The sequence below is a fragment of the Mauremys mutica genome, chromosome 1, assembly GCF_020497125.1.
Source record: "Mauremys mutica isolate MM-2020 ecotype Southern chromosome 1, ASM2049712v1, whole genome shotgun sequence".
Classification (NCBI taxonomy): Eukaryota; Metazoa; Chordata; order Testudines; family Geoemydidae; genus Mauremys; species Mauremys mutica.
Genome location: NC_059072.1, coordinates 138559212 through 138702773, shown reverse-complemented (window position 1 = coordinate 138702773; position 143562 = coordinate 138559212). Strand labels below are relative to the sequence as shown.

Genomic DNA, 143562 nt, shown 5'->3' with positions numbered 1-143562 from the left:
CTAAAATTTACCTAACTAATCATAACATATTGTAACATGATTAGCTAGCCAATTATATCCCACTGCCTTAATTAGTTTACACCAAGCAAAATTAATTATCAGCAGACAGAAACAATCACAGAACCAGACAGAGACCATGCAAATAAACATACAGAACAATACAGAAGTGAGGATTTCACAACTACAAGTATAAAGACATACGGGTTTTACAACTACATCTATACAGACATAAGGTTTTTGCAGCTGTGTCTATTGATAAGTGAGTTCTTACCAGACAGAAAACTATCAAACTAAATTTTCTTTTACATGTTCTAGCTCTTCCCTTTCTCTGGAGGTGATAGATTGAATCACCTTCCTAACAGCCTCAGATTGCCTTATTTCAATATGACTAAACAGGGCCTCAGACTACCACAGTGAGAGAAGGCCCTTACACAGATAGACAATGATTTTGATTCTTTCTTTTATACCTCTATAACTAGCTAAGTGATAAGAATACAACTAAATTCTTAAAGTATAGGCCTTTGCAGACGGGCTTGAATATCTATATCCTAACAGTTCTGTTTGACAATATGTGAATATGGACACCGTGCAGCTCTCCGTCTTATCAATGGACCCTTACACAAAAAATAATTTCTTAGATGTGTTCCCTTGCGATTGGCTCCCTGGCGGCAAGCTGTCTCAGAGACCCCTAGGTTTCGTGGTCAACACGCATCCACACAACCAACCAGGTGAACAATGGCTCGCTTTGTATCTGGCGGAGCACAACGGTGGAGAGTTTTTTGACTCATAGGCAGTGTTGTTTCCTAGAAGCATTATGAAATTTTTAACCAAAAATGCCATTGACATTATGTTTCACACTAGAAAATTAGAAGACCACCTCTCTGTCGCCTGTGGCTATCACTGCATGTTTTTCTTACATCATCGTAGCAAGGGTTTATCTGTTCACCAGATTTTAAAATTGTATTCTAGTGCAAAACAACCAGATGTACAAAAAATACAAAATGTAAATTCTCGGGCATACCTAGCCTTGCTCAAAACATGTTTCAACAAACCCAGACGTGTGTATCTTGCAACGATTTAAAAAACTATGTTACCTAAAAAAGCACCCCAGATGAGGGGTTTAAAGACAATTGATGTTTGGTGGGTTTTTTTTTTTTTTTAAACAATGACCAATTCAGAAAAAGTTTAGCCTTTTCGTATTCGGCCAAGTCAGTTCTTTGAAGAAAAGACTTCATTTCAGCTTCCAATAAGCGAGTTGCAGTCGTTCTAATATTTTCTCCACTGGAAGGAAAGTCCTTAATTGCTCCAACTGGCGGCTGGGAACCAGGTACATTTTTTCTGCATACTCCATTATCGATTAGTCAAAAGCCCCATTATCAGAGAGATAGCAAAACTTAACAGAGGTCCGATAAACCCCTCAGACTGCTTCACCAGATGCTTCTTTCTTTTAAGTGAAACCCTTTTATTACACAAAGTTTTTATAAGCGTGTGTCTCTTTTTCAGCATGCACACTTGATTTTGTGTCAAAGATACGTTTCCTTTTAAGGCATTGACCGCTATTTCTGAGATGGACACTACTATCAGAGGCCGAACACAGTATAGCCTTCCTTTGCTGCGGGGATGATTTGGTAAGAAATTTTCAAAGGCCCAGGTTTCTCTTCACGCAGCTAGACATGTTTTCGGTTAGCAATCCCGGCTGTTAAAAAAGAGGCCTGCCAATAATTCATCTCTTTTTAAACCCGGCTGTTGTTCTTTTCAAAGTATAAACCGACAGCCAGACTGGAGGGAAAAGACCAGTTCTAAGTCTAAAAGCTGCTGGTAGCACCAGGTAGCCATAAGGTCTTTTGGTAACATCCTCAAACGCTTCTAGAAAGAATGGAGCTTTACCGGGGTTCATTTGATTAGCTAGCATAGCAATCTGTAATTTATCCCTGGGTTTTTTTAACAGAACCATGTACTTTGTGTTTAGGTTAATCGTGCAACTCTTTTTTCCCCTCACTAAATACATTCTGAACTATATACATAATGTTCAGGTTCCTGTGATGCATGTACTTGGTAAAGGCTTTCTCGATTTCATCACTTTCACAAGCAGAGTCCATCAGATCGTCTACTATAATCATATTTACTTTATTGGTAGGAAACAAACAATCATCGTCAAAAGCATCAGACAGCCCCTCCACAAAATGTATACAGGGATATTTACAGAGCAGTTCTTTATAGAGAGGTTGCCAACAACTGTAACACAACACAATATTCTCAGGCATAACAGAAAATGTTTGTTCAACATTATCCAACACATTTTTTATAAAGTAATTTTTTCCGCAGTTGGTAGGCCCCACGAGAATTGCAGAAAATGGATGTTTCCACCTTGTATCCATTTTCAAAAGCCATAGGGCAGGGTTTTCAACCGTTCTCCTAGGACACTCTTGTGGTAAACGACTTTCTATGTTTTCTTAAGGGTTTTTGTCTTTATTTGCCACTGATTTTTGTTCCTTACGATAGAGGGCTGCTGCACCTCTATTTTTTGGAGGTGTTTTCTCTCAGGACCGTGCAATAGTCCAGGACTAGATCTTTCAAACTGCCAAAGTTGATCTTTTCACAGTTTGCTATGTTCAGGGTAATCCTTTTGACTTTCATGCAAGCCTTTCCTCCCAACAGTTTATATCCATATGTTTTCGGGCCTGCCAACACAAACTCAGTGATGTGTTGATCTGGCAGGACCTTGCTCATGAGGTCCCCTAAATAATCCCCCAGAGGGGGATTCCAGTCACCCTCCATTTTCACAAATATCACCAAGTCAGTGTTGTGGTACACTCTTGCAGCCTGATTAGAAGGTTGTATAATTCTAAGCGGTGGTGAAATAGGTTATCTGGGGATTGGTCCTGCTTTGAGCAGGGGTTGGACTAGATGACCTTCTGAGGTCCCTTCCAACCCTGATATTCTATGAAGACATTGTTATTGCCAGGACCGAGTATCGGTCTTTTGCATGCTTCCAAGACATGTACGCTGTTTCATCATTGATAAACTTACAGGATGAAACCTTGTAATTGGGGGAAAACAGCTACTGAAAGAGTTCGTCAGGGTCTCTCACGATGCTAGTATTGGGTAGGTTTGTTCTTTGACTGAATTTGCCCCACAGAGAATTTAAAAACAGTTTAGTGATTTGGCGTTTAGCGGGGTTCAACCTGCTCTCGTGTTGGCGTAAACGCACGTCTTCTTTTGGTAGAAATCATTAATGTACTTATTTTGTTTTTCTTCAACTGTGCACCAGTTGGGATACCCTGAAGCCTCTTGTTTCTTGTGGAGGTGTAATTTTATGTACTCTGAAAAGAGTGTGTCAGATTTTTCATTAAAATATCAGATTTCATAGATTTTAGCCACCTCGTACCCCTTTGCTATGGCCGCGTTCAATTCCACCGTGCACCAAGTCTCCAGGATGGGCCTCTCCTCATTAGTATGGGTGCATGTCTCCCGCTGCTCTGTTTCCGCAGAAGTTCAGCATAGCGGGAACATAAGCCTACTACCCATTCTGACAGGTAATAATGAGAAAAAGAGGCCTTGCGGGGGGTACACTTTAACTTTTGCAATTCCAAAATTATTTGTGAGGGGTCCAAATTTGCCATAAACTATATTGGGTTTTGTTTACAAAAGGGTACAGGTTGGTAAAATCATAATAGTGGATTTTTTTCCCGGGGTTAGGTTTGTAATATAGGAGGATAGCATTTGTCCTCGCCTCAAAAAGAGCATCCCTAGGCACAAGAGGCTGGGACAAGTGGGCTTGGTTTAAAAACCAGCAAGCTGCCTGTCTGTTTCTGTCATCACCGCCTACGCGTGCTCCCAGAGAGTCCTCACTACAAAACCAAGTCTTTTCAGACATTCAGTCTTGAGCTGCATCTTGTAATAAAGAATCCTCAAAGTTGTCCCTGTCATAGGGTTCTGTGCTTTTTCACAACAATAGGTGACACAGCCATGGACAAAACACCCGTTCAACACAAAGGCCGTGTGTACCCCATCAACATTGGTGTAATTGTCTAAAAAGCAGGTGTGATGGACTGGATCACAGAAACCCCTTGGGAGCTGCCAACTGATGTGCCAAGACTACTTCTGCCCCTGCTTTCCCTGCCAGCCTGGGAATCCAGCACCTTGTCTTGCTGAGCCAGACACTCCTGTCTGCTCCAACACAGACCCACGGTCTGAACCACATGCCCCAAAGTTGCAGACTTAACTGAAAGCAGCTAACAGAACTGTTCCTGTTTTTAACACTCTGATGTTCAACTCCTGTTGGGTATTTGGTTGTCATGGGTTTTGTTCCTATGGCAACTGAGTTAGATTATTAGGGGATAGCCCAGCCAGTTTCAGCCGGTTGAGTGAGCTCTGTGTCTGTAAATAAAATGGTAGTTTTGTTAGCTGTCTGCTCTCTGGCCTCAAGTGATTTCTTCCTAAACAGGCTGCCCCCAAGGATATAACAAGTGGCGACGATGGATGGGATTCCGGTGCTGCTCCAGTAACAGAAGGAAGTAGAAGTCAAGATAAAGAACAAACAAACAAAAAAACTGCTTATAATCAGACGCACCTGCAGCGGCAATGCATAAGTGAGTGCACTGCATCAGCCCGGCGTTGGGTTCAGGGCTTTGGCCTTGGCAGCTTCTGCTCCAGTCACGTCTCTGGGTGCCCGGACTCAGAGCTTCTGGCCCCCTGTGGCTGCAGCCAGTGCTGGGGCACTGGGCTCAGGACTTTCATGCCTCTCCCAACTCCTGCCGGCGCTCTGGGTGCCTGGGCTCGGGGCTTCTGCCCGGCCTCTGCAGTGAGAGCTCGGGGCTTCCCTTGCAGTTCCTTCTGGGGCTCAAGGGTCCACTTCTCTGGGTGCCCAGAAAATGGTAGGAGTCGAGGTGCTCCCAAGTAGTAGGTAGGAGCTGAGGTGCTGCCAACAGCAGGGCCCCACCTGCACATCTGGGAACCTCCTCTAGCTTCAGAAAGGTTGCTGGCTGCTGCCCTTGGAGCCCAGGTCTGAAGGCAGCACACAAGTGAGGGTGACAATGCTGTGACCCCCCCACAACAACCTCTGAACTCCCCCATTCTCCCAGGTTGGTCGGTATCCCCATGGTTACAATACCAGGAAATGTCAGGTGGAAACATCTGAAATGGTGACGTTGGTCAATTTCAAGGTGAGAGGGTTTGTAAATTAGTCAAAGTGAGCCCTGAATTTGGTAGAGACGTGGCTATTATGGAGGCCCGAGCAGATTTGCACTCCCAGTTCTCCTGAAAGGCCATGGAGAATTCCTGCTGCCTGAGAAACTTCCCAGAACAAGCTACCAGGACTGGGGGAAACTAAGGAAACCAACCAAAGCCTGAGCTAGGACGGAGAGCATTGATCCAAGCCGTGTTTGAACCCCTCCACCCCCACCTGCCTGCCTGCAGTGAAACAGCCAGAGGGGCACTGATTTCTAGTTGTGAACTTGCTACAGACCGTGGGCTTCAGCACAAGCCATAAAGCCCATACTCTGAACTCTCGGATAAACAGCAAAGCTGGCTTTTCCGAAAACTTTCCCCCCAGTGCCCTGCATCCACTTGGGATTGTGCCCAGCAGAGGCTGGTGGAGGGGAGGGGAAGGGAGTGTAGGCCATACAAATGTTGTGGCGTCTGCACTACCCCACAGACATACACACACAGCAATGCAGGGCATAATATCCAGGACAGTAAATTATTTGGCCATAACCTACCAAATCCTCAGTGTTGAAAGTCCAATTTCTCTAGAAAACAATGGGAGGGAGGGGTTAGAGAGTTGCAGTAACCACCTGGACTTCCAGTCTCTGGCCAGGCACGTCCCCCTCTCCAGAGTTTTCACTGCTATCGTCTCCAAACTGGTCCTCCTGATCTAATGTGAGGTCACATCCTGACCTTTAGGGACATTGGTAGGATCTTCCTTGTTCCCTCGTTATCCTGCCTGATAAGGATCCTGCCAGGGCTCAGCTAAATGGCATGTGGCATGACAGGCTCTTTGCTGAGGGCCCTTGACAGCACCCAATCGAGATCTGAATCGGACGGACACGTGCAGCTGCATTGCCTGACTTTTTACTGGACTCCTGGACCCTCTCATGCTGCTGCAAATGTTCCTTCTCGCTCAGCGCTGAGCAGCAGAATGCTCCCTGCCCTTTGGCTGTGCGACATCCAGACGTCTAGTCCTGCTGCTCTGAAAGAAACCGTCTTCACAGCCCTAATCCCAGGGCCGCCCAGAGGGGGGGGGCAAGTGGGGCAATTTGCCTTGGGCCCCGGGCTCCACAGGGGCCCCCAAGAGAACACCTGAGGCTCCCGCCTCTGCCCCTCTCCTGGAGCCTTAGCGCATCAAGTGGCGTCCTCAGACAGTGCCGCAGCATGGCCCCAGTGGGGCCCCTGAGCTCCGCCCCGCTCAGAGCCACGTGGGGAGGGGGCGGGGCTGCGAGCTCCAGGCTGAGCTCAGCTCCCTCCGCTCGGCAGGGAGCTCGCAGCCCCACCCCCTCCCCACGCGGCTCGGAGCGGAGCGGAGCTCGGGCCCCGCCGGAGACACGCTGCAGCTGTTCAGCGACACGCTGAGGTTTCGGGTGAGGAGGGAGCCAGGGGTAAGAGGCTGGGGCCAGGGGGGTTGGCTAAGGGGCAGGGAGTCCTGGGGACAGTCAGGGAACAGGGAGGGGGCAGAGGTTGGGGGAGCAGTCAGGGGGCAGGGAATGGAGAGGAGTTGGATTGGGGGCGTTCCGGGGGGAGTCTGTCAGGACTCAGCGGGGGGGTGGATAGGGGTTGGGGCAGACAGGGAGCATGGGTGGGGTCCCAGGGTGGTAGTTGGGGGGGTGTCTGGGGGATGGTGAGGGGACAAGGAGCAGGATGGGGCAGGGATTCTGAGGGGGGCAGTCGGGGGGGCAGGAAGTGGGTGGGGGTCGGATAGGGGGCAGAGCCAGGCTGTTTGGGGCAGGGCACAGCCTTCTCTACCCTAAAGCTCATTCAGCAGTTTGAGGCTTGCAGAAGAGCCAAGCTGTTAGCTTTTCCATTAGGGCTACCATCCCTTTCACTTCTCAATGCCAAGTTATAGTCTACATGTAATTTCAGTGCCATAGGGAGTTCATGTCAGGGGAGGGTAGCTTCATTTAAAATTAGCCACTGGGGGAGGGATCACATGAGAAGAGCAATATCCTTCCCAACCCTACCAAGGGAGACTCCCCTCCCCTGCATTCTCTGAGGCTCCAGAAGGGTTAATTCAGTGGTTCTCAAACTTTCGTCCTGGTGACCCTTTCACATAGCAAACCTCTAAGTGCGACCCCCCCCCATTATAAATTGAAAACACTTTTTTATATATTTAACACTATTATAAATGCTGGAGGCAAAGTGGGGTTTGAGGTGGAGGCTGACAGCTCACGACCCCCAGAAATAACCTCGTGACCTCCTGAGGGGTCCTGACCTCCAGTTTGAGAACCCCTGGATTAATTTAATTTTAGCAACCTGTGTCCATTCACATGCATGTGCTATTTTGAGCATTTCAGTTTTGACAACATAGGCTCATCCCAGGTTCTGGAACAAGCTCAAATGCTCAGTTCGTGCAGTATGTACATAAGCTATACTAAAGGCAAACCCACAGTATCTGTCTCCAGTTTGTGAGGGACCGCATGGAGCCAGTCTCTAGGAAACAGGTAAATGCATGGAGATTAAGTTCATTAATGGCTATTAGCCAGGATGGGTAAGGAATGGTGTCCCTAGCCTCTTTTTCTCAGAGAGTGGAGATGGATGGCAGGAGCGAGATCACTTGATCATTACCTGATAGGTTCACTCCCTCTGGGGCACTTGGCATTGGCCATTGTCAGTAGACAGGATACTGGGCTGGATGGCCTTTGGTTTGACCCAGTATGGCTGTTCTTATATTCTAACCTAAATGAACCCAAAGTTATGGAGACAGATATGAGTCAAGGAGCCAGCAGAGTATCAGAAACCTGGAAAAATCTCTGCCTGGATGGGCTCAGGCGTTTGGTCACAAGCTGAGGTGGTTCAAAAGTTTTGGATTTTTTTTTAAGCAGAATTTTTTTTATTGTTTCTTTAAACAATCAAATACAGCAAGCAGCAAATATTTGGCCACACACTTCTGAAACCTCAAACCATATTCAGGTTTTGACAGACTAATTTCAGCTTTTCAATTAAAAAAACAACAAATTTTGAAGGAAAGCGGACATTGTCCGTGATTTTTTTCTGCTTTTTAAAAACCCCTAGTTTTCGATCCAGAAAAATTTTTGATGGAAAATATTTGTCCAACCCTTTTAATGAGCTTTAGTGCCTTTTAGCACTAGCTGATGCTGAGAACCAGTGATACCTTGTAAAGAAGTTTTCTCAAAACTGGGTTTGTGCCAAAATGCGGAAGGTTTATTTTTCCCAGGGGCACCCGTGGTGGGGAGCAAGTGGGGCAATTTGCTGTTGGCCCCGCAAGGGCCCTCAGGAGAATATAGCATTGCAATTTTTTTTTAATTGAAGGGGGCCCCAAAATTTCTTTGCCCCAGGCCCTCTGAATTCTCTGGGCGGCCCTGCCTAATCCTGGCAGATATTGATTAAAATCTTGCCATGCTCCTCTAAGTGTATTTGTAATTGGACGTGCTTCTTGCTAGGGGGGATTTTCAGACAGATGAACTGCATAAAACAGAGGGAAAAACAGAGAGAAGCATCAACATGTCTAAGAACTTGCACAATATTTGAAGACCATATATTGGTGTCTGTCTACCTCCTGCTGCCGGGAGACGCAGCTGGTATTTTAACGACACACTCACTCCACTTGTGCCTGACCTAAGATTCAGGAGGGCTAGCTCAGTGGTTTGAGCATTGGCCTGCTAAACCTAGTATTGTGAGTTCAATCTTTGAGGAGGCTATCTAGGGAATGGAGGTAAAATTCTGTCTGGGGATGGGTCCTGCTTTGAGCAGGGGGTTGGACTAGATACCTACTGAGTTCCCTTCCAACCTTGCTATTCTATGAATTCTGTCCTCTTGTGTTGGCAGAACAAATAAACCCCACCTCCAATTACCCCTTACACAATCCATTTGAGTTCAAGTAAGAGAGATCTGTCTTGCAACAAGTTTTAAGATTATGGGGCAAAGACTAAGGTGAGTGGTCTATTTTTCTTTCAGTTCTAATACCTGAGGAAAGCTTCAAAATCCATTCTGTCGACCAAGAGAAAAGATTGCTTTTCTGTTCTCAAAGTGCTGATGCATTTGACCCCAAAATGTTGTCTTCATTTTCTCTCACAAAATAACTTGCAGTGAAATGGGACCAACTGCCTAAACTATCCTGAACGCTGCATGTCAGAGTTTGGGAATATCAGAATAGATCATCACCTGGTGTCAGTTGTCACAGATACATCAGCATCAGCAGAGCTACGGTGATTTATACCAACCGAGTGTCTGGTCCATTCTGCTGTACTGAGTTAAAAGGTGTCATACGCTGTGCAAATCAAGATGAAAATAGTCTGTTTAAAATTACCTCTTGGTTTCAGAGAATCTTGTTTAATGGAGGGTTTTTTTCTTTTTTTTCTAACAATGTGTTTCATTTATTTGAATAGCAAACATTTTCATTTAAAATTTCCCAGAGTAAGTTTTGTGCTGGTGAAATATTCCCAGTCGACAGCCCTGGAGAGAGAAGATTGTGAATAAAGACAATACAGTATGGAATGGGCTTCCCCAGTGCACCATTCTCTGCCCCCATGGAAGCTCTCATGGGTTCGGGGTGGATACACACTGATAAGAGAATGAAATCTCTCTTGCATAGTTGAGTTTTCTTCTTAGTTTGAAGCGGGAGAAGGAATAGGAACATCTGGACTCACCTAGCTTCCAAGGGAACCATCTTTCTTGATGCTGTTTGACCTGCAATTCATTGTGGCCCTTTAGGTGGAGATCAGTGGGTATTCTCTAGGAAGCTGCTTCATGACTCTGCTTCTGAGAAGGACAGGCTGGTCCTCCCACTGTCTCGATTCACTCATGGTAAATTATAGAGATTTGTAGCTGTAGGTTGTACAGGATGATAAGATACTACATGTGAGCATGGGAGAGAGGGAGATGTTTTACTTAGTATTCATTAGGGTCCTTTCTTTTGGAGGTGGAAGCTTTTCCAAACTCACCTGCTGCCTCTGCTTCCCCACTGAAGAACTCGAGTTTTAGGCTGTGCAAGAAGCCAGAGCAGGCACGAGGGTTTCACCCATAGTTTTAATTCAGCTCCCGCTGCTTAACTTTGCTCTTCATTCATATCTCCTCAGTTAATATACAGTGAACGAGTGTGAACATAATCTTACTGATTTCAACAAGAATGCTGGTTATTGAACTTATCAGAGTTTATTCCTAGTTTGTGGTTTTAATTGATTTATTATAAATAGCATAGCTCCTGGCTTAGTTATGGAAAAGTAGGTAGACAGGTAGACACTAGACAGACGAATGTTTTTCTATTGGGATAAATAGACAGAGACATGGTTATCCTGGGGTTAGATAGACAGAAGCACGTCATTAGATAGACACAGGAGAAAGGAAGGATGGTCCAGAGGTTATCGCACTCGACTAAGACTTGAGGGGTCTGGTTTAAGTTCTGCCTCCACTGCAGACTTCCTTTGCGACCTTGAGCAAATCACTTATGGCCAGATTTTTTAAAGGGATTTCAGTTCCTAAATCCCATTGAAATCAGTGGGATTTATGTGGCCTAAATACCTTTAAAATACCTGGGTTTCGTCTCCCTTTGCCTCAGTTTGTCACTTGTAATATGGAGATAAGAGAAGGAGGGTTGTAAGCAAGAGACAAGAAGTGATTCTTCTGTCCTACTCCGTGCTGATTAGGCCTCAACTGGAGTCTAGTGTCCAGTTCTGGACACCACTTTTCAGGAAAGATGTGGACCAATTGCAGAGAGTCCAGATAAGAGCGACAAAAACACCATGTCTCCGTGTGGCTCCCAGAGCAGCAGCACATCCCCTATCTGCCTTCTATTCATAGGGAAACAAGGAGGCTCCACACGCTCTCCTTGCCCCAAACAGTGCCTGCATCTCCCATTGGCTGGGAACCACAGCCAATGGGAGCTTCAGAGGCAGTGCCTGCAGACAGGGCAGTTTGCTCACCCCTGGGCTAAGGGCACACAGTGTTCGCAGTTACATGGCTCATGATGCTAACCCCCATCATTCCCTGGTTAAATCTTCAAACAAGCCCCTTCATGCTTCCTCCCATTCTGCCCCCCACACTCGGGAGGAGCTCCCTGTAAACATCAGCAAAACGACCTTCTCATCCCAGGGACTGTTTGACTCGCTAATTATTCCCTGTCCAGCAGGCTTGCCATCTCCTTATGAACTTGCTGCCGCAATGGACCAGTTCTGTGGGATGCTTTCCTGGGTGCAGGTTGTGATCCCACAGTGTTCATCTTAGGCAACTTTTGTGAGTCAGGCCTGGCCTGCTTGATAATACCTGCCAGTGACTTTGCAGCACAGCCATGACCTCTGTCTTTTCAGTTACGGTAACCTCTTCACACACCTCAATGCTCTCGAGTGGGATATCCCTATGGCATTCAGGCCTCAGATCAGGAACAGGGGCTGTCTTACAATCCTCTGCACAAAATAGTATCTTGACAATGGCTTCACTGCTGTGAAGCACTTTTAACCTGTTTATATGTACAGTCCGAGGTGCGTCCCTGCTGTGAGGCCTGTGTACATTGCAGGTAACAGCATGACCCCGCCCTACCACCTCAGAAGGCCCCTCCCATCAGTTTTGCAATTTGTACTTTTCCACAAGGAATAGCACCAGCAGCAGATTCCCTGCATCAAACGATCACTCACAAGGAGAGCGGAACCCCCTTTATCCCATCAAGTTGGGACCAGGGCCAGATTGGTTAACCAAAACGTCAGATGATCAGATGAATGGGAAAGTGCCAGGCTGCAGCGCCATCTAGGGACAATAGGAGAGATTGCCCACTTCTGGACCTGTGTGCGCTGGTTGTTGGGTTAATACGGAGAACCGGATAATAGAGGGTCAGATAAACAGCGTTCTACTGTAGTGTGATCATCCCATTCTTTCCGAGCTGCTTGGCTTCTAGTGAGACTTTGCGTCACTATTCCAATCATGGATTTAGGGAAACTAATTTAGGCTCCTCCCTGTGAAAGGGGAAGGAAAAGTGAAGTGCTTCAGTAAGATCAACATTACCAGAATGAAATGGTTCCATTTTTTTGTTTCAAAAGGCTTCATAAGTTTATTTTATTTTGGATGAGATTGTGCCTTTCATGTTTTGTGCCACACAAGCAGACAAGTTAGAGAAAATATAAAATACTCTTGATGGAAGTTCCCAACGTCTCGCTAATTTGTTTCTTAGGAGCCAGAACAACAACACATAAGAATCCAAAAATCAGAGAGAGAGAATGCAGGCTACTGCCTATAACAGAGAGGCACAACTCACTGGGTACCTGCTGACTGGCTGCTGCTACGCCCCGATTGTGTGCTGCCCTACTGAGCTCCCTAGCATGCAAGCACGCCCAGGAACCCTGCCCAACATTTAAAGTCACAGTATTCAATTTTAACACAACCACAAATGCACCAGAGCATCAACATTTTCTGTTTAACGAGGTCTCTCCTTTTTTTGGAACCCTTGTTTCTAAACATGCCATGCAGGATTTGAATCAAATTTCAGCCACTAATTATCATGTGGGTGGAATCACCATTAATGTGTATTCTGGGTAGTTCTGTTGTTGGCTTCTTTAGGAAATTTGGGGAAACAGGAGCACTGGGAATGCCTGCCCCTCCACCCGCAAATACACATACACACCACACATTTGCTGCCCACTGGTGCTGCCTGAGCAGTAGCCGTGTGACATCAGAGATAACTCAGCACTTCCTCCCTCCACTTCATTTTCATACTTGGGGAGAATGACTAGCACCCTGGCTGTCATGGCAACAGCTACCTTTGACAGCTGATTGCCCCCTTGTTACCAGAACATCATCACAGACAGGAAGTTTGTAATGAAACAGGGCCAGAGCTGGATAACCGGGACAGCCCCTGCTGTGCTCAGTGGGGTTTGTGCTGCGGTATAGTGCTGTGTTCCTTCGCAAAGGGCAGGTGTTTGCTACTTTCCTCAGTAAGGCCTAGGTGAAAACAAGATGCAAAATTCCAGCTCTTTTTCTTGAATATTGTTTCTCTGCTTCTTGCATTCAGGGTTACAGCTGAGAACTTTCACTGACCCTGAAGTTGCATAAAATGAGTTTTGTTTTAATGCAGTTTAATGTAATTACTTTCAATAGTCTGATCAGCACAGCCCTGAGTGGTAAAAGTGGGATTTTCACAAAGATAACCATGGCAATAAAACATAGACTGAACCAATGCATGAATAAGAGCTTCACTGTTTAACAGCTTATAGAGGTGCGGACTCACCCCCACGGCACCTCCTGCTGGTGACTTCTGGGAATCAGCTCGTTCCAGCTCCGGAGCACCCTTTGCAGGCCGGTGATCCGCCTGTCCCCTGGCCCCGGTGCCCCTTTAGCTGGGGTGCTGCCCCCGGCAGTAACCCCTTTCTCTCAGGGTCTACCCTGCCCAGGGAACCCCCACCCACTATCCCCACCTCACTATACGGCTACTGCCAGTCATCGTCTCACCCCCATGCCCTGGGCCAGACTGCAGTATCAGCCATTCATCACTGGCAAGGAGGGTTTGGACCTGCTGCCTTGGCCTACCCCTGGGCTGCCCTCTGCAACTCCCAGGAGCTGTTGGCATTCTGCTAGGCCCTGATCTAGTCAGGTACCCTGTCTCTAGCTCCCTGCAGCCAGGCCCATCTCCCTCTACAAACAGAAAGAGACGGATCCTTCTGGCTTCCCTGGCTTTCTTATAAGGCCCTGTTGCTCAGTTTGGGGCATGGCCCCAGCTGCAGCCACTTCCTCCAATCAGCAAGGGTTTTATCTTGCCCAGCCCAGCCCTCTGCAGGGCTTTTCCAACCCCTTCCAGGCTGGAGTGGGGGTTCACCCTGTTACATGGCACAGAGAAATTAACAACAAAAACCCTTCATTTAACGTTACTCACGTTTGCTTTTATCAATAAAATCATTAGGAAATACAAAGTCAAGGTTTTTAAACAGGATGGAAAGGTTACAAAGTGAAGCATTCTCAGGTTAGCAAATGTCCAAAGAAGTGTTGCCCTGGCACCCTCAATTCAGTCCTCTTGTACATTTGCAGGACAATGCAGATTTTAATGACATGATCCCATAGTATTTTTTTCCCCACTGGACCCCTTCCTTATTCAGTGCACAGGGTTTTCTGCTCTGGGGCTGGGTATTGAAGGAGTCTGTTGCCTGTAGGATCCCTGCCTCATTTCTTGCAGAGTTAACATTGCACAGGCAATGCTCATTCTGGTATTTCCTAACTTGAGAGTGCTTCACTTTGCAGCCTTTTAGTCCTCTGTGCATTTCCTAATGTTTATAGCTTGCTTTACTGAGAACAGTCTTTATGACAAAGGGCTAGGGTTTTTTTTGATTAATGTCTCCATTATTTATCTGGTCAGTGTCACTAGTGTGCGCTTTACAAGACACAGAAAGTAAGGACACTCCCTGATACAAAGCCCCTATGATCTAAGGAAGACTGACACATACAAAGAAAGCAGGAGATGTAAGAACTAGGACGTTCTTTCTTTTTTCTGATGAATAGTCATTTATTTATTATGAATTATTATTATGATTAAAGAAAGGGTGGTGGATTGGGGAACTTGTGTGGTGAGGATGTTCTATGCAGAAGTTCCCATTGTTTGGCACATGCAGCTGATCTGAAGTGCCGCGCAGTGCTAGGTTTTGGGTAGCAAGCACCCTCACAATGGCAAAGAGCCTTTTCAGAACTCTGACGCAATCTTCTCTTGATGCTCATCATCTATGGTGGACTTTAACGTTAGGCTCATCTCAAGCTCTTTCCACCTATGGAATGCTCTCTGGTGATTTGCTGCCTTCTCATGGCATGCCACATTTCTAGCCAGATTTTTCCAGTCCTTTCTTCCTGTAGAACTCAGTGTGGCTGGAACATTAGACTGGAAGAGTTTGCAACAAAAACAGTATGCAGCATTCTGGGTTTTTGAGTACATAAGCCATGGCCGCTCCACTTTGTCACTATTGGGGATTTCACACCAGGAATGTGTTGGATGGAAACATCTATTTTCATTGTCTTTGGGGAACATGAAGTTTTTCACTTGCTGTGGCCCATGCAGTACAAGGAAGTCCCTCAGGCTACTGCTCAAGTGGGTCCACAGTCCTGGATCATCTAGACTTAAGGAACTAAACTCAGCAGCAGCTGTTTCTTGTGCCTCCACCACACTCTTTTCTGATCTACACTTTTCTTCAGGAATGTGCATGGTTACATCCATTTGAGATGGAGATATGGATGCTGCAGTAGCTGCCAGGTCACCTGCACTCTGACTAACTGGAAGATCAGGCATCTCCTCAGCACTCACATCCTCACTGGGGCCGGAAGGCTCAACGTGAACATTTGTGTCTATGTATCTCAGCAGAGTGTCCTTCCTGCGTAGACAGAAAAGCTTCCTTTGCTTTCTTTCTTTTTCTGAATGCTGCTCAGAGGGGCCTTTTCTTCTTTCACTCATGACTGCTGTTCTGTGCCAGCTAGAGTGGCAGGGGACAAATAAGCAGGCTGGTAGCAGGGTTTGAATGAGGGAAGATATCAGCGTCTTAAGGGCCTACTCGGCTCCTACTACTTCAGTTGACTGCCTGTTCTCCTCAAGCGGGTTCAGGGAAGCAGCAGGAAATAGGAAGCTCCCTGAGAAGCTGGTGTTAGTCCAGACTCCTGGGGATGCTCGAGAGGTACATAAGAGGCTCCTCCTCCTCTCTCTCCCTGCAGCTCCTGTTGCTTTCTGTTATTCCCTCTCCTCTTTTCTCCTGCCTGCCTGTTATGTCTCTTGTGCCCCTTCCTCCAACACAGCACTCCACCATCTTTGTGCATCTCCAGCAGAGAGAAAACATATGCACCAGCACCAGACAATTTTCTACGCTCTGGGTCCTAGTGGTGGCCTGCCACAGTTTGGCACCTGCGACAGCCGCCTCAGTTCACCTCATGGTAAGGCCAGCCCTGTCCTGTTGGCACGGAGAACCTAACTCCCATTGAGGTCAGCCAGGGAGGCTGGATGTGCACATTGCAGGAAATAGACTGTCAGGGCAGCATAATCCACTGGAAAAACTGCAACTTGCTAATTGCAACCCAGGCTCTCCCTGTGTGGCTCTTCGTCCTGCCTCTGTTGGCTGGAACATGAGCAGAGCTTTCTGAGACAGCTGCTGTGGCTGTGGCCAGCCAGCGAAGTGCGTTTCCCATCGTCTCTATTCTGGCTGTGGATGTTTGACTGCAACAGCCCCGCAGAGGTCCCGGCCTCGCTCTCTAATGTCCATTCTCCTCCTGCTTGCATGCCGCTTCATGGACCATGGAGTAGCCTCAGAAAAACATCCCAGCTGTGAACACAGGCACCAGCACCAATTCCCCAAGCCAAAGTCCCCTTTGCAATCCAGGGAACCAACCTGGGTTGTCCAGAGCGCAAGGTGTGGCCCATGGTGACTGCAGACACTGCCCCTGCTGCACAGCGACTCCTGGGACCCCTCTAGCCCATCAGCACTCGGCTCTCCCGCATTCTGCTGAGCGGTTGAGATCTGGGGGAACAGAAACCGTTTGTTAGAGACGGAAAATCTCCTCCCAGGAACACTCTGTCAATGGCTGCCAGAGGCCGTCCCTGTGAAACCCCAAATGTGCAGCCCCTCGGATTCCCACGGGGGAGATCTCACCTCATTCACTTGTCACCCGTGGCTGCAGTCTCTGACGGGGAATGTAGAGGGTTTTTTTGCCAATGGTCCCTTCTACAGTGCCCATAATGGGAGGAGGTTTGGCCTTGTGATGTGAGGCCTGGGTCTGAGAATCAGGGCTCCTGGGATCTGGGGCTCTGGAATGGGGTGTGGTCTAGTGAATGGAGCTGGATTTGTTGACAGTGAGTGAGAGGAGCTTGTGCTGAAGGACCCTGGGTCAATCCCCACCAATTCCTGTGATGTCTACATGTAGCCACGATTTTACTTACCTCTCAATGTAGGTTATTTAGCCCATTCCTGGACACACATGTTACATCTGCTGCTGGCCATCCCTGAGATGTAGGTCCTTCATCCACACAAGGACATGGCACATCAAGGTCAATCCAGCAGATCTCATCTGGTCTTCACCTCCGCAATGGACGGTGAGCTCTAACCTGACCAGAGAAATATAGGGTGGTGTTCTTCAGGGGAATCTGCTGGTGCTCCTGCATCCCCTGCTCCACCTCACGCCCCGACATGCTAAGGGTTTTCCAAAGATACCACTAATCTCGGATAAACAAAGCAGCTGAGATGAGGTCAGTGTGGATGCATTTACTGAGCAGACTGGTTCTAATGGAAGAACAGATTTCTCTCCTGCTCTAGGGGGATTCCCATAGGAAATGTCTCTGATGGTTGGGGTGGGGGCAATGCAAACCCTCAGAATGACAGGAAATCAGGACTCGGGAAGTTAAGGGGTGTCTCTGTCCTGCTGGAGTGAGCAGACCTGGAGAGCAGGAAGAGCGCTAGTGGCATTGTAGGAAAGCCAGTGACTTCTACCTGTGAAGGTGGCTGAATCTTCTGGCAGACATTAGAGTCCCGGATCCTTACACCTTCTTGGGGATCCTTTTCCTAACAGGGAGTTTCGCAAGGGAGTTCTCCAGGTGAAGGAGGAGCTAATACAGCATCTGTGGGGTAAGTGATTGTCTGTAGTGTGTGTTTGTTTGTGTTTGGGGGTTACTTGCTGTGTGCTGAGCTTGTGTTTGTCAGTCTGTTTGTTTGTTTGGTTGTTTGAGGGACCGTGTGCTCTGGCTGGCAGTTGGAGGCAGGTTTGAAAGCTCGAAGCCTCTGGTAATTGGCTGAGCCTTAATAGGTGGGCGGGGCATTCACTCAGACCAGGGCTTTATAAAGCCGCGCACAAGCGACCAGGGGCTGCTAACAGGGAGTTTCGCAAGGGAGTTTAGAAGGGGAGTGGGAAGGGAGCAGGAGTCCCTCGCCGGCCGTAACCCCTTCCCTGTGCCCCCCCCCTAAAAGCCTAAAACCGATAAACCAAACTACATTCCAAAACTACTTCCCGTAAACCACCCTTTCACTAACTAGGAGACAATGCAGGCAGAAGCCCAGCAGCAGAGTGGGGGCTATCCAGTTTATTGCACTGACTGTCGCATGTATGATTACCTGCCCTGTGGGCGGGTGGCGTATGTGTGCAGTCGGTGCAAGGAGCTCCTGGCCCTCAGAGACCATGTACGGACTTTGGAGGCCAGGGTGGCGGAACTGGAGGAGCTGAGAGAGGCAGAGAGGTATGTTGATGAGGCTTTCCGGGACACTGTAGAATTGTCCCACCTCCGCTTAGACAGCTCCTGTGCTGTTGAGCAGGAAGAAGGGCCCAGGGAAGTAGAGCAGTCAATGGGAGCAGAGGAAAACCTTCCCGTAGTTGGGACCCTCCTTCCAGATGGTGCTGGGGTTGCCTCTCGCACTGAGGTTGCCTCTCCGGGGGAGGGAACTCCAGTTTCTAGGAAAAGGCAGGTGTTAGTAATGGGAGATTCGATTATTAGTAATGTAGATAGCTGGGTCTGTGATGACCGGGAGAACCGTATGGTGACTTGCCTGCCTGGTGCGAAGGTTGCGGATCTCTCAAGGCATCTAGATAGACTTATGTGTAGTGCTGGGGAGGAGCCAGTGGTCGTGGTACATGTAGGTACCAATGACATAGGGAAGGGTAGGAGAGATGTCCTGGAAGCCAAATTTAGGCTGCTAGGGAAGAGACTGAAATCCAGGACCTCTGTGGTGGCATTTTCAGAAATGCTTCCAGTTCCACGCGCAGGGCCAGGTAGGCAGGCAGAGCTTCAGAGTCTCAATGCGTGGATGAGACGATGGTGTAGAGAGGAGGGGTTCACGTTCATTAGGAACTGGGGAAACTTCTGGGATGGGAGGAGCCTATACAGGAGAGATGGGCTCCACCTAAACCAAAGTGGAACTAGACTGCTGGCACTAAACATTAAAAAGGTTGTAGAGCAGTTTTTAAACTAGGAGATGGGGGAAAGCCGACTGCTGCAGAGGAGCGTGTGGATCGGACACAGACTTCTCTTAGGGAAGAGTCTGATGATAGAGAATCTCCAGGTTATAGTCAGGAGCAGAGGAATGAGAAGTATAATGTAAGGGCCGGATCAGATGATAAACAGTCACATAAAAAAGAATCTGGCACATCAGAAAAAGGCAGGCTAATAAACAGGGACAAGTTTTTAAAGTGCTTGTACACAAATGCCAGAAGTCTAAATAATAAGATGGGTGAACTAGAGTGCCTTGTGATAAAGGAGGATATAGATATAATAGGCATCACAGAAACCTGGTGGACTGAGAGAAATCAATGGGACACAATCATTCCGGGGTACAAAATATATCGGAAGGACAGAACAGGCCGTGCAGGGGGAGGAGTGGCACTATATGTTAAAGAAAGTGTAGCTTCAAATGAAGTAAAAATCTTAAGCGAATCCACAGGTTCCATAGAGTCTCTATGGATAGAAATTTCATGCTCTAGTAAAAATATAACAGTAGGGATCTATTATCGACCACCTGACCAGGACAGTAATAGTGATGATGAAATGCTAAGGGAAATTAGAGCGGCTATCAAAATTAAGAACCCAATAATAGTGGGGGATTTCAATTATCCCCATATTGACTGGGAACATTTCACTTCAGGACGAAATGCGGAGATAAAATTTCTCGATACTTTAAATGACTGCTTCATGGAGCAGCTGGTACGGGAACCCACAAGGGGAGAGGCGACTCTAGATTTAATCCTGAGTGGAGCGCAGGAGCTGGTCCAAGAGGTAACTATAGCAGGACCGCTTGGAAATAGTGACCATAATACAATAGCATTCAACATCCCTGAGGTGGGAAGAACATCTCAACTGCCCAACACTGTGGCCTTTAATTTCAAAAGGGGGAACTATACAAAAATGAGGGGGTTAGTTAGACAAAAGTTAAAAGGTACAGTGACTAAAGTGAAATCCCTGCAAGTTGCGTGGGCCCTTTTTAAAGACACCATAATAGAGGCCCAACTTCAATGTATACCCCAAATTAAGAAAAACAGTAAAAGAACTAAAAAAGAGCCACCGTGGCTTAACAACCATGTAAAAGAAGCAGTGAGAGATAAAAAGACTTCCTTTAAAAAGTGGAAGTCAAATCCTAGTGAGGCAAATAGAAAGGAGCACAAACACTGCCAACTTAAATGCAAGAGTGTAATAAGAAAAGCCAAAGAGGAGTTTGAAGAACGGCTAGCCAAAAACTCCAAAGGTAATAACAAAATGTTTTTTAAGTACATCAGAAGCAGGAAGCCTGCTAAACAACCAGTGGGGCCCCTTGATGATCAAAATTCAAAAGGAGCGCTTAAAGACGATAAAGTCATTGCGGAGAAACTAAATGGATTATTTGCTTCAGTCTTCACGGCTGAGGATGTTAGGGAGATTCCCAAACCTGAGCTGGCTTTTGTAGGTGACAAATCTGAGGAACTGTCACAGATTGAAGTGTCACTAGAGGAGGTTTTGGAATTAATTGATAAACTCAACATTAACAAGTCACCGGGACCAGATGGCATTCACCCAAGAGTTCTGAAAGAACTCAAATGTGAAGTTGCGGAACTATTAACTAAGGTTTGTAACCTGTCCTTTAAATCGGCTTCGGTACCCAATGACTGGAAGTTAGCTAATGTAACGCCAATATTTAAAAAGGGCTCTAGGGGTGATCCCGGCAATTACAGACCGGTAAGTCTAACGTCGGTACCGGGCAAATTAGTTGAAACAATAGTAAAGAATAAAATTGTCAGACACATAGAAAAACATAAACTCTTGAGCAATAGTCAACATGGTTTCCGTAAAGGGAAATCGTGTCTTACTAATCTATTACAGTTCTTTGAAGGGGTCAACAAACATGTGGACAAGGGGGATCCGGTGGACATAGTGTACTTAGATTTCCAGAAAGCCTTTGACAAGGTCCCTCACCAAAGGCTCTTACGTAAATTAAGCTGACATGGGATAAAAGGAAAGGTCCTTTCATGGATTGAGAACTGGTTAAAGGACAGGGAACAAAGGGTAGGAATTAATGGTAAATTCTCAGAATGGAGAGGGGTAACTAGTGGTGTTCCCCAAGGGTCAGTCCTAGGACCAATCCTATTCAATTTATTCATAAATGATCTGGAGAAAGGGGTAAACAGTGAGGTGGCAAAGTTTGCAGATGATACTAAACTGCTCAAGATAGTTAAGACCAAAGCAGATTGTGAAGAACTTCAAAAAGATCTCACAAAACTAAGTGATTGGGCAACAAAATGGCAAATGAAATTTAATGTGGATAAATGTAAAGTAATGCACATTGGAAAAAATAACCCCAACTATACATACAACATGATGGGGGCTAATTTAGCTACAATGAGTCAGGAAAAAGATCTTGGAGTTATCGTGGATAGTTCTCTGAAGATGTCCACGCAGTGTGCAGAGGCGGTCAAAAAAGCAAACAGGATGTTAGGAATCATTAAAAAGGGGATAGAGAATAAGACTGAGAATATATTATTGCCCTTATATAAATCCATGGTACGCCCACATCTCGAATACTGTGTACAGATGTGGTCTCCTCACCTCAAAAAAGATATTCTAGCACTAGAAAAGGTTCAGAGAAGAGCAACTAAAATGATTAGGGGTTTAGAGAGGGTCCCATATGAGGAAAGATTAAAGAGGCTAGGACTCTTCAGTTTGGAAAAGAGAAGACTAAGGGGGGACATGATAGAGGTATATAAAATCATGAGTGATGTTGAGAAAGTGGATAAGGAAAAGTTATTTACTTATTCCCATAATACAAGAACTAGGGGTCACCAAATGAAATTAATAGGCAGCAGGTTTAAAACAAATAAAAGGAAGTTCTTCTTCACGCAGCGCACAGTCAACTTGTGGAACTCCTTACCTTAGGAGGTTGTGAAGGCTAGGACTATAACAATGTTTAAAAGGGGACTGGATAAATTCATGGTGGCTAAGTCCATAAATGGCTATTAGCCAGGATGGGTAAGAATGGTGTCCCTAGCCTCTGTTCGTCAGAGGATGGAGATGGATGGCAGAAGAGAGAACACTTGATCATTGCCTGTTAGGTTCACTCCCTCAGGGGCACCTGGCATTGGCCAGTGTCGGTAGACAGATACTGGGCTAGATGGACCTTTGGTCTGACCCGGTACGGCCTTTCTTATGTTCTTATGTTCTTATGAATAAAATAAGGACACCACACAGAGAATGACATTTGAATCCCAGGGAAAAGGGATGATCTTAGCCAGGCTACGTACCCAGGAACCTGATTTTTGTCCCAAGAGCCACAATTACCCAGATGAGGTTTTCTTCCCCATTTGCTTTCAGGTTATTTACTCACAGTATTCATTTGTTTGCTTTGCCGGGTCTCCACTCTCTGCAGCTGTTCATTGGTTTTAGTAACAATCTTTCAGTTTTTGATTCTCTTTCCTCTTCTTACAGTGTAGCATCTGCTTAGCACTTTTTTTTTAAAAAAATCAATTCAAACCAAAATCCTGATCCTATATGGAAGAGGAAGGTTTCTGAGAATTTGGCTGCAGAACTTTAGTGTCTGCATATTTCATTCCCTATTATTTATTCAGGTGCAGGTCTGATGCCATCTGCACCCCCAAGAATGCCCATATGATGCACGGCGGGCCCTTAGAATACCTGTTGAAAGAGAAGGAGAGAGTAGATTAAAAGATGGGGAAATCAACCAATGCATCAGCACGTCTCTGCATCATTGAAGCACCAGGCATGGGAGCGAAACAGGTTAAAAATCCCCATGGTTCTTTCCCACTAGACAGATGTCCAAAAAGAAAAATGGCAGGTTTCAGAGTAGCAGCCGTGTTAGTCTGTATCCGCAAAAAGAACAGGAGTACTTGTGGCACCTTAAAGACTAACAAATTTATTTTAGCATGAGCTTTCGTGAGCTGCAGCATACTTCCACCTTTTCATGTTCTCTGTATGTATAAATATCCCGTCTGTGTGTTCCATTCTATGCATCCGAAGAAGTGAGCTGCAGCTCACGAAAGCTCATGCTAAAATAAATGTGTTAGTCTTTAAGGTGCCACAAGTACTCCTGTTCTTTTTTCAAAAAGAAAAAGGCTTTCAGCCAATTATTTCCTTACACTCTGACGGGGTGAAATTCAGCCCTGTGCAGACAGCCAGGGCAAGGTCTGTGCATCACATCAGATTTAAGTGGCACTTCACTGCACAGGTGCTGGGAGATTTTGGTGGCTCAGTTTTCCTCCTGGATTGGAACAGCCAGCTGGAATCCTGTGAGGTACAGAGCAGAGAGAGGTTAGGGCCACAACGTTCACCTCAGAGGCTGAGCTTCTACAGACTTTTGGGATGTTCCCATCTGAGGAGGAGGATTTTGGCCAGCCCCAGTTCAGAGCTTTCAGTCACTTCAACCAGTGATTCTCTGGCACAGTTGATCTAAAGTAGCTGAACTTTTCAGGCCTTGCCCCCATCTCCGACCCCCCTCCCGCCTCGCATTGCCCTCTAACAGCCCTCTCCCTTCTCTCGATCCCTGCCAAGCCCAAATACAGAGCCTAGCCCACGCTCCTCCTCTCTTAGACCCTCTCCTCACACGACCCTTCTCTACCTTTGAGAGGCTGATCAAAGCTGTGCCCTTTACCCAGCTCCTGGAGAAATCATGGCTCCTCATGACAACCGGGAAGTGGCTGGTTCCATCCTCTGTGTGGGGTGCGTGGTTTTCTGTCTAAGCATCACTGAGAGCCAGCATGTCTCGATTTCACAGGATGAGTGAAGTCTAGGAAGCGCTGCACTTCTTGAGGACTTCCAACTTTGCCCCATTTATGAATGGCTTCCACCTTATTTGCATCAATGGTAACATCTTCTGGGGAGAGGATGTACCCCCAAAACTCTGTGGAGAGTTGGCTGGAGGTTCTGCTTTTCCAATTCTGTGTTGAGACCATGCTGCCGAAACCTCTCCAGGTTCGGATGTGCAGTGTGTGCTGCTCTGGGTTCTCCAAAAAGAGACGTATGTCACCCAAATAGATGACACTGTCCCCAAATACATCACTGATGAAGTGTTGCAAGGTCAGGGGACCGTTAGTTAGCTCAAATAGCATATCAGACCATTAAAATGTCCGTCGTGTGTTTTGAAATCTGACTTCCATTTGTCCCTTGCCCAAACGAGTGTTAGATTGGAAATCCTTGCAGATGAAGTTTGATGAAACCCTTTGCAGATTTCCTGTAAGCCAACAATTGTGGGATTCACAGCAGTGGGTAATGGTTTCAAATGATCACTTTGTTCAGGAGCTGATTGTCTAAAGAGACACATAGCAGAGTCCCACATTTCTTCTTCCCAAAAAGGGCCTGCTCTTAGGACTGGTTTTCATGACTTCTACGCAGGGAGATCCACTAATTCTGGTCCCAACAATGCGTAAATACAGGGAAAAGCAACTTTCAGCCAAGGTGGTAGGTCAACAGGGCAGTCGTCGTCCCGGTCCAGAGGTAACGAGCCCACATTTCTTTCGAAGGTATCCATGTAATCTTGGTATTTATCAGGAATGCCACCATCAATCAAACCCTAACCCCTCCCCTTGACCCTCCCAAGCCCTACCCGTTGACCCCTGAGTCCCTCCCACCTGTCACCGGAAGTCCCGCCCCATGGGGGTTTTAACTCCGGGGTCAAGGTGGCTACATGACTGGAAGTAAGGTGTGTCATGTGACCCCTCTAAGAACTCCTCCCACCACTCTCTACCAATCAGGATGGGTTTCATCCCAGAGGGACCACCCTGAGAGGAGATTTGACCAATCAGGGTGAGTTACGAGGTGGGGTGACCTGTCCAGAAGTGGGTTGTGTGACCCCTCTAAGAACTCCTCTGACTGCCATCTACCAATTAGGATGGGTTTGACCCAATAGGACTGCCCTAAGAGGAGATTTTGACCAATCAGGGAGAATTCTGGGGCAGGGTGACCCGTCCAGAACTGGGCCGTATGACCCCACTAAGAACTACTCCCAAGGCCCTCTGCCAATCAGGATGCAGTACCATTACCCCATAAATCCCAGCACCGGACAGACAAGGCCATCTCTTACCAAGGACACATGGTTTAGAAATTGTGGAAAGGCTGCTGAGAGGAAACATGGACTCCTTCACCACCCCCGTGAGAGCTTCAGACTCTGTCTTAACCCCAAGGGTCTTTGACCATCCACGGAGAAAGCGCTACATCAGCGACAGTGCCGAGGAGGAGGAGGGAGCGACCAAGGGGAGCCCTTCAGCCCAGCCATTGATGGATAAACCGGAACCCGAACCCAAAACTCTACTGCTTGTGAGACACCCTGATGAGCATGGTGGCCTCTCTTTGTCCACCCCCTTAGAGGTGGAATGTGATTGAGGCTGGGGGGAGTCACCAGTGGACAAGGTGAACAGAAAAGACATCACACAGGTAAATGAATGATTAAGAAGCAATCGCTTCTTAATGGGTAAGGAACCAGGGGTTGTGTAAAAACAAACAGTGGGGTGCTTACACTGTTTCTGTTCTGAAAATCTCTCAACAGCTCGACAATGCCTTTCTAGACGGCCTGGAAGCCCTGGACAGCGTTGCATCAAGCAGGGAAGATGAACCATGCCCACCTTGGTTTTGCTCCATGCTGATACAAATTGTTGAAGAGGACTCTGAGGATGATGGCCATGAGGTGTTTCAGAGGAGGCTTGGCATAGAACTAACTGGGCCAGTGCCACATCGTGAGCGTAAAAAATTCATGCGGACTATTGTACGCGTTGCTGTTTATGCTGCCCTTAAGAAATGCCTTAGGGAAAAGCTTTGTGAAGATTGCGAGGGCCGTGTCATAGATGCGCCAGGCCAACAGCCCCATGACTGGATGACTTGGACTTCAGTGGATATAAACCACAAGCTCTGGGGCCTATGTGCTGAGCTGGGTTTGGAAAGCTGATTAAACACCGTGATTGCCAGAGATTCTGCTGTGCAATGTCTGTGCCTAAGCCAAGAACATTTAGCGCAAGGGGGGATCTTGTTCAATGCTGTGCAGTTGAGTGGAGCCCCTGACTGTGTTTTAAAGAAAATAACCTGCTTACAGCTGGAGTGGAAAAATTGGAGGCACCTTCTGGTTCATTTTCTTTAAAACACAGTCAGGGTCTCCACTCACTTGCACAGCATTTCTCCAGTTATGACAATCATGTGAACAAGGACGTGTGTATCACGAATTGTGGGGTTTTTTGCTATAAAACCTGTTGAAAAATCTCTATTCAGGGGTAAGCCAGTTTGCTGGTCCCTGCTCCCCGCATGCTCGTAATAAAGGGGCCTCGTGTGATTCTGATCCAAACACAATGCGGGGTTGTTTATCCACGACACGGCGTGATATTGGCCATCTTGTCTGCACAAAAAGTTACAGATTCCTGCTTAAGGAAAAGACTATTGTAAGGAATCTAAAAGGATTCAGCTAGAGAATGGTGAGGGGACAAACATGCAATAGAAAACTTGGTAGCTGTAAATTTAAAAATAAACCCTACTGAAAAGGGCTTTGTGACTATCCGTGTTTCTGTTCGAAGGCCTTTGGCCCTTAAATGAGCTAGAAATATTAATGAAGCATCTTGCCTTGGTTTCAAGGAGCTGTATGTCTTTTAAATAAAAAATCAATTGTTTGTGAGAAGCTAGCGCTTGTGGGTTTTGTGTGTCAAAGTGACCCATTTACAGCAAAAAGCTGAAATGTATGTTGTGGGTGGGGGGAAAATCCTAAGAAATGTGCTTACAGTAAAACAAACGGGCTGTTCAGACCTGTGTTTGAGTACAATACAGTTGACTTATCCTGTTGAACTGAGTGGGTTTAAACCCCCCCTCACTGAATAGCCAGGGTGACTGCGATTACTTACCCTTGTTGCCATAGGGTTAAATTTGATGGGGGTGGGTGGGGGTGGATGGTGAGTTCTGATTAATATGAAATGAAATAAAACCTCAGGAATTCGCAGATGCTATTGGACAGTTTCAATATGGAGTTGGCAGAACTCAATTAGACAGTTTCAATATGACCCCAGGAGTTGGTGGAACACTATTGGATAGATTAAATATGGCCCTGGAGTTGTTCGAATGCTCTGGGTCATTCTTTCTAGAAAACATCCCCACCCCAAACTTTAAGCATGAAAGAAACGTGTTTAAAAAAAAAACCCAAGCCCCAAGACATTCACTGATATCTGCAAAGGGCCCCCGCTTGGAAATGGATACTGTTCAATACTCTAAGAAGACCCCACAGAAACATTTATTTTAACTTACAGAAAAAAGGAAAAAAGAAAAAAAAAGGCCTGTTGTGCAGACAGCTTGGTTCCCCCACCCCAGATCACCACAGGGGGTGCTGCGGGAGGGGTGCCTAAAGTCCTTCATGATCTATTAGTTCAGAGCTGTGGGGATTAAATTAACCTGCTAGCTACTATGCTGAAGTCTGTTTGAACAATGGGCTAAGATGGTATAAAAACCTCAGGTCTGTTGGAGACTGTCCTTTTCAACAGAAACTTTCTTGAAAGACTGCTGGACGGCAGACAGAGGTAGGGCTTGCTGGCTTGAACTCTGAAACTATACATTGTATAATGCCACTCTTTGCCCAGGCTGTCTTAGGAAAATAATGGTGCCTATCTTCATTGCAGCGTGATCTGCTTAGCATGGACCCAGTAACTTTAAGCTGCAGTTCACACCAGGCCAAGGTAAAAACCATTTTAACTATAGTTGTACTTAATACTGTTTTAAAAAACTTTAAGTATTGCACAGTTTGTATAGGGATTTGGTGGTAATAGTCACTAACATTTTTGCTTGTTCTTTAACCTGAAGGCCCAAACACACATTGGGGGAACAGAACAATCATGTGCCTGCAACACATGATCCCTTAGTGAAAGGGAACTTTTTTGCAACTGACTTTTAAATGCATGGGGAGGTGGGGGTTATTGAAAAGTATATGGAGGCAAACTTGGTTTACTGTGTTTCTAAAGCTGCTGATTTGTGTGTGAGAGAGGTCTGGGCAAGGCATAGGTGGAGGGTTTTAAAAGTACTTGGTTTGTTTCAAACCAACAGGGTTTTTTCCTGTGCAAAATGTGGTTTAAAATGGATTTTAAAAGCAGTTTGGTTTTTATTCTGCAAAATGAGATGTATTTTAAAAAATGTTTTTGTTGTTGTTTGTTTGTTTGTTGTTTTTTGGTTTATGTTTTAAGTGGTAGAAATAAACTCAAAACCTGTGTTTCTCGTACAGCCTGAACTGGATGATTTGTTTTAAAGCTGTGACTTTTTAAACAGAAAAACACCCTAATGAATATTTAATTTTTAAGTTTACAAGACGGTTTCATGTGTTTTATAATAATGCTGTTTGCTCCACAGTACGGTGAAAACATGAGAGATCCTTAGAGCAGAGGGAAAACAAGCTCAGAAGAAAAGGGAACGAGAGAGCTGACAGGGAAAATTCACCAGCATCAGTGACTGATGGATGGAAGAAGCCCAGTAAATATATTTTGCTAATTGGTTGGGTTGTTCTGTGAGGTTTTGTATTTGAAGTGAATATATAGGTGTGGGTGAGAAAGATGGTAAAGTTCAGTTTTGTAAAATGGTTCCCCGCACCCCCCATAGGCATGGGCAACTTTTCTGACAATGCTTAGTCCGCGCTACAAGGACACCTCCTCCAGAACCGCCAAAGAACCAGGAATCTGCTTTGAGACTTTTAACAATGCAAAACAGCACAAGAGTGCAGATGAAGCATCCGGGCAGTCCAAACCTCATATCCGTCAAACCCAAGGGCAAAACAAGAGTCTGGTAAACAACAACCACAACTCCAGTTCCTCAGCGGCCACTGCCACAGCAAACCCTGAGAAAACACCCACATTCACAAACCCGGAGAACGCGCTCGAGGGGTTGTGAATAAAACACCAAGGACTGACAAACCATTCTCCCAAAACCATAAGCTCGTCACCGCTCCCCTATATTCTAGTATTTGGGAACAGTTTGATGGTTCATTCAGAAAACTGATGGACGCTGTGTCCCCAGAGGGCGGGGGTGGGGGGGCTAAAAGAACGGCATTCTAAAGAGAGTTGGGAAAAATCTGACGATTCGCTCAGAACACTGGTGACCTCTCTATCCTCAGGGGGCCTAATGACTGACCACAACTCACTTACTGGATGTTGAAACGAGTCTGTTCTTCAAAGAACCGACTGAGCCGAATACTAAAAGGCTAAACCTTACAGCGCCGAGCTTCAAAGGTGCCTAATGTATGTGAAGCCGAGTGATGCGGAGAAAGTGAAAATCAGTCTGTTTCTACCAGAACAGAGACTGAATGTAACTGAAACCCCCCAGAAACACCAAAGGCCTCACACTCTGTTGCTCAGCAGGTGCTGGATAGCCTGAAGAAGCGTTCTAAGAAAAATGCATTCGTATTGCTAAAGAAGCTGGGCCAGGCTACAAATCTCTCTTCATGGAACGATAAAGGGGCTTTTGTGTTCAAAGGCTCTGTGGTTAATGGTTCTAACATGCTTGACTTAGTCAGGGCCGTGACCCAGATGCGCTCTGTTCCTAGCAGACATGGACCTTAAAGATGGGATGTGTTTATGAATGTCATGGCGGAACGTAACCTACCACCTTCCATCATGGGCACTGCGGCCAAGAGAGCTCTATGGAACGTCTCTCGACCTCGACCGTCACTTAATCCAGAGGTGAAAGTAAGCTGGTACGGGCCAGTACGGAGTACCAGCCAGAGCCAGTACGCCGTGCCAGACTGCACCGTCTTCCTCAGCGGGGATTTAAAGGGCTCAGAGCTCCGGCAGCTGTAGAGAGCCCAGAACCCTTTAAATTCCCCTCGCAGCTCCAGCAGCTGGGTTGGGGCTGGGATTTAAAGGACTCACAGCAGGGGTGAAAGTAACTTCCAGGACTTACCGGTACTGCTGGAATCCTGAGGGGGGCGTGGCCTCAACCGGAAGAGGCGGGGCCTCAAGATTTAAAGGTCCTGGAGCATCGACTGTGGCTGGGAGCCCCAGGGCCTTTAAATCAACCCTGGGCTCAGGGGCAAATTAAAGGGCCCAGGGCTCAGGCCGGCGCGGAGCCCCGGGAGGCCTTTAAATTCCCCCCGCAGCTCCGGCAGCCGGATTCGTGTGTGGATTTAAAGGGCCCGGAGCTCCCACGGCTGTGGTGAGCACCGAGTCCTTTAAATCTGGCCTCAGCCCGGCTGCCAGAGCTGCGGGGGGAAATTAAAGGGCTCTGGGCTCCCTGCAACCACCAGAGCTCTGAGCCATTCAAATCCCTGCCGAGGAAGTCGGTGCGGTCCGGCACGGCATATTGGCTCTTTGTGGTACGCCGTACTGGACCGTAATGGCTTATTTTCATCTCTGCTTCAGAGATCCCACGGCTGTGGGGAGTCCAGAGCCCTTTAAATACCCCCGCCGCAGCTCTGGAAGCCAGGCTGGAGCTGCGAATTAAAGGCTCAGAGCTCTCGCGGCTACAGGGAGCCCAGAGCCCTTTAAATTCCTCCGCAGCTCTGGCAGCCGGGTTCGGGTGTGGATTTAAAGGGCCCGGAGCTCCCGCGGCTACAGGGAGCCAGAACATTACCAGGCTGGGGCCGAGATTTGAAGGGCCCGGAGCTCCTTCCGCTACGGGGAGCACCAAGCTCTTTAATTCCCAGCCCCAGCCCAGTTGCTGTAGTTGCGGTGGGAGGGGAAGAGGGATTTAAAGGGCTCTGGTCTCCCCGCAGCCGCCGGAGATCTTAGCCCTTTAAATCCCCGCCGAGGAAGCCGGTGCGGTCCAGCACAGCGTACTGGCTCTTGCCGCTGTGCCGTTCTGGCACGTACCAGCTTACTTTCATCTCTGGCTCAGAACTCCTACGGCTGCAGGGAGCCCAGAGCCCTTTAAATCCCCCCCCCCCCCCGCAGCTCCAGGAGCTGGGCTGGGGCAGGGAATTAAAGGGCTCAGAGCTCTGGCGGTTGCTGGGAACCCAGAGCCCATTAAATCTCCCCCCTCCTCCCCCCGCAGCTCCAGCAGCTGGGCTGGGGCCAGGATTTAATGGGCTCAGCGCTCCCCGTGGCTGCGTAGATCCCAGAGCCCTTTAATTCCCCCTCCCCACTCCCGCAGCTCCAGCACCCAGGCTGGAGCAGGGAATTAAAGGGCTGAGAGCTCTCCGCAGCAGCAGGAGCTCCGGGCCCTTTAAATCCTGGCTCCAGCTGGGTAAGGCTCAGGCTCCCCACAGCCATGGGAGCTCTGGGCCCTTTAAATCCACACTCGAACCCGGCTGCCAGAGCTGCAGGGGGAATTTAAAGGCCCTGGGGCTCCCAGCCACAGCTGATGCTCCAGGACCTTTAAATGTTGAGAGGCCCCGCCTCTTCTGGTTGAGGCCACGCCCCCTCAGGACTCCGGGAGTACTGGTAAGTCCTGGAAGTTACTTTCACCTCTGACTTAATCATTCCTTTACCTGTGTACACCTTGCGCGCCGGTGACTCCCCCGAGCCGCAATCACATTCCACCTCTAAGGGGGTGGACAAAGAGAGGCCACCATACTCATTGGGGTGTCTCACAAGCAGTTGGGTTTTGGGTTCGGGTTCCGGCGTATCCATCAACGGCTGAGCTGATGTAGCGCTTTCTCCACGGATGGTCAAAGACCCTCGGAGCGAAGACAGAGTCCAAAGTTCTCACGGGGGTGGTGAAGGAGTCCAGGTTTCCTCTCCGTAGCCTTCCCACGATCTCTAAACCATGAGTCCTTGGTAAGAGATGGCCTCGTCCGTCCGGCACTGGGACTTATGAGGTGATGGTGCTGCACTCTGATTGGCAGAGGGCCTTGGGAGGAGTTCTTAGTGGGGTCAAACAGCCCACTCCTGGACGGGTCACCCTGCCCCAGAACTCACCCTGATTGGTCAGAATCTCCTCTTGGGGTGGTCCTGTCAGGACAAAACCAATCCTAATTGGTCGAGGGCAGTGAGAGGCGTTCCTAGAGGGGTCACAAGATCCACGTCGGGACGGGTCACCCTCCCACCCCAGAGCTTGCCCTGATTGGTCAAATCTCCTCTTGGGGTGGTCCTTCCAGGATGAAACCCATCCTGATTGGTAGAGGGTGGTGGGAGGAGTTCTTAGAGGGGTCACATGACACACCTGGCTTCCAGTCATGTGGCCGCCTTGACCACGAAGAAATACCCCCATGGGGCGGGACTTCCGGTGACAGGTGGGAGGGACTAAGGGGTCATGGGGCGGGGATAGGCTTTGATTAATGGTGGGGCCTTTCTACTGCTGCCAGGTGTTGAGTATGTCCAGGCAGAACCGGAGCCAGTGTCTATGTCCAGGCCACAGGTCGAAGCCGGGTGGTCAGAAGTACAAGGCAAAGTCCGTATCCATGCAAAGGTCGAATCCGTGTAGTCGAAATTGGAGGGGTTGGGGAAGATCAGGAGGAGGTGGAGGCAGTGCTGGAGTGGGTGGGTGGAGGGCCTGGAGCGAGGCTAGAGAAAGGCAAGGAGAATACTGAGCCGGGGTTCAGAACCCAAATCTGGAGCCAAGAAGGGTCATGCCAAAGTCATAGCCAGAGACCGGAGTCAAGAGCCCAGCCAGAGTCAACAGCAAGAAACCGGTGCGCAGGGCAGGGCAGGGGGTACATGCGGGCGGGAATGAGGATGACTTACTGGAGCCCTGGAGACCCCTCATCGGGGGACTCCCTTCCTAGCAATAAGAGAAGGACAGCGGGATGACAAAGATGTCTCTGAGCCTGGAGTCCAAGCCAAGGGGAGCTCCCATCCAGGCTGTGTGCCAGGATCCCGTCACCCTCCCTGTTCATTTCACACACACAGACCCCCTGGCCGGAGGGGAGAATAAAGGGCAGAAGCAAAGGTGTCCCTGGGGGAAAGGCTCTAGGCCGGGACCCAGTCCACTTCCCAGATCTACACCCAGGATTGTGTGACCAGGCCCACAGCCCTTCCTCTGCGTCTCAGTTCCCACCTGCCAGATGGGGAGGCTCCTCCCCTACCCCAGGGTGTTCGGGGGGAGTTTCATTCCTGGCTGGGAAGGGCTCAGATACCAGGTGGGTGGATTGGGCCCCAGGTGGGGGATGGTCGGACATTCGCTGCGTCAGGGGTGACAGGGGCCATGGGAGGTTCTGAGCAGTGACGACGGGGGAGGGGCTCCATGTCAGGCCACCCCTCCCAGACTGCAATGGCTATTGAGCATAACCCCTGGCTCTGCAGATGCTCTCACTTCTGGGCCAGCCCCACAGCCTGATTCTTCCCAACCAGTATCTGGCCTGGCCCCAGCCCCAGGGGTCGGGGTGGGGCAGGGTGTACAGAGTGAGGTGCTTGGCCTTGGTTTCTCTCAGTGCTACGGGGGGCTCTATGGCCGCTCCCCCCAGCCCTTCCCCCCAAGCACAGTGAGAAAGAGCAGTATCTGCCGCAGGGGGTGGGAGCTGATCATGCGAGGGTGGGGTCTTCAAGGCTGCCCCACGGAGCACAGCCCCTGCAGGGCTTCGGGCACCTGGCCCAAGACCCTGATATTACACAGCTGGACCATGATGTTGGCTGTGATGTCCCCTTGTTGCAAGGGAACAAGGATCAATCAGAGACTCCGACACCCACGAGAACGAAGGGTATTAACGGCACCGGGAGCCAGCACAATTTCCTCCCCACGTCTGAGGGACGGATTCCCCCACCCAACCCCCGAGACGAAATCTTCTCTCTTCTCTAGTGACTTCCATCCCCTCTCCCACCATTGTGGAATGAACTCCTGCCCCCACTCCTCTCAGTCCCCCCCTGAGAGCTGTTCTACCTCCTAACCCAGCAGGAATCCAGCTCCGCTACCCAGAGTCCCCTCAGCCACCCTCGCCCACTCCAGCTGAGGGGCTGGGAGGCTTTGGGCAGTAGTGCCGGGGGGTGAGAGGAAGTGGACACCTTTCCACAAGGGATCCCCATGTCCTTAACGTGATGCCATGGGCAGTGGCTCTGGTGAATGGGGCACTTAAGCAGCCTCTGCTGACTGACTCCTCCAGTTCTCCCAGAGCAGGTGGGGGCTGGGATAACATGATACCAGAGCTCTAGGAACCGGCCTGAGGCCCGGAGGGGGAGGAAAGGCTCACAGACGTGGCTAGGGGAGTTGGCAGCCCTTAGCATGAGCAATGGCAGTGTGTCATGTTGATGTAATGCCTGTTAGGAAATAGCCTTGCTGGAGAGCTGGGTCTGCCCTGCTTTGAGCTGCTCAGGGGACAAGCTGGCACCGACCAATGGTACCTGTCTGGGGTCACCCTCTCCTTGCTCCCTGGTCAGCGCATGGGGACGGGATGGGAGTGATTTTCAATGGCCTGGAGGCGAAAGGCCCTGGGGTTCCCTCCCCAGTTGACCCCTCTTTGGTTACCTCGTCCTCTAGCAGCTGGCCGGCTTCCCCCAAGATGTAATAGGTCAGCACCAGGCCAGCCTGGCTGACGCGGAGTAGGGGATCGTGGATGACCAGCAGCCCCGCCTCGAGGAAAGATCTTTTCTGCTCCTCCGTGAAGAGCTCACCAAAGACCTAAAACCAAAAGAACCAGAGCCCTTACAATGGCCCAGAACCGGCTCCAAATCCCTCGAGTGTCTCACAAGGTGGAGAAGAGTCCTGGGCAGCCAACCTTAGGGGTCCCATGGACTAGGAACCCCCTTCAGTAGGAGGCTGCAGGCACTGAGGCCTCAAAAAGCTCTTTCTGGAGCAGGATTCACAGCAGGTGCCATGAGATGCTGGGAATGTGTCTGTGCGCTCTGGAACCCAGCTCACACAGACAACACAGGACCCCTACTGCTCCCAGCAGCGATAGCTCCTGCAGCTCACCCGCTAGAGGTTCGGGGTCTTTTAGATCTGGTTCATTCCCATGCCTCTCCCCACGGACATTCCCAGGAGCCTCACATACTCTGTGGAAATAAGGAGCAGGCTCTTGCCCTGTGTCCATGATACACTCACTGCAGTGGGAGACAGCTCCACACCTGAGCTACTGCAATGCACCGGCCGAGAGTCCTTACTTCTCCCATCCTGGCCAGATTTCTATACCCCAGGCGCTCGGGGTCATGGAGCCCGTCCCGGCACCACAGGTCTGGGGCCTCTCTGGTGTTGAGCCCTGGGGGAGAAAGACACACCCATTGGGGAGGTTTGGCCTACCGCTTTCAGTGCCTGTTTCCTTCTGGGTGCACACTGGCCAGGCTCCTCGTGGCATCCGCGGCTGAATGGAACCGCAGGGTCCATGCCAGGTGGGTTAGTACCAGAAGGGGGATTTGTTTCAGCCTTCACAGTAATCATGTGACCCTTACTGCCACTGTGCTCTGGGAGTGGGTGCCTGTTAATGGGGGTGTCTAATACTGAGAATCCCCCACACCCACTGAAGTCAGGATCTGGCCCTGGCTACCCGATTGGTGACACCCTACAAGCTTTGTGTCCATCTCCTGTGGTGCCTGCTTCTGCCCCTGCCCTCATGATGGGCTCTTTCCCTCCATGTGTCTCAATAGCTCCGTTCCTGTCCCCTCACGAGCTGGCTGCCCCGTACGGGGGTGGGCTGATTTCCCTGGGCTGGGGGACAGAGCCGGGCTCTGAGATAAAGCAGCCAATTTCCCTGGCACTTTTACACTCATCTCCCTACTTCAGGGAGAGGGGGAGAGAAAGAGTCACCATCTAAGCTGGGGTCGGTCTCAGAGGAGGGGGCTTCTTTCTGTAGGGTCCCATTGCCCAGCAGAGGGAGTCTCAAAGGAGGGGCCTTGTTTCTATTGGGGTTCCTCTTCCCCGCTACAGCGGGTCTAAGCAGAGAGGCCTTAGTTCTAGAGGCGTCCCAATGGCCAGCTGGAGCTAGTTTCCCAGAGGCTCGTTTCCATGGGATCCCATTGCCCAGCTGGGTTTCTTACCCCTCTTCTGAAGCAGGAGCCAGTAAAGCCAATATATCCCACCCCTGGCATTCCGACTGATGTCACTGGCTGGGTGGGATATGTAGAGACCCAGCTGCAGCACGAATTCGCCTGCCTTGGAGAAAGCGGAGGAGCTCTGGTGGAAGGAGGAGGAGAGGGGAATCCATCAACATTCTCCCTTCAGCTCCCCAGTGCCCCTGGACCTGAGCTCTGCTCCCACCCCTCTGTAGGAGGCCCTGGGGGACAGGAGTGACAGCCCTCTTCCTCTCTGTCCCCAAGGGAGCTTGGAGCAAAGGGAGCAGGGCAAGGGCCCTCGCTGAGCAGTCGCTGCCTCGCTGCTCCAGAATAACAAGGGCCCTGAGGCCCGGCACGACACTGCCAGCCAGCGGCCTATGGAACGCAGTCCCTTACGGACCCAAGGGGGACAAATTAGCCAGGGGATGAGGAACTTGACTCTGCAGGATGCTGGGGTCAGAGGTCACTTACATCAAATCCAGGAAGGGAGGTGGTAAACTGGAGCAGGGCCGCGCTGGTCTGTACGGCCCTGGCTCTCTCTTGGGTGTTGTTTGACAGGAGAGAGGTATGGACGTGCTGCGGGAGAAGGAGGCAGGGGAGGGTCAGCGGGCAGGCGTACATGCTCTACAAAACAGCCTCTCCCCCTCCCCAAGGGGCTCAGACTTTGTGCTCAGAGTGGAGTAGCCGAGCCCTGGTCACAGAGTTTGAAAAGGGGGTTCATGACACTGTCCACGTCTTGCTGGGCACAAGCTGCTTGTCTCTCCAGGCTGGGACAATGGTCAGTCGTGGGGCTGGTCTATTTGCTCTGAACCCCTGATCCATGATCAGCATGTCAGGATCAAGGCACATGCCCTGGACCCCAGACCCAACTTGCAAAGGCCTCGGTACGATGGATGGAACAGCCTTGAGGACAATCCCTCCGGGAACTGCAGTGTCCCTAGGACATAAGAGCTGATTCCCTGAGGCTCCTCCTGTATCTCAGGGTCTCCCTAGAGAGGAGCCAGTGACTTTTCTCTGAGGCCCATGTCCTGCATCTCACAGAGGTTTCAGTCTCTCAGGCCCCAGCCAGGCCTGGTGCTCACTGTTAGTGCTTAATGCAACCGTGCAGAGCTCCGACTCATAGTCCCAGCTCCTTCCCCCTGCACTGGCAGCTCTGGGAAAGTGTGGCCAGCTGGGTCCAAGCTGGGAGGACACAATGGAAACGTGGCTCTTCTAGTCTCTCTTTGCTGCCCTCCCACAGGGTTCAGGGGCAATTCCACCCCAGACCGTCCATTCTACTCACCTCCAGGAGGTGCTGCAGCTTCTCCACGGTGGGGGTCTCTGTCAGAAGGCCCCTGAGCATGGTGTCCAGGTGCTGTAAATAGCTCTTGTGCAGAGCCTGCAAGAAGAGGGATCACCCGTCAGTCATGGGACATGGGGCTACACCAGTCAGGGGACAATTAGGAGGATTCTCCAGGAGCCCTGGCAAGACTCAAAAGGCACATCCTAGCCTCTCCCATTCACATCACTCCAGGGACACTTAGCAAGAGTTCATGGCCGAATGCCTGCTGCCTCGTCAATCCTTGTTCTTACAGTTCTCTGTGCAGGGCCTGGTACCCAGCAGAGTATGGACCAGCCAAACTGCAATGGGTGGGAGGTAGGATCGCCAGGAGAGTCCAGGCAGGAGATCAGAGAATGAGGAGAGGAGGGAAGGCTGGGATCAGCCATGGAGGGGTAATGCAATGCCCTCTGGAGGGAAGGGCCCCCCCCTGCCAGTTTGTCCCGGGCCTGTTCCCAGCTCTGCCCACCCCTCCCCTATTCTCAGCAGCTCCATCAAAGCAAGGGAGCAGGGACCAGAGCCTGCTCCTGGGCCAGAGAGGTAGGATCAGGACCTACCCGGAAGTGTGTGGTGTCCTGCCCAGTGCCCAGGGTGTACATCCTGTTCAGAAGAGCCCGCAGGAGGTGAGATTCTAGCTCCAGCGCGAGCGGTGGCTTCAGTTTGCTGGCAGGAGAGAGGAGCCCATGTTACACTTTGCAGCACCAGCGTGGCACTGGCACTGCCATGGACATGACCCCCTCCCCCGCAGTGATTCCCTCCCTATGGCCGAGGTAACGTTCCTGGAGTGAAATCAACCCCCGGACAGGAAAGAGGGGATGCTCCCGCCTCCTCTGCTGGGGGATGGGAACAGCCACAGCCGGGGGGAACCTAGGCCGGGGAGGAGCTGTGACTCCCGGCTCTGGGCCCGGTCAGCACCAGGGTTAGGGCAGCTGGACGGGAAGGTCCTGGTACCTGAGGCTGCAAACTGCGGCCATGGAGCTGGGCATGATGGAGCTTGGCTCTGACGGACCAGGGAGATTTTCAATCAGCTCCTGGGAGACCCCAAGGAAACAAAACTGCATGTGAGACTCTGGCCCTGCAGACGCACTGGCACTTTCCCGGGAGGAGCCCAAAGTGCTCTGCAGAAACAGCCAGTGTCACCCCCACCCCCAACCAGCTGGGCCCCCCATTCCTCCCATCCATCAAACTTCCTTCCCCCTCTCCCCCCCAACTCCTCCCTCCCCTCCCGCACTGCCAGCTCCCCATCAGTGTCACAATTCTCCCCTTCCCTGCTCCCCAGCCCTCCGCCCCAGGACCCCCTGTCTTCTGCTTCCCGCTCTGGCCCCATTAACGCTTCCTCCCATATCTGGCTCCCTCGCCCCAGGGGCCAAGCACGGGGTCCCACTCACCGCAATGCTCTCCACGAGGGCCGCTTTGGAGACCGGGGGCTCCAGGGTGTCCCGCCCCTGCTTCTGTGCTGAGAACCAGAGACGCGGCACAGCATGGAGGAAGCGGAGCTGTTTGGCCCTGTCCGCCACCAGCTAGGAGTGTGTGTGGGGGGAGAGAGAGAGAGCCTGTTACATAGGGACCTCCCCGCCCAACCCAAAACAGCTCTAGGGCTCAGGACCTCCATGGAGTTGGACAGGGAAAGCCACCCCCCTTCCCGAAACCAGTGTAGCCCTGCACAGACATGGGGTTGGAACTGGGACAGTGTCTGCGGGAAGCGGAAACCTTGGCCTGTGTGGGACAAATGTCCCCACTTTGGGGTGCCAGATAACAGAGGGGATGTGTCCCCCCATTGGGGGTGAGGGATTCTCTGGGACAAGGCCCCCTGCCTGGGTGGGGATGGAACAAGGAGCAGGACAGACTGGGGGGCAGCGCAGCTGGGGGATTTTTGTACCTCAGCTCTGCCCTGGAGGTGCTGCTGGATCACCAAGATGGGGGACAAATCCTCCTCCTCCTCCTCTTCTTCCTCCTCTTCCTGCTCCTCCTCCTCCTCAGGCCATGACACCTGGGCACTGGGGGTGTCTGCACCAGGGACGGAAGGAGAAAGTTTAATCCCTTCTGCTGCTGGGGGGATGCAGTGGACAGAGAAGGCTCCATGTTTCCCCTTTCTCTGTAAGGAGCCCCATGGCGGCGAGGGCCCCACCCTGCCCCTCCCAGAGATGCCCTCAGCCCCATCAGCCTCAGGGCACCGTGGCAGTCAGCCCCCCCGCGCCACAACATGATCAGGGGAAGCTGGAGCTCCCCGACTCTGCCCAGCATCCCCTGCCATGGGCGTGGCTGTGCCACCCCCACTGGTGTTAGTGGGGCTCACGTGGGTCAGTCCCGGCGCCTTGGCGAGCTGATGGGCACAGGGTGTTACTAGTCCCCCACCGCCCCAGTCCTCCTCCCTTTCCCCTGGGTCTCCCCTCACCTCCAAAGAGGGAGCCTAGCAACACAGGGCTGCCAGACCCCATGGAGGAGCTGCTGGCCCTGCAGGAGAATACAGAGCTGCTGGTGTTTGTCCCGCAGTTGCTCAACTCCTGCTCTGGGCTGGGAGGAGGCTCCTTGATGGCCAGGGTGGGGCAGGCAGGAGGCTCCTCTGGGGCCAGGGTTGGGCTGGCGGGAGGCTCCTCTGGGGCCAGAGTGGTTGGCGGCTCCTGCTGGGCCCTGGGGCGCAGCTCCTGGCTCCTTGGCTTCCTGCAAAGGAAGCCCCAGAGCTGCCTTCCCCGGCTCCTGCCCTCCCCTGGCTCTCTCCTCCACAGCTGAACCCGGGGCCACCTCCATTTCTGCCCAGAAGTTGCTTCAGGTTCAGCTAGGGGAGCTGCTGTCTTCCTCCTCCTCCAGCAGGCGACGCAGCTCCTCCCTTTCCCCTGGCCACGAGCCTCTTCGCCGTCCGCAGGGACAGAGGGGCCGCTCTCCACCTGGGCAGGCTGGCTGATGTTTGCTGCCGGCTCTGGAGCCACCTGCTCGGCCTTCCTCCTGAGCATCCGCCTGATTCGCTCCATCCTGGAACTGAGTGGGGAGCAGCCATGAGTCTGGCTTCAAAGCAGCCTCTCATTAACGAGCCTGCCTGCTCCCCTGCCCACCTCCCCTCTGCTGAGGCAATTTTTCCTCCCGACACATTCCACCCCAGGGCACAGGAACCCTCAACCTGGGGAACAAACCCTGACAAGGGACGGGCTGGGAGCCCTAGTGGTGGGATATTCCCACCACACGGGGGATGACTCTGGAGAACTCCACTTACTTGCTCTAGATCGGATGGAGCTGGATGGCAGATGCTCAGGGTTGCTCCTCCCTTCACCCTCCTCGATCTCCGCACCCAAGTGGCCGGCAACGGGTGCCGCTCAATGCCCTGCCAGCAGGGCAAGGGGTAGAAGCCAGAGATTGAAACTGGCTGTGAAAACAATACAATGCCACTAGCAGAACACTCCTTGGACACTCCATAGCTGTACCGGGGCCACCTCCATTTGGGCCCAGAAGGTGCCTCAGGGTCAGCTAGGGGAGCTGGTGTCTTCCTCCTCCTCCAGAAAGCCAGAGCTGGGAAGTGCCAGCAGGACTCGATTCCCAGTCTCCCTGGCTCCGAGTGTGACCTGTTGTAGTGACTGACGGATTTGCTCCTTGTCCCCCATCCAAAGCCAATAACACATCTCTGGGTTGGCAGTCATGAGTTAGCCCTTCTCAGCACCCCTCTGTCTCCCGCAGCCCTCAGCTGTTCCTTGGATTGCGGTGGCTTGGACGGTAACAGGACTGGATATTGTTACTGGCTCACTGGGTGGTTCTAGCCAATGAGGGTCTCAGTCTAGCCTCAGAGGCCCACACCCCCAGACACTACAGGTCAGGGTGGATTGATTTCATTTCAAATGTTTTGTAGTTGTATTTTTGAGTTATTTTCCTAATGAGGGATTGATTCTCATGAAATTCTTAGTGGTGGCCGATGACAGAACATGGAGCAATGGTCTCAAGTTGCACTGTGAAAGGCTTAGCTTGGATATTAGTTCACTAGGAGGGTGGTGAAGCCCTGGAATGGGTTCCCTAGGGAGGTGGTGGAATCTCCATCCTTACAAGTTTTTAAAGGTCAGCTTGACAAAGCCCTGGTTGGGATGATGAAGTTGGGGTTGGTCCTGCTTTGAGCAGGGGGGTTGGACTAGATACCTCCTGAGGTCTGTTCCAGACCTAGTCTTCTATGATTCTATGAATAGGGATCCATTCAAACATGTTGACTTGCTGGTTTTGCAGGATACATACAAACAAAAAGGTTGACTGAACCATTTGTTTTCATTTCAAACAAACTGAGGTAAAGAAGTATCTCTAGTTCATGCACTGAACTGATTGTTCCTGCTCATAATGTCCTTCCAGATTTTAGAAGTAGTAGCTCACATCTCCTCCTCTCTAGCGTTTATTCATATATTACAAGAGGAAAAGAAGCCTTCATCCTTTTTCAACTCCCAATCAGTTTCTTACATTTGAATGAAGTAGCTGCATCAACTGGAATGAAGAAAATATTCTTTCTGCACCTGCAGAAGAGGCTAGTGCTGCCAAAATCTGGCTGAGTGTTTCAATAACTTCTGGACCCCCAGGTGCTTAGGCAATGACTTCCAACAGTTCAGTTCAGTCAGACTTCCTCTGACACTTGGCAGCAAACATGGACTTCTTCATGTAGGTATTTATTTAAATTACTTTAATAGGCTGGAGCAACTAGAGGCCTTAACATCACTTGTCATCGTTTCAAATTTTATACTTGATAGGTTTTAAAAAAAACTTTCAATATACATTTAAAAAACCCAGTTTCAATTTAAAATAAAGCTCTTTCTGGGGGGGGCGGGTTGGGTTGTGAAAAAGCCATTGATTGGTCTTGCCCTTGATTTTAGAAGAATTACTTCATCTGAGAGAATCAGAAACTGCTTGTATTCTAGTCAAGGAGAGGAGGCAGCAAAATTCATCCTAGCAGTAATTTGTTGGGCCTTATTTGCTCAGTCTCAAACAAACAGGTGTGCAAAACTCTAGCTAGTCTCTTTTATGTAGGCCCAACTAAGAGGTGGTAGGAGGGGCAGGAATGCTGTCTCCGTCCCGGATCCAGTAGCAATTGCACAGGATATTGCCACAAAACCTACATTTTACTGCCAAACTCTCTAAGCCATTCCTCTCCTGCGCTTCCTGGTTTCTAAGTTTCAAATCCACAAAACCTTCCCCTTGACAGTCACTGCCCAGGTGGTGCAGCAGGCAGAGGAACCTGAGCAGTAACATTGTGACACCAGAGGTAACTCAGCTACCTGTCGCTCCCTGACTCCACTAACCCTGAGCATAAACCCGAAGCCTGAGCCCTGCCTTGGGCATCGCTCCCATGGAAACCTGCAGGCTCATTTACTGACTTATGCAAATCACCTGTGGAGAGTTAGCACTGACTGGCTGAATTCACTCTCAAGTCATAATGCCCTTCAGGTTACAGCACTAATGGAAGGGGCACAGGGTGGAAATCAGGCTTTTCTGGTGGCCCATTTTCCAATTGAGAAGAAGGGACAAGAGGGAAGGAGGAAGAGGGAAGCAAAATGGTCACATTCCAAATGCCCCCAGCGAGTCACAGATTAATTCCAAGCCCAGAGGAAACCACTGTCGTCTGACTTTCTGTTTCACTTCGGCCATAGAATGTGCCTCAAAATAATTCCCATAGGAATTAGAGCAGATATTTTAGTAAAACACACAAGCTTGATTTTAAAAGAGGCCAGTTGTGGAAAATCCAGCACAACCCTCAGTCAATTGCTCCAAACTCTGAGGTTAAAAATGCTCCTCGCCTTCTTTCCAATGTGTATTGATCTAGCTTCAACTTCCAGCCATTGTCTGCTCAGAACCTTTATCTGGTAAAGGGAAGATGGAGGCTTGCTGCAGCAAGGCTACAGGGCTCTGCGAGGTTCCCCCTGCCCCGCATCCCTGTCCTGCCTGGCTGTTGGCAAGGAAGCTCTGTGAGGTCACAAACGCCTCATTCATAGACTATCAGGGTTGGAAGGGACCTCAGGAGGTATCTAGTCCAACCCCCTGCTCAAAGCAGGACCAATTCCCAACTAATTGTCTTTGCTCAATGGGCTGAGTTCCTGCCAAAGGCCTTTGTGAAGTCACTGCCGCACCCACCTTTCCCTTGCAGGCCTGATGTCTGCCCCTGGCCAGCCCAGCTGGATGTTTGAGCTGCACCCCGGATCACCCCACTTGCTCAATATTGATTCTGGGGAGCAAGCAGGCCACCCAGTAAAACAGCAGAGTCTGTTCCACACCCCACACTGAGTTTTTCATAGAGGCATCGGTTGTGAAACAATTCAGTCTCCTAATGTGGCCTCTATTTCACGGGCTATGAAATTTCACACTCTTAGCACCCTATTAAGCCCAATTGCTTGTAATTCACTAAAAGGCACCTTCCCAACCAGTTATGATGGTAAGACACCAGGAAACAGAGAGTCCACCTCTCCCCTGGGTAATCTGTTCCAGTGGCTAGTCTCCCTCACTGTCAAAATTACATTGGAAATTGACAATCTCTGATAAGGGCCAAATTTATGACAATCTAATTTAAATAGAAGAGAAAAAATAACATTCAGTAGAACATGTTCACTGCCAAGTTTTTCAGACAGTCGCACCACTGATGTGATAGTTAAGGCCCTGGAAGCAAAGTTAGCTGAAATGCTAACCCAGCTTTGGGCAGCAGTAAAGGTGCAGAAAATATTGTCTTCCTTTCAGTTTATTCAAATCGTTCAGTTCAATTGACTAGTTTGTTGAAATTCAAGAAAGCCATTGGGAATTCACAAAACAGGCAAACTTGTTTTCCTCCCTCAATCTAGGGATGAACACTAGGGGATAGATCTACTGGTTCATCAATCTAGAAACTCGTGGAGACAAGAATGTATCATTTCACTTCACTAACCACACATCAAATTGCCTTTGTTTAAGAAATCTGTTAGTTTGAAATGCAAAACATTTTGATACAACTTCTTTCTTATGCTTCTCTTTCTAGCTCTGGCATGACCTTGCTGTGTGACCAAAGAGAGGTCACTTCTTTTCTCTTTCCCTCGGTATCATGGGGGATGGAGAAAATTCTCTCAGTCCTAGCAGGACAGAGATTGAGCAAGTCAGGCGTGTTAGGGCCCTCGTGCTCTAAAGGACAATGGGCGATTGTTGTTTGGGGCAAGAATCCCGACGGATTTGTTACTTGTCCCCCAACCAAAGCCAATAACACATTCTGTATTTTCAGTCATGAGTTAGACCCTCTCAGCACACCTCTGTCTCCCGCAGCTCTCAGGTGTTCCTTGGATTAGGGAGGCCTGGATGCTAAGAGAATTGGAATTATTTTACTGGCTTCCTGGGTGTTACTAGCCCATGAGGGTCTCAGTCTGGCCCCCAAGGCCCACACCCCCAGACACTAAAGATCAGGAGGGGTTGATTTCACTCAAAGTTTTTTATATTTCCATTTTTGAATTATTTTCCTAATGAAAGAGTGATTATCATGAAATCTTAGAGCTGGTAGATGACAGAACAAGGAGCAATGCTCTCAAGTTGCAGTGTGGAAGGCTCGGATATTAGCAAAAACTTTTTCCCTAGGAGGGTGGTGATGCCTTTGAATCTGCTAGGATAGAGTCCCCTATCTTGTTCTTAGAGCCTATATTTTTTCTTACCTTCTACACAGATGACAATGTCTTTGAAACAAATCCACTAGGGAATGAAAAACACACACACAGAATCTCCTGCACACCAACGTCTCTTGGTCCTGAGTGAGAGACCGCGAGCTGGAGGCTTGCTGCAGCAAGGCTACAGGGCTCTCCGAGGTTCCCCCTGCCCCGCATCCCTATCCTGCCTGGCTGTTGGCAAGGGAGCTCTGTGAGGTCACAGACGCCTCGTCATCTTTGCCCAATAGGCTGAGTTCTTGCCAAAGGCCTTTGTGAAGTCACTGCCACACCCACCTTTCCCTGGCAGGCCTGATGTCTGCCCCTGGCCAGCCCAGCTGGATGTTTGAGCTGCACCCCGGATCACCCCACTTGCTCAATATTGATTCTGGGGAGCAAGCAGGCCACCCAGTAAAACAGCAGAGTCTGTTCCGCACCCCACACTGAGTTTATCATAGAGGTTATGGCACAATTCGATCTCCTAATCTAGCCTCTATTTCACAGGCTATGAAATTTCACACACTTTGCACCTTATGAAGCCCAATTGCTTGTAAGTCAATAAAAGGCACCTTCCCAACCAGTTATGATGGTAGGACACCAGGAAACAGAGAGTCCACCTCTCCCCTGGGTAATTTGTTCCAGTGGCTAGTCTCCCTCACTGTCAAAAATGTGTGCCTACGTCTCATTTGAATTTCTCTGGCTTCAGCTGGCAGCTGTTGATTCTTGTAGTGCCTTTTTTGGCTAGATCGAATTAGCCCTGCCCCATGAAATGCAATCTTCCCGTCCTGCTGGACCCCCCAGCCAGGAGAACCCAGTAGGGGCCTCCTAGCTGTTTCTCTGCCCAGCTGGTGACAGAACTTCCTCTCCGTGGGGATATCAGTTTGCACTGACTGTGAAAGTGAAACTAAAAATCATGGCTACTCTGACAGGCCACTGGAACCTTTTGATGAGAATATAGAGCAGTGGCATGTGTATACTGAGCGTTTTGAGCTTTTTGTTATTGCAAATGACATTACAGAAGCGAAGAAGGTGCCAATATTCTTAAGTGTTGTAGGGGCTAAAACCTACTCCCTGCTACACAGCTTACTACATCCTGTTAAGCCTAAGGCCTGGTCTACACTAGGATCTTAAATCGAATTTAGCAGCGTTAATTCGAACTAATCGCTCAACCGTCCACACCAGGAAGCCATTTAATTCGAACTAGGGGGCTCCTTAGTTCGAATTTGGTACTCCACCCCGACAGGTGGAGTAACGCTAAATTCGCACTTGCTAGCTCGAATTAGGCTAGGTGTGGATGCAAATCGAACTTAGTAGCTCCGGGAGCTATCCCACACTGCACCACTCTGTTGACGCTCTGGACAGCAGTCCGAGCTTGGATGTTCTGAGCAGCCACACAGGAAATGACCCGGGAAAATTTGAAATCCTTTTCCTGTCTGGACAGTTAGAATCTCATTTCTTGCTTTGACATCGGGGCGAGCTCCGCGGCACCTGCAACGATGCAGAGCTCTCCAGCAGAGGAGTCAGCCCAATGCAAGAATAGAAAGAGATCCCCAGCATGGACAGACCGGGAAGTCCAGGATCTGATCGCTGTGTGGGGCGAGGAGTCTGTGCTGTCGGAGCTGCGCTCCAACAAGCGTAATGCAAAGACCTTCGAGAAGGTCTCCCAAGCCATGACACAGAAAGGATACAGCCGGGATGCGATGCAGTGCCGCGTGAAAGTCAAGGACCTGAGGCAAGGCTATCAAAAAGTCAGAGCGGCAAACGGACGCTCCGGAGCACAGCCCCAGACATGCCGCTTCTACGAGGCACTGCATGCCATTCTCGGTGGGTCTGCCACCACTGTCCCACCAGTGACCGTGGACTCAGTGGATGGCATAGTGAGCCAGGACAGTTCCTACTCGATGTTCGCCGATGGGCAAGACGACGAAGGGTCCGTGGAGGAAGGCGCAGGCGACAGCGAACACAATGCCGCTTTCCCTGACAGCCAGGATCTCTTCATCACCCTCACAGAGATCCCCTACCAACCCTCACCAGCCGTGAACCCGGACTCAGAGTCAGGGGAAGGATCAGGCGGTAAGTCGTATAAACAAGAAAATATTTATTTGCTCGAAAACATGTATACCAAAAATATAAATTCTATCTATAAATACTATATCTAAAAGTTTTTAAAGGGAAACTAAACGAACAGTAGGTCTACACAGATTGGGATGGAACAATAGTCCTCCATGGACAATTCCACAAATGCTTCAAACAGTTCCTCAAATACCCTCCGCAGGAGGTTTCGAGGAAGAGGTGCCCTATTTGGTCCTCCGGTGAAGCTCACTCTTCCACGCCACGACATCCTCAGATACAGGGGAACCATCGCCTCTACCAGCATGGCCGCGTAGGGTCCCGGTCGGTGAAGTGCTTCCCTTAACATCCTTTCTTTCTGCACTCGAGAGACACGCCTCAGGGTAATCTCGTTACTGAAGTGCTGCATCTAATTAGGGCAATTAGCGAATAGTTACTGTTCTTAATGGTTTACTTATACTTTGCATAACAAAGCCCCGCGCTTAGCAGCCACGTGCTGTAGGCCACACAGGAAAAGCATACATTGATCTTTCCCCTGCAGTGTCGGGAGTGGCTGCAAAAGGGTCATAGTATCTGATTTCCAGATTGCCTTTAGCACGACGGCACAGCTATCCGTTAACTGATAAGCATAATGTACTGTAAGGCTTACCAGGACTCTCTGCTAGAGGGATTCTGCTATCTCTCCCGACTTCTCCGCTCTCCTGTTCAATGGCGCAGCCAATCAGAGCGTAGGCCAAAATGTTGTGCTTCTCTGGAGACCACGTGACACTTGTTGTCCGGTACGGTCTTCTTCATAGAAATTGACTAGACGGTGTTCACTGTTCGCCAAAATGTATCTGTACAAGGAAATCACTAACTTTCCCCATCACACAGCTTCGGCTCCTTCCCGGACTGCCCCGGCATCCCCCTCGCAGAGACTGGCAATGATTAGACGGCGAAAGAAGAAGACTAGGGACGACATGTTCGCTGAACTGATGGCCTGCTCCTGAGCAGAGGCTGCAGAGCAGAAACACTGGAGGGAGACCCTATGTGAGCAGCATCGCACACTCATGGAACGTGAGGATAGGTGGCGGCAGGAAGACCAGCAGACCACCCAAACGCTGCTTGGTCTCATGAAGGAACAAACGGACACGCTTCGTCGCCTTGTTGATGTCCTGCAGGACCGCAGGCTGGAGGACAGGGCCCCCCTGCAGTGTCTCTGCAATCGCCCTCCCCAGCCAAGAAGTCCTGGCCCCCCCTCACCCAAAAGTACAAGACGGAGGGGTGGTAGAGGCCGTGAGAACTGTCACTGAACCAGAGCAGAGCGGCCGTGTACCCCGCACTTCTCACATTAGAAATTTGTAGAAGTGCTTCCCTTATAGGCTCAGCCAGTCCCAAATCCAAGGTTCATCCCCCCACTGTTTATTAGATTAATAAAAGATGTTTGCTGTTAATCACTGTTTCCGTCATGTCTTTCCTGTCAGAGGATTTTTCGGTGTATGGGGTGGACAGGGGTTTCATACTTGCACGGTATAGCCTACAGTACCAGGGTACAGACTTGGGGAAAGGATCAACTGCGGGGCACACACACACTGCAGTCAGTAGGCACCAGGGTCATTCTGTGTTGTGTATGCTGCCCCTGATCATTTCGTAATGTGTATGCTTGTCCAGGTTCCTAGCGCCTGCCACGCCATTACTGTGAAGGCAGGCTGCCCTTACGATGCACTTGCAACGGATCCACGAGCCTATCCGCTGCCCTGAGCCCCAACAAGAGCCCTCATCCACGGACAGATAGTCACCCTTCTCCCACACCCATCACCCCTTCCCACGCAGAAACCCGCAGCCCACTGCCGTCATCCAAACCCCTATGCAAAGAAGGCACCACTCGCCCCTTCCTGCAAACCCTCCCCTTCATGCAGAACCACTGTCATCCGTCCCCCACCCCAGGGACCTATGTAGGAGCAGGAGGATGTCAGTCCTCTATGGAGGAAGCGGTCTGTACGTCAGTGCACACCGTGCCCAGCACAGTATGCGTCCATGTCTCAACACCAGAACAGAAATGCAAAGTAAAAGAAAGATTTATTAATAATGAGTGTAACAATTAATTTGCTTAAAAACGTGCTTTGGAAGTGGGGGAAACTTGGAGAACGCGGCATGTAGCCGCAGATCCAAATCGACACAAACTGACACAGGCCCAGGGTCAGTTTCTCTTGAAAGCAAGTGGAGAGTCATAGGTTACCCTGATCTCCGAGGAAACTTGCTTTCAAAGCCTCCCGGATACAGAGCACTTCCCGCTGGGATATTCTCTCGGCACGGGTGTCTGGCTGAGCGTAAACTGCAGCCAGGCGATTTGCCTCAACCTCCCATCCGGACAAAAAGGCCTCGCCCTTGCTCTCACACAGATTGTGCAGCACACAGCATGCAGCAATAACTACGGGGATATTCTTTTAGCTGATGTCCGAGCGAGTGAGTAAGCTCCGCCATCTCCCCTTGAGACGTCCGAAAGCACACTCCACCACCATTCTGCACTTGCTCAGCCGGTAGTTGAAGAGTTCCTTCTCTCTGTCCAGGGCACCTGTATAGGGCTTCATGAGCCAGGGCATTAGCGGGTAGGCTGGGTCCCCGAGGATCACTGTAGGCATCTGCACATCCCCAACCGTTATTTTGTGGTCCGGGAAGAAAGTACCTGCCTGGAGGAGTCTAAAGAGACCAGAGCTCCTGAACACACGCGCGTCATGAACCTTGCCCGCCCACCCGACGTTGATGTTGGTAAAACGTCCCCTATGGTCCACCAGTCCTTGCAGCACCATGGAAAAGTAGCCCTTTCGGTTAATGTAATCGCTGGCCTGGTGGGCCGGTGCCAGGATAGGGATGTGAGTCCCATCTATAGCCCCACCGCAGTTTGGGAATCCCATCGCGGCGAAGCCGTCTATGACAACCTGGACGTTTCCCAGGGTCACCACCTTTGAGAGCAGTTGCTCAACGATTGCGTGGGCTACTTGCATCACAGCAACCCCCACGGTAGATTTGCCCACGCCAAAGTGGTTCGCTACTGACCGGTAGCTGTCTGGCGTGGCAAGTTTCCAGAGGGCTATGGCCACTTGCTTCTGCACACTCAGGGCTGCTCGCATCCGGGTGTCCTGGCGCTTCAGGGCAGGGGCCAGCAAGTCACAGAGTTCAAGGAAAGTGCCCTTACGCATCCTGAAGTTTCGCAGCCACTCTGTGTCATCCCAGACCTGCAGCACTATGCGGTCCCACCAGTCCGTGCTTGTTTCCCGGGCCCAGAATCTCCGTTCCACACCATGAACGTGACCCATTGCCACCATGATCTCCACTGCCCAGCGTACCCTGCTTTCTGAGAGGTCTGCGCCACTCTCCTCACCGCGCTGCCGGAGCCTCCTCGCCCGATTTCTCAGCAGCTGACTGTGGAAGAGGTGGACGATAAGGTGCGAGGAGTTGACAACGGCCATAAGTGCAGCGATGATCGCAGCGGGCTCCATGCTCGCAGTGCTGTGGCGTCCGCGCTGTCACTGACCAGAAAAGTGCGCGAACAGATTTCCCGCCGGCGCTTTCAGGGAGGGAGGGCGTTTGTGAGTGACGGTTGAATGATGACAGTTACCCAAAACCACCCTCGACACATTTTTCCCCCAGCAGGCATTGTGAGCTCTACCCAGCATTCCAATGGGCAGCGGGGACTGCGGGAACTGTGGGATAGCTTCCCACAGTGCACCGCTTCCAAAGTCGACGCTGGCCCCGTGAATGTGGACTCAGAAATTCGAATTAGTGTATTTAGTATGGATACACAAATTCGACTTCATAAGGTCGAATCCACAAATTCGAACTAAGTTGATTCGAAATAGTCTTGTAGTGTAGACAAGGCCTTAGACTAAATCTTACAGTGACATTGTGGAAATCCTGGGGTCCCAATTTTCCCCCAAAACACTGGTAATTGCTGAAAGATATAGGTTCCACAAAAGAGACCAAAAGGAAGATGAAACAGTTGTACAATTTGTAGCAATTTTAAAAAAGCTAGCAGAACACTGTGAATTTAAAGAGATGTTAAATGATGCCCTGCGTGACAGGTTAGTGTGTGGCCTCTAGAGTGAAGCTATACGGAAGCGCCTACTGACAGAGACTCAGCTTACATTACAGAAGGAAGGCTGTTGATATTGCTGTCTCCATGGAACTGGCTACAAGGGAGGCGCAATACATCGGTGCATCCCCTAGGGTGCAAAAAGTGTCACAAGAAATGACCCACAAAACTGTGCAGAGTCAAGAATGTTACCGCTGTGGTAAGCCGGGTCACCAGGCATCAGAATGCTGGTGTAAGGACCTGGTGTGTCGACACCGTGGCAAAAAGGGACACATTGAGTGTGCCTGTAAATAAAAGAAAAAGAGGCCTGTGGTCTGGCCGACAAAAAGAGGAACCCTGCATACCATAGAGCAGACCCAGGATAATAAAGGTGACACCTCATCGCAAGAGGAAGTGCCACTGCATGTTTTGTCTTTGGCAGTGGGCTCACATGAATACTGGGTAACCCCGTTGCTGGATAGCAAACCTATACGCATGGAACTGGACACCGGTGCAGCCGTCTCGCTGGTCTCCGAGACTGTGTATAAAGAAAAGCTATAGCATCTTCCGCTTAAGGCAACAAAAACTGTTCTGAAGACGTATACGGGAGAAGCTGTGCCCATGTTGGGCACTATTGATGTTAAGGTGAAGCTCAATGGACAGGCTGCTAAATTGCCACTGTTTGTGGTGAGAGGTAACTACCCAGCCTTAATGGGTAGGTCTTGGCTTGGGAAGATTCAACTGAACTGGGCAGACGTGCACCGGATGACTAAAGAAGAAACCAGTCTAACCCCTATACTAAGGAAACATGCTGCTGTTTTTGGAGATGATTTGGGAAGTATGAAGGGAATCACTGTGACATTGAACATTAAACCTGACAGTCCACCAAAATCTCTGAAAGCCCGAACTGTGCCATATGCCATCAGGACAAAAGTTGAAGCAGACCTGGAGCGCCTGGTCACCAATGGAGTCCTAATACCAGTTACCCATAGCTCATGGGCCACTCCTATCGTTCCAATAGTGAAGAAAGATGGCTATCTCCGGATTTGCAGTGATTTTAAAGTCACTGTCAACCCAGTGTTGTGTGCAGAGGAATACCGGCTTCCCCGCATCGATGACCTCTTCGCAGGCCTGGCTGGGGGACAAAAGTTCAGTAAAATTGATCTGAGTCAAGCATATTTACAGATGCATGTTGATGAAAAGTCCCAAGAGCTGTTGATTATTGTGACTCATAAGGGGCTTTATTGATACTGTCGCCTACCCTTCAGAATAACGTCTGCTCCCGCCCTGTTCCAGAGGGCTATGGACCAGATCTTTTGTGTGGCTTGTCAGGAGTTCAGTGCTATCTGGATGATATCCTGGTCACTGGAAGAAATGAAGAGAATCACTTAAAGAATTTAGAGGCTACCCTACAAAGACTGGGTATGAGTCACAAAAACAAGTGTAAATTCTTCAAGCCCTCTGTTGAATATTTGGGACACATCATTGATTCTGCAGGTCTTCATAAGGCCCCTGCAAAAGTTAAAGCTATTGTGGAGGCTCCCCCACCTCGAAATGTAAGCCAGCTGCGCTCGTTTCTAGGACTACTGAACTATTATGGAAAGTTCATCTCACAGTTAGCCACACTGCTAAAAGTGTGCTCCTTGGGCAGAACAAGGCCTGGAAGTGGACTGAAGCCTGTGATGTTGCATTTAACAAAAGCTAAGGATGCATTGCTAAATTCTGAAGTTCTAACGCACTTTAATCCATCCTTACCCCTACAATTGGCCTGCGATGCCTCCCCTTATGGAATGGGAGCAGTCGTGTTACATTATGCCTTCGGAAGAAGAGAGACCTATAGCTTTTGCTTCATGCACTCTAAGCAAAGCAGAAACTAACTACGCCCAAATCAAACATAAGGCATTAAAAATTGTTTTTGAAATTCGGAAGTTTCATCAGTACCTGTTTGGGCAAAAGTTTACTCTTCTCACAGACCATCGACCTCTGACGTCAATTTTTGGACCCTACACAGGCATTCCCCCATTAGCAGCTAGTCGTATGCAACATTGGGCATTGTTACTTTCAGCACACACTTATGAAATCAAATATCAAAAATCCACTCTGCACAGCAATGCAAATGGCCTCTCAAGGTATCCTTTGCCGGTCAAACATCAAAATAGTGCCCCACCCCCCAAATCTTCTACTTTAAACAGGTAAAAAATACACCAATCACTGCTACTTAGATAAAAAAGGCAACTTGCGTTGACCCAGTATTGTCCCAAGTTATGGACCTGGTAATGCATGGAAAATCTCGACAAACCTCTCCGGTCTCACCCGACCTTGTTATTTACATGTCCAGAAGGATGAAGTTATCGGTCCAATCTGGTTGTTTGTTGTGGGGGAGACGTGTCATTATTCCACCACCACTAAAATCACAAATGTTAAAACAGCTACATTCCGGTCACTGTAAAATAGTGCGCATAAAAAAAATTGCACAAGCTATTTTTGGTGGCCTAAATTGGACAGTGCTATTTAAAAAAAAGGCAAAAGCTTGTATGTCATGTCAGGGTGTGAGGAATGCACCCCAGTGGGCACCCCTACACCCATGGGACTGGCCTGAAAATCCGTGGCAACGTATTCACATTGACTTCACAGGCCCCCTTGAAGGAAGCATGTTGCCAGGTCATGCCAGTCCTCAGGACACATCTGCAGTTGAGTGGTCTGACTTCACCTCTTCTGGTGAGACACCGAATCATGAATCACCTGTTCCTGACTGTTCTCCTCCATTACTGCCTGCAGCTGAGATACCCCTTTGCCCAGCACGAGCTAATACCACCTCCTCACTTGTTCGTGCTGCGGACCCTGAGCCCATGGTACTTTTGGGTGCCACAACACCAGAAGTTCGCCATAATCCACCTAGAGACAGAAGGCCTCCTCATTGGCTGGATCTTTAGCTAGGGCAAACCCACGGTTATGGGGCAAAATAATCCCCAGGGTTTAGCTGGGAATGGAGGCAGTCCACCCTCCTTCTCTAGTCTAGTGTGTGTTTTATTTAGGGGATGTTCTTATTAGGGGGGGAGGAATATGTTGTGTATTTGGTTGTCATGGTTTTTGTTCCTATGGCAACTGAGTTAGATTATTAGGGGATAGCCCAGCTAGTTTCGGCCTGTTGGGTGAGCTCTGTGTCTGTAAATAAAATGGTAGTTTTGTTAGCTGTCTGCTGTCTGGCCTCAAGTGATTTCTTACTTAACCGGCTGCTCCCAAGAATATAACAACTCCCAATGGGGTTCAAACCCTAAATAAATCCATTTTACCCTGTATAAAGCTTATACTGGGTAAACTCAAATTGTTCACCCTCCATAACACTGATAGAGAGATCTGCACAGCTGCTCCCCGCCCCACCCCACCCCACCCCCGGTATTAATACATACTCTGGGTTAATTAATAAGTAAAAAGTGATTTTATTAAATACAGAAAGTAGGATTTAAGTGGTTCCAAGTAGTAACAGACAGAACAAAGTGAATTACCAAGTAAAATAAAATAAAACACGCAAATCTAAGCATAATACAGTAATACAACTGAGTACAGATAAAATCTCACCCTGAGAGATGTTTCACTAAGTTTCATTCACAAACTGGACACCTTCCTAGTCTGGGCACCGTCCTTTCCCCTGGTACAGCCCTTGTTCCAGCTCAGGTGGTAGCTAGGGGATTATTCATGATGGCTCATCACTCTGTTCTCTTCCACCCATTTATATATGTTTTGCACAAGATGGGAATCCTTTGTTCTTCTGGGTTCCCACCCCTCCTTCTCAATGGAAAAGCACCAGGTTAAAAATGGATTCCATTTCAGGTGACATGATCACATGTCACTGTAAGACTTCATTACCCACTTGCCATCACACATATATTCAGGAAGACTCGCAAGTAAAACAGAGCCATCTGCAGTCAATTGTCCTGGTTAATGGGAGTCATCAAGATTCCAAATCACCATTAATGGCCCACAGGTTGCATAATTACAATAGGCCCTCAGAGTTATATTTCATAGTTCTAGTTTCAGATACAAGAGTGATACATTTATACAAGTAGGATGACCACACTTAATAGATTATAAGCTTTATATTGATACCTTACAAAAGACCTTCTCCATGAAGTATATTTCAGTTACATTATATTCAAACTCATTAGCATATTTTCATAAAATCATATAGAGTGCTCCACCTCCACCCCGAGCACGCCGTTGCTGCTTCACTTCTCCCACCTCCCAGGCTTGCGGTGGCTAAGCTGATTGGCATGCTCGGGAGGAGGCGGAGCAGGGGTGGGGAGTTCCCCTGCGTGCCGTCCCCCGGCCCTTACTTGCTGCAGGCGGCCCTCTCCTCGCCCCCCTATCTCAGCTCCCTCCGCCTAAATGCTGGCGGCGACCAGGTCGGCCAAAGATCCGGCTGCTGCGGTCACTGCCGAAGAAAATGCCACCCCCCAAATCCTAATGCCCATGGCGACCATCTAGGTCGCCTAATAGGTTGCACCGGCCCTGGATCTCAAAGCAGATTCCTGGTTCTTTGGCAGTTCTGGTGGAGGTGTGCCTGTAGCTCCAACTGCAGCATTTTCAGGAGAGCTTCACGTGCCTAATGAGGGGGGAAAACATTTTACAAAACTTAAGGTTACCACTTCTCTCACCCACATCTTTGTATTTACTTAAAATACACCACCTCATAAAACAACCAAACCAATAAGCAAAATATATTTACTGGGCTTCATCCATCCATCAGTCACTGATGCCGGTGAATTTTCCTTTTCAGTTGTCTCTTTCCTTTTTCTTTTGAGCTTGCTTTCCCTCTGGTCTAAGGAACTCTCATGTTTTGACCATACTGTGGAGCAGACCACATTATCATCATAAAACATCTGAAATTGTCTTGTAAATTTAAAAAATAAAATACTCATTAGGGTGTTTTTCTGTTTAAAAAATCATAGATTTAAAACAAAATAATCCATTTCTGGCTGTACAACAAACACAGGTTTTGAGTTTATTTCTACCATATAAAAAAAAACACACAAATATTTTTTTAAAAATACATCTCATTTTGCAGAATTTAAAACCAAACTGCTTTAAAAATCAACTTTTAAAATCTATTTTTAAAACACATATTGCACAGAAACCCGTTAGTTTGAAACACACCAAACCAATAGTTTTCAGCCATATACTTTTTAAAAAAAAACAACCTATGTTTTGCACAGACTCAGACACACATACACACACACCAGCAGTTTAAAACACCAAACAGTTTACAACAAAATGCTTTTTTAAAAAGCCTACACTTATCTCTAGCTTAGGCCCGTGATTCACTAGCAATTTAAACATTAAAGCCAACTCTTTTGAGAAGACAAACAACTTTTAAAAACCATTTTGCACAGAAAAACACTCTGTTAGTTTGAAACACACCATACCATCATCCGAAGGAGTGGGTATTCACCCACGAAAGCTCATGCTGCAAAACGTCTGTTAGTCTATAAGGTGCCACAGGATTCTTTGCTGCTTTTACATCAGTTTGTAGCTAGAAAACCCCAGCAGTTTCAAACCAACACTTTGCAACAAAATACTTTTCAATAAACCCACTTGCATTTAAAAGCCAATTGCAGAAAGTTACCTTCTACCACAGGATAAAGGGTTACTGGCACATGGCTGTTCTGTTTCCCCCTGTGCATTTGGGCCTTTGGGTTAAAGAACAAGCAAAATTTTTAATTAGTATTATTCCCTAAATGCATCAAACCCCTATACAATCTGTGTAATACCTGAAGTTTTTAAATTTAACAGTATTAAGCACCATTATAGTTAAAAACCAAAAACCTTTTTTACCACCTTGATCTGGTTGTGAAATGCAGCTTAAATTTATTGGTTCCATGCTAAACAGATCACCCTGCAATGAAAAGAGGTACAATTATTTAGTAAGGACAGCATAGCCAAAGAGTGACATTATATAATATATATTTTCAGACTTAAAAACAGGGAGCATATCTCCTCTTGCAGTCCAGCAGCAATTCAATTCAAGATAGTTTCTGTTGAAAGGGGACAGTCTTAAAAAAGCTGAGGTTTTAATATCTTCCTAATTCTTTGTTTCAAACAGACTTCAAAAGTCTGTAGTTAGCGGGTTGATTCAATCACCACAACTCTGAATTAATAGATACTTAAGGACTTTAGGCACCTCTCCCCTAACATTGCCTTTTGTGATCTGGGATGAGGGAATTAAGTTGTCTGCACAACTGGGCTGCTTTTGGCTATTTTTTTTTCTTTTAGTTAAAATACATGTTTCTGTTTTAATGAAAAACCAGTAAATCACCATATACGAACATCCTTGATGTTCCTGTACCCCATTCCCAAGTGGAGGCCTCTTGCAGATATAAATTAATGTCTTGGGCCTTGTTTGTTTGTTTTTTAAACATATTTCTTTCATGCTTAAAGTTTGGAGGTTGTTTTTTAAATAAAATGGGTGTGTCACAACCATAGCAAGCACCCTACAAATACCCAGAGCTTTTAAATTTTTTATTGTCTTTAGAGAAATGCTTGTTCTAAAGTATGGTGGAGGTTTGTGAACCCTTGAAACATTTCAGTTTTGGGTTAGACCCTTGTTTATTTTTGTAAATATATTATTTTAATGACTTTGAGTTGATAGAAAGAATGACCTATAGTGTTCAACCAACTCCTGGGGTTCTATTTAAACTGTTATATATAATTGGAAATATACCTATCTCCTAGAGCTGGAAGGAAAGGTCATTGAGTCCAGCCCCCTGCCTTCACTAGCAGAACCAAGCACTAATTCTTGCCCCAGATCACGAGGTGATCCTCTTAAGAATTAAACTCATAACCCTGGGTTTAATAGGCCCATGCTTAAACCCCTGAGCTATCCCTCCCCCTCTTCAATAGTAGCTGAGAACTCATGAGGTTTTATTTCATTTCACATTAATGCGAGCTCACTATCCTCATCCACCCACCTCCCTTACTGTGGGTCAATTTAATTACTAATCACAGATACAATTAACCCTGATGGCAACAAGGGTGGGTAATGTCAGTCGCCCTGGCTATTCAGTGGGGAGGTGGTAAAAACCATTTAGTTCAACACTGTGCCTCAGCTCTATTGTACTCAAACATATGTCTGAACCATCCCTGTTTATTTTTTTTTTCAATTGTAAACACATTTTTAAGTTTTTTTTCCCCCTCACAAGATTCTACAAGATACATTTCATCTTTTTGCTGTAAATGGGTCTCTTTTACACAAAGACACAAGAGCTAGGTTCTTACAAACTATTTTTTTTATTTAAAATATGTACAGCTCCTTGAAAACAAACCAAGATGCTCCATTAAAACTTTTAGCTGACTTAAGGGCCACAGAGACCTTCTAACAGAAACACAGATAGTCACAAAGCCCTTTTCAATACATTTTTTTTATTTGCAGCTGCCAAGTTTTATATTGCATGTTTGTCCCTTCATCATCCTCTAACTTAATCCTCTTAGATTTCTTACAAATACTCTTTTTCTTAAGCAGGGGACGATAACTTTTTGTGTGGACCAGACGGTCAATATAATGCTGTAAGCAGCATTTTCCGGTTTGGTCATTTTCTTTAAAACATGGTCAGGGTCTCCACTGAATTGCACAGCATTTATCAAGGTCACTCCTTGCACTAAATGTTCTTGAGTTAAGCACAGAAATTGCATAGCATCACCTATTGCAAAAACAGTGTTTAATAAGCTTTCCAAAGACAGCTCAGCACACAGGCCCTGGAGCTTGCAGTTTATACCCGTTGAAGTCCAAGTTACACAGTCATCATGTTACACGGTTACATGGTGCATCTATGACACAGCCCTCACAATCTTCGAAAAGCTTTCCCTAGGACAGTGATTAAGGACAGCATAAACAGCAATAAGCAATAGTCCACATGACTTTTTTTACACTCACAACATGGCACTGGCTCAGTTAGTTCCATGCCAAGCCTCCTCCTAAACTCCTCATAGCCATCATCCTCGGAGTCCTCTTCAACAATTTGTATTGGCGTTGAGCAAAAACAAGGTGGGCCCAGTTCATCTTCACTGTTTGATGCAACATTGTCCAGGGCCTCCGGGTCCTCTAGAAAGGCATCGTTGAGCTGTCGAGAGATTTTCAGAAAAGAAACAAATGTAAATTCCAATTGCTTGTTTTTAGATTTACACAACCCCGGTTCCTCACCTCATTACACACACACACACCTTCTAACATTATTTCTAAATCGTTCATTTACCTGAGTAACGTCTTTCCTGCTCACCTTGTCCACCAGTGACTCCCCCGAGCTGCGTTCGCCTTCCTCCTCCACAGGGGTGGACAACGAGAGGCCATCACACTCATTGGGGTGTCTCACAAGCAGTTGGGTTTTGGGGTTGGGGATACCCATCAACGGCTGGGCCAAAGGACTCTCCTCGGCCGCTCTATCCTCCTCCTCGGAACTGTTGATGATGTAGCACTTTCTCCGGGGATGGTCAAAGGAAGTGATGAGCTGCCAAAATCTTAACAACGGGTTCCCTATAAAAAGTTCTGATTTAACAACGGGTTCCCTATAAAAAGTTCTGATTTAAGGGATGTGCGACAGCATGTATTTTTTGTACCAATAGGGTTACCATACGTCCATATTTTCCCCAGGAGGTGATTAAGAACCGAAAAGCCTGACATGTCCAGGAAAATACAGATGTATTTTAACCCTACCTAAAGTTCTTTTTTAAAAAGATGGGGCTGAACTAGAAATGAGCTCCGTTTCACATGTGTGGGTGGTGATCACGGACAGTCTCAATTTTTGGGTCTTTTTCTTATATAGGCTCCTATTACCCCTCACCCCCGTCCCGATTTTTCACACTTGCTGTCTGGTCACTCTAGGGTGTGCACATGTGTGGGTCCCAGCTGCTCCCTGCCCCCCCCTCATTAAAGCAGGTGTGCAGGGTTACTGCCCTGGGAACTGCAGGGCACCAGTGGATGTGGGGCTGGCTGCAGATAGGGGCGTGGGGCAGGGCTAGCTGGAGGCAGGGAGTGACACGGGCTGGCTGTGGGCAGGTGATGCAGACGGGCGGGCTGCGGGTGGCTGTGGGCAGGGGGTGGCTGTGGGCAGGGAAGGCGGGGGAGGGGCGCAGACACTCACACGGGGGGGGGGGCTGGGAGCAGCAGGAGGCAGCCGGGGACTCACCAGGCAGCAGCAGCAGGAGCCCCAGGGCCAGAGGTCCAAAGAGCAGGAGCAGCAACAGGGCCAGGAGGCAGCTCACATGGCTCGCGCAGCACAGCGCAGCGCCCCCCGGTGGCCGGGAGGAGGAATTACAGGCTTCCCAGGCAGAGCCCATCAAAGCTTCCCTCGCAGGGAAGCTAGTTAACAAGCGGTTCTATAACCGCTTCTAAATTTAACAACGGGTTCGTGCGAACCGGTGCGAACCGGCTCCAGCTCACCCCTGGTCAAAGGCCCTCGGGGCTAAAACAAAGTTTGAAGTTTTCACAGGGGTGGTGAAGGAGTCCATGTTTCCTCTCAGCATCTCCACAAGTTCTAAAACATGCATTCTTGGGAAGAGATGGATTCTTCTGCCTGGAGCTGGGACTTATGGGGTAGTGGTGCTGTACTCTGATTGGCAGAGGGTGGTGGGAGGAGTTCTTAGAGGAATCACATGACCCTCTTCTGGGTAGTTCATCCAGCCCCAGAACCTGCCCTATTTTGGTCAAATCTGTTCTAGGGGCAGTCCTCTGTGGCTGAAACACATCCCAATTGGTAGAGGGCATTGAGGGAAGTTCTTAGAGGGGTCACACGGACCACTTACGGACAGGTCACCCCACCCCAGAACTCCCCCAGTTGATCAAATATCCTCTTGGGAGTGGGTCCCAGCAGCTGAAACCCCTCCTGATTGGTAGAGGACAGTGGGAGGAGTTCTAAGACGGGTCACATGACCCACTTCTGGACAGGTCACCCCGCCCCAGAATTCCCCATTTGGTCAAATTGCCTTTCAGGGTGGTCCTAAGGGGGCAAAACCTATCCTCATTGGTACAGGGAGGTGGGAGGAGGTCTTAGAGGGGTCACATGACACACCTTGCTTCCAGTTATGTGTCTGGCTTGACCCCAGAAGTAATACCCCCAGGGGCAGGACTTCCTGTGACAGGTGGACAGGGGTCAAGGGACGGAGCTAACTTTTGATTGACATTAGGGCCCTTACACTATTTTGGTGCCATTTCTTGTTTTGTCATTACTGTTTGTTTAAGTAGTGGGAGGGCTGAATGAGGGGGAATGGCAGGATTGGGGTGGGGAGTTTGGCAAAAATAAGGAGAGGGAAGGAAGGGGAAGAGGCACAGCCACACCTCCTCCCCTGCCAAGCTAGTCACTCACTGTCAAGTGTTTTTCCGGAATCACATCAGAGCAGAGTCTCAAGGAGGGATTCAAAGGAGGATCAGGTGTCAGTTGCACAGATTTTCTCAGGGAGTTTTCTCCATACAGAAATGTCAGCATGGGAGAAAATACAAAGGTAAAGAGTTAAAGACATTCCCCTTAATCCAAGTACTTGTAACAGTTCTCTTGAGAAAGAGCAGGAGGGAGGTGTGGTGCCAGCCAGACATTGTTCTGTGCTATATGCCCCTTGCCTTGTGCCTGTTCCTTGAATTGTCTGTGTCCTGTGAATTAAGTAAACTTGTTTCCAAGGGGCCTCCTCTTGCTGACAGCACTGATGGGCATGGTGTGTGCAGGACATGCTGCTACTGCAAGAGAGGGTCATGGCCTACTCAGGAAGCCCTAAACTCTGCCTCTACCACTAAGAATCATGGTCTAGGCAGGAAACTCCAAGGCCAGGATGAAATTAACATTAAGCACTTACTGGTACAGAGTCTGGATCCAGGGCCCCAGAAGGGGCGGGGCCTTGGGTGGCAGGGGTGGGGCTGGAGGTCAGCCTCCCCCAGACAGCCCATCTGCACTGCCTGGCCTGTGCCGCCCGGGGCTCCTGTGGTGATTTAAATTTTAAATTGCCAGCCCCGGGGCAGATGCCCCTTCCCCCCACCCCCATGTTGGTGGCCTGGGGGGGTAGGGGGAAAGGGGCAATGATGTTAAAGCGCTGCCATGGCTGCATACGGGCTGGTACCGGTAGCCGCTTTTTAAGAGTACGTCGTACCGGCCCACTTTCACCCGTGACCCAAGTTCTATTAGTAGAAGAACCGTCAATATTTCAGATGCTGCTGAGTAATTCTTCTATAAAGCTGATCTGAGTGACACAACCTGGTTCTAGTGAGTTGTCCTTGTCTACAATTGAGCATGTCCAATACTGGGAGTTTGTCTTGTAACGATCACCTTTGGCACAAGGGATTTCTTTCCTAGTTTATAAAATAACCTGCCTCTAATGTCTCCCAATTCATGTTCAATATGATATAGAATCTATTGGGGCGAGAAACAGCACGAATACAGTTTGTACAGAACTTTTCCTTCCAGCTCCAGAGATTGGGGGTTACCCGAAGATCTGAGGCTGTGGTAAACCTGACGTCAGGAAGGGGCTCATCACTCATATATGGTGATGTTGGTTGCTTTTGAGTTTTATTGGCTGTTTTAGCTGCATAAAGTCACAGATAAAACCACTGATAATAACTAAAAAGGCAGGTGGGTTTGCTATTGGTTCCTTCGTGCAGCTGATGCCAGCCTCTGAATCTATATATTTCCCTTCCACAGCTTTGTTGTCACTTGTCAGACACAGAGGAGCCCTGGCAGGTGCTTAGGTGCAGCCAGTGCAGTGAGAGAGAGGGGACATTGCAAGTCAGTCTGGCAATGAAGGGACATCTCTCCACTCTGGTGCTGTGGCTTCTTCTCCTCACAATTCAGGACATAGCAGGTAAGTCTCCTCTGTGTTTCACCAGGGGAGCTGGGTTAACTGGACTGATACTGATAAGAACAGATACAACTTTAGATAATGCGCTACACTATGGTAACTTTTACAGTCAGCTTTTTATAATCAGTGCCTGGCTCGAAGGTTGTTACTTTTCCTTTTGGGATTGGACCTTGCCAGTGTTATTGAGGCTTTTGTTACCTTGAGATTGGATTATTCAAATGACCCTAATGTGGGGCTGCATCTTAGAACCATTCAGAGAATGAAGCTGGTGCAAATGGCAGCGACTCACTGAGCAGAGCATCTCACTGGGAGCATGTTAGAGCCATGCTGCAGGGTCTGCACTGGCTGCCCAGCTCTGGGTGGAGGTTAAGGTGTCGGTTAGGATTTATAAAGTCCTTAATGGCCTGGGACCGGCCTCCCTGAGGGATCATGTCTGTTCCCATGCCGTATGGCCAGAGCCGTGGTTAGTAGCGACTCCTGAGCAGGTTCCCCCTTTTTATAAAGGAGAGGGGTGGCTGGCAGGGTGCTCTCCGCTAGGCCTCCAGGATTCTGAAACTTGTCTTGTTTTGGCCAAAATAGCCCAAATTACATGACTGTTTGGGCACACTGCAAAAGACACTTTTTTGAAGGGTGGGGGTTGGGAAGGACCCACGGAGTGCGCACATAATGAGAAATGGGTGGGAAGGAATTTCTGTAGGTGTCTGGCTGGCTGAGTTCCTGTTGAAATGGTCACTTCATGCTGCAGGGATTTGAGTGTGTTATCAAAATCGTCCGGGTGCCAACATTCTTGGCTGGGCATCGCTTTAGTATTTTAAATCCCAATAAATATATCAGTAATTTGGGATTCAACAGAAATGTCTGTTTGGTCCAGAATCCAACAGATCCCAGGGCCAATTCCTGGCTCCTCACCCCCCAATTCACTCACTGAAGCCAGTAGAAGTTCTGTAATTTTAATGTGAGCAGGATTTATCCAAATAAATCCAGAGTTGATTCCTCCCAGAGAAGGGGTGTGTGCATGTGTTGGGGTGCAGTGTACAATAACCTGTGTCCATGGGGGTACCAGAAACTTTGCCAGCAGGAAGATTTATCCTGCGGGAGCCCTGCCTCCCTCCCCCGGGATTTCTGCTGGAGCAGAGAAGCTTTGAATTGTAGTTGGAGACTAGAGAAGCCCGACCAGCACAGGCTGCATGGCAGACAGGGCCGGCTCCAGACCCCAGCGCGCCAAGCGCGCGCTTGGGGCGGCGTCCCGCTGGAGCGCGGCAGGCAGCTCCCGTGGGCCTCCTGCAGGCATGCCTGCGGAGGGTCCGCTAGTCCCGCGGCTCCGGTGGAGCATCCGCAGGCATGCGTCTGCCTGAGGTCCACTGGAGACGCGGGACCGGTGACTGCCAGAGCGCCCCCCGTGGCGTGCCGCCCTGCTTGGGGCAGCGGAAATCCTAGAGCCACCCCTGATGGCAGAGGTGCTGTATCAGGGCCTTTTACAGCCACATTGATTCCATTTCCTCAAGACCGCCCCTGCCCAGTGTCAGGGCTGCTCTCATTCCTCCAGCACAGAGGGGGCTGCAGGCTCCTTGCCATACAGTGTCCCAGCTGCAGGCAGACTTAACAGCAATGGGGGTGAGGTGGGGGGGAGAGACCATGGGATACAGCAGCATGTGCTGTTGCATCTTAAGGAGTGAATCTGGCCCAAATATTCCAAAACTAATTAAAAATAGGATAAAAATTGAATGTGGGTCCCAGATATGATTCAAATAATACAGTGATTGGAACGTGCTGGGCTGGTGTTAGCTTCATGATAATGATCCATGTGACTGGCAGGGCAGTGAACTGCTCAGCAGTAGCTGGTTCATGAGAACCCGATGTGCTTCTGCACCAGCCTGAGAAACTGATCCTGAAGTTGATAATCAGAAATGTCAGTCTAAGTCAGAGGTCAGCAACCTTTCAGAAGTGGTGTGCCAAGTTCACTGTAATTTAAGGTTCCGCGTTCCAGTAAAACATTTTAATGTTTTTAGAAGGTCTCTCTCTATAAATCTATATTATATAAATACACTATTGTTGTATGTAAAGTAAACAAGATTTTTTAAATATTTAAGAAACTCCATTTAAAATAAAATTAAAATGCAGATCTTATCAGTTTAGTGTGATCCTTGCCCTCGCTTTTCCTTGCTGAGTTTTCCAATGTGGGCTACAGCAGGGCGTGACTGAAGAGCGCTGGGTCGAGGCCAGGAGCAGAGCCCTGGGCTGGCTGCCGGTACCCTAGGCTGGCAGTGGGCTGAGCAGGGCCGGCAACCGGAACCCCAGACCAGCAGCGGGATGAGCCACTCAGCCCACCTCCAGCTCCACTCAGTCTGCTGCTGGTCTGGGGTTCCAGCAGGGGTGAAAGTAACTTAAATTTCTTACAGGTACCGTCATATTGCAGCCCCCCTTTGGGGGGAGGCACTCGGGGCTGAGGATGTCTGGTTGTGTGGGGGAGCACTCAGGGCAGGGGGTGGGGATGCAGGGGGTTCAGGGCAGGGGGTGGGGATGTGGATGATGCAGGAGTCAAGGCTGGGAGCATGGAGGGTGCAGGAGTCAGGGCTAGGTGGCATGAGGGGCTCAGGGCAAGGGATAGGGGTGTGTGTGTAGGGGGGGAGTCCTGGGGGGGGCAGGGGTTTGGGGCTGGCTTGGGACAGTCCCAGTTGCAGCTGGGTTACCTGGATGGGTCCGTGCCCCAAGCTGTTCCTGTTCCTGCCAAGGGAGCTGTGGGTCAGCTGTGTGGGGGGAACTGCATCTGCAGGCAAATGGGAGGTGGTGGCAGAAGACCCCCTGGCCTGCTGATCCCTTCCTCTTCCCCCCCAGGGGCTGCAGCTGTGCACGCCGCAGGGACGGCATGTGCCTGCACTGACCTGGTATCCAGGCACAGTGGCGAGAGAGGGGCAGCAGGATAGGCTGAGAGGCGGACACCTCCACCGCGCCTCCCACTGGCCTCTTTCACTTGCCTGACTGCGTGCTGCTTAGTCCCATGCATGGGGCCACCAGCGCCAGCCTGCTGGAGAGTTCCGGCAGCCAGCAGGACCCCAGCTGGGAGCACGCCATGCGCTGTGCCTCCAGCCACAGCAGAGCGCCCCAGCATCGTCTGGCTCCGGGCGTACACGCTCCGCCTTACTTTCACTTCTAGGTTTCGGTTGCTGGCCCCTTGCCAGCTGGGGCCCTAGCGGCCAGGACCCCAGCTGGCAAGGGGCCGGCAGCCAGAAACCCAGAGCAGTGGCAGGCTGACCACGGCTGGCAGACAGAAACCCAGAGCAGTGGCGGGCTGAGTGGAGCTGGTGGCCAGAAACCCAGAGCAGCTCAGCCCGCTGCCAGTCTGGAGTTCCATCTGCCGACTCCTGCCAGCCGGGATTCCAGCCGCTGGCCCCGCTCAGCCCGATGCCCCCGGGGTTCCATCCAGCCAAGCCAGCAGGGGGCTGAATGGGACCTCGGCGTACCATTAAAAATCAGCACGCATGCCACTTTTGGCACGCATGCCGTAGGTTGCCGATCCCTGATCTAAATTATTGTCTTAGAGAAAAACCTGCCCTAATGTATATTTCACAGCTCAGTAGCTGTGGTGAGTAGGGGGCTGGTACACAGAAAACCAAACTGATAAAACCAAACCGTCTAGCTGGTTACTTGGAGTTTATATTTCAGATGCCCAAGAAGTTCAAATATAGTGTGCTGGGATTAGAGCCCATGACACAGCTATATATCACCAAAAAGCAGGGAATTTGATGGTGACTTCTGGTGATCAGACTGACATTGCAGGGGATGGACAATTATTATCACATGAGGGATAAATTACTGCACGATTGTGAGATGTCATACAGTGATGCCAAACACATGTTCAGCTCAGTGTATTTTTGTTGGATTTATGAGCAAATGTTTATATCCCCTGAATATTTCTTATTTTCTATTGGAAATTTGACTGCTTCACATGATGCAGACACAGTGATGTGGGGGAACATAAAATATTCTGCAGTTATTTGTGGGATAGTGTCATATAGTGATGCCAGGCACATGCTCAGCTCTGTGTTTTTTGTTGGGTTGATGCGGAAATGTGCATCATTCCTTTGATATTTTTTATTTCCTATTGGAAATTTGAGTTTGTTTCAAATGACACAGGCACAGTGATGCAGGGGAGTTTACAATATAGGGGATATCACCATGTAACTACATTTCCCTTTCCCTCAGTGCCCCAATTCTCCTCCCTGAGCCCTGAGTAGACACCAGGTCAGTCTTTGCCAGAAGATCGTGTTTCACAATTATTATTGACCTCTTTATATTGTGCAGGAAAACAAATTTGTAAAATGATGTGGGGTCCAGGCAAACAAATGAGAAAATATCAGGGGTGGGCCAAAGTTGCAGGTTTCACTCCCGACCCAGATCTGAACTTCCCCAACGTTCATAATGCTGGGTGGGGTCATTATTCCAAGTTGAGCCACAGAAGTGAAGCCAGCATATGATAGGTGCAGTATGTAAATGTGATTGTTGTCCTGAAAGGTGCTGATGGCTGCCATCTTGGAATCTTTGGTCCTAAGACAATCACAGACCTCATGAAAGTCAATGGCAGGATGAGAACTCTCTTTTAGGCTCAACAGACGGAGCAATCAAAATCCTCTATGGAGTAAAAACATCTGCAGATAGTAGGGGCTACTGCCAAAGGCACTGGGCATGTGTTCAAGGCAGAGCTACGCCTGGGGTTCCACTGTTGCCAATGCAGGGGCCAGGATACTGGCATCAGACTGTGTCTGCTGGAGAGAGAAGTCAGTAGAAGGAGTTGTGACCAGGATCTTGGAAGAAGAAAAGAAACAAAGCCAGCTGGAGCTCACTGGAGGGGCAGGCTGGGGATTTCTGAACAAGGAAACTGCCGGCTGTTCTTAGTTTCTACTGTGTGCAGGGAAACAGAACTGTGTGTGCACTTAGCTAGAGCAATGTTACAGCCTTGGGTCCTGCCATAACTGAACATCACTGAGTTAACTCCACTGAAAAAAAGCCCCTTTTTTCTTAGTGCAGACCATGGGTTGCCTGTGGGACTGCACTGAAGTGAGCTGTACCTGAATAAATGCCCCTGTGGATTGCACCAAAGTGGCGTTTTATATTTGCTTGGCATTAAAGGAGCGGCATGGTCTGACCATGTACTGGTGTGAACTGCGCTCTTCTCTGAGCTCCATGGATGCTCCATAAATGTGCTGTCCCCGGCTCAGCCATCCACTGCTGCAACCAGCCTGTTCCAGGAGTCACAGTGGAACTCTGCATGTAGCCGTAACTCATGGGCATTGTAATGATGCCCGTACTTGCTCCCAGTCTCAGGGACAGTCCTGGCTCTTCACACCCTGTCCTAGGGGCCAGTTCTCCCAGCCAATATCCCAGGACTGTGTGGCAGGCAGTGGCCGCTCCTCACATTCCCCGTGAACTGCCTCTCTCCCAGCGGCAGCTTTGCCTCTCCACAACCCCCAGAGATACAAACAGCTGTAGAGACAACTGGGGGCAGGGTTGGAACTCAGAGTTACTGGGGGGAAAGTAGCTTGCAGGGAGTGGGGGCAGAGTCTATTGCTCATCTGGGGAAGGAGCAGCCTGTACATGCAGGGCAGAGAGGTCAGGCAGAAAGGGGAGAAGAAGAGGGGGAAGAGCCCAGGGAAGGAGGAGACCAGTGGAAGAGAGAAATTTGTGGGGCAGGTGGGGAGATGAAGCTCTGGCAGGGAGCACAAGGCTGTAATGCCAAGTGCCACAGAACAAAAATTACAAAGTTATAAAAACCATCCAGTCATGTTATTCAGTCTGTCTGTGGACTTTAGAACCCCCCTCTACTCTTCTGCCAGAGAGGCGGTGAGAATGGCAGGCTGCAAAGTCACCATTTAATGCACCGAAACTGTATTACTCCCCCTGGCTGCTCAGCTGGAGACTGCGCTTACCCTCCCCTCACCCCTGACAAGGGGGAACTGCTGCCCATTGCCCAGCACTGCCTTCACTCTCCCTCCTGGTTCAGTTCCTCTGACAGACAAAGGGCTGTCTGGGAACTAGCTTGACAACCACTGAGCTAATCAATGCAGCATGGTTCACACTCACTGTCACGGAGTGTGGGGGAGTCAGGTCCTGCACCCCCGGACTCCCTGCAGATTCATCAGGACTCTCAGCCAGCCAGTAAAGCAGAAGGTTTATTTAGACGACAGGAACACAGTCCAACACAGGTCTTGCAGGCACAGATAACCGGATCCCCCGGATAGGTCCATCTTGGGGGGCCCCACAGCCCCCCTTGGGGATCAGAGCTCGGTCTCCCTGCCTCCCCTCTGTTCTCCAGCCAGCACTCGTCTGCCCATTCCCCCCGGCCCCTCCTCTTTCCTCAGCTCCTTTCCTTTGTCTCCCCTGGCCAGAGGTGTCATCTCCCCTCCCCCAGGCCAAGCTCAGCTCACAGTTGAATTCCTGCATCTTCACCTAAACCTCTGGCTCTCCCCTCCCCCGCACAGACAGTCTGTGCTTCCTACTCCTTCACACCTCTCCCCCCTCCGAGACTGAACTGAGCGGGGTCACTCCAGCCAGTGACCCGGGGAAGTTCGGACCCACCTACAACCTTATGCCGCCCGCGCCCTCTCCCCACCCCAGTACCCCTGGGGTGCACACGGGGCTGGGGCCTTCCCCCCACGTTCCAGTCTGGGGGGCTGTGATTCGGGTTCTCTCGGTTCAGAGTCCCCCCTCTGAACCGGGCCCCCCTCTGGACAGGCTCCTCGGGGCGGGGCGAGGGCCTTACAGCCATCTCCCCCCTGTCCCGGGCCTTCCTCCCCCTCTGGCAGACGTCACAGGAGCGGCAGTGCTGCCGGACATGGGCAAAGACCCCAGGCCAGTAATAGTTCTGCAGCAGCCTCTGCTGGGTACGCCAGGCTCCCTGGTGCCCTGAGGGGGACATGTCATGGGCCTGGCACAGCAGCTGGTGGCGATACTCCTGGGGTGCCACCAGCTGCCTCCTGATCCCTCCTGACTCCATCTTCCCTGGGGGAGCCCATTCTCGGTACAGGAGCCCCTTCTCCCACAGGAACCTTTTCCGGCCACCTCGTCCCATGGTCTGTCCCCCCCCGAGGTTGGCCAGGTCCCTTATCCTCCGCAAGGAGGGGTCTTCCCGCACCGCGGCCTGGTACTCAGCCGCTGGGGCAGGGGCGGGGATCTGCTCTCTCTCACCGGCTGGGTATGGGGCCACAGCCTCTCTGAGCCCCGTCCCTGGGCGTTCCCTCCCTACCGGGTCAGGGTCCGGTGTCTCGGCCAAAGTACTTTCCCCGGGGTCAGGGTGCAGAGCCCTGCGTCGACCCTGACTACGGTTCACGGACAGGGTACCCTGGGTGTTACTTGGCCAGTCCTCGAGGTCCCCCCCCATTAACACCTCCGTGGGCAAATGTGGGTGCACCCCCACGTCCTTGAGGCCCTCCTTGTCCCCCCACTTTAGGTGCACCCTCGCTACAGGCACCTTGAATGGGGTCCCGATCACACCCCTCAGGTTCAGGTAGGTGTTGGGCACCATCCGATCTGGGCCCACCACCTGCGGCCGGGCCAGCGTCACCTCTGCGCCCGTATCCCAGTACCCAGTGACCTCCTTCCCGTCTACCTCCAGGGGAACAAGGCACTCGCTCCGGAGGGGTAGTCCCGTGCCCACCCTGTAAACCCCAAACTCAGGGCTGGGAGCATCCAGCCCCTCGGAGGGGTCAACCCGGGGCCCCCCTCCCTCCTTCGCAGGGGGTACGCGGCCCACCCCCCTTTCGTGCGAATGCTGCCCCTCATCCGGCTGGGTCTCTACCAAGTTGACCCGGTGTGGGGTTGGTCTGCTCAGTTTGTCCCGGAGCTTGGGGCACTGGCCCCGTACGTGGCCCGGTTGGCCACATTGATAGCAGCCCATGTCTCGTGGGTCCCCTCGAGTGGGACGGCTGGACCTGACGCCAGATGCTTCCCTTTGGTGGGGGCCCTCCCTCGGCTCCTTCTGGGAGGTCCCATGGTGACTCTCTCTCTGCGTTGAGGCAGACCTGCTCCTTCGAGACGCCTCCCTGCCATCCCCCGCCCGACTGTCCATGTATTGGTCGGCCAGCCGGCCTGCATGCTGCGGGTTCTCCGGCTTCCGGTCCATCAGCCACTGCTTCAGGTCAGATGGGCACTGCTCATACAGGTGCTCCAGTACAACTAGGTCAAGCAGGTCCTCTCTAGTTTGGGCCCCAGCCGTCCACTTGCGGGCGTACCCCTGCGCCCGGTTGACCAGTTGCAGGTATGTGCCCTCCCGGGTCTTACGTTGACCCCGGAACCTCTTCCGGTACATCTCCGGGGTCAGCCCAAACTCGCGGAGCAGGGCCTCTTTGAACAGGTTGTAGTCCCGCGCCTCCTCCCCTCTCATTCGGCTGTACACCTCCACGGCGGTGGAGTCCAGTAAGGGGGTGAGGCACCGGATCCTGTCTGCAGGGTCCACCTGGTGCAGCTCGCAGGCATTCTCAAAGGCCGTCAGGAAGGTGTCTATGTCCTCCCCCTCCTTACGCGGGGCCAGGAAGCTCTTACCGAAGCTCTTTGTAGGCTTGGGCCCCCCCTCACTCACCGCAGCCGGGGCCTCCCTGTTGTTCAGCTGGGCCATGGCCAGCTCATGACTGCGCTGCTTCTCCTTCTCCCTCTCATCGTATTCCCGTTGCTTCTGCCGGTCCTCCATCTCCATCTCCTTCAGTTTGATCTCTCTCTCCAAGTCCAGCCGCCTGCGCTCCACGGAGGCCGAGCGTCGCCGGGACGATCCCCTGCTGGCCGGGGGGGTCACGGTGCCCTCCGTAGCTGGGCTCCTCCTCCCCCTCCCCCTAGGCCTAGGGGTGGGGGGTCTCGGGACGCCCTCAGCGGCCGGCTGACCACTCCCAGCGGGGACAGACACTGGTGCCTGCGCTGCATCTGCCCGGCTGCTTCCCTCAGAGACAGGGACCGGTTCATTCCTGCGATCTCTCTCCTCCAGCCGGGCAATCAGCTGGGCCTTGGTGAGCTTCCCACAGTGCAGCCCCCTCTGCTTGCACAGCTCCACCAGCTCACACTTGCGCTTCTGGGAATACATCTTCCTGCTGGCCACTCGCAGGCTGGGGTGCTCGCCGCTCCCCACGGGTTCCAGGGGGACCCCTAGTGTGCCAGTCCTTGAGCTCACCACCTCTCTGCCAGGGTCGAGCTGCAGACTCCTCCGCCCCTGGGATCGCTCGCTGTGATCCCCCGGGGGACCCTGTTACTGCAAAGTCCTGCTCTCTGGCCACACTCGCCCAGGGGTGAATCGCCCCTTCGTTTTACTGCTCCCCAGTCACTTACTGCAGGAAGCGCCGTCCACGGGGTGCCGCCATCCCACCGCTGCCACCAGTTGTCACGGAGTGTGGGGGAGTCAGGTCCTGCACCCCCGGACTCCCTGCAGATTCATCAGGACTCTCAGCCAGCCAGTAAAGCAGAAGGTTTATTTAGACGACAGGAACACAGTCCAACACAGGTCTTGCAGGCACAGATAACCGGATCCCCCGGATAGGTCCATCTTGGGGGGCCCCACAGCCCCCCTTGGGGATCAGAGCTCGGTCTCCCTGCCTCCCCTCTGTTCTCCAGCCAGCACTCGTCTGCCCATTCCCCCCGGCCCCTCCTCTTTCCTCAGCTCCTTTCCTTTGTCTCCCCTGGCCAGAGGTGTCATCTCCCCTCCCCCAGGCCAAGCTCAGCTCACAGTTGAATTCCTGCATCTTCACCTAAACCTCTGGCTCTCCCCTCCCCCGCACAGACAGTCTGTGCTTCCTACTCCTTCACACTCACACACAGAAATTTTGTTATTGTTGAGGGGTGAGTTACAGACTGAGATACTGGAGACCTTCACTCTGATGTGACATTAACCATTCACAGAAATTATGTCACCGTAACACAACGGGATTGGTTTAGCCTTTTGCAAACAGCAACACTTCCCTGACTTCCTCCACCCCACACCACCCCTGCAACTTCTCCACCTGAGACTGGAAGCCCCCGTTCAAGAATCCCCTTCACCTTCCTCCCCATCTCTCCTTCCCTGCTGCCCCCTCCCAACCCTGGCCCCCTGCTCAGAACCCCTCCCCTACTTCCTGTCCACTGGCACGAGACCCCCCATTCCATCCTCAGTCCTCCATCCTCCCCAATACTCCCTCATGTGCCCTTGCTCCAGGCTACCTCCTATCTCTCCCATCCTCTGGTCCACACCCCCTCCCCTCCTCACCCTCTTGATGTCCCCTGCCCTCCCCTCCCTTCTGACTCTCTCTCCTGCCTCCCTGTTAACCCCCACTGCACACACCCTCCCCTCCCCACTTCTCCTTCCTGCCCTCTCTTTCCAACCTCCTTCCCACCCCCATTCCAGACCCACCTCCTTGCTCCTCCCCCTTCCTATCCCCCTTTCCAGACCCTCCTCCCCTCTGTCCTTCCACCCCCCTGATACAGACTCTCTCCCTTCCCCACCCTTTTTCCTCCCCTTGCTCCAGACCCCCCCCCCCGCCCAGGCCGACTCATTGTCTTTACCTCATTCCCTGGCAAGCCTTGAATCTGCCTCCTGTCCCCCCAGTGCCCTGCTCCCCTCACTCTTCCCATCCTCCTTTCACAGGGCCTCTGCTGCCCGTCATGGTCTCTGGGTCCTCTCCAGCCCCCTCAGCCATACAGAGACAGCCCTGTTCCCTGTGGGCTTTAGTGGCAGGTGGCAGCCAGTTTTACTCAGGGCGGCCTCACTCCCACACGCCAACAGACTGTAGGGAGATGGCGGCATCTCTCTGGCTTCAGCCCTAGTGACAGTGACAGGAGATGGCACCATTTGGAATAAGGGGAATTCCGTGAGTTGGCGCCTTTCATCGTGTTCTCACGAGACAGGTAAAAACTCCCAAAATCGACAGAGTGGGGATAAAATTGCAAGAGATGCAGCACTGAGAGCCCCGAGTGTGAGGCCTTGAGACAGGATCAGGTGGCGCCATGAGGCAGCTCTGGGCTCAGATCCTCTGCTGTCGGGCATGGACTCTGCTGTGATAACCCTGGGGAGGGGGCTCCCTCGTGCTCTGACCCTGCTCTGTGTCTCTCTTTGCAGGTGCTGAGGAGCTGAGGCTGGTGAATGGAGGCAGCCCCTGTGCCGGGAGAGTGGAGGTTAAACACCAAGATCAGTGGGGGACGGTGTGTAGTGATCGCTGGGACATGGCAGATGCTGGGGTTGTCTGTAAGCAGTTGGGATGTGAAGCTGCTGTCACTGTCCATCATTATGCTCATTTCGGAGCAGGATCTGGACCAATTTGGCTGGATGAAGTTGCCTGCGATGGTACTGAGTCTGCGCTCTGGCACTGCGGGAACGAGGGATGGGGTCAGAATGACTGCGGTCATGGAGAGGATGCTGGAGTGACCTGTTCAGGTAAGAATCAGTCACCTCTGTCCTGAAAGTCAAATCCCCTGAAACAAAAGGGCTTGAACCCAGACAACGTCATGTGCCTGTGACCCTAACGAGACATGAACAAAAACCAGAGCAAGTCCTGTAATGACTGTAATTACTGAGCTGTAATTATCACTGCTCATGTCACTGGCCACTGAGGATCCCCCAGTGTGACTGTGAAGCGTTTTCATTTCCAGTTGTTTCAGTGCCACGTCTTTCCTTTCTCTTTCCCTCTGAATGGGTCTAAAATGCAGATACGTGAGAAAATGGAAAAGGAAAATGTCACTTAGGCTCTTAAGTCGCTGAGGCACTTTTGAAAATGTTACACTCCTGTCAAAATCCAGACCCAGACACCCAACCGCAGGGGTACAGAGGGTGGGGGATTTGTGTCGCCCCTTTGCCATCCTCATAGAGTTGCCAAGGAATGGGCAGAATCTCCCAGCTTGGCCACAATTAGATTTAGCCGAGAGCATTCTTCTCCCTGTTCTGCTATTTCTCAGATTTTGGACCAACCAGTAATAGAAAATTTCAAAATCTCCCATGCCCTGTAGATCTAACATAGCATAGAGAGCTCAGCCAAAAATATACCTCAACCCTACACAGCACTGGAATATCATATTATGGAGGCATTTGTTGTGACTCAATAGTTAACATTGAAGCTACAGACCCATTATAAGTTTTATTTTTAACTTCTCTCTTCTTAACATTGAGTAGGAATAATATCTTCCTCTGAATATAGCACAAGGAAGAGATAATATTTTCCCATAGTTCCAAAAGTTTTAGCAGCTCCCCCAGCGATGGGAGCTCAGGGCAGTGTTTAATCTCAACCTTTTCCTGGATTTTGAGTGTTTCAATGACAAACATCGACACACTCTTAACATGGGGGGAGGGATTGTATGCAATTTCTTAGTATTTTTTAAAAATAAAAAAAGCTGGGGTGGGCAGGAACTTTACAAAGAGTCATTGTCAGGACTTTGAAACACTCAAGAAAACAGATTGACCTTCACCAATGTAAATTCCCTAACCTGGTAATAACAACTGCAATGCCTTGTGCTGCACACCTAGCAAGTGCACAGCAGGGAGTCCCTCTCCTCTGAGCCTCACCAGAAGGAGGGAGCTGCACACAGTCCTTTATGTGCATATATCTGTAAAACTACCGCTGCATCTCAGCTGGAGCTGCACGTTTGCAGTGGGAAAAAAGTTCAGGTTTGTAACAGGCGCTTGAAGGGGCGGGCGCAGGACCGCCCAGAGGATTCCGGGGGCCCGGGGTCTTCGGCGGCGGGGGACGCCAGCTTCAGCAGTAATTCGGCGGCGGGGGGCCCTTCCGTTCCGGGACCCGCCGCCGAAGTGCCCCGAAGATCCGCGGCGGGGGGCCCCCGCCACCGAATTACCGCCAAAGCGGGCCCGCCGCGGGTCTTCGGGGCACTTCGGCGGCGGGTCCCGGAATGGAAGGGCCCCCCGCCGCCGAACTACCGCCAAAGAGCCAGTGGCGGGTCCCGCTTCGGCGATAATTCACCGACGGGGAGTCCTTCCGCCCCGGAGCGGAACGACCCCCGCCCCCCGCCGGCGAAGACGGGAGAGGAAGAGTTTTCCGGGCCCCCTGGAGTGAGTGAAGGACCCCACTCCAGGGGCCCCGAAAAACACTCATGGGGGCCCCTGCGGGACCCGGGGCCTGGGGCAAATTGCCCCTCTTGACCCCCACTCTGGGCGGCCTGGGCGGGCGACCTACTGGTTGCTGCGTCTGACCTCCAGCCCCTTGTTTTCCAGGTTAAGTTGCCTCAGTCTTTTAATCGGTGGGGAAGGGAAACTCAGGCCCTCCATCTCCACCGGGTCCCAGGCCAGGGTCTTGCATGCATCTACCCCTGAATAGGGGAGGTCTCCCAGCAGGGATCTAAATCCCCTGCCCTGGGCTACTTCCTACCACTGTCCCTTTTGTTTGGGGCATGACCCCTTTAGTCCCATTCACTGGCGGGTTGTATCCAGGGGTGAGCTGGAGCCGGTTCGCACGAACCCGTTGTTAAATTTAGAAGCAGTTTTAGAACCACTGTTTAACTAGCTTCCCTGCGAGGGAAGCTTTGATGGGCTCTGCCTGGGAAGCCTGTAATTCCTCCTCCCGGCTGCCGGGGGGCGCTGCGCTGTGCTGCGAGAGCCATGTGAGCTGCCTCCTGGCCCTGTTGCTGCTCCTGCTCTTTGGACCTCTGGCCCTGGGGCTGCTGCTGCTGCCTGGTGAGTCCCCGGCTGCGTCCTGCTGCTCCCAGCCCCCCCCCCCGCCTGAGTATCTGCGCCCCTCCCCCGCCTTCCCTGCCCGCAGCCACCCCCCTGCCCCCAGCCAGCCCCTGCCCCACCCCCTGCCCACAGCCACCCCCTGCCCACAGCCAGCCCCTGCCCCACCCCCTGCCCACAGCCACCCGCAGCCACCCCCTGCCCCCAGCCACCCCCTGCCCGCCCGTCTGCATCACCTGCCCACAGCCAGCCCGTGTCACTCCCTGCCTCCAGCCACCCGCAGCCCGCCCGTCTGCATCACCTGCCCACAGCCAGCCCGTGTCACTCCCTGCCTCCAGCTAGCCCTGCCCCACGCCCCTATCTGCAGCCAGCCCCACATCCACTGGTGCCCTGCAGTTCCCAGGGCAGTAACCCTGCACACCTGCTTTAATGAGGGGGGGGGGCAGGGAGCAGCTGGGACCCACACATGTGCACACCCTAGAGTGACCAGACAGCAAGTGTGAAAAATCGGGACGGGGGTGAGGGGTATAGGAGCCTATATAAGAAAAAGACCCAAAATTTGAGACTGTCCCTGATCACCACCCACACATGTGAAACAGAGCTCATTTCTAGTTCAGCCCCATCTTTTTTAAAAAGAACTTTAGGTAGGGTTAAAATACATCTGTATTTTCCAGGACATGTCAGGCTTTTCGGTTCTTAATCACCTCCTGGGGAAAATATGGACGTATGGTAACCCTATTGGTACAAAAAATACATGCTGTCGCACATCCCTTAAATCAGAACTTTTTATAGGGAACCCGTTGTTAAATCAGAACTTTTTATAGGGAACCCGTTGTTAAGATTTTGGCAGCTCATCACTGCTTGTATCCCATAGCGCCCTCTCGTATATCTTGGGTGGCCTCCTGCTGCGGTCCCAGGCTCCTTCACATGGGGCAGCTGCAAGTTTGTTGAGACTGAACCCCACAATGTCTCTGATCTTCAGGGACCCATTTACCTCAGTTGCCGGAGGCTCCTAGGTCTCTTCCACAGTCCCCCTGGGCTGGGGAGACAGTGCCTACTCCCTGGTGGCTGCCTCAGCTGGCAGGCTAGTGACCCTTCCCCTCAGGCAGGGAGGTGGATAGCTCCTGACTCTTCACCAGTCAGCCCTCAGCTGAGCCAGGCTCTCTCCTTTTCTCACCCCCAGGCCTGGCACTGGCTGCAGGTATAGCGGGGTGGGGCTAGATTGGCCCAAAGGCTCCCTTTAACCCCTGCCGTGCTGGCAGGGTAGTTCCACATTCCTGTGATGAAAGTTGGAGAGGAGGACGAGTCTTTCCATGGCCCTTATAGTTATGTCCATTCTTGTCACTAATCCCCGTCTTCCCCGGATAGAGGTGCAAGGCCCGCTCCTAGGGCCAAACCCAGGGTTCCTTACTCAGGCAAGCAGCTATTGACTATAATGTGAGTTTGGTTTGTACAGACTGAGTAGAAACAGAATAAAGGATTCAGGATTGGGCCCATTCCGAATTATTCCAGAAATAACCACTCAGCCGTCTACAAACTACCCTGTGAACTAGATATCACTGAGAACAAACACATACAGGTTTCAGAGTAGAAGCCGTGTTAGTCTGTATCAGCAAAAAGAATAGGAGGACTTGTGGCACCTTAGAGACTAACAAATTTATTTGAGCATAAGCTTTTGTGGGTTACAGCTTTTGTGTGGCCTCACACCTTCTCTGGGTCATCTCAATTATCACTTCAAAGGTTTTTTTTCTCCTGCTGATAATAGCTCATCTCAATTGATTGGACTCTTACAGTTGGTATGGTTACTTCCACCTTTTCATATTCTCTGTATGTATAAATATCTTCTTTCTGTGTGTTCCATTCTATGCATCCAATGAAGTGGGCTGTAGCCACGAAAGCTTATGCTCAAATAAATTTGTTAGTCTCTAAGGTGCCACAAGTACTCTTGTTCTTTATACAGGAGCTGTGATGTTTCTGCACCAAGCAATTTTTGAGAGATGCTGTCCTGACAGAATAGTAGAAAACTTTCCAAAAAGTGACAGTTGTCTTCTTATATGCAGTGTTGTTGTAGCCGTGTTAGTCCCAGGATATTAGAGAGACAGGGTGGGTGAGGTAATTTCTTTTATTGGACCCATTTCTGTTGGAGAGAGACAAACGTTTGATCCTACAGAGACAAGCTGTGTGTAAGCTCAGAAGCTCGTCTCTCTCACCAACAGGAGTTGGTCCACTAAAAGATATTACCTCAGCCACCTTGTCTCTCTCAACCCCTTCTCGTTCAGCTTTCAGCTTTCATTTCTGGTTGGATTAATACCAGACACCGCCAAAACATTCTCCTCTGCCAAGGTCCCTGCCTCAATCAATGCACAGGCTGGATGGTGGCCAGAGAGTGAATCAGGGATGCACAGTGAAAGAGGCTGCTGTCTGTAGGCCCACAGCTTCATTGGTTGCAGCAGTATCATCGCCATCATTGGCGATCCCTCCATTCGAGGATGATCTCTACCACAGATTTACATAGGGGTCCTGAGACGACTCAAGAGTCCGATCCTGTAACCGTAGATCTGCCCGCAGTAGGTACAGACGTTTCCTGACAGGTCAGCTGCCTGCTGAGAGAAACTTCTTTTTCTTTCTTTCCTTCTCTCTCTCTTTTCAACTTCGAGGTCAAGGCACTTCTCCTTGAAGCAGGCCACTGCCTGATGGAGGATGAAACATCATTGAGATTGGTTGGTTGCTTGCTCCTCCCAGCTTAGGCTGTTTACATGACTTTTCTTGAGATACACTTTCAGTGTGTCTTTTTAGGGTTTCCTCTGACTACCATAGGATCTCTGACCATGGGTGATCTGAGAGTAGAGGGCTTGTTTTGGGCGGCGAGAGTCTGGCATCTACACACAATGTCCAGCCCAGCAGAGTTGGTGAGTGAAGATCATTGCTTCAATGCTGGTAACGTTAGCGACAATGAGGATGCTGGCATTAGTGCAGTGATCTTCCCACTTGATGCAAAGGATCTTCCAGAGACATCATTGGTGGTACCTCTCCAGACTCTTGAGGTGCTGTCGATAGGTCACCCAGGTTTTGCATCTATAAAGGAGAGTAGGAATAACAATTGTCTTATAGACCTGGATCTTGGTGTCCTGCTGTAGGTCATGGTCTGTGAAAAAGCGCCAGAGCAGTTTCCCAAAGGAAGCACTTGCACAATGGATCCTGTGCTGGATCTCACTGTCAATGTTTGCATTTTGAGAAAGTTGGCTACTGAGGTAACAGAAGTCCTCAACTCTCTCCAAAGTCTGCCCCTTGATGGTGATTTAAGGTGGCTCATGTGGAAGGCCTGAAGCAGGCTGATGGAGCACATTAGTTTTCTTGATACTGAGTGAGAGTCATAGGCTTCGGTAAACTTGTGCAAAAAATTCCAGTGTGGACTGAAGGTCATTCTCAGTGTGCGCAAGGATGGCTCAGTCATCAGAGTACTGAAGGTCAGTAATGGACACTCTGAGAAGTTTAGACTTTCAGTGGAAACATCAAAGATTAATAAGCCGCCCATCCATTCTGTATTGAATGTGAACTCCAGTGGGGATGCGGTCTTTATCGAGGACCAAAATGACTGCTAAATACATGGAGAACAGGGTTGTGGCAATAACACATCCTTGCTTAACCCCAGTTTGATGCCGAAAGGATCCATCTCCAGGCCATTACAGAGAACAGTGGTAATCATCTCATCATGAAGAAACCTTCGGCCCTTAATAAATTTTGGAGGGCAGCCAAATCTGGCCAGTACCTTCCACAGGGCTTCACGATTGACAGTGTTGAAGGCCTTTGTCAAATTGATGAAGGCCATGTACAGGTCCTGATTTTGCTCCCAAGACTTTTCATGATTTTGGTGGGCAACAAAGATCATGTCGGTTGTCCTGCAGTATGGTCTTAAACGCACTGAGATTCTGGCAATATTTCCTCAGCAAGGGGAAGTAATCGGTTTATGAGGATACAGGCGAGAATTTTCCCTGCTGTAGATAGCAAGGCAATGCCACAATAATTTCCACTCTCCGACTTATCTCCTTTCTTAAAGATGGTAACAATGTTGGCATTTCTCAAGTCTTCTGGAATCTTCTCATTATACCAAATGTGAAGAAAAATGAAGCTCCCGACAGCATAGCTCTGAGGATCATTGGAGCACACAAGCCCCTTCACCGCAACAAGGTGACTGTCCCAGAAGAGGGGTTGCAGCAGTAGTAAGACATGTAACCAGTACAATTATGCTGAAATTATGCTCCTGTCTGCTGTGGGTCAGAGTGGTACCAGGCACTAGTACTGAGATGAGGGAGACTGTTTCCACCTGCTGAGCACAGGCAGTGTGGGGAGGAAGCTACCTGAACTGAATGCAGACCGGGGTGAGAGGGGAAAGTGGATCAGGATAAGGATGCAGGAGAAATATTCTGAGCCTAGAGGCTGGTGGATGGAGACAAACTGGGACTGGGAGAGAAAGCGGGAGATGGGGACTGGCTGGGCAAGGAGACTGGGACCGGGAGGAGGGGAAAAGAAACTAGGACTGGCTAGGCAGGGTGATTAGGACAGGGAGTGGGTGGGGAGAGACTGTGACTTGCTGAGCGAGGAGATTAGGAGTTGGGGTGTAAATCTACCCTGCACTGTCCTGCCAGGCACCGAGTGCCCATGAGGACAGTGTGGCTGCGCACTTAGGCCTTGTCTACACTACTGCTTAAGTTGATGTAAGTTAAGTTGCTCAGGGCTGTGAAAACATCTGCCGCAACTCCGAGCAATGTAACTTATATCGACTTAAACCAGTGTCTGCATCGCACCATGTCAGCGGGAGATGCTGTCCCGCCAGCAGAGCTTCTGCCTCTCGATGAGGTGGACTAATTATGTAGACAGGAAAGCTCTCTCCCATCGACGTCATGTGTCTTCACCTGAATGGGGGTTCTAAAGAGGATGGAGCTCGGCTGTTCTCAGTGGTGGCAGATGACAGAACAAGGAGCAATGGTCTCAAGTTGCAGTGGAGGAGGTCCAGGTTGGATATTAGGAAACACTATTTCAATAGGAGGGTGGTGAAGCACTGGAATGGGTTACCTAGGGAGGTGGTGGAATCTCCATCTTTAGAGGTTTTTAAGGCCTCGCTTGACAAAGCCGTGGCTGGGATGATTTAGTTGGTGTTGGTCCTGTTTTGAACAGGGGGTTGAACTACATGACCTCCTGAGATCTCTTCCAATCCTAATATTCTGTGATTCTATGACTAATTATGCAGACAGGAGAGCGCTCTCCCATCAACGTCTTGCATCTTCACGAGACACATTAATTCGGCGCCACTGCATCGATACAGTGGCATTGATTTAGTGTGGTAGCAAAGAGAAGCCTAACAGTTCCCTTGTGTGCTTTGATATAGCCCATTTCCAAGCACTAGGGAAATGTTAGTGTGCAGCAGCAGGCTCCACATGGACACTCAGTGTGCAGCAGGCTACTGCAAGGTAAATTTACACCCTAGTTTGCCAAAAACTAAGTGTGTGTAGAGAGAAACCCTGAGACTGGATGAGGCCTCTAGGGAGGGAAACTGGGGCTTGGGACAGACAGGACAACTCAAGGCAAAGGTAAGTGTGAGAAACAGATCAGCTGAGGACCCCAGAGGGGAGGGACAGCACAGAAAACAGGGGGGAACTCGGACTTGGCTGGGGAAGCCAGAGGTGAAGTCTAGGACTGGCTTGGCAAGGAGACTGGGACCGGGGATGAGACGCTTGAGGAGTGGAGATGGGAACTGGGTAGACAAGAAGAATAGGAATGCGACACAGAGCAAGGGATGGAGAAGAGACAGGACTGGGAAAGGGACAGCTTGGAGGGGATGAGGCAGAAGGGGTTAGGTTTGGGGGAACAGGGGAAGAAGGGTCTATCACTAGCAGAACACACATCTCTCCAGAACCTGGAATGGAACCCAGTATCCCTGAGTTTTGCCATTTCCCTGCTGTCAGCAAATATCTGTCAAACCCTCCAACAAAATGTTTGGATCCCCGTCTAGAGCTGGTCCACAAAGAGGATGACAACCTACTACTACTGTCACTTACTCCATTAGCTCAAGTGGCAGCGGTTTCTGTTGTGGAGCTAAAGGTTCCAACCCTGCTGATGACCCATGTGGGTGTCATAGGATTGCCATCTTTCTAATGGCTGGTAACTGAATCCTCGAGGCTCTACCCCCTTCCCTGCTTCTTCCTCCCAAGGCCCTGCTCCTGCTCCACCTCTTTCTTCGAGGCCCATCCCCCTCTCTGCCTCTTCCTCTCAAGGCCCTGCCTCCATCAGTCACTCCTCCTCTCCCCTCGTCACTCACTGGATCGTCTCAAGGAGCCTGCCTGCAGGTATGAAGCCGCCCTGTCTGAGCAGGGGCCGGCACAGATTAATGACCTGGTGCCTCCCCCCACTCCATGGAAACCAGACTTTTGGTTCAGGTGCCATTTAGGTCCCTTTTTGGCTGGACTTTCCTGTAGAAAACCAGGCACCTGGCAACCCTAAATGGCACCCGGACACAGAAGCCAAAGACTGGACTGTCCAGGTAAAATCAAGATGGGTGGCTTCTGGAGGGTAGCAACATGATTCTGCATCTTCTGTTTTTTTCAGTTTGCTTTTTTAAAAACCTAGGAAATTATGCACAAAGCTTTACTTGTAAGGCACATTAGCTTTGCAAAGTTGAGCAGTAAAAAACAAGGAAATGGCAGAATTAAAGTTGTCTTTGCAACTTTATTTGACCCACTTGTATGTATGCATTAAGACATCATCTGTAATTACATGACAACAAGGTATTTTCTCTATGAGACCCCTGCCTCATTCAGTGCACAGGATAGCCAGGATGGGCATAGTTTGGGAGAATGCAGGGAGGCATTGGCAGAGGCAAGGCATGAGCGGGCCATGCAAGATTGGTGCAGGGAGAAGAGGGGCGGGATGGAGTCACTTCTCCTGAGGCTGAGAGTAGCTGCTCTGGGTTGCTACCTCTGCAGCTGGACACTGCTTCCTGGGTCCTAGTGCCTGCCCATTTCCTGTAGAATGGTGAGTGCCTGCAGGGGTGCAGGGGATAGTAGGAGACAGGGATGGGGCAGGAGACAGTGAGAAGAGGACGGAGGATGGGAAGGGGCATGGGGCAGGTGAAAGGGGATGGGATGGGGAAGAGAAGGAGATACAGAAATGAGAGAGGGGAGCAGAAGCCCAGCATGTGGTGTCCCCACGGCAGCAGCTGCCCCAGCAGTGAGGCGGCTGCAACAGCCCAGGGAGGCACCAGACCAGCAACATTTCTGCAACAGCCAGTGCTGGAGTGGCTGCAGCTCCCAAACTCAGGTCGTTGCAGTAGACAGCAGCAACTGGGGCTCACCCATTAAGCCATTCTGTCCCCTCCAACACCGGCAGCTCAGGAACCACTCCAGGCAGGAGGAGAAACATGGGTTCAGCATGCGTGTATGTGTGTGTGTACGCACATACTCTCTATCCCCCTCTGTCCCAAACATAGCAGTCAAACTACGCCTATGCTAGACAGCACTGCTCTGAATCAGGGTTGTGGCATGAGGGAGGCTGTTCTATCTAGGACCCCTGCCTCATTGGTTGCAGAAACTGTGAAGGGGATTGCAGAAAGAGAAAGGAGGGTCTCTTCTTAACACAGTTGAATGCTGCCCTGGGGAATTGGATTCTATCCCTGCCTTTGCCACAGAGTTCCTATGTGCTCTGCCATGCAGACTGCCTTGGGGCCAGGTACCCCAGTCTTCTCAGGTCAGCTACTCTGGGATAGCTGCACCATGTAGACTGCCCCAGCACCAGAGACCCTGGTGTTCTATAGTCTGCAGCTCCAGGGCAACTCTGCCATGGGGAAGGGAGTCCCAGCTTTAACCAGGGCTCAGCTCCCAGATCCACAGCAGGGAATTTAGAAATCCTGGGATGGGATCCCGATTCCCAGGGTTTGCGGCTGTGAGACAGCCCTGCATTGCAGACTGCCTCAGACCGGGGACCCCAGAGCTTTGAGACTCCCAGGCCAGTGGGCTATTTGGGACATGAGCTGGTCCAGGAGTCTGGAAGCCCCAGTTCAAGGCAGTCTGCATGGCGAGGCTGCCCAAGAGCCAGGGGCGGCTCCAGGCTCCAGCAAGCCAAGCGCGTGCTTGGGGTGGCATGCCACGGGGGGCACTCTGCCGGTCGCCGGGAGAACATCCCCATGAGGATTGCTCTGTTGTCCCGCAGTCAGCCCCGTCCAGCTTTAATGGCTGGCAGCCACCGGTCTTGTGACCTGATCCACCTCTGGGACAGAGCTGCCTGTTCCCTCCAACACTGTGACACCATCTTAAAAGTCAAATTCATAAGTCACAGTTCAGGGTACACACCATAGACTCATAGACTTTAAGGTCAGAAGGGAACATTAAGATCTTCTAGTCTGATCTCCTGCAGAATGCAGGCCACAGAATCTCACCCACCCACTCCTGTATCAAACCTGTGTCTGAGCCACTGAAGTCCTCAAATCATGGTTTAAAGACTTCAAGGTGCAGAGAATCTTCCAGAAAGTGACCCATGCTGCAGAGGAAGCTGAAAACTCCCCAGGGCCTCTGCCAATCTGCCCTGGAGGAAAATTCCTTCCCGACCTCAAATATGGCGATCAGCTAAACCCTGAGCATGTGGGCAAGACTCACCAGCCAGCACCCAGGAAAGAATTCTCTGTAGTAACTCAGATCCCACCCCATCTAACATCCCATCCCAGACCACTGGGCATACTTACCACTAATGGTCAAACACCAATTAATTGCCAAAATTAGGCTATCCCATTATACCATCCCCTCCATAAACTTATCAAGCTTAGTCATGAAGCCAGATATGTCTTTTGCCCCAACTACTCCCCTTGGAAGGCTGTTCCAGAACTTCACTCCTCTGATGGTTAGAAACCTTCATCTAATTTCAACTCTAAACTTCCTGATGGCCAGTTTATATCCATTTGTTCTTGTGTCCACATTGGTACTGAATTCAAATAATTCCTCTCCCTCCCTGTTATTTATCCCTCTGATATATTTATAGAGAGCAATCATATCTCCCCTCAGCCTTCTTTTGGTTAGGCAAAACAAGCCAAGCTCTTTGAGTCTCCTTTCATAATACAGGTTTTCCGTTCTTCGGATTATCCTAGTAGCCCTTCTCTGTACCTGTTCCAGTTTGAATTCATCCTTCTTAAACATGGGAGACCAGAATTGCACACAGTATTCCAGATGAGGTTTCACCAATGCCTTGTATAATGGTACTAACATCTCATTATCTCTACTGGAAATACCTCGTCTGATGCATCCCAAGACCGCATTAACTTTTGTCACGGCCATATCACATTGGCAGCTCATAGTCATCCTGTGATCAACCAATACTCCAAGGTACTTCTCTTCCTCTGTTACTTCCAACTGATGTGTCCCCAATTTATAACCAAAATTCTTGTTATTAATCCCTAAATGCATGACCTTGCACTTTTCACTATTAAATTTCATCCTAGTACTATTACTCCAGTTTACAAGGTCATCCAGATCTTCCTATATGATATCCTGGTCCTTTTCTGTATTGGCAATACCTCCCAGCTTTGTGTCATCCACAAACTTTATTAGCACATTCCCACTTTTTGTGCCAAGGTCAGTATTAAAAATATTAAATAAGATTGGTTTCAAAACTGATCCCTGAGGAACTCCACTAGTAACCTCCCTCCAGCCTGACAGTTCACCTTTCAGTACGACCCGTCGTAGTCCCCCCTTTAACCAGTTCTTTATCCACCTTTCAATTTTCATATTGATCCCCATCTTTTCCAATTATCTAATAATTCCCCATGTGGGACCGTATCAGATGCCTTACTGAAATAGAGGTAAATTAGATCCACTGCGTTTCCTTTGTCTAAAAAATATGTTACCTTCTCAAAGAAGGAGGAGATCAGGTTGGTTTGGCATGATTTAGCTTTTGTAAAACCATGTTGTATTTTGTCCCAATTACCATTGACCTCAATGTCCTTAACTACTATCTCCTTCAACTGTTTTTCCAAGACCTTGCATACTACAGATGTCAAACTAACAGGCCTGTAGTTGCCTAGATCACTTTTTTCCCCTTTCTTAAAGATAGGAACTATGTTAGCAATTTTCCAGTCATATGGTACAACCCCTGAGTTTACAGATTCATTAAAAATTCTTGCTAATGGGCTTGCAATTTCATGTGCCAGTTCCTTTAATATTCTTGGATGAAGGTTATCTGGGCCTCCTGATTTAGTCCCATTAAGCTGTTCAAGTTGGCTTCTACCTCGGATGTAGTCATATCTACCTCCATATCCTCATTCCCATTTGTTATCCTACCATTATCCCTAAGCTCCTCATTAGCCTCATTAAAGACTGAGGCAAAGTATTTGTTTAGATATTGGGCCATGCCTAGATTATCCTTAACCTCCCTCCATCCTCAGTGTTTAGCAGTCCCACTTCTTCTTTGTTTGTTTTTTTCTTTTTTATATGGCTATAGAACCTTTTATTATTGGTTTTAATTCCCTTTGCAACTCTACATGGCTTTTGGCCTTTCTCACGTTATCCCTACATGTTCTGACCTCAATAAGGTAGTTTTCCTTGCTGATCACTCCCATCTTCCACTCCTTGTAGGCTTTCTGCTTTTTCTTAATCACCTCGCTGAGATGCTTGCTCATCCAGCTTGATCTACAATGTTGTGCATTTCGTTGTCATGGTTTTTGTTGCTATGGCAATTGAGTTAGATTATTAGGGGATAGCTCAGCCTGTTTGGTGAGCTCTCTGTCTGTAAATAAAATGGTAGTTTTGTTAGCTGTCTGCTCTCTGGCGTCAAGTGATTTCTTCCTAAACCAGCTGCCCCCAAGGATATAACAAGTGGCGACGATGGATGGGATCCCGGTGCTGCTCCAGTAACAGAAGGAAGAGAAGTCAAGGTAAAGAACAAACAAACAAAAAACCTGCTTGTTTGCACTGACTGTGAAAGTGAAACTAAAAATCATGGCTACTCTGACCAGGCCACTGGAAACTTTCGATGAGAATATAGAGCAGTGGCATGTGTATACTGAGCGTTTTGAGCTTTTTGGTACTGCAAATGACATTACAGAAGCGAAGAAGGTGCCAATATTCTTAAGTGTTGTAGGGGCTAAAACCTACTCCCTGCTATGCAGCTTACTACACCCTGTTAAGCCTAAGATTAAATCTTACAGTGACACTGTGGAAATCCTGGGGTCCCATTTCTCCCCAAAACACTGGTAATTGCTGAAAGATATAGGTTCCACAAAAGAGACCAAAAGGAAGATGAAACAGTTGTACAATTTGTAGACATTTTAAAAAAGCTAGCAGAACACTGTGAATTTAAAGAGATGTTAAATGATGCCCTGCGTGACAGGTTAGTGTGTGGCCTCTACAGTGAAGCTATACGGAAGCGCCTACTGACAGAGGCTCAGTTTACATTACAGAAGCCTGTTGATATTGCTGTCTCCATGGAACTGGCTACAAGGGAGGCGCAATACATCAGTGCATCCCCTAGGGTGCAAAAAGTGTCACAAGAACTGACCCACAAAACTGTGCAGAGTCAAGAATGTTACCGCTGTGGTAAGCCGGGTCACCAGGCATCAGAATGCTGGTGTAAAGACCTGGTGTGTCAACACTGTGGCAAAAGGGGACACATTGAGTGTGCCTGTAAACAAAAGAAAATGAGGCCTGTGGTCTGGCCGACAAAAAGAGGAACCCTGCATAACATAGAGCAGACCCAGGATGATCCAGGTGACACCTCATCGCAAGAGGAAGTGCCACTGCATGTTTTGTCTTTGGCAATGGGCTCACATGAATACTGGGTAACCCCGTTGTTGGATGGCAAACCTATACGCATGGAACTGGACACCGGTGCATCTGTCTCGCTGGTCTCCGAGACTGCGTATAAAGAAAAGCTACAGCATCTTCCGCTTAAGGCAACAAAAACTATTCTGAAGACCTATACGGGAGAAGCTGTGCCCATGTTGGGCACTATTGATGTTAAGGTGGAGCTCAATGGACAGGCTGCTAAATTGCCTCTATTTGTGGTGAGAGGTAACTACCCAGCCTTAATGGGTAGGTCTTGGCTTGGGAAGATTCAACTGAACTGGGCAGAAGTGCACCGGAAGACTAAAGAAGAAACCAGTCTAACCCCTATTCTAAAGAAACATGCTGCTGTTTTTGGAGATGAAGGGAATCACTGTGACATTGAACATTATACCTGACAGTCCACCAAAATATCTGAAAGCCCGAACTGTGCCATATGCCATTAGGCCAAAAGTTGAAGCAGACCTGGAGCGCCTGGTCACCAATGGAGTCCTAATACCAGTTACCCATAGCTCATGGGCCACTCCTATCGTTACAATAGTGAAGAAAGATGGCTCTCTCTGGATTTGCGGTGATTTTAAAGTCACTGTCAACCCAGTGTTGTGTGCAGAGCAATATCCGCTTCCCCGCATCGATGACCTCTTCACAGGCCTGGCTGGGGGACAAAAGTTCAGTAAGATTGATCTGAGTCAAGCATATGTACAGATGCACGTCGATGAAAAGTCCCAAGAGCTGTTGACTATTGTGACTCATAAGGGGCTTTATCCATACTGTCGCCTACCCTTCAGAATGACGTCTGCTCCTGTCCTGTTCCAGAGGGCTATGGACCAGATCTTGTGTGGCTTGTCAGGAGTTCAATGCTATCTGGATGATATCCTGGTCACTGGAAGAAATGAAGAGGATCACTTAACGAATTTAGAGGCTACAAAGACTGGAAAGACTGGAAGAGTATGGCCTACGAGTTTGCAAAGACAAGTGTGAATTCTTCAAGCCCTCTGTTGAATATTTGGGACACATAATTGATGCTGCGGGTCTTCATAAGGCCCCTGCAAAAGTTAAAGCTATTGTGGAGGCTCCCCCACCTCGAAATGTAAGCCAGCTGTGCTCGTTTCTAGGACTCCTGAACTATTATGGAAAGTTCATCTCACAGTTAGCCACCCTGCTAAAACCACTTCATGAGCTCCTTGGGCAAGACAAGGCCTGGAAGTGGACTGAAGCCTGTGCTGTTGCATTTAACAAAGCTAAAGATGCATTGCTAAATTCTGAAGTTCTAACGCACTTTGATCCATCCTTCCCCCTGCAATTGGCCTGCGATGCCTCCCCTTATGGAGTGGGAGCAGTCGTGTCACATATTATGCCTTCGGGAGAAGAGACACCTATTGCTTTTGCTTCACGCACTGTAAGCAAAGCAGAAACTAACTACGCCCAAATCGAACGTGAGGCATTAGGAATTGTTTTTGGAATTCGGAAGTTTCATTAGTACCTGTTTGGGCGAAAGTTTACTCTTCTCACAGACCATCGATCTCTGACGTCAATTTTTGGAACCTACACAGGCATTCCCCCATTAGCTGCTAGTCGTATGCAACGTTGGGCATTGTTACTTTCAGCACACACACATATGAAATCAAATATCGGAAATCCACTCTGCACGGCAATGCGGATGGCCTTTGCCAGTCAAACATCAAGATAGTGCCCAAAAGGAAATCTTCTACTTTGAACAGGTAGAGAATACACCCATCACTGCTACTCAGATAAAGAAGGCAACTTGCGTTGACCCAGTATTGTCCCAAGTTATGGACCTGGTGATGCATGGAAAATCTCGACAAACCTCTCCGGTCTCACCCGACCTTGTTACCTACATGTCCAGGAGGACCGAGTTATCGGTCCAATCTGGTTGTTTGTTGTGGGGGAGACGTGTCATTATTCCACCACCATTGAGATCACAGATGTTAGAACAGCTACATTCCAGTCACTGTGGAATAGTGCGCATGAAGGAAATTGCACAAAGCTATTTTTGGTGGCCTGGATTGGACAGTGCTATTGAAGAGAAGGCAAAAGCTTGTATGTCATGTCAGGGTGTGAGGAATGCACTCCAGTGGGCACCCCTACACCCATGGGACTGGCATGAAAACCCGTGGCAACATATTCACTTTGACTTCGCTGGCCCCCTTGAAGGAAGCATGTTCTTGGTGGCAGTAGATGCCCATTCTAAATGGCCAGAAGTCTCTATAATGCAGTCCACTACTGCAGAGAGTACTATCCAAAAACTACGAGGACTCTTTAGTCGTTTTGGTCTGCCAGAACAACTTGTGAGCGACAACGGACCGCAGTTCATCTCTCAGGAGTTTCAAAATTTTATGAAGGCAAATGGGATACACCACATCACGTCAGCACCATATCATCCATCCACCAACGGATTAGCTGAAAGATTTGTGCAGACAATGAAACACGCTTTGACATCAGCAAGGGGACAACACTCCATACAAAAGCGTCTGGATATCTTCTTACTTTCCTACAGAAACACACCTCATGCTACGACCCAGGCATCCCCGGCCTTTCTAATGATGGGACGACAGCTGTGCACTTGCTTCGATCTGCTGAAACCTTCTGAACCCCAACAAATTGTGCAACATCAGCAGCAATATCAAGTAATCAGATGGGCACCCAGAGCAAAAGACCGAACCTTTAGCCCGGGACAGCCAGTTATGGCTCGGAATTATACTTCCAGAGCTAAATGGGTCCCTGCCACAATCATCTCTAAAACAGGACCTGTTTCCTACACTGTCTGGACTGCAGAGAATCTTACCTGGCGGCGACATGTAGATCAGCTGTTGCCAGATCATGCCAGTCCTCAGGACACATCTGCAGTTGAGGGGTCTGACTTCACCTCTTCTGGTGAGACACCGAATCATGAATCACCTGTTCCTGACTGTTCTCCTCCATTACTGCCGGCGGCTGAGATACCCCTTTGCCCAGCACGAGCTGATACCACCTCCTCACCTGTTCGTGCTGTGGACCCTGAGCCCATGGTAATTTTGGGTGCAACAACACCAGAAGTTCGCCGTAATCCACCTAGAGACAGAAGGCCTCCTCATCGGCTGGATCTTTAGCTAGGGCGAACCCACAGTTATGGGGCAAAATAATCCCCAGGGTTTAGCCGGGAATGGAGGCAGTCTACCCTCCTTCTCTAGTCTAGTGTGTGTTTTATTTAGGGGATGTTCTTATTAGGGGGGGAGGAATATGTTGTGTATTTGGTTGTCATGGTTTTTGTTGCTATGGCAACTGAGTTAGATTATTAGGGGATAGCTCAGCCTGTTTGGTGAGCTCTCTGTCTGTAAATAAAATGGTAGTTTTGTTAGCTGTCTGCTCTCTGGCCTCAAGTGATTTCTTCCTAAACCGGCTGCCCCCAAGGATATAACATACAACTCCTGCCTATGAATTTTGTCCCCTTTCTTGGGATGCAGGCTTCTGATAGTTTCTGCAACTTTGACTTGAAGTAATTCCAGGCCTCCTCCACCTTTAGATCCACAAGTTCTTCAGTCCAATCCACTTCCCTAACTAATTTACTTATTTTTTAAAGTATACATATATCTACCAACGTGACATATGCCATCATGTGCCAGCAATGCCCCTCTGCCATGTACATTGGCCAAACCGGACAGTCTCTACGCAAAAGAATAAATGGACACAAATCTGACATCAGGAATCATAACATTCAAAAACCAGTGGAAGAACACTTCAACCTCTCTAACCACTCAGTGACAGACTTGAAGGTGGCAATTTTGCAACAAAAAAACTTCAAAAACAGACTCCAAAGAGAAACTGCTGAACTTGAATTAATATGCAAACTAGATACAATTAACTGTGGCCTAAACAGAGACTGGGGATGGTTGGGTCATTACACTAATTGAATCTATTTCCCTATGTTAAGTTCTCCTCACACCTTCTATGGGCCATCTTAATTATCACTTCAAAAAGTTTTTTTTCCTCCTGCTGACGATAGCTCATCTCAATTGATTAGACTCTTCCTGTTGGTATGCATACTTCCACCTTTTCATGTTCTCTGTATGTATAAATATCTCCTGTCTGTGTGTTCCATTCTATGCATCCGAAGAAGTGAGCTGCAGCTCACAAAAGCTCATGCTAAAATAAATTTGTTAGTCTTTAAGGTGCCACAAGTACTCCTGTTCTTTTTGCGGATACAGACTAACACGGCTGCTACTCTGAAACCTTATTTTTTTAAAGTTAGCCGTTTTGAAATAAAAAACCCTAGTCACAGATCTATTTTTGTTTAACCTTCCCTTTAGTTTAAACTGAATTAGCTCATGATCGCTCAAACCAAGGTTGTCCCCTACAATCATTTCTTCTATGAGGTCCTCATTACTCACCAAAACCAAATCTAAAATGGCATCCCCTCTTTTGGTGCAGCAACTACTTGGTGAAGGAATCCATCAGCTATTGCAACCAGGAAAATCTGAGCTCTATTATTATTACTAGCACTTGTCCTCCAGCCTATATCTGGGAAGTTAAAGTCTCCCATGATCACACAATTCCCATTAGTGTTTACTTCATTAAAAACATTAAAAAGGTCTCTATCCATATCCAAATCAGATCCTGGTGGTCTATAGCACATCCCAGGCACTATCTCAGGAGGGGCTCTAGTAGCTTTCTTCCCCAATGTGATTTTTGCCCAAACAGACTCTGTCTTATCCATTCCATTCCTTCTTATTTCTTTACAGTCTATCTCATCATTGATATACCATGCTATTCCACCACCTTCGCCTTTATTTCGGTCTTTCCTAAACAGCACATACCCTTCAATACCTGTACTCCAGTCATGACTACTATTCCACCATGTTTCTGTTATCCCTATAATATCCAGTTTCACTTCCTGCACCAGTAACTCTAATTGCTCCATTTTGTTACCTAGGCTCCTCACATTGGTGTATAAACACCTTAATTTTTGCTGTTTGGCTTTGCTCACATTCTTTACCTGATTAGGCACAGGCATTCTGCCCCCAGTATCACCTATTAGAATGGTATCTACACTACCCTTCCTCCTTATGTCCATTCTCCTACCCATGGCTGTATCCTTTCTTACTTCGTTTTCTTCCCTCTCAATGTTAAGTTCCGGCGTGGAGATTACCTGGACATCTCCCAACCATCTCCCCCCAATACCTAGTTTAAAGCTCTCTTAATCAGTTGTGCCAGCCTCCATCCTAGAAGTCTCTTTCCCTCCCTACTCAGGTGAAGTCCATCGCGAGAGAACAGTCTTCTGTCCATGAATGCTTCCCAGTGGCTGTACATCCCAAAGCCCTCCTTATAGCACCACTGCCTGAGCCGTTTGTTGATTATAATAATCTTGTCACACCTTTGTTGCCCTTCTCTAGGAACAGGCAGAATCCCACTGAAGATCACCTGAGCCTCAATTTCCTTAAGCATCTTCCCCAGCCTGGCATAGTCTCCCTTGATACGTTCCAGTGAGAATCTAGCCGTATCATTCGTTCCCACATGAAGGACAGTCAGTGGATTCTTTCCCACTCCCATTAGGATCCTCTTCAGCCTCAAGTCCACATTCCGTATCTTAGCACCCGGCAGACAGCACACCCTTCTGTTTTCCGGATCTGCTCTAGTTACAGGCCTGTCTATTCTTTTCAGTAAGGAGTCCCCAATCACCTAGACCTGCCTTTTCCTGATGATGGTGCGATTCTCCGTTCTATCCCCTGTTCCCTCTGGCTGCAAGTCGTCTGGATTTCTGTTCATCCTTGCAATCCTCTGCAACCCATCCTGTATCTTCCTGGGGCTCATATTTGTTGTTGTTATCTCCATTGACTCTTCCCCTCTTCCTATAGGACTAGCAAGGACTTTTCTTCCTTGCCCTCTCACCTTCATCGACCACCTGCTGTGCCCCTTCTTCATTTTCCAACTCAGCAAACCTGTTCCTGAGCACTATTTCTCCTTCACTAGCCCGTCTTTTCCTCTGCCTGGTTCTCTTAGGCCTGATCTACATTACGAGTTTATCTCGAATTTTGAAGTGTTAAATCGAATTAACCCTGCACCCGTCCACACAACGAAGCCCTTTACTTTGATATAAAGGGCTCTTAAAATCGATTTCTGTACTCCTCCCTGGTGAGGGGAGTAGCGCTGAAATTGACATTGCCATTTCGAATTAGGGTTAGCGTGGCCGCAATTCAATGCTATTGGACTCCGGGAGCTATCCCACAGTGCACTATGCTCTGGACAGCAATCTGAACTCGGATGCACTGGCCAGGTAGACAAGAAAAGCCCCGTGAACTTTTGAATTTTATTTACTGTTTGCCCAGCATGGAGCGCTGATGAGCACAGTTGACCATGCAGTCCCAGAATCAAAAAAGAGCTCCAGCATGGACCGTACGGGAGATACTGAATCTGATCTCTGTATGGGGAGATGAATCTGTTCTATCAGAACTCCATTCCAAAAGACGAAACGCCAAAACATTTGAAAAAATCTCCAAGGCCATGATGGACAGAGGCCACAACAGGGACTCAGCACAGTGCTGCGAAAAACTTAAGGAGCTGAGATAAGTGTACCAGAAAGCCAAAGAATCAAATGGACGCTCATGGTGGGAGGGGCGACTGACGACTGTAGCTATCCCACAGTTCCCGCACTCTCTGAAAACCATTTGAATTCTGGGCTGAGCTCCCAAAGCCTGAAGGGTCAAAAACATTGTCGCGGGTGGTTCAGGGTATATGTCGTCAGCCCCTCCCCCACCTCCATGAAAGCAAAGGGAAAAAATTGTTTCTCACCTTTTTTCAATGTCATCATATGTCTACTGGATGCTCCTGGCAGTCGCGGTGCTGCAGCGCTACACAGCAGCATCCCCTTGCCTTGCCTTGTGGACAGCAGACAGTACAGTAGGATTGGTATCTGTCGTCATCGTCCCGTGGGTGCTCCTGGCTGGCCTCGGTGAGGTCTGCCAAAGGCTCCTGGGCAAAAATGGGAATGACTCCAGGTCATTCTCTTCTTTAAATTTTGTCTAATGGGGATTCAGTCCTGCCTGGAATACCATGCCAGTTGTAGGCTTCTGCCTCAGGCTGCCCTCCCAGTCAGCAGCATTGTGCAGTTGTGCCTACCCCAGCCTACCCCTTGCTACTAGGGCTCACAATCAGATACTTAGACCTCTATGTTTTGCTGCAAATAAAAAAATTAAGCTGCCATTTAGAACTGTCCCCCAACATACATAACCTGGGACATTTTGTATTTTACCAGTGTCAACCAAAAGCCCACACACAAATGGACATTCAGTCCTGCCTGTTTTTCTATCCTACTGCTTATCACAGATTCCCATTTTCAGCTATAGGCTGAGCAAGTGCAGAATGGTGGTTCGCTCTACTTCGCTGTAAGCCAACCGCCCTCCCCTCCCCCCTGTGATCTCTGCTTGCAGAGGCAATAAAGTCAGTGTTGTAATAAAGAATGCATGAATGAGAAACTTCATCACACAAATGGGGGGATAACTGCCAAGGTAGCCCAGGAGGGGTGTGGGAGGAGGGAAGCAAGGGGTGGGGTTGTTGCAGGGGCATCCCCTAGAATGGCATGCAGTTCATCATTTCTGCGGGATGTCTGGGCCTCTGATCCGGAGCAGCCATTTGCCTCTCTGGTTCTTTAGTAGGCTTGCCTGATATTCTAGGCAGGATTGACTCTCCATTAGACTAAACTTAAAGAAGAGAATAACCTGGGGAGTGATTTCCATTTTTGTCCAGGCGCCTCTGATCGACCTCACCGAGGCCGGCCAGGAGCACCCATGACAGCAGCAGATGGTACAGTATGACTGGTAATCATCTTTGTCAACTTGCAAAGCAGCAGACGGTACAGTAGGGCTGCTAACCGTCTTTGCTAACTTGCAAAGGAAAGGGGATGTTGCTGTGTAGCATTGCAGTACTGCGTCTGTCAGCAGCATCCAGTAGACATATGGTGACAGTGAAAAAAGGTTGAATGGGCTCCATGGTTGCCATGCTATGGCGTCTGCCCAGGCAATCCAGGGAAAAGGGTGCGAAATGATTGTCTGCCGTTGCTTTCACGGAGGGAGGATTGACTGACGACATTTACCCATAACCACCTGTGACGTTATTGATATAATCTGGGACCATATAGAACATGGTTGCAACCAAGGTCCTGTAGTGGCACCAAATCGTATGTAAAGGGGGTCATATAAGTGTCTAAGACCAGGTTATGGGTTGCTGGTTATGATTATGCTGTCTGTATGCATGTGTCATTTTTTAGTTGAAGTTATGAATATTGGCTCTGTACTGTTTGTACTTCAAACTTATGCTATGCTTCTGGGTGACATCCCAGACAAGTTGGTGTTAGCTCTGCCTAGCCTGCTTGATGGCCCATTAAGGACCATCAGCTATACAATTGACCCATTGAGAGAAGGCAGATACGCCTTGTAACTCAGCAAAGTATGCAGGAACTTTGTGACTCCAGACTCCATTTTGCTGTAATTTTCCACAGTAAGGACAAAGGGGTGTTCTTACACCTGGAAAAGATTATAAAAGGCTGATGCCTCATCTCCATCTGGTCTTCAGTCCTGCTTCTTACCCTTAGAGGTACTTTGCTACAAACTGAAGCTCTGAACAAAGGACTGATGACCCATCCCAGAGGGGATGTACTCCAGAGACCTTGATTTGAACCTGCAGTTTACTCCATCACTGCTACAAGCCTGAACTAAGAACTTTGCCATTACTATATGTGATTGATTCCATTTAACCAATTCTAGCTCTCATCTATATCTTTTTCCTTTTATGAATAAACCTTTAGATTTTAGATTCTAAAGGATTGGCAACAGCGTGATTTGTGATTTATATATTGACCTTGGTCTGGGGCTTGATTCTTTGGTATCGAGAGAACCTTTTTCTTTTATTGGGGTGTTGGTTTTCATAACCATTCATCCCCAGGACGAGTGGCACTGGTGGTGATACTGGGAAACTGGAGTGTCTAAGGGAATTGCTTGTGTGACTTGTGGTTAACCAATGGGGTGAGACCAAAGTCCTCTTTGTCTGCCTGGTTTGGTTTGCCTTAGAGGTGGAAAAACCCCAGCCTTGGTATGTAACTGCCCTGTTTAAGCAATTTATCTTGAATTGGCACTCTCAGTTGGGTCCTGCCAGAACCGCATCATCACACCACCCGCGACAAATTTTTGGCCCCATCAGGCATTGGGATCTCAACCCAGAATTCCAATGAGCGGGGGAGACTGTGGGAACTATGGGATAGATATGGGATGGCTACCCACAGTGCAATGCTCCGGATGTCGACGCTAGCCTCGGTACATGGACGCACACCGCCAAATAAATTTGCTTAGTGTGCCTGCGTGCACTCGACTTTATACAATCTGTTTCCAAAAAATTATTTCTGTAAAATCAGAATAATCCCGTAGTGTAGACATACCCTTAGTCACATGCTTCCACCGTCCACTTTCCTCACCCAGCAGTCTTCCCTCAGAGTTCTTTGGTCCTGCTTCCATCTGCGAGTCTGAGCTTTTCCCTTCAGCCTCTTTGTGTCTTTGCTCCATCATCTGCTCGACCCCCCCTTCTAAACTCAGTCAGGCTGTGGCTACACTTAGCGCTGCACAGCGCTGCCACGGGAGCGCTCCCGCGGCAGCGCTTTGAAGCGCGAGTGTGGTCGGAGCGCCAGCGCGGGGAGAGAGCTCTCCCAGCGCTGTCCGTACTCCACCTCCCTATGGGGATTAACGTACAGCGCTGGGAGCCGTGCTCCCAGCGCTGGGGCTCTGATCACACTGGCGCTTTGCAGCGCCGCAACTTGCAGCGCTAGAGGGGGTGTTTTTTCACACCCTGCTACAGCACTGCAAATCTGCAAGTGTAGCCATGGCCTCAGAGTTTCCACCTGCATCTCCAATCCTCAGATCTTTTCCTCCATCAGCTCTATCAGGTGACACTTCAGGCAGATGAAACTCTTTTCAGGTACCCCCTCCAGGATCATGTACATGCCGCAGCTTCCACATCCAGTCATCCTCATTGTGTCTTCCACTGCTTGGGTCACTACGACAGCTGCCTCTGTATCTGTCATAGGCTTCCCACCTAAATCCTTGTGAGCGTTTCTATGCAAAATCTCAACATCCTCTTAACATGGGGAAGGGGAAGGTGGGGGGTGATATGCAATTTCCTAGCATTGTTAAAAACTAAAGCTGATGGGCAGGACTTCATAAAAATGAGCTTCATTGCCAGGGCTTTGAAATTCTGCAGAAAACAGCCTGGCCCTTGCAGATGTAAATTCTCTAGCAACAACAGAAACAGCCTAGACTCCACTAGTTGTGCATTCACCGTGCCATTTGTGTTGAGTTCCCTTCACCAATAGCACTACAGTTCCCATGCAACAGTCTGTGCACAGTATCCTCTGGGTTTTTGGCCCTCACCTCAGGACCTGAGGACAAGAAAGATTTCCCTCCCCTAAGGCCTTTCTGAGACTGGGCTCAGCTAGCCCTGTTACCCTCTCTCTTTCCCCACCAGGGGCATCCTTCCTGTGCTTCTTTATCAGATTCGGGCTGATGGCTTACTTGGCTCTTTATCCATCCAGTCTGCGAGCCTTCTTAGCTAATGACCTCAGTCAGCTTTCTTTGGGGGACTAACTGACGTCTAAGAGATCAGTGTCACACTGTCTGGAAAGACTTATGACTGAGAGTGCCTCCTCACATGCATCCGACGAAGTGGGTATTCACCCACGAAAGCTCATGCTCCAAAACGTCTGTTAGTCTATAAGGTGCCACAGGACTCTTTGCTGCTTTTACAGATCCAGACTAACACGGCTACCCCTCTGATACTTGACTACCTCAGGGCAGACTGTCAGAAAACAGGGCAGACACTGCAAACTGGTGGTGTGTTCTATAATTAGGTTTCACCAGACCAGTAACATTCATAGGCACCGACTCTGTGGAAAAAATTAGCGGGTGCTCAGCACCCACCAGCAGCTAAGCTCCCCCCATAGCACCTCCTGCCTGCTGGTGGCTCCACCGATCAACTCTTCCCTCTCCCTCCCTGTGCCTCCCACCCACTGTGATCAGCTGTTCCGTGGCGTCCAGGAGGCACTGAGAGGGAGGGGCAGGAATGGGGTGCACTCGGAGGAAGGATAGAAAGAGACGGGGCATTGGGGAAGGGGTGGGGATGGGACTGGGGGCGGAGCGGGAGTTGAGCACCCCCGGGACAATTGGAAGCTGGCACCTGTGCCTGGATTACTATAACAGTCTCACTATGGAGTCACAGACAGAGCCCTCAGACCGGTGGTGGGCAACCTGCGGCCTGCAGGCCGCATGTGGCCCATCAGAGTAATCAATTGCTGGGCCGCCAGATAGTTTGTTTACATTTCACAGCTGCCCGCAGTTCCCAGTGGCCACCGTCTATAATTCAAAATTGTAGCAGAGATGTAGTCATCTGCCAGTTTCCCAAAAGTCTCTCAGGGCCTGAATAACTCTGGGGAGCTCCATCTTTTTGTTCACTTATTCCACCCTGTTAGAAATCAGACAGTCCAGAGATGAAGGATCTTTCCCTGAATCCAGACTTACAGCTTCTTCTCACAGAAAACAAACTGAGAGGGTCATTACCCACACGGAATCTTCCTTTGATGACGGAGAGTGAGGAATGCATTTAGTGTTTGCCTCCGATCATCACACACAATGACCACTTGCCTGTGAAAGTTCTTAATTTGCATTCCACAAGGCTTCTTTCTCGTTTGATGGGTTATTTAGTTACAGGCCTATACACAGTGTAAATGTTTGCTATTGCATTATAATGGGATACAGATAAGTGAGAACAATGCAAATAACATCCTTTTAGTTTTCTTGAAGATTAAACACTCTTATACATTTACACATTTAATAATCACAATGACCAATACTAATACACATGTGAATTGGCCAGGCTGTGCATTTGTAAGCCTTCAATGAGACCTGGGGCTTTGGCATGAGCTGGCACCCGGTCTGCCAGCATCACAATCCGAGTGCAGGCTCATCTGTTCACCCCCAGCACTCTGTCCCAGGGAGACTGTCTTCCCCTATTGGGCCCAGGCAGTGCAGAAAGGAAACCACCTGAATTGAAGGTAGAAGGGGCAAGAATCAAACCGGGATGAGAGGAGGAGAGTAGATTGGGACAAGGAGCCTGTGGGGTGGCCGGGGGAGAGATGGACATTCCGAGACTGGATACTGGTGGGAAGCGAGAAACTGAGACTTGGTTGAGAAAGGGGGAGATGGGAACTGTCTGGGCAAGGAGACTGGGTCTGGGAGGAGGGAGGGGAGGAGACTGTTACTGGCTTGGCTGAGTAAATAGAACAAGAGTTGGGGGACAGAGACTGTGACTTGCTGAGCAAGGAGATTGGGAGCTGGGGGAGACTGGGACTGACTGGACAAGGAGTCTGGGACTGGGAACCAGTGGGGTGGAACTGGCGGTGGGTGAGGACAGACTGAATCAGGGACCAGAGTGTGGGGAGAGTCTAAAACTAACTGGGCAACGAGACTGGAATAAGCAGTCAGGGTGGGGTTGGAGAGACTGAGAGCAGATCTACATGAACATTTAGTATGTGGCAAGCTGGGGTGCAAATCTACCCTGCACTGTCCTGCCATGCACCGAGTGTCCATGTGGTCCATGCTGGCGGGCACTAACAGTTCCCTAGTGTGCTTTGATTTACTCCTGTTTTACAGCACTAGGAAAATGTTAGTGTGCAGCAGCAGGGTCCACACAGACACTCAGTGTGCAGCAGGCTAGTGTGAGATAAATTTACACCCCAGTAATTTACATCCCGCTATAGCTGCTGGATATCTAGGCAGAGGAGGTGTGTTCATGTAAATACAGTTTGCTCCTGAAGTGTTTCCCGTGCCCAGCTAGCTGTCAGGGGAGAACTCATTCAGACCGTGCTTCTGTCTGCAATTTCCTAGTATTTTTACAAAATAAAAAGATGGGTTGGGCAGGAACTTTACAAAAATGAGCTTCATTGTCAGGACTTTGAAACCCTGCAGAAAACAGGTCGACCTTCGCCAATGTAAATTCCCTAATGTGGTAATAACAACTGCAATGCCTTGTGCTGCACACCTAGCAAGTGCACAGCAGGAAGTCCCTCTCCTCTGAGCCTCACCAGGAGGAGGGAGCTGCACACAAACAAAGGGGTATCAAAGCAAAAGTCCCTTCTGTGCACCTTTCTGTAAAACTGTGCCTGCATCTCAGCTGGAGGTGCACGTTTGCAGTGGCAATGACGTTTGAGTTTGTAACAGGGCGCTTGAAGGGCTGGACTGCCTAGTGATTGGTTCCCTTTACCTCCAGCCCCTTGTTTTCAAGGCCAATTTGCCTCAGTCTTTTAGGCAGTGGGGTAGGGAAACCTAGGCCCTTGCTCTCTACCAGGTCCCAGCCCAGGGTCCTGCCTGCATCTACCCCTGAATAGGGGAGGCCTCCCAGCAGGGAGTCTAAATCCCCTGCCCTGGGCTACTTCTTACCACTGTCCCTTTTGTTTGGGGCATGGCCCCTCTAGTACTGTTCACTGGGTGGTTTGTACCCCATAGCGCCCTCTCGTCCCAGCCTCCTTCAGGTGGGGCAGCTGTAAGTTTGGTGAGACTGAACCCCACAATGTCTCTGGGCTTTAGGGACCCAGTTACCTCAGTTGCTGGAGGCTACTAGTCTCCTCCACAGTCCCCCTTGGCTGGGGAGACAGCACTTATTCCCTGGTGGCTGCCTCGGCTGGCAGGCTAGTGACCTTTCCCCTCAGGTAGGGAGGCGGATAGCTCCTGCCTCTTCGCCAGTCAGCCTTCAACTGAGCCAAGCTCTCTCCTTTTCTCACCCCCAGGCCTGGCATTGGCTGCAGGTACAGTGGGGTGGGGCTAGCTGGGCCCAAAGGCTCCTTTAAACCCTGCAGTGCTGGCAGGGTAGTTCCACATGGTTGGAGAGGAGGATGAGTCTTTTCATGGCCCTTATAGTTATGTTCATTCTTGTCACTAATCCCCGTCTTCCCTGGATAGAGGTTCAGGGCCAGCTCCTAAGGCCAAACCCAGGGTTCCTTACTCAGGCAGGCAGCTATTGATTGTAATGTGAGTTTGGTTTGTACAGACTGAGTTAGAAGCAAGATAAAGGACTCAGGATTGGGCCCATTCACAATTATTCCAGAAATAACCACCCAGTCATCTACAAACTGCCCTGTGCACTAGATACCACTGAGAACAAACACATACGGGAGCTGTGATGTTTCTGCACCAAGTGATTTTTGAGAGATGCTGTCCTGACAGAATACTAGAAAACTTTCCAAAGAGTGACAGTCACCTTCTTATATGCAGTGTTGTTGTAGCCGTGTTAGTCCCAGGATATGAGAGAGACAGGGTGGGTGAGGTAATGTCCTTTATTGGGCCCATTTCTGCTGGAGAGAGACAAACTTTTGATCTGACAGAGAAGATTTGTGCGCAAGCTCAGAAGCTTGTCTCTCTCACCAACAGGAGTTGGTCCAATAAAAGATATTACCTCAGCAACTTTGACTCTCTCAACCCCTTCTCGTCCAGCTTTCACTTCTCATTTCTGGTTGGATTCATACCAAACTTCGGCAAAACTTTCTCCTCCGCCAAGGTTCCAACTCAGTCATTGCACAGGCTGGACGGTGCCCAGGGAGTGAATCAGGGATGCACAGTGAAAGAGGCTTTTGTCTGTAGGCCCCAGCCTCATTGGTTGCAGCAGCAGCATCACCATCATTGGTGATCCCTCCATTCGAGGATAATCTCTACCACAGATTTACATATGGGTCCCGAGACTGAGGAATCTGATCCTGGAACCATAGATCTGCCCTCAGTAGGTACAGACATTTCCTGACGGGTCAGCTGCCTGCTGGGAGAAAGTTCTTTTTCTTTCCTTCCTTCTCTCTCTCTTTTCAACTTCAAGGGCAAGGCACTTCTCCTCAAAGCAGGCCACTGCCTGGTGGAGAATGTGGCATCATTGACATCAGTTGGTTCCTTGCTCCTCCCAGCTTGTGATGTCCACATGAGTTTTCTTGAGATACACTTTCAGTGTGTCTTTGTAGGATTTCCTCTGACTACCACAGGATCTCTGACCATGGGTGAGCTAAGAGTAGAGGTCTTGTTTTGGGAGGCGAGAGTTTGGCATCTGCACACAATGTCCAGGCCAACGGAGTTGGTGAGTGTGGATCATTGCTTCAATGTTGGTGGCATTGGCTTCAATGAGGATGCTGGTGTTAGTGCAGCAATCTTCCCACTTGGTGTAAAGGATCTTCTGGAGGCATCATTGGTGGTACCTCTCCAGACTCTTGAGGTGCTGTTGATAGGTCACCCGGGTTTTGCATCTATAAAGAAGTGTAGAATAACAATTGTCTCATAGACCTGGATCTTGGTGTCCTTCCGTAGGACACGGGCTGTGAAACCACTCCAGAGCAGTTTCCCAAAGGAAGCACTTGCACAATGGATCCTGTGCTGGATCTCACTGTGAATTTCTGTATTTTGAGAAAGTTGGCTACTGAGGTAACAGAAGTCCTCAACTCTCTCTAAGGTCTGTCCCTTGATGGTGATTTCTGGTGGGTGATGTGCAAGGCCTGAATCAGGCTGATGGAGCACTTTAGTTTAGTTTTCTTGATATTGAGTGAGAGTCATAGGTGTCGGTAAGCTTGTGCAAAAAAATGCAGTGTGGACTGAGGGGCACTCTCATTGTGTGTGACAATGACACAGTCATCAGCGTACTGAAGGTCAGTAATGGACGCCCTGAGGACCTTAGACTTAAAGCAGAAATGTCAAAGATTAATAAGCCGCCCATCCTTTCTGTACTGAATAAGTTTTGGAGGGCAGCCAAATCTGGGCAGCATCTTCCACAGGGCTTTGTGATTGACAGAGTCAAAGGCCTTTGTCAAATAGATGAAGGCCATGTACAGGTCCTGATTTTGCTCCCAAGACTTTTCCTGGATTTGGTGGGCAACGAAGATCATGTTGGTTGTCTCTCAAGATGGTCTAAAACCACACTGAGATTCTGGCAATATTTCCTCAGCAATGGGAAGTAATCGGTTTAAGAGGATACGGGCGAGAGTTTCCCCTGCTGTAGATAGTAAGGCAATGCCACGATAATTTCCACACTCCAACTTATCTCCTTTTTTAAAGATGGTAACAATGTTGGCATTTCTCAAGTCTTCTGGAATCTTCTCATTATACCAAATGTGAAGAAAAATGAAGCTCCCGATAGCATAGCTCTGAGGATCATTGGAGCACACAAGCCCCTTCATCAAAAGGTGATGGGTTGCAGCAGTGGCAAGATGTGTAACCAATACAATTATGCTGAAATTATGCTCCTGGCTGCTATGGGTCGGCGAGGCACCAGGCACTAGAACTGAGATGAGGGAGACTGTTTCCACCTATTGGACCGAGGCAGTGTGGGGAGGAAGCTACCGGAATTGAACACAGGGTGAGAGGGGAAAGTAGATGAGGACAAGGATGCAGGGGGAATATTCTGAGCCTGGAGTCTGGTGGATGGAGATAAACTGGGACTGGGAGAGAAAGTGGGAGATGGGGACTGGCAGAGCAAGGAGAATGGAACTCGGAGGAGAGGGAAAGAGACTAGGACTGGCTAAGCAGGGTGATTAGGAGAGGGAGTGGGTGAGGAGAGACTGTGACTTGCTGAGCGAGGAGATTGGGAGCTGGTGAGATTGGGACTGACTGGGTGAGGAGAGTGGGACTGGGAACCAGTGGGGAGGAACTGGAGGTGGGTGAGGAACCAGGGTGTCGGGGGAGTCTAAGACTAACTGGGCAACGAGACTGGAATAAGCAGCCAGGGTGGGGTGGGGGAGACTGAGAGCAGATCCACACGAACATTTAGCGTGTGGCAAGCTGGGGTGTCAATCTACCTTGCACTGTCCTGACAGTCACCCAGTGTCTGTGTGGACTGTGCTGCCATGCTCCGAGGCCTTGTCTACACTAGCGCTTAAGTTGATGTAAATTATGTCACTCAGGGGTGTGACTCCCCCCGGCCCAGAACGTAAGTTACATCGATTTAAAACGTTCTTCCATCCATGTAATGTATCTTCATCAGACGTGCTAAATCGGCACCATTACATTGATGCACTGGCACTGATACAGCGCAGGAGGGGAGACAAGCCCTAACAGCTCCCTAGGGAACAGATCTAGTCCTGTTTCAAAGCACTAGGGGAATGTTAGTGCGCAGCAGCAGGTTCCACACAGACACTCACTGTGCAGCAGCCCAGTGCGGGTTAAATTTAGCCACAAACTACGTGTTCATGTAGAGAAGCCTTGAGATTGGATGAGGCATCCAGGGAGGGAAACTGGGGTTTGGGACAGACAGGAGAACCCAGCGCAAGTGTGGGAGTGAGAAACAGACCAGATGAGGGCCCCAAAGGGGAGGGGCAGCACAGAGAACAGGGAGGGAAACTAGCACTTGGCTGGGGAAGCCAGAGGTGAATTCTAGGACTGGCTTGGCAAGGAGATTGGGTCTGGGGATGAGAAGCTTGAGGAGTGGAGACTGGAAATTGGTAGACAAGGAGAATGGGACTGGGATGTAGAGCAAGGAATGGGGAAGAGACAGAACTGGGACAGGGACAGGTTGGAGGGGAGGGGGCTGAAGGAGGAACATGGGAAGAAGGGTCTGTGACTGCTAGAACCAGGGCCACCCGGGGGGGGGCAAGTGGGGCAATTTGCCCCAGGCCCCGGGGCCCTGCAGGGGCCCCCACGAGAGTTTTTCAGGGCCCCCGGAGCTTCTTCCTCTCCCAGTCTTCACTGGCGGGGGGTCCTTCCACTCTGGGGCGGAAGGACCCCCCACTGTCGAATTACCGCAGAAGTGGGATGGCAGCCGGGTCTTTGGCAGTAATTCGGCGGCGGGGGGTCCTTCCGTTCCGGGACCTGCTGCCGAAGTGTCCCGAAGACCCGGCTGCGCTTCGGCGGTGGGTCCCGCTTCGGCGGTAATTTGGCGGCGGGGGGCCCAGACTGCGGGTCTTCAGGGCACTTCGGCGGCTGGTCCCGGAGTGGAAGGACCCCCCACCGCCAAATTACCACCGAAGCAGAGCCCTCCCCCCGCCGCCGAAGACCCCAGACCCCTGGAATCCTCTGGGCAGCTCTGGCTAGAACACACATCTCTCTAGAGCCTGGAATGGAACTCAGTATCCCTGAGTTTTGCCATTCCCCTGCTGTCAGGAAATATCTGTCAAACCCTCCAGCCAAATCTTCTGATCCTCTTCTAGTGCTATCTGCCCCAGGCCCCGGGGCCCTGCAGGGGCCCCCACGAGAGTTTTTCAGGGCCCCCGGAGCTTCTTCCTCTCCCAGTCTTCACTGGCGGGGGGTCCTTCCACTCCGGGGCGGAAGGACCCCCCACTGCCGAATTACCGCCGAAGTGGGATGGCAGCCGGGTCTTTGGCGGTAATTCGGCGGCGGGGGGTCCTTCCGTTCCGGGACCTGCTGCCGAAGTGTCCCGAAGACCCGGCTGCGCTTCGGCGGCGAGTCCCACTTCGGCGGTAATTCGGCGGCGGGGGGCCCCCGCTGCGGGTCTTCGGGGCACTTCGGCAGCTGCTCCCGGAGTGGAAGGATCCCCCACTGCCGAATTACCGCCGAAGCAGAGCCCCCCCGCCGCCGAAGACCCCAGACCCCTGGAATCCTCTGGGCAGCTCTGGCTAGAACACACATCTCTCTAGAGCCTGGAATGGAACGCAATATCCCTGAGTTTTGCCATTCCCCTGCTGTCAGGAAATAGCTGTCAAACCCTCCAGCCAAATCTTCTGATCCTCTTCTAGTGCTGGTCCACAAAGAGGATGACAACCTACTACTGCTGTCAGTTACTCCATTAGCTCCAGTGGCAGAGGTTTGTGTGGTGAATCTAAAGGCTGAAAAGCTGCTGATGACCCATGGGGGTGGCAACATGATTCCGCATTCTGGAACATCTATTTTTTCAGTTTGCTTTTTTAAAAATGTAGGAAATTATGCACAAAACTTTACTTTTAAGGAACATTAAGTTTGCAAAGTTGAGCCATAAAAAATAAACCTTGCAACTCTATTTTGGACCGTCTTTACATATGCATTAAGATTCAGCCTTTCATTACATGATAACTTGCTATTTTCTCCACAGGACCCCTGCTTTATGCAGCACACGGAATTGACAGTGCTCTGAATCAGGGCTGTGGAGTGAAGGAGGTGGTTGTCGGTAGGATCCCTGCCTCATTTGTTGCAGGAATTGTGAAGTGTGCAGTGTATCAGGCTGGGAATTGCAGAAAGAGAAAGGAGGGTCTCTTGTTAAGGTAGTTGGGAATTAGGGTCCCTGGGGAATTAGGGTCTATTCCTGCCTCTGCCACAGAGTTCCTATGTGATGCTTGGCAAGTCGCTGAAACCAGATGTTTCACAGGTGGTCATTAATTGTGTGTTCCTCATTTTATGGGTGGCCCCTGTGATGAAGCAAGGCCGGATGGGAACCAAAATGGCAGTTGCTCCAGGCTAATCAAGGCACCTGGGGCCAATTAAGAACTTTCTAGAAGGCACCGGAGAGAGCTACATTGATTGGAGCACCTGCAGCCAATCAGAACAGGCTAATCAAGGCACCTGGGGCCAATTAAGAACTTTCTAGAAGGCACCGGAGAGAGCTACATTGATTGGAGCACCTGCAGCCAATCAGGACAGGCTAATCAAGGCACCTGGTATAAAAAGGGGAGCTCACTCCAGTCTAGGGGGGAAGAGCCAGAGGAGAGAAGTGTGTGTGAGGAGCTGGGAGCAAGAGGCACAAGGAGCTGAGAGTGAGAGGGTGTGCTGCTAGGGGATTGAGGAATACAAGCATTATCAGACACCAGAAGGAAGAACCTGTGGTGAGGATAAAGAAGGTGTTTGGAGGAGGCCATGGGGAAGTAGCCCAGGGAGTTGTAGCTGTCATGCAGCTGTTACAAGAGGCACTATAGACAGCTGCAATCCACAGGGCCCTGGGCTGGAACCCGGAGTAGAGGGTGGGCCTGGGTTCCCCCTAAACCTTCCAACTCCTGATCAGACACAGGAGGAGTTGACCCAGACTGTGGGTTCCACCAGAGGAGAAGATCACTGAGGTGAGCAAATCCGCCAAGAAGCGCAGGACCCACCAAGGTAGAAGAGGAACTTTGTCACACCCCCTTGAGACTGTGAGTGTCTGATTTGCAGAAGTGCTGAGCACTCACAGCTCTAAACTGAAGTCAGTGGGAGCTGTGCTGCACAAGCCGAAGTACTCTCAAAAGCCAGGACTTGGGTATCTCAAGTTGAGCACCTAAAATCAGTGGATGCTTTTGATAATTTTGGCCACAGTGTCTCTGGGCTTCGGTTCTCCATGTGTAAAATGGAGATAACAACACTGCCCTACCTCCCAGGTGTTGTCAGGTGTTGGCTGTGTGTGTTTTCTCTCTGTGTGTGTTTTCAGCTCTGTGCAGATAGCTAACGCAGCAGGCCTCAATCACACTGCCCAAGAAGACCACAGTCTTGGTTCAGTGGTGAAGGCGCTCGTCAGATTTATTGCTGACAAAGCACGGTACTAGCTCCCCGGATCAATGTCTACAGTTACACTGGCACCTCTATGCCTCTTACAATGAACTTGGCTCAGTGAGTGGTGAGACTTTCCACCCCCACCTCCCCACTCCGAGGCCAAAAGACTCCCTCTGCAACTTGTCTTTTATACTCTGATAGGAATCAGTTATGTCTTGCCCCTCAGATGTGGTTAATTACCACCCTTTACCTGGTACATTTTGGTTGGATCAAAACATCTCTATCCATCACCTTGTCATCCTGACCTGACCATTAGGAGGGGTTAGTGTGTCCCTGTATCATCATTGGTTAGTGTGTTTACACCATAACCCTGTATCAGGGTGCTCTGGTATTACCCTTCTGGAATGTGTTTATGCACGTGTCAATGCCTAGCACTTCTCATGAGTGTCTGTGTTTTTCAACACCAACCACGCTTTTTCCAGGTTCATGTTCTGGACAATGAACCTGCACCCATAGTCACAAAGGGACTAATGAAGGTTTCACAGGCAGGTACAAGTCTGGCATTCTGAATGTTTGAATGCTTCTCTTTGAAATCTTAAATTTATTTTTGATTCATAGCTTTATAGATTTTAGGGCCAGAAGGGAGCTTTAGATCTAGTCTGACCTCCTGGGTAACAAAGATTAAAGAATTTAAACCAATTACTTCTGTACTTCCTCTGAACTTGTGTTTGGCTAAAGCGTATCTTCCAGAAAGGCATCCAATTTTGTTCTGAATACTTCAGGAGGTAGAGAATCTTCTGCTTCCCTTGGTAGTTTGTTCCAATGTTTCATCAGTATTATGTCTGTCTTACCTCTAATAGAAACTTATCTGGCTTTAACTTCCATCCATTGGTTCTTGTTATGCCTTCCCCACTAGATTAAGAAGGCCTTTAATATGCAGCATTTTGTCCACGGGAAGGTATTTATACACTGAAATCAAGGCACATCTAGGTCATCTTTTTGACAAGCTAAACAGATTGGCCTCCTTAAATCACTCACTACAGGGCACATTTTCAAGCTCTGGAATCATTATTGTGGATCTTCTCGGTGTCCTTTCCAATTTTTTAACATCCTTCTTACAATGTGGATGCTAAAAGCAGATGCAGTATTTGTCTCCCCAGTGCTGCACACACAGGAAAAATCAACATCCTACTAGAGCTGGTTGGAAATTATTTGGCAAACAAGAGTTTAAATGGAAAATGCCAGTTTGTTGAATTCAGTACTTGTCATGAAAATGAATCAGGTTCAAAGAACTTTCTCGAAACCACAAGCAGGGTCTGGTGGAAATGTCCATGGTTCCCTGCCAGGTTCCTGGTTGCTCCTGTTAGTCCTGCCATGCAGCTTGTCCCAGGGCTGGGTACCCCAGTCTTCTAGGATCTGCAGCTCTGAGGCAGCCTCACCATATAGATTGCCTCAGAATTGGAGACCCTGGGCTTTCTAGGGTCTGTACGTCCAGGGCAGCCCTGCCAATGCTTTCAGGCTCTTTGCCATGGGATAGGAAGCCCTGGGAGCCCCAGCTCTAACCAAGGCTCAGCTCCAGGGTCTACATCAGGGATTCTGGAAGTCCTGGGATGGGTTCTGGTGTCCCAGGGTCTGTGGCTCTGGGGCAGCCCTGCCTTGCAGAATGTCCTGGACTGGGCTATTTGCCTATTTAGGCTGCCAGCTGGCCAAGGAGTCTGGGAGCCCGGGGGTCTCCGGTCCAGGGCAGGCCACATGATGAGGCTGCCCCAGAGCCCCAGCAGTGGCTGTGAGAAATTGACATGATTGTCCTGATACTAACAGTGGTGAAACTGACAAGGATGTCAGTGTCACTCCGCATCTGTCGGGGTTCCTGGGAGCAAATTTCATGTTGGATACACCATGGGCTGGAGTTTCCAAAACAAAATTTTAGCTGGATTTCCAATTCACAGGACATTTTAAAATAGTGAAATTTCCTGTACACTGGAAACCCTGCGTTTCAGCCAGCTGCACTCATTGCTCCCCTATTTATACATCCAGGGATCACCTTAGCAGTTTTTGCAGCAGCATCACACTGGGAGCTCATGTTCAGTTCTTTGTCTACTATAACCCTGCAAAGAACATGGGCTATATCTGTATTTCTGTGACTATTATGTGCACTTCAGTCCCTTTTACTGCTATTTTCACATTTCCTACCAGGGTTCAAAGGGTAACCCCCGTCTGAGCTCCATACATGTGCCAGGATGGCAGACAGTGGTTTCATAGAACCCAGTTACTGGTACGTAACTGACAAAACAGGTGTCAGGGGTTTTGAACTTTTCCATCTGGCCAAGCTGAGCACAAGCCCCCTTCCTTGGGAAGGCCCCTGAGGTGGAAAATCTTAAAATGCGAGCTTGGGAATTGTTAACAAGGGAGCCCTGATGAACAGAGTGGGTGAGGCAAGGTCTGCAGGGAAGGAGACTGTAACACAATCCCCAGAAGCAGGGGTTCCTGGGATATGCTGAGTCAGCCCAGATTTTGAGGGGAAAGCTGAGCTTTCGGTAAGACATAGCCCTGTGGGCCTTCAGTTGCTTTATTTTTTTCTCTGTGATTGCTGTGTCCCTATGGATAAATACAAAATAACACTGTCCTGGGCTGGTACTATTCAATAGTTTCGTAAATGACTTGGGTGATGGAGTAGCGATACACTTACACAATTTGTGGATGACATGAAGCTGAGGGGGTCGCAAGCTCTTTGGAAGGCAGGGTTAAAATTCAAAACGATCTTGATAAACTGGAGAATTGGTCTGAAATCAGTAAAGTGAAATTCAATAAAGACAAGTGCAAAGCATTAGACTTACAAAGGAAAAATCAAATGCAAAGAAACCCCCCAAAATTGGGAATAGCTGACTAGGCAGCAGTTCTGCAGAAAATGATCTTGGGGTTATAGTGGATCACAATCTGAAAAGTTGTGATGCTGTTGTGGAAAAGGGAAATGCCATTCTGAATTGTATTAACAAGAATGTTATATGTAAGACACAGGAGGTAATTGTCCCACTCTACTTCGCACTGGTGTGGCCTCAGCTGGAATACTGTATCCAGTTTTGCTCATCACTGTTTAAGAAAGATAAAGACAAATTGAAGAATGTCCAGAGGAGGGCAACAGAGTAAGAGATTTCGAAATCATGATCTATGAGGAAATGTTGAAAGAATTGGACATTTTTAGTTGAGAGAAGAGAAGACTGAGAGGTGAACTGATACCAGTCTTCAAATAACTGAAAGATAGTTTGTCAATTGCTATCCATATCCACCAAGGGTAGGACTAGACAATCATTTTAGATTGTAGCAAATGAGATTCAGATTAGATATTAGAAAAAAACTTTCTAACTATAGGGATAATTAAGTACTGGAAAGGGTACATAGAGAGGTTGTGTAATCCCCATCATCAGTGACTTTGCACAAGAAGTTACACAAACATCTGTCAGGGTGGCCTAGGTATACTTAAACCTCCCTTGGAGATGGACCTCTTGAGATTCCTTCCAACCCTACATTTCTCTTATTCTGCGGTTTTATCAGCTATTGAGGCTTGCTGATATAAAAATAGTAAAGACTGTTTAACTTCCTCCTGAGTTACAAATGGACTGATAAGTAGTTCATCCTTTTCACATAATATGATACATCCTGTTTCAATCCAAAATCAGAAATGTTTATTGAATACTTCTGCCTTTTTGTCATCATTATTAACAGTTTAAACATCTTGATTTGCAGTGGAACTCCACCACTGATTTTTTGTTTGTTCCTGGTATACTTAAAAAATGCCTTACGAGTCTCCTTAGCACAGCAACCCATGATTTTTTCCCTAATATCATTAGCCTCCCTTATCAATTTTCTACACATCTTAACATCTAATGTATATTGATTGTTATATAATACTACTGTTTTCCATTTGTTATATATTGTTTTTTTTATTTCTAACTGCTGCTTGCACTTTTCCACTGAGCCATGATTGGTGTTCAGCCAAAAATTTATGGCCATTGAGCATCTAACTCCCTGAGACTCCCTTGTAAATTCTTGCCTTCATTGAATTTCTAGGGCACATTAAGCCCCGGCTGGTTGGAGGGCATAGTGGCTGTTCGGGACGTGTGGAAATAAGAGATGGAGAAACATGGACCACAGTCTGTGATGCCCACTTTGATCTCAAAGCTGCCAACGTTATCTGTAATGAACTACAATGTGGAACAGCTCTGTCCATCCTAGGAGGAGCTCACTTTGGAGAAGGACATGGACCAATCTGGACTGAAGCGTTCCAGTGTGTGGGGAATGAGTCTCACCATGCGTTCTGTCCCAGGATATCGAACATCAGTCAGACATGCTCACACGCAAATGATGCTGGAGCCATATGCTCAGGTAAGAATTCAGTGCAAAGTCTTTAAAATCTGAGTGATGTGAATTTTAGATTAGGGTGAAGCAATATACTGATATCACTGTGCAGAGAGCTGGGGTAATAGGATGGCACAGCTTCTCATAAAACACAATGATCCAAGATAACTAAAATTGCATCAAATCCCCCCTGACTTTCCTTTCTTTAACTATATGATATAAAATAGCTCCAAGGATCCCTCTCTAAACCCCTTCTCCCTTCTCCCCAGTGCACACAGGTTTCCGGCTGGTGAACGGCAGCACAACATGCTCAGGGAGGGTGGAGATCCAGGTTCTTGGTGCCTGGGGAACCCTCTGTGACTCACGCTGGGATTTACCAGATGCCAACGTTCTCTGTCGACAGCTCGACTGTGGATTCTCTATATCAGCCCCAGGAGGAGGGTATTTTGGGAGGGGAACTGTCTCTGTCCGGACTGACACATTTCACTGTAAAGGAACTGAACCTCATTTAGGGTATTGCCCTGTTACTGCCCTGGGGGCCTCTCAGTGCTCCCACGACAATGATGCCAGTGTGGTTTGCTCAGGTAAGTGTAATGTTGGCTTAATGACACTTGCCCCTTAGACTCTAAAGCAGGGGAACCTCAGGGCACAGCAAGGGGAGGGGGAGCTAGATCCTAACCCACTATAATAATGGTAAACGTATTAAAATAAAATTAAAATAAATATCATCACAAAAAGAATAGTGATGACCCAGGAATGCCCTGGATTCTCCAGTAAAAACATTAACAACTCTGTCCTTCCGCAGGGCAATGGAGCAGAGGCAGCACTTTGTCCTTCGGGTTTCATAAATGTCACCAATTCATTATCCCCATCCTTCTTGAAATCACTGCTATAGTAATTAGAGGGGGAGCTACTAGCAATTCCCAATATGGAGGTTGCTTCACACTTTCTATTATAAAATACTCTCAACACCTTCTTGAGAAGCTTTTATGCCTTCACTGTTTGCAGCAGCCTTTGCAATTTGGGAAAGGGTAATGCTGGGGCCAGGGAAGTGCCTTCCCCTAGTGCAGGGAAATCCCTTCCAGGTTTGCTTGAATTATAAACTGCTGAAAATAAACATTTCCCCTCTCTCACTTGAGTTCCTGAGGATATTTTTGGTAGCACGTCACAGAGAAAGTAGCACTTTATCTCACTTTGTTTTTTTCTAACTCTTTTTCACACCTTTCCAGTTGAAAAAAAAAACTCAGAAAGATTCCCTCCTCCCCCACCCCACTTCCTTACATTTTTTTAAATTTTTTCAAACTTTTTACAGTGGAAGAAAAGATGAAAAAATAGAAAGGGGGAGATGGGGAAAACTTGTAAACCCAAATATGAAAAGGAAAATAGATTTTTTCATTTTCAAAAAGTTTAAATGAATCAACATTTTAGTTAGAATCGAAACAAAAATTCTCATTCCATTTTCACATTGCAATCTCTTTGATGTGTTTAAAAGTTGAATACTGCATTATCATACAGTACTTAACAAGAAAAATGCTGGGTTGTTAACAGCTCTAATATTTACCTTCCATAAAAACATTACAAAATTAAACAGTCTTATTAGTCAAAGCCAAATGCGCAAGAATTAGGAAATATCAGAGTTAAGGTTATCCACGCAATATTAATTCAGACCTCCCACCCTCCCTTCTGCATATACATTATGACACAATCTAATTTCATGTATATGTCCTATTATTCCCCTCCATCCCACTAGCTCCTGCCTCCTTTAGTGCACTGGGAGGATGGTGATCAGGGGCTGAAGGAGCTGTAGAATATTTCTTTTTATCCTCATAATTCAACCTGTGACCTAGGGCCTTATTCACTCTACATACCGTACAAACACTGCCCTAAATACAGAATTATTAATTTCTTCATGGGCTTTTCTATGGTGCTCATAACAGTAGTATCAGAGTGCACCGCAAACATTAATGAATTTGTCTTCAAAACACCCCTGGGAGATAGGCATCATAAGAATCTGCTATTTCAAATGTGACTTAGGCACTTAGAAGCCCAAGAATAACATTTTCAAAATGACAAAATAAGCTTAAGTGACTTGACTTAGGGACTTTAATCCCATTTTCTCCAGTAACGAAGGAGCCCAAGAACCCTGAAGACTTCACCTTCTTGTAGCCTAAATCATTTCTGAAAATGGCACGTAGGCTCCTACATCATTTAGTTGCTTTTAAAATTTTTACAAACAATGATTAAAGCCAAACTTCCAAACTCGCTACTTATTTGGGATGATTGGGCACCAACCTGAGACCCTCAGGGCCTGATTCTTCAGTGTACTCACCATTTCTATAGATCTTTATGTGTTCAAAGTACTGCAAAAACTTTAATAAACCCTCACAGAACTCCAGGTAAGCAGGTGGATAAGTATTATTATTAGCTCCATTTTACAGCTGGTGAAACTGAGAGAGAAAACAAAGTGACTTGCCCAAGGCCACCCAGTGAGTCAGCAGTGGAACCAGGATAAAACTGAATATTTTGACTTGCAGCCCTGTGCTAGTTCCACACTGCCTGACTGCAGAAGGGCTGAGCAGCCACAGCTTGTCTTGACCCTAGCGGCAGTTGTGAGTGTTCAGTACTTCTGCAGATCACACCCCATGAAAACTGGCTTAAGAGACCTGCTCAGCATCACCTGTGAAGTCTGCAACAGAAGCAGGAACAGAACTGAGCTCTACTGAATACTGGTCACTGCTCTTAACAAGATCATCCTAGTTTTTCCTGTGCTCCCCTGCTCCTTCTCTACAGGCCTTCTAGTTTCTAAAGTGAATGAGGCAGGGGTCGTACAGGCAACAGCCTGATGCTGCACAACCCCGATTTATCCATCCTGGGCACTGAAAGAGGCCAGAGCCCTGCAGGAAAAATAATTCACTAGAAAACTTATTTTTATTGGCCAGCCAATCTGGTTCCCTTGTGACTAAATGGAGCCCGTCTTATGGGTTTATAGATTTGTAGAGTTTTAAGACCCAAAGAAGCCACTGTGATCATCTGCTTCTCCCCTCACCAAAGGGATCCCTCCTGCTTAAGAAGTTGCAGCTCCCCTCTCTGCCCCATCTTCTCAGCCATGTACAAAGTCTCCACAGGGCTTCTTGCCTGGCTGGAACTGGGGTCCTTACAGAGAAACCTACTGCAGAAGCCTTGGATTTCAACCTTCTTCCTAATAATGGACACGTAGCTTCCAGGACTGTCTCCCACAGAGCCCAGAGTCACTGGTGCCGTTACACACCATGACTAAGCCTATAGGGCCCTGCCCAGCACTCACAACAGACGTCTACTCTCCTCTTCACAGCCGATACCTTTGTACCTTGGGGGCAAATCACCTCCCAGTTCTCCTGCTTCTCACAGAGGCTGCTACCTGCATTCCTAACTGAATTCCCCACAGCCCTGCCCTGCCTCTCCTAACTACCTACCCAGCCCATGCCCTGGTTCTCGGAGGGAACTCCTCAGCACATGAAAATGCTGATTTCTCCCTACAGCTACTGGAAGGAGAATCCCTTCTAAGGAAAAACACCTGGTCCCTTCCGTAGGATCTCTTTCTGGCATGATCCCACATGGCCTTCCTGAGGGGCTCTGGTACCCAGTTATAGCTCCTCAGAGAGCCCAGGGCCAGCTCCAGGCACCTGCTAAGGAAGCTGGTGCTTGGGGCAGCCAATACAAAAGGGCGGCAGTCCGTCCGCTATTGGCGCGGCCCCTCTGGGTCTTCTGCCGGAATTCAGTGGCGAGTCCCTCAGTCTCTCTCTTTCTCTTTGACCTGCCTCCAAAGTGCTGCCAAAGATGAAGACAGGGAACAAAGGACATGTCGCCAAACTGCCGCCGAAGAATGGAGCGGCACGACTGAGCTGCCGCCGATAGGCTTTTTTTTTTCCACTGCTTGGGGTGGCAGAAAACCTGAAGCTGGCCCTGGGAAAGCCCCAAATCTACTCTCTACCCTCACACTACACTAGTGCCATAGCTAGGACGGGTTTCAGAGTGGTAGCCGTGTTAGTCTGTATAAGCAGAATGAACGAGGAATACTTGTGGCACCTTGGAGACTAACACATTTATTTGGGCATAAGCTTTCATGGGCTAAAGCCCACTTCATTAGATGCATGGAGTGGAAAATACAGTAGGAAGAGAGATATAGATATAGATGATATATATAGAGAACATGAAAAAATGGGGGTTGACAGACCAATCGATTAAGGTGGGCTATTATCAGCAGGAGAAAAAAAAACTTTTGTAGTGATAATCAGGATGGCCCATTTCAAACAGGGGTCCTGAATTTTGGGGAGTGGACAATGACGGAAGGGGTAGAGGGAGGTGTGCAGGAGGGATCCAGTGCCCTGGTGAGGGGGCAGGAGGGGGGATCTCTTCCCTCCACCCCTTCCAGCCAGCCTTTTCCGCTCAGCAGGCACCCAAAGCTGGGGCTGCCCGGGGCACGCAGGCTGCAGGGTGTGCCTAGGTAACCAGACAGCAAATGTAAAAAAATTGGACAGGTGGTGGGAGGTAATAGGTGCCTATATAAGATTTGGGAGGCTCTGTCCCTAATTTGGGTGGGCCTGGATGCTAACTGGGTGGGCCATGGCCCACCCATGGCTACACCCCTGCACTACACTAGCTGCATGCAGGCATTCTCCTGCTCCAGTCTTAGGGCAAACTCCAGGCTGCATTGAAGTCAATGGAGGTTTTAGCATTACCTTCCGTGGGGCCAGGATTTCACTCTTAGCCTTGAAATGTTATTTGGCACCAAGATCCTTGAGCTGTTTGGATCCAGTGCACACACACTGCACCCGTTAGGTTGCCATACTAGTACGTACTGTACCTGACACAGCCAGTGGGTGCACCCTGCACTGACTCTGCTGTTGTCAGTCTCTCCTGGCTGCACCTGGGTCTGAACTCGGTGAGTAATTCCTAACTTACCACCTTGCTGTAGGACTCACTGATTCTGAGACACACGCAAAGACTGACGTTGGAGTCACAATATTCACCAACAGAGAACATCCCCTTCCCCGCCCCACACACAACCTGCTTAGTGTGGTGTGAATTGATCAGCTGGAATCTCACGTTGGGCTCAGAGATGACACCACACTTCAGGGGACAGCTCCAGTCAGAACCACCAGTGCCGGGAACTATCTCACACTGGGAGCTCTTGCACTGGACCCAGGTGAACCAAGAAAGTTGCCACCGACTGAGCAAAGATCAGAGGGAACTAAGGAATTTTACCAACAATAATCTGTTCCTGACCACCGTGAGCCCTGCTCTTCCATTGGCCAAACTCCCACAAGGCAAATTTGCCTATATCATTCATGACCCATCTGCTAAGTGCTTGTGCAGACACCGCTCACTGGTTTCCAGGCATTTAAGCCTGGCTAAAGTGACTACAAACCTCAGCAGCCATTCTACCACCACACACAAAGACTATTTTCCCAATCAGTATCCTGCAGGAATTCCCTCGGTCACTCATTTACAGAGGCTGCTAGCAAGCCCTTCTGTCAAGCTCAGAGTGTTACAATCCTTATAGCACCTTCCACTTATAGATTCAAAAGAATAAGTGTCTTCTGACAGAGGCTGTTCCCTTTAACACTGTGACACACTCTGATCACTGGCTTATATCTTCTTATTGAGAAACAGTCCATAATTTCATGCACACTCTGTACTATTTCTAGTGTATAACAGGGAGTGTTATTCAGTGTATTTCCCCTCTCTCCTGATCCCAGGTCACTCTGAATCACTCAGACTGCTGAATGGAGAGAGCCGGTGTGATGGGAGAGTTGAGATTTCCCTCCATGGTGTGTGGGGCAGAGTGCTGGATGATCAGTGGGACATGAACGATGCCAGCGTGGTGTGCAGGCAGCTCCGGTGTGGAGTCGCTGAGAAAGCTTATAACCCCCCTAAGTCTGAGCGAGGAACAGGCCCCGTGGGGCTGAGAAGGGTCCAGTGTGCAGGAAATGAGACTCGTCTGACTCTCTGTGACAACTCCACATCTGAGACAGCCCAGGCAGGAATTGCTGAGGACGTGGGTGTCGTTTGTTCAGGTGATTCATTTCCAAATCTCACAAGCATTCTCTGTTCAGTAGGAAAATACATATTAACAGCTGGGATCTATCCCTGCAGGAAGCAGGCGGATCAGACTGGTGAATGGGGCAGGTCGCTGTGCTGGGAGAGTGGAGATTTATTACAATGGCAGCTGGGGGACAGTCTGTGATGATTTCTGGGACCTACTGGACTCCAATGTTGTCTGCAAACAACTGGGATGTGGACACGCCATCAGTGCAACTGTCTCTGCTCATTATGGGGAAGGATCCGGGCAGATCTGGCTGGATGACGTGAACTGCTCTGGGAATGAATCCGATCTCTGGTCGTGTCCTTCCAGGGGCTGGGGCCAGCACAACTGCAGACACAAAGAGGACGCCAGAGTTCTCTGCTCAGGTCTGTTCTGGGAATGCTCTGGTGAGCCGTGTTACCAGGGGATTTAATGGAGGGGGCAGATGTTTAAGGATATTGGTGATAATGATACTTTCCCTGACAGTCTCTGCCTCTCTTTCCCCTGTGTAACTACCTACCAGAGTCACCATTAGAAAGTCTTCAGCTCCCACCCAGAGATACTGGAGCTATTGGAAGATTTCCCTAATGTTAGAATACTGCATCTCAGGTGTCTGAAGGAGACAGTATCATGGAAAGCAGTGACTGAAAAGGATGTAGGGTCCTAGTGGAGAAATAACTGAACATGAGCTCCCAGTGCTCTGTGTATCAAAATGGGCTAATGCGAACCTTGGATGTATACACAGGGGAGCAGAGAGTAGGAGGGAGGACTAAATGTTACTGTTGTATATGGCACTGGTGAGACAGATACTGGAATACTGTGTCCAGGTCTGATGTCCACAAAAATTGGAGAGGGAGCAGAGAAGAGCCACAAAAGTGATCTGAGGGCTTGAATAAAAGCCTTACGGTGAGAGATTTAAGATGCTGAATCTGTTCAGCTTAACAGAAAGACAAAGAGGAAACTTGATGACGGTCACAAGGAGAACATAGCACTTACTAAAGGGCTCTTTAATCTAATGGAGAAAGGCAGAACAAGAGTCGATGGCTGGAAGCTGAAACCAGACAAATTGGCCTCAGAAATAAGGCGCAGGTTTTTAACAGGGAGGGTGATTAACCATCAGAACAAACTGCCAGGGAAATGGTGCATTCTGCATCTCTTGAAGTCTTGGTGTCTAGAATGGATGCCTTTCTAGAAGCTCTGCTTAAGTCAGACTCAACTTATTAAGCTCTATTAAGCTGTTTTACAGAAGGTCAGACTGTTTGATCCCTGCCATGCTGTCTGGGGTAGCTCACAGCTCTGAGTGCTCACCTCCGGGCAAAATGTGAAGAACAGGGCAACTCCCCAAACTGGTGGTATATTCTATTAGATTTCACCAAGTCAGTAACAGATGTGAACTCCAGGATCACTATATCAAGCTTACCATGGAGTCATAGACAGTTGCCTTAGACTCTCCAGTCTATCTGGCCACCCACACACAAACTGGACTTACACCCAAAAATCACTTGACATTCAGGTTGTTTCCAGTCCCAAGAGACCAGTCACTTACCCCAGGTCAGTTGGTAACCTAGATCTTACACCAAAGACAATGCCTGTAGCCAATCGTAATTAACTATATGCAGGTTTATTGACTAGGAAAAAAGAAATAAAAAGAATAAAAAAAGAAATACAGGTTAAAGCAAGCAAACATCTACACACAAATTAGTTACCATTTAAATCCTAGGAGTGACAGAGTTGTAGTGATCGGTCAATTCCAAATGTCCCTCAGCCCTGACTCAAGGGTAACCCCTTGGGGTCTCTGGCTTCAGTTTGGTGCCTCTAGCCTTGTCATACTTCAAATAGCCAAAAGGATGAAAAATCTTCACATCTACTATTTTTAGCTCCTTCTTCCAGCCTTCAAAGCGATGGGAGGAGGCCTTCTGCATGTGGTGCTCCCTGGGTGTGATAAGGCCATTAACCAATCCTTGATGGCCCATCTGATTTTGAAAGTCCTTGGGCATGGAGGAGGGGAGGAAGATGATTCCCGTGCCTGAGCTCACAAGTTCAGAGCCAACATTTTCAGTTATAAAGCAAAACTTACATATTTTCTTGTAGCATGGACCACAGACATTAGAACAGCCATACCGAGTGAGACCAAAGGTCCATCTAGCCCAGTATCTGTCTACCGACAGTGGCCAATGTCAGGTGTCCCAGAGGGAGTGAACCTAAGAGGTAATGATCAAGTGATCTCTCTCCTGCCATCCATCTCCATCCTCTGACAAACAGAGACTAGGGACACCATTCCTTACCCATCCTGGCTAATAGCCATTTATGGACTTCACCACCATGAATTTATCCTGTTCTCTTTTAAACGCTGTTATAGTCCTAGCATTCACAACCTCCTCAGGTAAGGAGTTCCACAAGTTGACTGTGCACTGCGTGAAGAAGAACTTCCTTTTATTTGTTTTAAATCTGCTGCCTATTAATTTCATTTGGTGACCCCTAGTTCTTGTATTATGGGAATAAGTAAATAACTTTTCCTTATCCACTTTCTCAACATCACTCATGATTTTATATACCTCTATCATATCCCCCCTTAGTCTCCTCTTTTCCAAGCTGAAGAGTCCTAGCCTCTTTAATATTTCCTCATATGGGACCCTCTCCAAGCCCTTAATCATTTTAGTTGCCTTTTTACATTACAAGTGAGATTAATGCTTGTAGCAACTAACCACCATTTCACAGAGTCTAAACACTAAATATATTCTTACAAGACTAATACCTGTTTTGAGCAAAAGTAACACACAGGTGACCTGGCCTGGTCTCCAGATATGAGATTGTCAGGTCTTAGCTAATGCCTGCAGCCTGGGCAAGAGCTGGCATCTGGTCTGCCAATGTCACAATCCTTCCAGGCCTGTTACAATCTGTATGTAGTTGCTGGCAACTGGTGGCCTTCCAGAGATGCCCACTGTATTTCTAAGGGGCCTGTGATGTCTAAAAGAGTCTCTCATTCTTGAGTGGTTCTCTAGCAGTTGCTCCTGCAGAATGATGTGCAGGATCATTAGCAATCGCTGCGATTTCACTCTTCACACTCCAGTTCATTTCAGAATCAGATTATTTAAATTCCCTTTTGTGCATTTCCTTCTAGAGTTCACAGATCTGAGGCTGGTGAGCGACAGTGACTGTGCTGGGCGGCTGGAGGTTTTCTACAATGGGACGTGGGGCAGTGTTTGCTCCAATGGCATGTCTGAAGTCACCGCAACAATTGTCTGCAAACAGCTGAACTGTGGGGACGGAGGGTATATTGCAGAAGTCTCAGAATATGGAAAGGGTCCCACATGGCTGGACCACGTTAGATGCAGTGAGCAGCACAGCTCCCTCTGGCAGTGCCCATCAGTGCCCTGGAATCCAAAGTCGTGTGAAAACCGAGAAGAAGAGACCCATATTTCTTGCACTGGTAATTCTGAAACTACCTGCATGTGCATGTGGATACACACATGTACGCAATGTGCTCAATTAATTGAAGTGTAAGGATAGAACTTGTTGTAGTTCACATCTCAGTGTAAGCCGATGTAAATTCTTAACACAAGATACAAACATATTTTCACAGCCTTTTATATAGAATCATAGAATCATAGAATCTCAGGGTTGGAAGGGACCTCAGGAGGTCAGCTTGTCCAACCCCCTGCTCAAAGCAGGACCAAACCCAACTAAATCATCCCAACCAGGGCTTTGTCAAGCCTGGCCTTAAAAACCTCTAAGGAAGGAGATTCTACCACCTCCCTCGGTAACCCATTCCAGTGCTTCACCACCCTACTAGTGAAAAAGTTTTTCCTAATGTCCAACCTAAACCTCCCCCTCTGCAACTTGAGACCATTACTCCTTGTTCTGTCATCTTCTACCACTGAGAACAGTCTAGATCCGTCCTCTTTGGAACCCCCTTTCAGGTAGTTGAAAGCAGCTATCAAATCCCCCCTCATTCTTCTCTTCTGCAGGCTAAACAATCCCAGTTCCCTCAGCCTCTCCTCATACGTCATGTGCTCCAGTCCCCTAATCATTTTTGTTGCCCTCCGCTGGACTCTCTCCAATTTATCCACATCCTTCTTGTAGTGTGGGGCCCAAAACTGGACACAGTACTCCAAATGAGGCCTCACCAGTGCTGAATAGAGGGGAATGATCACATCCCTCAATCTGCTGGAAATGCCCCTACTTATACAACCCAAAATGCCATTAGCCTTCTTGGCAACAAGGGCACACTGTTGACTCATATTCAGCTTTTCGTCCACCGTAACCCCTAGGTCCTTTTCTGCAGAACTGCTGCCCAGCCATTTGGTCCTTAGTCTATAGCAGTGCATGGGATTCTTCCGTCCTAAATGCAGGACTCTGCACTTGTCCTTGTTGAACCTCATGATATTTCTTTTGGCCCAATCCTTTAATTTGTCTAGGTCCCTCTGTATCCTAGCCCTACCCTCCAGCGTATCAACCACTCCTCCCAGTTTAGTGTCATCTGCGAACTTGCTAAGGGTGCTGTCCACACCATCCTCCAGATCGTTAATGAAGATATTGAACAAAACCGGCCCCAGCACCGACCCTTGGGGCACTCCACTTGATACTGGCTGCCAACTAGACATGGAACCATTTATCACTACCCGTTGAGCCCAACCATCTAGCCAGTTTTCTATCCAATTTACCATCCATTCATCCAGCCCAGACTTCTTTAACTTGCTGGCAAGAATACTGTGGGAGGAGTATGAATGAATAAGAATATGAATAAGCATTTCTCTGATTAACAACAAACATGGAAGTTAATCAGTTAATTATAAAAGAGACCAGTGTTATACAGTGAGATAAGGTAGCGTGAGAGCAAAGCAAAGCCTCTCCCTAGAGACCATCATTAGGCAGCTCTGTGGTTATTAATCCTTTTGGGATGAACAATCAGAGATGGGCCCGGGCCGTGCAGTTTGGCTCAGAACTGGAATCCCCCACTGTGTCTCAGTAGCATCTGAGTAGCAAATTCATTAGGTATTAAATGATCCCGAGTTCACATTTCAGTTTATACAGTGCTGAAATTAGAGGGTTAAAATACAGATAAATTCTATTTCCACATCACACGCACAACCCAGTGCATTTACCTCGGCTTTTTCTCTTCATAGGAAAAAAAGCAAAACCAAATCGAAACCCATTCACCGAGTGCCCGAACTCTCCAAGCTGCACAGGTATCTCTGCTTCTTACTATCTCACTCTTGGTCCCTAAGGACTTTCCCAGCTGCCCTAGTAACATGTGAGGTTTCTACATTTCCAGACCAGGAGAAGTTACGTGTCATGGGAGGAAAGGACAGATGCGAGGGGAGAGTGGAGGTTTGGTACCATGGTTCCTGGGGGACAGTTTGTGATGACTCCTGGGACATGGCAGATGCTAACGTTGTGTGTAAACTACTGGGCTGTGGATCTGCTTTATCTGCCCCGGACAAGGCTGCATTCGGCGAGGGGACTGGTCCCATCTGGGTGGAGACATTGAATTGCAGAGGGACAGAGTCATCTCTCTGGGACTGTCCTGCCAAGCCCTGGGGTGAGAGCAACTGTGGTCATAAGGAAGATGCTGCTGTGAATTGCTCAGGTGAGTGACAGGAGATGTTTCTGCTACATGCTGTAATTTTCAGGGAAGAGGATGGATCAGCCCTCCCTCCCCCCACCCCCCCTTGGTCCCAGACTAGGCCTTCCCATCTCCTGTGTGCAGGAGCATCATGGATGCTGTGGAGTGGGACCTTTGTGGGGTCAGATTGGCTCAGGCATCAGCCCACATAACCCCTGCATCCATCGCAGGCCCCAGTGTGCTGGTTTGTTACTAGAGTGCTCATTGCTGCACAGAGCACAAGGAACTTGGGCCCTAAATCACTAACAAACAGGCCCTGTGCTGCTGTGAGGGAGTTTGTGGAGGTGACAGCTGGAGACAACCAGGGACTCTCAGTGGTGAGGTTCCCCCCAGGAACCAGCACGTCACCTCGCCCTTGCTCCAGGCTCCAACTCTCTTCCCTTTCCCTTTGCAGGTGGGACAGAGAGGACAGATTCTCCAAATACCCCAGGTAAAGCATCCCCCTCCTCCCAACAAGGGTTACATTTCCCTGGTGCTGGGTCACAGAGGAGGAGCTGCAAGCTGCAGCCTGAGGGAAGGAGCTCCTTTCCATGGCCTGTGAAATCTGAGGGTGAATGACACCTGGGTGGGAGCTGCAGGCCCTGCTGAGCAGGGTGGTTCCTGTTTGCTGGCTCCAGCTAACCAGGCAGGGCCTATGATTTAAACAGCAGCCTGTGAGCTGCCCTCATGGTTCACAGACTGTGTCTCAGCCCATTACCCTGCTGTCCTGGGCCATGCAATGAGTGACTGGGGAGCTCCCTGCCCCCGCCCCCGACTCTCACACGATAATCTCTCCCTTTTGCATGTTCATTTCCATCCAGCTCCCCCGCGCCGTCCTCCCACTGACAGTGGGAGAATCACGGTGCCCGTGGTCGTCTGCATTATCCTGGGGGCCCTGCTCTGCCTGGTCTTAATCATCCTGGGGGCGCAGGTGCGAAGTGCCAGGGCACAGCGCAGAGGTGGGTGCTGATTGATGTCACTGTGTGAAATGCCTCTGCAAGAGCAGGGGGGCTGCAGGGTGTCAGGGTGAGGGGTGGTACCAGGCTGGGTGGGGTGGACGGGGTGCCTGGTAACTCCTCTCTCATTTACTATTTTATTAACTGTTTGGCAATTGAACAGTCCAGTCATGAAATCTGGAGATGATACTAGCTAGGGACAGCTTCAGAGAAGCTGCATCTCTATCCCCCCCACCTTCCAGTGATCCACTCCAGGAGTTCCTACTCAGGTCTCCAGCCATCACCTGTCTCTGGGTGGGAACCCCCTGTCCCACCTCCTTGTGGCCAGGGGTTTTTAATGCTGCACAGCCCCCTGCCTTCCACTGTGATACCCCAGCAAACCAGTCTGCCTACAGGCCAGCCCCAATGCTGTGCGTTCTCCCCAAAGGCTCTGAGCAGTGCATTGCCAGCAGTCACAAGTTACGAGCCAGCTTTCTCTCAGCAGCCTGGTAGACCACCGTCCGTCCAATTATTCAGTGTTGGGATCCCCGTGGTCAGAAGGTCCTGCCCATTTAATAAATCAAAATGAAGGCCCTGAGTCTGTTTAAACAGCGTTTCATACCAGAAGGTTTCTTTGTCTCTTGACTCTGGTAACCCAGTTTGAACCAGTCTGTATAAACCACCTTGAAGGCTGTTACCTTTCTGGAGTTGTTTACAATCTCAGTGATTCACCTTAATCACGCCTCACCCACCCACCCACCCACCCTGTTTTTTCTTCCCAAAGGAGCTGTGGTAACCCTCCCAAATGCAGTAGAACTTAAACTATTCATAGATTTAATACAGTGATTCCCAAAGATACTACCTGGGGTTGCAGTATCTGTCACAGGGAGGGGTTCTGAATATCATGAGGAGAGACATCATGGAAAAAGAACCTAGAGAAATTGGAAATATTGTCGGGGGAAAAAACGTGTCTTAAAATCGAGCTGTGGTAAATAGTTTTGAAGAGAGTGATCCAGTAGAAAAGACAATCTTAGGAAGGAGATGTGTGGGAAAGGAGCATTATACTGTATTGTACTGAAAGCTGGCACTTGTAGGGGATTTTACTTCTATAAAACACTGTACAAACATATAGATAACAGCTCATTGGAAAGAAAATGGAGAACGGGGTGGCCATCAACATACACGTAACATTCACAACTTTGCAGTAAGACAATGACTATAATCAGGGGTGAAAGTAACTTACAGGACTTACCGGTACTGCCGGAGTCCTGAGGGGTGTGAGGCCTCATCTGGAAGAGGCGTGGCCTCAACTGGAAGAGGCGGGGCATCTCAAGATTTAAAGGCCCTGGGGCACTGGCTGTGGCTGGGAGCCCCAGGGCCTTTAAATCAACCTGGGGCTCCCGGCTGTGGCTGTGGCTGGGAGCCCCTGGGGCTCAGGGGCAAATTAAAGGGCCCGGGGCTCCAGCTACCGCAGATCTCCGGACCCTTTAAATCCCAGCCCCTGCCCAGCCGCCAGAGCTGCGGGGGGGATTTAAAGGGCTCGGGGCTCCCCGCAGCGGTGGGGAGCTCTGAGCCCTTTAAATCCCAGCCCCAACCCGGCTGCCAAAGCTGTGGGGCGGAATTAAAAGGGCTCTGAGCTCTCCACAGCCACAGGAGCTCCGAGCCCTTTAAATCACAGCCACAGCCTGGGCGCCGAGCTGTGGGTGAGATTTAAAGGACTCTGCGAGGAGCCCAGAGCCCTTGAAATCTCCGCCGCAGAAGCCGGTGCGGTCCAGCACAGTGTACTGGCTCTTGCCGGTACGCCGGACTGGACCGGCTTACTTTCACCTCTGACTATAATCAGACTTCATGCTTCAGGGCTTCAGCCAGTTACCTGCCGGGTTCAGGAAAGAATTCTGGGAAGCCCCCATATTTGTGCTTTGTTTTGTTTCTTGCCCTCTTCTGAAGCATCAGACATTAGCTACAGAGGGAGCTGGGATGCTGGATGGGCTGGACCAGTCCTTTGAGGTGGTTCAGAGAAACTTCTTGCTAAGATATCTGGCTGGTGTCTTTTCCACATGCTCAGGTTCAAACTGATTGTCAGATTTGGGGTCAGGAAGAAATTTTCCCCCAGGGAAGATTGGCAAAAAGGGACCCTGGAGGATTTTCCTCTTCCTCTGAAGCATGGAGCATGGATCACCTGCCAGGATTATCTAGGCTTCTCTCACCTAGTCAGTTCCCTGCCATTGCAGGGGCCTTGGGCATTGGTGGTACCTTTGTCGTTCCTGCTTTCTGCCTGTGGCACACAAGAGCTTATTCTGCCGAGGACTGAAATGCTTTAGTCTAAATGCATCTTTGGGATCAAACCTAGGGGTATCTGGGTGAAATGCAGTGGCCTGTGTTATACAGGAGGTCAGACTAGATGTTTTAATGGTCCCTTCTGGCCTTAAACTCAATTTTAAAAAAAAAGGTGTTATCACCATTTTGCCGATAAACAGCATCATGGGAGAAGCATTATTTAAGCTGCTCCAAAGGGGAATAGCCCAGAATAATGGGATGAGATTAAAAAGGGGACATTTAAGATGAATGTGAGGAAGCTTCCTGACAGCGAACTACCCCTGAGAACCATTATCAAAGGGCTGTTGTGGAAAGAAACCCTGTCCCCTGGCTCATTTCAATTCCAGCACTGGGAATGTGTTGTAGGATCACATTGGGCCCTGGGGGGAGGGGCTGGATGATCCCATAGTGTTTCTGATCTCTGGTTTCAGTGACCCTGTGCAAATCCTGCCCTTTGTTTTCAGGTTCCAGAAGACCCTTGGATCCCTTCTCTGAGGCCGTGTATGAGGAGATTGATTATAACCTGATGAGAGAGAAGCAGGAGATGTTCAGTCGCTCAGGTCTGTGTGTCTCTCTCTTAACAGGGAGCAGCTATCTAATGCCCTTTTGACAGGGGCGGCTCTAGGAATTTGGCCGCCCCAAGCACGCTGGTCCCGCGGCTCCGGGGGACCTCTTGCAGACGTGCCTGCGGAGGGTCCGCTGGTCCCGCGGCTCCGGTGGAGCAGAGGTCATGCCTGCGGGAGGTCCACCAGAGCCGCGGGACAGGTGGACCTGCCGCAGGCTGCGGAGGATCCGCTGCAGCCGTGGCTCCGGTGGACCTCCAGCAGGCATGACTACGGAGGGTCCGCTGGTCCCATGCCTCCGGTGGAGCAGAGGTCCACCGGAGGTGTGGGACCAGCGGACCCTCCGAAGTCATGCCTGCTGGAGGTCCACCGGAGCCGCGGCAGCAGCAGACCCTCCACAGCCTGCGGCAGGTCCACCTGTCCCGCAGCTCCGGTGGACCTCCCGCAGGCATGACTGCGGAAGGTCCTCCGGAGCCGCCTGCTGCCCTGCCGGCAAAATGCCACCCCAAGCGTGCGCTTGGCGCGCTGGGGTCTGGAGCCGGCCCTCCCTTTTGAACTGAGGCAGTAGTGTAGCAAGGGCGGGTGCAGGGGAAGCAGCTGCTTCCCCTCAGCACATTTTCCAAAAGCGGCGCCATAGTTAGGGGTTACCATGGTGCCAGCAGGCGGGGCCCATGCTCAGCTCTGAAGCTTGGCCTGCGGGGCCGGCACTGGGCTCCTGCAGGCAAGGGGGGGCAGCACAGCCAGAGGAGCCATGGGGGGTGTGTGGTAGGTGCAGCCGGAGGAGTGAGGGGGCCAGCTCCTTGGCCATCATGCCCCATGCTCAGCGCAGCCCCAACATTGCCGCGGCCGCCTCCTGCGGTGGCTCAGGGCTCGGCGGCTGAGTGCTTCCTGCCCCTTGCTAATGTGACAGCAGCAGATTCTCACGGCAGCGGCTTGCGGCCCATGTGCGGATTGGGGGGTAGGGTAGGGACCGACCATCCACTCCCTACTTATGTCACGTCCAAGACTCCAGGCCGCCACCTGCGGGGATTGCCCGGGGCAGGGGTGTGAAGCGGTTACTGCGCATCCACGCCCTTCGGGTTGCTCCCGTGACCCCACCCCCCTGCACCATGCCCCTCCCCGCCCGTTTGCTTGGCCCCGCACCTCTGCATGGACCCTCTAGCTGCTGGTTACATTCCAACCACCTGGAGCTTCCTGCACGCTTCTCCCTTCCCACTGCCGTGGCGGCTGCCCGGCGCGGTGTCATGGCTTCCTCCGAGGTCGCTTGGCAGCTGTGAGTCCCGCCTGGGGGCATGTGAAACTTTCTCGCCTCTTCTGCCCTCCCCTCCTAAAAACTTCCTCGGCCAGGCCGGGCCGCACTGCGCCCCAGACCGGTGGCGCAGCGTGGCCGCAGCACAGCGTGGCCGAAGGAGCCGGGGGGGGGGGGTGCGGCATGGCCGAAGGAGCCAGCCAAAGGGGGGGGACACACAGTGGCCAGAGGAGGAGCCAAGGGGGGGGCGCCTTTTTTATGTTTCCTCCCCCTGCACTTAGAACCTGGCTACGCCACTGATCTGAGGCCCTGACCCAGAGTTATATCATTGCATCTTCAGTCCTGTGAGCTTGTCATTGGGACTGGGCACAAGTCTCCATTGCAAAATGTTTTGGTGAAAAATGCAGATTCAGAGACACTGAAACATTTCACAAATTCCTGACAATTCCACCCAATTGTTCCAAATACACACAGAACAATTCATTTCATTTCAACACTTTCTAAAGAAAACATTTTGGTTTTTTTCAGTTTTATATTACTTTTCCATTAGAAATTTCCTTTAATTTTATCTATAAAAAACAAATAAACAAACAAATATTAACTAATGTCCAAATGATTTCAGTCAACATTAAACTTTTTTTTTACTTTTTCATTTGCCAAAAATTTCCCCAAAAAGTCATTTTTGGATCAACTCAAAACAATCTTCGAGTTATTTTGCTTTTCTTCCCCAATGGCCAGAGAACCAAACCATCTATTTTTATTTATTTATTTATTTATTTGCCAAGCTGTAGCTCTGGTAGCTGGTTCTGTGTTGAGACCAGCAGTTACTCTTGTAGACTGATGGAGATGGAATTCCTTCCCAACATACACTGTGAGTCCCAATTCTAGGGACAGTTAATGTCCTATCTGCCCATCCTGCAGCCTTGGAGTGTAACCAGTGAGGGGTCAGGAAAGCGACTGTCTGGGGCCAGGCTAAACTATCATTTGAAAACTGCTCTGGAGCATTGGAGCAGGGGATGTTCTGTGCCCCCCTCCCACCGCAGTCACTGGTCTATTGAGCTCCCTCCCTCCTGCCCCCTGAGCAGCAGGGTTGTCCTTACTATGAGGTGAAATCAGGCGGCCACCTCAGGTGCCAGACTATGGGGGGTTGCCACTAGGACCCAGAGTGTAGAAAATTGTGTCTGCTGCTGGTGCATATGTATCTCTCTGCTCTAGACGCACAGAGATGGTGGAGTGCTGTGCTGGAGGAAGGGGGGCACAAGAGACATAACAGGCAGGCAGGAGAAAAGGTGAGAGGGAATAAATGAAAGCAGCAGGAGCTGCAGGGAGAGAAAGGAGGAGGAGCCTCTTATGTACCTCTCGAGCACCCCCAGGAGCCTGGACTTCTCAGGGAGCTTCCTGTTTCCTGCTGCTTCCCTGAACCCACTTGAGGAGAACAGGCAGTCAACTGAAGTAGGAGCCAGTTAGGCCCTTAAGATGCTGATATCTTCCCTCACTCAGGCCCTGCTACCAGCCTGCTTATTTGTCCCCTTCCATTGAGTGTTGAGAGCCACTCTAGCTGGCACAGAACAGCAGTCATGAGTGAAAGAAGAAAACGCCCCTCTGGGGCAGCATTCAGAAAAAGAAAGAAAGCAAAGGAAGCTTTTCTAGCTAAGCAGGAAGGAGCTCTCCTGAGATACATAGACTTCCAGCCCCAGTGAGTATGTGAGTGGTGAGGAGATGCCAGATCTTCCAGTTAGTCAGAGTGCAGGTGACCTGGCAGCTACTGCAGCATCCATATCTCCATCTCAAATGGATGTAACCATGCACATTCGTGAAGAAAAGTGTAGATCAGAGAAGAGTGTGGTGGAGGTGCTAGAAACAGCTGCTGCTGAGATTAGTTCCTTAAGTCTAGATGATCCAGGACTATGGAGCGACTTGAGCAGTTGTCTGAGGGACTTCCTTGTACTGCATGGGCCACAGCAAGTGAAAAACTTCATGTTCCCCAAAGATAATGAAAATAGAAGTTTCCATCTAACACATTACTGGTGTGAAATCCCCAATGGTGACAAAGTGGAGAGGCCATGGCTTATGTACTCAAAAACCCAGAATGCTGCATACTGTTTTTGTTGCAGACTCTTCCAGTCTAATGTTCCAGACACATTGGGTTCTACAGGAACAAAGAACTGGAAAAATCTGACTAGAAATGGGGCATGCCATGGGAAGGCAGCAAATCACCAGAGAGCATTCCATAGGTGGAAAGAGCTTGAGATGAGACTAAGGTTAAAGGCCACCATAGATGATCAGCATCAAGACAAGATTGCAGCAGAGTCTCTTTACTGGCAAAAGGTTCCTAAAAGGCTCATTGCCATTGTGAGAATTCTTGCTACCCAAAACCTAGCACTGTGTGGCACTTCAGATCAGTTGTATGTGCCAAACAATGGAAACGTCCTTAAAATTGTGGAGTTGATGGCTGAGTTTGATGCTGTACACCAGGAGCATCTAAGAAGAGTCACCACCCAAGAAATGTACACACACCACTACCTTGGAAAAACAATTCAAAATGAGATCATACAGTTACTGGCAACAAAAGTCAAACATAAGATTGTGGCACATCTGAAGTCAACAAGATATTACTATGACAAAGTGGGTATTCGCCCACGAAAACTTATGCTCCAATACTTCTGTTAGTCTATAAGGTGCCACAGGACTCTTTGTCGCTTTTTAAAGATATTACTCTGTTATTCTGGACTGCACACCTGACATCAGCCATACTGAACAAATGACTTTAATGGTGTTTTTTGTAACAACAGAACCTAGTGAAAATGTCCCTGCAATGGTGACTGTCAGAGAACATTTTCTAGAATTTATTAAAAGCAGCAAAGAATCCTGAGGCACCTTATAGACTAACAGACGTTTTGCAGCATGAGCTTTCGTGGGTGAATATCCACTTCATCGGATGCAACCTAAAATTTATTGACATTGATGATACTACAGGAGCTAGTATAACAAATGTGCTTAAAAAGCTGGAAGATACAGGAATTGCGATAACTGACATGAGAGGTCAGGTCTACGATAATGGTGCCACATGAGAGGAAAGAATAGAGGAGTGCAGACACAGATCCGAGAGTTAAACCATTGAGCTCTTTTTGTCCCATACAGTTCAATGTCCCATACATTGAACTTGGTGATCAGTGATGCAGCATCAGCTTCTAGTGAGGCTGCTGAATTTTTTAATGTAATTCAAAGCATCTATGTATTTTTCTCTGCATCAACACATCGATTGCAAATTTTGAGGCAACATCTGGGAACATTCTCTCTGACACTGAAACCACTGAGTACCACAAGATGGGAAAGGCGACTGGAGGCATTAAACCCTATCAAACACCAAATTGGGACAGGAGGGGGGCAGGGATAGCTCAGTGGTTTGAGCATTGGTCTGCTAAACCCAGGGTTGTAAGTTCAATCCTTGAGGAGGCCACTTAGGGATCTGGGGCAAAAATTGGTCCTGCTAGTGAAGGCAGGGGGCTGGACTAGATGACCTTTCAAGGTCCCTTCCAGCTCTAGGAGATTGGTATATCTCCAATTAAGAAATTTTTAAAGAAGATAGATGATGCCATAGTTGCCATTATGGAGGATAATGCTATGACAGGAATGTGGGAGAACAGTGGCAGAGGGAAATGGAATCCCCAGAAACATACATAACTTCAAATTTCTGTGTGGCTTTGTGTTGTGGCAGGACATACTGTTTGAAATAAATATTGTAAACAAGAGACTCCAAGGTGTTGACCTTGATATATCTGGAGCAATGGAACAACTGGACAAAGCAAAGTCATACCTACAGTCTTACCGGACAGATGAGGGATTTCAAAATGTTCTGAAGAGTGCACAGAAGTTGGCAGAGGAACTTCACACTGAAGCTATTTTCTCATCCATTCAAGAATACAAGAATCACCGAAGAAGAAGATATTTTGATTACGAGGCACGGGATAATCCCATAAGAGACCCCAAAGAACAATTCAAAGTTGAATTTTTTAACCAGGTGTTAGATTGTGCAATACAGTCAGTTGAAGAACATTTCATGCAGCTCAAGGAACACAGCAGTATATTTGGGATGTTGTATGATATTCCAAAACTCCTCACTATGCCTGAAGAAGACCTACACCAGTAATGCAGAGCACCAGAGACAGTGTTGACACATGACGGCATGCGCAATATTGATGCGAGTTATTTAGGTGACAAACTGAAAGCCCTTTCAAGATACATTTCAGCAGAATCAACTCCAAAGGCTGTTCTGGAATATATGTGCACAAATAAGATGGCCACACTCTTTCCAAATACTTTTGTTGCTCTGCGCATACTTCTAACACTTCCTGTAACAGTTGCCAGTGGAGAACGCAACTTCTCAAAGCTGAAGTTAATTAAAAAACACCTATGCTCCACAATGACACAGGAGAGGCTGGTCAGCCTTGCAACCATCTCAATAGAGCATGAGCTGGCCAAGACTGTGGACCTTCAGCAGGAAGCAGTTCAAATCTTTGCAACAAAGAAGGCACAGAAAGCACCACTTTGATTATTCAAACAGATAAAAATGCCAGTGTTTACTATGCAGACAAGAAAAGTTACATTTGCTGTTTAGGCGTTTGAAAGTTAAGTGTTACTTAAATTTTTTGAACAAGGCATTTTAAGTTGTTAGTTCTTCTTTATTGGGGTAGGTAGCAGAGCAGTACCATGAGAGGAGTAGAACAGGAAGAAGGCAGAATTGAGACCTTTCAAAGTTTTGGCCCAAGCGAGGGGGTATGGGGGCATCATTTGAGCTCCCTGCCTCAGGTGCCAAAATGTTGTGGGCTAGTCCTGCGGAGCACAGAGATCAGCCCAGGAGAGCCTCATGACTTTGAGTCACAGCCCTGTTATCCTTTGTGCCATTTTGTCTCAATGTCTGATGGGAACATCCTGCCCAAGGGCTGTGCTGTGGTGGGGCTCAGGGAACATGCTCAGGGCATCTCCCAGCACCACTGCTAAAATGGTTACAGGGAATCACAGATTCTGCTCTGGGCCTGTCTTTGCCTAATCTGGAAACACCATGGAGAGCTGATCGACTGATTCATGGGGGAGGTGGGTATTTACCCTTAAGAAGGAGGAGTCCCCTCTGTGGCTGAGGAGGCCAGGACCATTGTGGAACTTCCCTGGACCAGCAGCCAAAGATGTGCCCTTCACTCACCCCAGTATATTTCAGGTCAGACTGTAGCATCCCCTCAGTCACATTTACCACAATAACATGGAGATTTCTCTTGGAGAGTCTGTGTCAGCCTCTGACCACTCAGAGTCGATGTGAGTCACCATCTCCTATAAAAGAAGGAATAGACTGGAACTGGAAATCCTGCTCCTGGCCCCGGGTGTGTTCCCAGTCCCACAGTTTTGCTGTTCTCACTGTGATGAATTTCTGGTTCTCGTCTCTCCAGTCTCCTATTCAGATGACTCAGTGATGAAGCTGCAGTATTACACCGGGGACAGTGAGGGGGAAAATGATCCTGGATCAGAACAAGGTAATGCAGGAGAGGTAGACTCAGGCCGAGAGACCCAAATCTAGGCAGAGAACAGAATTTCTATGACACTTCTGCAATTGCAGCCATTTCCCCTCACATGGGTCCCATTTTACACTGTTGGGTCTAATCCCATTGAACAGGATTTCTGCCAGAATCTCAGGATGGGAACATGTGACCATCTCCTGAGCACACACCCCTGGGAGTGATTTGCAGTGACCTTCCCAGGTGAGGAGCTGGAGGAGACGGGTCAGTCTCTTTGGGTGGAAGGCGTCAGTGCCCAGCAGGGCTCGTCTCTCACTCCTGAGAAGAGGAATATTGGCCTATGTTAGAGAGAGGGAAGATTGTCTTGTGTTATAATTACAGATGGGCTCAGCCCAACTCACTGATCCGAACCCACCAGAACTTTGGGGGACGGGGGATTTGCAGATTCTGGCCCCAGCTCCAGATGTCAGTTTTGCAGCTGACACCTGTTGCTATAACAAGCTGAAGCAAAACCCTGGATCTGAACTTTCTGGCCTGGGCCCATCTCTAAGTATAAACAGGGTGTCATTTCTATCCCAGCTGCTCTCAAGGGAGTCCATGAATTTGGGCCCTTTGGGAGTTTAGCCTGTGGCTGGGGGAGGAGACACTGAGCAGATGAGCCAGTTCTGCTGAGAACTGGAGCGCTGCCAAGCTGAGCCCCGGGCTGCCTGAGAGGCTAGTGGAGAGCAGAAGCTCACAAAAGATCAGAACAGCAACCTCCCAGTGAGAGCTTTAAATCGTGCAGAGGGGAGGTTCCCCCTCCCCAGGGAAACAGGAAAATTCAAACCTGCAGAGATCAGCTGGATTCACACAGGCCGGCTCTGGCCTGGCAGCGCCCGTGTCCCAACCTGTTATCTCAGCACAAGCCCAGATCCTGCTCCCACTGAAACACATACAAGAGCTGCTGTTGGATTCTGCAGGGACAGGATTGGCCCCTAGTTATTTCTGGGACTCCTGTTTTACTGTCGTTCTCTGACTTGTGCCCTTCTCACCATGGGCCCCCTGTGACTTCCCCTCTGAAGTGCCATGATAAACAGCTCTACTTATAAGGGCCACTTGCACTGAAGAGAGGCTGCTGGTGCCAGGGGCTGACTGTGGCATTTGCTGTTTCAGAGGGAGCTTCCCCAGGGGGGTCTCAGTTGGATTATGATAATGTGGAGGAGCCTGCCTTGAACGACGTCTCCCAGACTCCAGATGGCCAAGGTGAGAAGTGAATCCGCCTCCTGGAAGCAACATCACCTTGACAAAAAACTAACTGTATTTCCCAGTAGGAACAATAATGGTTTGTTAAGAAAACCACAAAGTTCACCCACCAGTATTGTCTATTGGCGTAACACTGGGGGCGCTGACCAGGTGCATTACAAGAGCTGTGTGGAGTTCCAGGGGTAGGGAAGCGTGTGATGTCCTAGGTCATGACAGAGGCCCATTGCAGGGATTGAAGGAGCAGTTTTCTCATGAGCTGCCCACGCGGTACTTGGCTCAGATCACTGACCTTTGACCCACACTGCCATGAGCACTAGGGTTACTCACTAGTTGTAAAGAGGTAATATCGAAGGAGAGACCTTCACATAGGAGCAATGTTCCCTGCCAGCCTTTCCTGACATGCAGCTATGGCAGTTTATATACATCTGTGTCAGACATGCTTTGACAGGGGGAAGAGAGGGGGACATAGAGATTTTACACCCAAAGTCCCATTTCTGACCCTTATTAGCTGGCTCAGCTCCCAGTGGTTTCAGTCCATTGGAGACTGATGGCAGTTTATGGGGTAAACCTTATCAGGAGAACGCATTGAAAAGACATTTTAAAATATTATCAAATTTAGGAAGCCAGGAACAAACTCTGAAGAATTCCAAGTCATTTACATTTGTAATTATTGTAACCAAATGCCTTGTGGAGCGATCCCTCTGTACTAGATCCCAGTCACATCTTTCTACAACTCCCCATCCCCCTTGTCATCTGGGAGCTCTAGGATCCTCTCAACCAACTATTGAAATGTATCAAATCAATGTGATCTGTAAATCCCTTCAATCTGAGCGTTCCAGAGAGGGCTTACCACCCTGAGGGTGGAAGTGCTGAGAGATCCCCAGGGACCAGTAAGGCTGGTGCATCTGCAGCTTGTAGTTTAATTCTGTCTTCACTGTGAATATTCTCTTAATTACTTCACATCTTCATGTCAGATGCCCCTGCCCTGCCTGGAGATGTCCCAGGGGATGGTTATGATGATGCCAGAGAAGTGTCTGAGCCTGAAGATGACCCTGGTTTGGGGCAGAATGATGAGAAAGGCACTGGTGCGAGTGACAGGAACAGGGATTCACAGACAGGTGAGTTTGCACTTCACAGTGTCTCTACAGAATGGGATGGGTGTAAATGTGCATTACACCACAAAGGAACAAACCTGGCCAACCCAACGCCTGTGGAAAAAAAAAAAACCTCTCTTTCTCTCTTCTCTTCTTTCCCTCAAAGCAGAGGCTTCAGTGCTTGCAGTGGGGATGGGAAAAGCAGCAAAATCCCTCAATCTCTAGGTTCAAATCCTTGTGTGGCTGCCACACCCTGGATTACTGGATTCCGACCAGTTTACTGTGTGTGTATCTTTTGGACAGAATCTTATAAACCAAAGTCCTGTTACTAATGTGCATTGTTAGAGCCCATGACACTTCCTGTAAAAGTCAGGCTTTGCCCATTATCCTTGGCCATCATCTCCTCTCCCCTCCCCTCCCTTCCCCATTGTGTCATGAGCAGAGACACCACCAGCCACCTCAGAGGAATTGGAGTGGCAATCAAATGTGCATTACTTAGTACTTGATAAGAATAACATGCTTATGTGTTAGCGCAGAGTGAATTATACAATGCCTTTAAGTAAGAGCTACTTCCTGAAAGTGATTGGGTTTTGTACATTCAGTGACAGGTGAATACAGTTCTCACTTGGCAACTGCAAATGGTCTGGAAACCAAGGATTTTACTTCCAGAATATGTACAGAGATGATGGATTAAAATTTGTCATGGACCCAATGAGAAGAACGAAGAGGGAACATTTTCTAACCCATATCAGCGAGTGCCCTCCACCATTGCTATGTAGCCATAAAATGTATCCACTGACTGTATGTGTCTCTCTTTGTATTTTAGGCTGGAGTCTGCACTCTCTAAGGAATGAAGGTGTCTCTGCGACAGAGAAAGAAACCCTGTTCCTGCCTCCTGGAGACACAAGTTATGATGATGTGGGACATGGTGACTCGGGGGGAATCAGTATCAGAGAAATGCAATTGGACCAAATAACCTTGGGATAATGTAAAAGCTTTCCCTCTTTCTCTCAGAAATGCTCCCTCTGGCATGATGCCCAGAGACAGTCCCTGCCTGGTAGATAGACAAAGCAGATGTTTCTTTAGGGTTTGTGTGAAGTTGCAGGAAATACAAGTGTGATTGGGAAAAAGTTCAGAGATTTCCTCTGTGTAACTTCCATTGATTGACCAGGATGGAAGTTTCCTGCTTTTTTATCCCTGTAATTTCTTCAGGTTCAATTTGTGCCTTTTTCTTATTAAATCCTTTCTGAAAGTCTTTCCCACAGTGAAAGTTTTTCTTGCCAGATGAATTGTGCAGTTTCCACGGGGAGAGGCTGAGATTGAACAAACCAAGAGACAAGGGTGGACCACCTCTGGGTATGGCAAGCTATTTGAAGCGGGTGGGGTGGTTTACACTGGCATGTGGTAAAAGTGAGACACCAGCAAGAGAACATTCTGCAGTGAGCAACATGGTTGTTCCTAAAGCAAATTCAGATTTGAAACATTCATTGAATCCAAGGAGATAAATGGGAAATTCCCCCTGGGTAATTCACACCTGAAATTAAACAAATGGAGAAAAGAATTCCCCATTAGCGATAAATACAAAGGAAGAATATTTCTGCTAGGATAATAAATACTTTATAGACAATAGTGACAAGGGGAAGGTTAATCAGAGTCTGGATTTCCACTGAACCAATAAAGCTACAACAAGTAACAAATCACTGAGTTGTTACTAGAAACCCCAGTAAAACTGATCATGTTCACACAGTGGAATATTTATTTCCAATGCCATCTACAAATATAGTTTAATATCAATGCTGAGCTGAGTACTGACCAGTGGAGAAGCCAGAAGTGTTCTCTGGATGAACCCTCAGTGAAATCAGTACCAGAACGCATGCAGAGTACATTGCTATTTCACATAAATGTCTTTCTTTCCTTTACCACAAATCCTGCATTCAGTTTGGTCACTTCATCTGTACACAGATACAATGGAGATAGAAAAGGCTGACAGAAGGTGAAAGCAGATGATTGGAAGCAGGAAGTTTGGGGGTGGGAGAGTCTTATGAAGAGACTAGGAATAAAACAATTTACTTTTGAAAGGGAAAAACAGAAGACAACATTATTGAGACATGTAATAGAGTGTAGTGATCCTTGGAGACTGAGAAGGGAAATCTCAGGGGCTGTGCTAATCCATTCCAGGGGTTGTGTCTTCAAGACAGATGTGCTGGACAAAGGAAATGACCAGAGAGAGGAGGTGGCCCCAGGGTTGATGTTTGTGCTTTAGCAGGGAACCCAGGCTTCTGACTCTGCCTAGGGCCTGAGAATGAAGCCTTAAAGAGGAAGCAGGTCAACTCTCCCCTCTTCTTTCAGGCTGAAGGAATCCTGGGTTTGGTCAGTCCGTCCAGGGGGGTCACATTGCTCACAGGCAAAGAGGAGGAGAACTCCCCCCAAAATGGTACATGCAGATCCTGGAGAAAAGGAAAGAGAAAAGGGACAGCAGCAGGTGAAGGTGACTGAGTATGGAATTCCCTTGTATAAGTGAACTTTGATAAAATGCAAGGTCATACATATGTGACTCTGAGAAGGATTTATGTGTCATAATGGACAAACAACTCAGCATGAAATCCCAGAGTGATGCTGTGGCCAAAATGGCCAACACAATTCTTGGAAGTATATATAAGAGAATAATGACTAGAAATAGGGCGCTGATTTTCTCTCTCTATTCAACATTGGTAAGACCAATACCAAAACCTTGCATCCAGTTGTGTTGTTCACATTTTAAGTGGAACAGTGAAAAATTGGACAAGGGACAGTGAAGAGCTATTTTTAAAAGAGCTGAAAAGATGCTTTACAGTGAGAGACAAGAGCTCAATCTGTTCAATTTATCAAAAAGAAGATCAAGAGGTGACTTGATTACAGTGCATAAATACCCTCACAAAGCGAAAATACTGGGTATGAAAGGGCTCTTTCATCTAGCAGACAAAGGCATAATAAAGAAGTTAATGCCAGAGAAATTAACATTAGAAATAAGGGACAAATTTGAAATAGGTGATTAAACATTGGAACAAAGTACCAAGGGAAATGATGGATTCTCCACCTCACATGGAGTTGGCAGGAGGGAGCAGGAGCTACTTAAGCAAGTGCTCTCAGGTGATATAGAAAACTATTTCTCTCAGGTGCTTGGCTGGTGGGCCTTCCTCACATGCTCAGGGTCTAGCTGATCTCCATTTTGGGGTTCAGAAAGGAAATTTTCCACAGGTCAGATTGGCAGGGACACTGGAGTTATTTTCCATCCTCTGCAACATGGGGCACAAGTCACTTGCTAGGATCATTTGGGTATATCTCACCAATCAATTCCCTGCCATTAAAGGGGCCTCATGTGTGGGCGCCCTTCAGTCCCTCCTAGTCTCTGTCTCTGGCACTCAATAGTTTAGTCTCCTGAGGGCTGTAACAGTTTCATAGAATCATAGAATTCAAGATCAGAAGGGACCAATATGATCATCTAGTCTGACCTCCTGCAAGATGCAGGCCACATAAGCCGATCCCCCCACTCCTTTAGCAAGCGACCCCTGCCCCATGCTTCGGAGGAAGGCGAAAAACCTCCAGGGCCACAGCCAATCTACCCTGGAGGAAAATTCCTTCCCGACCCCAAATATGGCGGTCAGCTGAACCCCGAGCATGCGGGCAAGACTCTCCAGCCATACCCTCTGGAAAAAGGTTAAGAATATCATATCATTGACCCATTGTACTATTTACCAGTGTTGCACTTAATTAACCTATTGACTAAGCCCAGTATCCTATCATACCATCTCCTCCATAAACTTATCTAGCTTAATCTTAAAGTCATGGAGGTCCTTCGCCCCCACTGTTTCCCTCGGTAGGCTGTTCCAGTATTGCACTCCCCTGATAGTTAGAAACCTTCGTCTAATTTCAAGCCTAAATTTCCTGACTGACAATTTATATCCGTTTGTCCTCGTGTCCACATTAGCACTGAGCTGAAATAATTCCTCTCCTTCCCTGGTATTTATCCCTCTGATATATTTAAAGAGTGCAATCATATCTCCTCTTATCCTTCTTTTGGTTAGGGAAAACAAACCGAGCTCCTCAAGTCTCCTTTCATACGACAGGCCTTCCATTCCTAGGACCATTCTAGTGGCCCTTCTTTGTACCTGTTCCAGTTTGAATTCATCCTTCTTAAACATGGGAGACCAAAACTGCACACAATACTCCAGATGAGGTCTCACCAACGCCTTATATAACGGGACTAGCACCTCCTTATCCCTACTAGAAATACCTCGCCTAATGCATCCCAAGACCGCATTTGCTTTTTTAACGGCCACATCACATTGCCTGCTCATAGTCATCCTACGATCAACCAGGACTCCTAGGTCCTTCTCCTCCTCCGTTACTTGCAACTGGTGCGTCCCTAACTTATAACTAAAATTCTTGTTAGTCATCCCTAAATGCATAACCTTACACTTCTCACTATTGAATTTCATCCTGTTACTAATACTCCAGTTTACAAGGTCATCCAAATCTCCCTGGAGGATATCCCGATCCTTTTCCGAATTAGCAATACCTCCCAACTTGGTGTCGTCCACAAACTTTATCAGCCCACTCCTACTCTTGGTTCCCAGGTCAGCAATAAATAGATTGAATAAAATCGGACCCAGAACCGAACCTTGAGGAACTCCACTAGTAACCCCCCTCCAACCCGACAGTTCCCCCTTCAATACTACCCTCTGCAGTCTCCCCTTTAACCAGCTCCTTATCCACCTCTGGATTTTCATTTCAATCCCCATCTTTTCCAATTTAACCAGTAATTCCTCATGCGGTACCGTATCAAACGCCTTACTGAAATCCAGATATATTAGATCCACCGCATTTCCCTTGTCTAAAAAATCTGTTACTTTCTCAAAGAAGGAGATCAGGTTGGTTTGGCACGATCTACCTTTCGTAAATCCATGCTGTAAACTATCCCAGTTGCCATCGGCCTCCTGCTCCGTAACCACTCTCTCTTTTAAAAATTTTTCCATGACTTTGCATACTACAGATGTTAAACTAACAGGCCTGTAGTTACCCGGGTCACTTTTTTTCCCCTTCTTGAATATAGGAACTACATTAGCTAATCTCCAGTCAAACGGTACAATCCCCGAATTTAGAGATTTATTAAAAATCATCACTAACGGGCTAGCAATATCACTCACTAATTCCCTTAATATTCTAGGATGAAGATTATCCGGGCCCCCCGATTTACTTCCGTTAAGCTGTTCAAGTTTGGCTTCCACCTCCGATACCGTAATGTCTACCCCCATATCCTCATTCCCATCGGTCCCTCTATCACTATTCCTTAGCCCTTCATTAGCCTCATTGAAGACCGAGGCAAAATATTCGTTCAGATATTGTGCCATTCCAAGATTATCCCTAATCTCCACTCCGTTCAAAGTTTTAAGCGGTCCCACTTCTTCTTTCTTGGTTTTCTTCCTATTTATATGGCTAAAAAACCTTTTGCTATTGGTTTTAATCCCCTTCGCTAGGTCCATCTCCACCCGTCGCTTTGCCTTTCTCACTGCTTCCCTACACCCTCTGACCTCAATAAGGTAGGTTTCTTTGCTGATCCCTCCCATTTTCCACTCCTGGTACACTTTCTGTTTTTTCTTAATGACCCCTCTGAGACGCTTGCTCATCCAGCTCGGTCTAAAACTGCTACCTACGAGCCGTTTTCCCTTTCTCGGGATACATGCCTCTGACATCTCCTGCAACTTCAACCTGAAGTAACCCCAGGCGTCATCTGCCTTTAGATCCCTAAATATGTTAGTCCAGTCCACTTCCCTAACTAGTCGCCTTAGTTTAGTAAAGTTAGCCCTTTTGAAATCGTAAACCCTAGTCTCAGATGCAATATTGATTATCCTCTCATTTATTTTGAAACGAATTAGCTCATGATCACTCGAGCCAAGGTTGTCCCCTA

The 143562-nt window shown here is 49.2% G+C and overlaps 1 protein-coding gene and 2 long non-coding RNA genes across 3 annotated transcripts; 1 reads left to right on the top strand and 2 right to left on the bottom strand.

Annotated features, from left to right (window-relative positions):
• Positions 1-22503: 22503 nt before the first annotated feature.
• On the bottom strand, positions 22504-23880 carry LOC123355786. The gene is made up of 3 exons (XR_006575199.1): positions 23727-23880; positions 23215-23362; positions 22504-22753 (listed from the first exon to the last, which is right to left on the bottom strand). It is a non-coding gene; the product is annotated as an uncharacterized LOC123355786 (long non-coding RNA).
• Positions 23881-40110: 16230 nt separating this feature from the next.
• LOC123355788 lies at positions 40111-44985 on the bottom strand. Its single transcript, XR_006575200.1, has 3 exons — positions 44866-44985; positions 40458-40607; positions 40111-40225 (listed from the first exon to the last, which is right to left on the bottom strand). It is a non-coding gene; the product is annotated as an uncharacterized LOC123355788 (long non-coding RNA).
• Positions 44986-62749: 17764 nt separating this feature from the next.
• Positions 62750-138833, top strand: LOC123355778 (antigen WC1.1-like). The gene is made up of 16 exons (XM_044998471.1): positions 62750-62806; positions 73869-74183; positions 112753-113067; positions 113310-113624; positions 118779-119096; positions 119176-119490; positions 122226-122534; positions 124231-124293; positions 124380-124694; positions 125125-125160; positions 125531-125668; positions 128425-128520; positions 135214-135297; positions 136432-136521; positions 137496-137639; positions 138442-138833. Exons 2-16 carry the CDS (start codon positions 73973-73975, stop codon positions 138600-138602), a joined length of 2910 nt encoding a protein of 969 aa, XP_044854406.1. The 5' UTR covers positions 62750-62806; positions 73869-73972; the 3' UTR covers positions 138603-138833.
• The last annotated feature ends 4729 nt before the right edge of the window (positions 138834-143562 follow it).

Bases quoted from the DNA above. Each gene is read 5' to 3' on its own strand.
- LOC123355778 (XM_044998471.1), top strand. From the start codon at position 73,973: ATGGCAGATGCTGGGGTTGTCTGTAAGCAGTTGGGATGTGAAGCTGCT. The intron at 119,097-119,175 runs GTGATTCATTTC...CTATCCCTGCAG, and splicing joins CGTGGGTGTCGTTTGTTCAG to GAAGCAGGCGGATCAGACTG. The intron at 125,161-125,530 runs GTAAAGCATCCC...ATTTCCATCCAG, and splicing joins AGATTCTCCAAATACCCCAG to CTCCCCCGCGCCGTCCTCCC.